The 144179-nt window shown below is 39.4% G+C and overlaps 1 long non-coding RNA gene across 2 annotated transcripts; it reads right to left on the bottom strand.

Moving 5' to 3' along the window:
- Window positions 1-65235: 65235 nt before the first annotated feature.
- LOC136163373 (uncharacterized) lies at window positions 65236-142634 on the bottom strand. 2 transcript variants are annotated; one of them, XR_010662231.1, is made up of 4 exons: window positions 142358-142634; window positions 141517-141584; window positions 104331-104403; window positions 65236-65468 (listed from the first exon to the last, which is right to left on the bottom strand). It is a non-coding gene; the product is annotated as an uncharacterized lncRNA (long non-coding RNA). The 2 variants fall into 2 exon arrangements; XR_010662230.1 differs by lacking the exons at window positions 141517-141584; window positions 142358-142634 and adding exons at window positions 105904-105989; window positions 141101-141152.
- Between the last annotated feature and the right edge of the window lie 1545 nt (window positions 142635-144179).

Raw genomic sequence — 144179 nt, 5'->3', positions numbered from 1 at the left:
TCATTTCAGGCCTCTCAGTCCTTTCTACAACGCAGGAGCATTTGGAGAAGAGTGATGGGAAATGATTCCTTTTTAACTTTGGAATATATTTATATTGTGGAGACTTGAGCAGCTCTAATAATATCTCACAATGAGTTATTTCATTCACTCATTCCACAATATTTATTAAGTGCTTACTATGTGTCAGGCACTGTTCTAGACCCTAGGGAGATAGCAGTGAATAAAACAGCCCCAAATCCTCCTCTTTATGGAGTCAGTTAAAGAATATACAAAATATATATGTCAGATGGTGGCGAGGGCTCTGGAGAAAAATAAAGCAGGGTTAGGACAAGTGCCAAAGGCAGTGGAGTTGGGAAGATCACTGTTTTACACAAAGCAGCCAGAGAAGGACTCTGATGAAGTGACAGCTGGCAGAAACTTGAAGAAAGTCAGGGTACAAAAATTAGGACATAGAAGGATTTCAGACAGAGAAACAGCTAGGCAAAGGACCTGAGGCAGGAGCATATAGGAATGAATAGTGCTTCATGGTTTATTTATTTATTTTTTAAAAAATATTTTTCAAGCTTCCTTAAGTGTCCCTCCCCCTCCCCCAATTTATCTTTTTATTTGGCTACACCAGGTCTTAGTTGCAGCACAGTGGATCTTCATTGCAGTATGCATAATCTTAGTTGCAGCCTGAGGGGATCTAGTTCCCTGATCAGGGATCAAACCGGAGCCCCCTGTGTTGTGAGCAGGGAGTCTCAACCACTGGATCACTAGGGAAGTCCCATTTCATGGTTTGTTGATCACTTTCACATTTTTCCTTTTATGTCATCTTCACCAGATTCTTGGAAAATAGAAAAGAGCCTCTTGAAAGTGAAAGAGGAAAGTGAAAAAGCTGGCCTAAAACTCAACATTCAAAAGAATAAGATCATGGGATCCCATCCCATCACTTCAATGGCAAATAGCTAGGGAAACAATGGAAACAGTTACAGACTTTATTTTCTTGGGCTCCAAAATCACTGCAGATGGTGTCTGCAGCCATGAAATTAAAAGATGCTTGCTCTTTGACAGTAAAGCTATGACAAACCTAGATAGTGTATTAAAAAGCAGAGACATTACTCTACTGACAAAGGTCCATCTAGTCAAAGCTATGGTTTTTCCAGTCGTCATGTATGGATGTGAGAATTGGACCATAAAGAAAGCTGAGCAACAAACAATTGATGTTTTTGAACTGTGGTGTTGGAGAAGACTCTTGAGAGTCCCTTGGACTGCAAGGAGATCAAACCAGTCAATCCTAAAGGAAATCAATCCTGAATATTCATTGGGAGGACTGATGCTTAAGCTGAAACTCCAATATTTTGGCCACCTGATACAAAGAAGTGACTCATTAGAAAAGACCCTGATGCTGGGAAAGATTGAAGGCAGGAGGAAAAGGGGACAACAGCGGATGAGATGGGTGGATGGCATCACTGACTCGATGGACATGAGTTTGAGCTAGCTCTGGGAGTTGGTGATGGACAGGGAAGCCTGGCATGCTGCAGTCCATGGGGTCACAGAGTCGGCCACAACTGAGCTGATCTGAGCTGATTTTCTCCCTTTTGTGAGAGTGTACTCAGTCCCTAAGTCATGTCTGTCTCTTGCGACCACATAAACTGTAGCCCGCCAGGATCCTCTGTTCATGGGATATTCTAGGCAAGAACACTGCAATGAGTTACCATTTCCTTCTCCAGGGGATCTTCCCCACCCAGGACTTGAACCCACGTATCCTCATTGGCACCGGCTTCTTGACCACTGAGCCACCAGGGACGATCTTTCTCCCTTTTACCAACGAATAAATTGAGGGGACAGCAGTGGTTTGGTGAAGAAATGCAAAAAAGTGGTGTCTGGAGAAATGAACCCAAGTCATTCCCAAGTTAATGCTTTGCCCACTAACTTCCCCCCGACTATCTTGAGGGAGTCAGACCTGCTATGGATACTCTAACAGACCTTCAGGAATAAGTGAAGCTGCAGTGACTGAGGTGTTCACCGTGTGGGCTGTGTGGGCAGGAGCCCTAAAACACAGCATCTCTTAGCATCACAGGACGTTCATTACTGCTTTTGATCCAGCATGAATGACCCTGACAGATAAAGGTGACCCATCTCTGTCTGCAAGAAATACCTTCTTTAAGACTCTTTTTGAGTCCTTCTTTCGTGACCCAGGATCAGACTCTTCCCACGATGCCTGGGAGCGCAAAGGCCCCTCCCTTGGTGGAGGGGGGAATCTGACCTCTCACCCACAAGAGTGCATCTCAGTTCTGACCCCACCCCCCCACCAGGATGATCATTGCAGAGCACAATATCCCAACAGCAGTATGGTTCCCAGCCCTGGGGGATTCCGCCTTAAATAGTACCACATGTCAGACATTACCGGACAGCCCTGCTTCCAGCTTTGCCCGGCCTGCTCTAGTCTTTTTTTTAATGGTGGTTTTCCTGCTTGAAGTAAAGGTTATGCCTGCACAGCCCTCCTGCAGCTTTATCAGTCTCAGTTCCCCAGCTCCTGTCAGCAGCTGCTCAAACAGGAACACACACGCACACACACCTCCAAAAGATAAAGTGGTAGGATGCAGGCTCCATCACAACTTCACAGAACTCTGTTAATTTCAGGTAACACACATATGAACTATCATAGTTTCTCTCTCGAATATACAAGTATACATACATGCACATATATACATACGTACTGAATACACATATACAAGTGCCTAAACATGCAAATATACACATACTCAAAATGGCAGAACAAATCATTAGTTTTAATTTTTTAATATTTATCATGTCCTCAGGATTGGCATGGCAAGTTACTGATTTGTCTGAAGGACTGTTTTAGATTACAAGAACAGTCTTAGTAAAAGAATTACTGGACAACTTGCAGTTAACTAGGGAATAAGGATATCAAAACTAGCAGAATTTCCCCACGATGAACAGTGGCAGCCTGGCTTCCCATCCTCCTCTTGCTCTGGGGTTGTTTGACTTCTTAAAAGATTGATTTATAAATCAGTTTTGCAACAGTGATTCCCATAATCCCCTTGGTGAGATTTTTGGCTGCTCTTCTTCATGTCTTTTAGATTTATATATAAATGAAAGTTGTATATATAAATTAAAGTCTTTGGTTATGGAGGCATAAGTCTTACAACCTGATCACCAAAACCTCAAAATGTTCTAAGACCTCCTTTTCTAACCACTGGTCAGAATATTTTTCTTTGTTTTCTTCTAGCCCTTTGCTTCTGTTTTGCTGAGACATGACTGAGCAATTAACAATCACTTTCTCTTTACTGATATAGGGTTTATTTGACCCAAGTAATTTTATAGAGCACAAAAAAAAGCTGTAATTGTGGGACTATCCAGTTAGTTGTTGTTGTTTAGTCTCTAGGTCGGGTCCAACTCTTTTGCAACCCCATGGACTATAGCCCGCCAGGCTCCTCTCTCCATGGGATTCTCCAGGCAAGAATACTGGAGTGGGTAGCCATTCCCTTCTCCAGGGGATCTTCTTGACCCAGGGATCAAACCCACGTCTCCTGCATTGCAGGCAGATTCTTTACTGCTGAGCCACCAGGGAAGCCCATCAAGTTAGTTAGATTAATACAAATGGACCAGGTGACCCAGTATGACCCAGTATGACCACCCTTAACATTAATCCTCATCTCCAGCCTTAACATTAATCCTCATCTCCAATTTTCCTCCTCAGATTATCTGTTTGGATTCTTACCAAATACCCAGTCTAGACTCTAGACAAAGTTGTAAAACTAACTTGCAGACAGAGTCGTCTACTGTCAGAGCAAACTAGGGCTTTAACATCCTATAACGATGTGAGATTGAAAGAGTTTATAATTTTCCTAAGTTTATTATTTGACCGTTATTAATGAAATGTACTGATCATGCAACTTTTGCATTTTGTGCTTCCTTAAATATTTAGAAAAATATTTATTTTTATAGAGAGCATCAAAAAATGTGACGATTCTAATTCCCTTTCTAACTCATGGTACCTTCTCCTAAGATCTTAGACTCCTTCCTCCTGAGAGTTATGAAGCGATTTTCCCTGGACATTTAGGAGATGTTATAGCAGAGATGTTTATTTCCAGGCATTACTGCATTTGCTACTCTGTTTGACCTCCACGTCCTTGATCTGTGGATGGTGAATGAAGAAATTGCAGTTTCACCAGATGATACTTAAATGTGTTAGAAGACGATTTGAGGGTTGGTTAACTGGAAGATGGAACATGGGTACTGATGGCTTCCTACGGGCAATGTTTATTGGACAACTGTCTGCCAGCTGGTAAAGAGAGGCACTTGTTCAGTCCTAGTACTTTATTCTAGCCAAGGGGGAAAGGAAAGTCTAAAAGATCAAGGATACAAATGAAAAACAAACATGGAAAGCTGCAAAGTTAAGAACACCGAGAGGGGGAGGCCACAAGGGAAACGGATTATATTTCAGAGTTAAAAAAAAAAAAAAAAAAAGCACAAAAATCCTATAATCTGTCTTGTAAATTAATTCCACACTTAATTTTTGAAATTCCTTCCTATTTTTCCAGACTTGAGCCAAAATGAGGGAAATGAAATGTTATAGGGAAGTGGCAGCCAGGCATATAGTGGTAAACTAGTTTACTTTTACAATTTCCTTTCATATGTAGATTCAACCCTGCCTTTTCCTTTGTCATTGCTTACAAAGATCTAAGCTTCCTTCCTAAGACATCATCTTTTATTAATCAGCTTATCCACAACAGAGTCCAAGAGACTGGATCTGGGTTCAGACAGATGTTGATAAATGTCTTAAGTTTCTTATAAATGAAATCAAGGCCAGCCATGTTTTATTAATCAGTTACCCTTCATACATACTATGTCCTCCGTATATTGTATCACATTTATATGCCATCCTGTTTACACTTCTTGTCCTGATTCAATTCAAGACAGTTTGCCACTATTTGGAAAGACAGGTAGTCCTGTATGGGTTTTTATACATAGTTCAGGTCTAATATAAACAATCATTTATAGATGTGTATTTAGCAAAATAACATTAGGTGTTAGTGAGGAAAATGAACATCAGGCATTTATGAATTACTCTATGTTTACTTTATCTATTGACAAAGATAAGAATATAAAAATGGTCAAAAACCTGCTAATGGGAAACACTTAGGAACTTAACTTTCAGAAAGTCAAAAACATATTGAACAAACATATTTCTATTAACAGAGCCTCATACAGTCTGATTTTGTCCTGTATTCTCATTTAAGGAATACGGACTTGGGGCTCCAAAGTAGTAAAGGCAAATTACTCTTAAAACAGTTCATCTTCCTGACTGTCACTATAGTGGTTATATTAGTTCAAGGACTATTATAAGGATAAGAAAATGATTAAACAAGAGGAGGAAGTTCCAGTTACAGAATAAATCATGTATAATAATAAATAATCTTCAGGTATAAACGATGGTGTTAGTCTGGTGTTAATAACCAATTCTTTCAATACAAACTATGGTAAAATTCTTGGAAGCAAATGCCCTGCTGGCCCTAATTTATGCCTTTGTATTCTTTGTCCCACCTGTGGGTCTTCTGTATATGCCGTTCACCTGTGTATTCCACTCTGGTCCATTCTGTGCTCCATCTGGTGGCACAATTGTTTCTGATGATACAAAAAGTCTCTTGGGTTGCAATTGCTTCATGTTCAGTGTTTAAAGAATAGGTCTTCTACCACAAATACACAGGGCTCTGCTCTGCATAGCTTTGTTATTTTTACTTTGGTGCCAGCTGCTATCACTGAGTCCATGGAATGAATCCGCTGCTGGTTATGTGCACGTCTATCACCCTCTTCCCTGTGCTGTGTGGTCTGTGAAATGACCTTTCATCTGCACTGCACTAGTTTCCTACACCTCTTTGATTCTGGATGGAATCAGAACACATTCTGAATTAAGAAGTGCCTGAAAAACTGTTCCATTACCTCAATGCCTATTTCTCCTTAGTTGTTATAGGATTTCTTTCTTGTTACAAAAATACCTGTAACGTGAACTGCCCTGGTGGTCTAGTGGTTAAGTATCCGCCTGCCAATGCAGAGGGCATGGGTTCAACTCCTGGTCGGGGAAGATTCCACATGCCATGAAGCCCCCATTTTGCAACAAGAGAAGCCAGCACAAGAAGAAGCCTGCACACTGCAATTAGTGTTGCCTCTGCAAACAAAACAAAACAAAACAAAAACCTGTAACAGAGAAACTCTCTGCCCTGGAATGATGCTGGATCTATCAGGGAAGGACCAGTATTTTGCTTATGTGCGTGCTCTGAATTTGCAAATTGATAAGAGATGCCTTAAAAGTAAAAACAGATGATTCTCACAGCATTAAAAAAATCTTCTGAGTAAGCAAGCTGACATAAATGCTAGATACTAAAAACTAAACCTTTTCTTAATTTTTTGGGTATTTATATCAGTGAATAGTCAACAGTTATATGCTCCTGGATTTGGAGATAAGATTTGGATATAGGAAAAAAAATATTAGCAAATAACTTCTTAGAATTTTAGAAAATAGGCATTTAAGTGATGTATATCTTTAGGCTCCTGTGATCCTGTACTGTATGTTAAATGTTTTTAAGATAAAAATATATAAAATATTTTAAGATTGATGGTTATTTTGAGTATATATATATTTTTAAATTGAAGTATAGTTGATTTACAGAGCTGTTAACTTCAACTGTACAGTATAGTGATTTGGCTTTTTTTTGGTATATTATATTCCATTGCAGGTTATTATAAGATATTAAGTATAACTTCCTGTGCTTATTACTTATCTATTTTACATATAATAGCTTGTATCTGTTAATCTCATTCTCCTATTTGTCCTTCCCTCTTTCCCTTTCTCCTTTGGTAACCATACATTTGTTTTCTATGTCTATGAGGCATTTTTTAGATAGATTCACTTGTATAAATATAAGTGATATTATATAGTATTTGTCTTTGACATTTCACCAAGCATAATATTCTCTGGGTCCATCCGATGTCACTGCAAATGGCAATGTTTCATTCTTTTCCTGACTGAGAAATATTCCACTGTATATATATTTACTACATCCTTTCTACCCATTCATCTATTGATGAGTAATTAGGTTGATTCTGTCTTGGCTATTGTAAATAGTGCCACTATGAACATTGATGGGTGCATGCATCTTTTCAAATTCAATATTTTTAATTTTTTTCCAGATATATGTCCTAAAGTTGAATTGCTAGATTACATGATAGCTCCATTTTTAGTTTTAAAATAAATCTACATTCTGTTTCCCATAGCAGGGGCACCAATGTACATTCCTACCAGCAGTGTACAGGGGTCCCCTTTTCTCCAGACCCTCTCCAGCATTTATATTTTGTCAACTTTCTGATGATAGCCATTCTGACAGGTATGAAGTGATACCTCATTGCGGTTATGATGTGCACTTCTAATTAGTGATGCCGAGCATCTTTTCATATGCCTGTTGGCCATCTGTATGGCTTCCTTGGAGAAATGTCTACTTAGGCTTTTTTGCCCATTCTTTGATTGGGTTGTTTGGTTTTTTTGACATTGAGTTGTATGAGCTGTTTGTGTATTTTGAATATTAACTACTTGTCATTTCCACTTTTTGCAAATATATTCTTCCATTCCATAGAATGTGTTTTTGCTTTATTGATGGTTTTCTTTGCTGTACAAAAGTTTTTAAGTCTTAGTAAGTCTCATTTGTTTATTTTTGCTTTTATTTCTTTTGTCATGGAAGATTGATTTAAGAAAATATTGCTTTGATTTATGATCAAGAATGTTTTGCCTATTTTGTCATCAAGGAGTTTCATGGTATCATGTTACATTTAGGTTTTTAGTTCATTCTAAGTTTATTTTTGTACACGGTATGAGGAAATGTTCTAATTTCGCTGATCTATATGTAGCCGTCTAGCTTTCCCAACACCATTTGTTGAAGAGACTGTGCTTTTCCATTGGATATTCTTTTTTTTCCCCCCATTGGATATTCTTACCTCCCTTGTTATAGATTAATTGATCATAGGTACATGTTTTCATTTTTGAACTCTCTATTGTGTTCCCTTGATCTATATGCCTGTTTTTGTGCCAGTACCACACTCTTTTGATTACTGCAGCTTTGCATATAGTCTGAAGTCTGGGAGGGTTATTCCTTCAGCTTTCTTCTTTATTTTCCCCTCAGGATTGCTTTGACTATTCAGGGTCTTTTGTGATTCCAAATAACTTTTAGGATTATTTATTCTAGCTCTGTGAAAAATGACAGGAGAATTCTGATTGCGATTGCATTAGATCTGTAGATTGCTATGGGCATTATGGACATTTTAAACAATATTAATTCTTCCAATCTAAGAACATGGGATATTTTTCCATTTCTTTAACTCTTCAATTTTCTTTATCAATATTTTATAATTTTCAGCATATAGTTCTTTCACTTGCTTGGTCAGGTTTATTCCTAGGTATTTTATTCTTTATTGTATGATTTTAAATAGAACCATTTTCTTAATTTCACTTTCTGATTGTTCATTATTAAAGAAAAGCAACAGATTTCTGTACATTAATCTTGTATCCTGTAACTTTACTGAATTCACTTATTAGTTCTAATAGTTTTTGTGTGGAGAATTTAGGGCTCTCTTTATAGAGTATCCTGCCATCTGCAAATACTGAGAGTTTTACCTCTTCTCTTCCTATCTAGATACCCTTTCTTTTTCTTGTCTGATTGGTTTGGCTAAGACTTCCAATAGAGTGAGAGTGGGCATCCTTGTCTTGTTCCTGAATCTAGCAGGAAGCTTTTGACTGTTGAGTATTATGTTTTATGTTGAGTATTTTTGCCTGAGTGTCATAAATGACCTTTATTATGTTGAGATGTATTTCCTCTATAGCCACTCTGGTGGGAGTTTTTATTATGAATGGATGTTGAATTTTGTCAAATGCTACTTCTATTGAGATGATAATGTTGTGGTTTATGTCTTCCTTTTGTTAATGTGATGTCACATTGCTTAATTTGCATATGGTAAACCATCATTGTGACCCTGGAATAAAGCCAACTTGATCACAGTGCATGATCCTTTCTATGTATTGTTGGATTCAGTTTGCTAATATTTTGTTGAGGGTTTTTACATCTATATTTATCAAAGATATTGGCTTGTAATTTTCTTTTTTTGTAATGTCTTTGGTTTTGGTATCAGGGTGACAATGACTTCACAGACTGAATTTTGGAGTGCTAGCTCTTCAAATTCTTAGAGTAGTTTGAGAAGGATAGGTATAAATTCCTCTTTAATGTTCAATAAAACTCCCCAGTAAATCCATCTTGTCCAGACTTGTTTGAAGGGAGTTTTTAAAATTACATATTCTATTTCATTTCTATTTATCAGCCTGTTCAAACTATCTCTTTCTTCTTGATTCAGTCTTGGCAGGCTATATGTTTCTAGAAACTTGTCCACTTCTTCTAGGTTGTCCAATCTGTTGGCATATAACTGTTCATAATATTTTTTTACAATCTTTTTGTGTTTTTATAGTATTGGTTGTTATCTCTCCTCTTTAATTTCTTAGTTTGTTTATTTGGGTCCCCTCTCTTTTCCCCTTGGTGAACCTGGCTAGAGGTTTGCTGATTTTATTTATCTTAAAAAACCCAATTCTTGATTTTTTAATTTTTCTATTATTTTTATTTGTATTTAATTATTACCTTTCTCATTTTTATTATTGTTTTCCTTCTGTTGATTTGGGGTTTTGTTTGTTCTTTTTTTCCCTAATTCTTTTAGGTGGTAGGAAAGATTGTTTATTTCAGATTTTTCTTCTTTCTTGAGGAAGGTCTCCATCACTGACTTTCCCTCTTAAAACTGCTTTCCATAGATATTCATTCCCTTCTGTCTGACTTTTTTCATTAAACAATGCTTGTGAGCTTCATCCATGTTGCCTTGATCTAGGTCTGATTTTAAGTCATAATTTGAGTCATATTTTTTAAAAAAAGCAAGAACATTATGTAAGTTTCTCAGATTTTGAGAAATGATTCTTCATAGTTTTAATGTGTGGAGAGGACTCTAATGAAGAAGGAAGAAAATTTCCTGAAACAAATATTGATATTTTGCTAAAGTTTTAGTTTTGTTTCCGATTTGGAACAGTCCTAAATCAGACATTCCTGCAGTCCTAAAAGAGGGATGATGTTTCAAATTGCTGTCCTTCTGTAAAGAATTTGCAAGTCCAAATAATTTATTCAATAATAGATTTCTGTATTTCTAAGGAAGCTCATATAAAAATTCATTAATTTTACATATTTTCTATCTCCTTTGTTATACAAAGTTGAAGAAATTCCCTTCAAGCCTGATGAATGTCAGAGTCAACCCTTGCGTGCTTGTGTGTGTGTGTGTGTGTGTGTGCGCTCAATTACTGAGTCACATCCAATTCTTTACAACCCCATGGACTAAAGGATGGCAGACTCTTCTGTCCATGGGATTTTCCAGGCAAGCATACTGGAATGGATTGCCATTTCCTCCTCCAGGGGAATCTTCCTGACCCGGGGATCAAACCCACGACTCCTGCATTAGCAGGCAGATTCTTTACCACTGCACCACCTGGGAAGCCCTTAATATTTCAATCAGATACTCTATGTTTTATTTCCTCGAATAGGACCAGAATCAGGATTACTAACAGTACCGGTAGGTCACACTCAGATTTGTCGTTTCCTCCATGTAAGTTAAGTCCTAAAAAAGAAATTCTATAAAAAATTTTTTTCTTGTTTCCCATTATTTATGATTGTATTTCCATGTGACTAATTTCATAGTAAACAAGAAAAATGCAAGTGATAATAGCAGGGTTAAATTAATCACTGAAATGTGTCAGCCAAAGCACTTACTTTAAATTGATTTAATAAATTTAATAAACATCTGAAAGACAAAGACTTTTAAAAATAATGTCACATTTTATTACATATATATCAGGATGCTGTGCTGTGCTCAGTTGTAGCCAAGTCTCTGTGACCCCGTGGACTAGCCCGCCAGGCTCCGCAGTCCATGGGGGTTCTCCAGGCAAGAATACTGGAGTGGGTTGCCATGCCCTCCTCCACGGGATCTTCCCAGCCCAGGGATCGAACCCAGGTCTCAAACCCAGGTCTCCTGCATTGCAGGCGAATTCTTTAAGACACCAGGAAAGCCCAAGAATACTGGATTGGGTAGCCTCTTCCTTCTCCAGGGGATCTTACTGACCCAGGAATTGAACTAGGGTCTCCTGCACTGCAGGCAGATTCTTTACCAGCAGAGCTGCCAGGGAAGCCCATATATATCAGGGTATAGGGCATCAAATCGAGACAATTATACACATCATATGTTTCTTGAGAACAAGGACATCTTCATTTCCTCTTCATTTCCCCCCTCTCTCTCCATATGGTTCTTCTGGAGCTCTTCTACATTCAAGTTTGGTACACAAATCTAACTTATAAATCTGTCTGTTCTCTGAGTAGGATTTCTTACCTAAGTATACAGTGTTGATGATGACAGACTTGGGAAGAAGCTTGGCTTCTGCTCTCTCTCTCTCCTCTTAACCGAGTCAATTACATGTTGACTGCTACACCTATTGCCTCTTTCTCAGCTCCACCACCTCTGTTTTATTCCAGACTCTCACTGAATTTGTATTATATAATGTTTTCCTAAACTGGTCTTCACAGCTTGACTCATAACAATACATTCTCTTCACAGCCCCCAGAAGGGCTTTTTATAACTCAGACCTGACCATGTAACCTTCTGGTTTGAACCATGAGATGTTCCCCCATGAACTCAGGTGAAAAACTAAAATTTTGCCTTAGCCTACAAAATCTCACCCTTTTCCATCTCTCCACCAGAATTTTCTCTTTGCTCACTGAGCTCTCACTGCTCAACTCAGGAATGCTCATGTGCACGAGAGTCCAGGCTCTGAATGAACGTATGCCTGCGTTTTTGCTTCTGCTGTTTGCTTTCATTCTGAAAGCCCATCACCCTGTCTGCATCTGGGTGATCACTATTCCATCATTCTGGTCTTCCAGGACCTACCCTCCAGCCCTCCTCTTTGGTCAGTTCAGGCCCACACGGTAACCTGGGCTTCCTCTATCTCACCATTACAAATAATAATATCTGCAACTCCACAAATGACATTAACACCTGATTCTCAGTCTTCTGCTGCCCCTAGCCAAACTGTCCTTTTATCACAATGACTCTGTGTGGTTCTTCAATTCAATAACTTAGCTTCAAAAATCACTGACCTCTTCCACTCCATTTTAGCAGCTCATTTCCAAGGTGTTTTTCTTTATCCAAACATTGCCAAGGCCTCACCTGACTCTGAAATCCTAAACTTTATTATAACAATCTCCAATCAAAACCTTCAATGCTTTTGCCCCTTTAACTCCCTTATTCTCATAACATCTGCTCTCTTACCTCATGACTTCAGCTGCAACTTTTCTAACACTCTACCCATTACCATGACTTTGCATGCTCCTCTACCAAAGAATATTTTATACTCATTCAGTCTGCTCCAACATGACCTATAATTTATTCATCAATTTGCAATTAAGATTAGGCCCCCAATGCTTTACTAAAATCATGAAGCAAAGATTACCAATCCCCTCCTGAGTAACAAATCCCATAGGCTCACATCAATCCTGTTATTTCTTCATCTTTCAGTGGCATTAGCCTCTATAGGCTCCTTTTTGGCTTCTTTGTCACTATTGTCCCCCAATCTACCTGGTTTGTCCTCCTAGTCCCCTTCATACATTCCCCCCCGCCCAGGAACTGTCTTCAGCCCTCTTTTCTCCCAGGCCATTTTCACACTCCTGTGGCTTCATTAATTCATACACTAGGTGACTATACAGATGGATATAATTATCCAAATGTCTTCAAACTGGAAACATTACCTACATTTTATTACATGTAAATTATGCCTAATTCTAGAATATAAATGCCCAGAGATTCAACTCAGGGTGAGAGATGCACACAGACTGAAAGGAGGGAGATGGAAAAAGGTATTTCATGCAAATAGAAACGACAAGATAATTGGGTAGCAATGTACATATTTGACAACAAGATAGAATTTAAAACAGAGGCCAAAAAGAGAAACAAAGAAGGGCATTATACAGATGTAAAGGCCGAAGCTAAAGGAGTCACATCGATTCAGGGCAGGACAGTCATTGTGACAGAGGCAAAAGAGAGATGGCAAACAGTATGCTGACTCTGAAAACTTCTGCTCAGAAGTGATAGAATAATAACAGTTATTATCATCTCTGACTTGATCTTCAACAAATAGGAATAGAGTGGAATTCCTTGTACTTGGTAATCAGACTTCAGCAGCCTCAGTTATAGGTATCTACCTGTGAACCTAAAAATAATTTTTAAAACAGTCAAAGAAGCTTTGGAGTACCAAGGAAAAGCATTAATATTGAGCATATGCCTTTTATCTACCGATAGAGTGTAACACCTTACATAAAGCCTTAGCAGAGGTCCACTAGCTGAAAAGAGTGTCTAAAATATTTAATGTAGATACAAATATTGCAGGCTCAGAGCTACTGCAGAAGGTTCCAGACTGATGCAATGAAGAAAACATTGCAATAAAATGAGTCACACAAATATTATAGCTTCCCAATGTGTATAAAAGTTACATTTATGCTATCCTGTAGTCTATCAAGTGTGCAACAATAGCATTATGTCTAAAAAATGTACATATCTTAATTAAAACATATTTTATTGCTAAAAAGAACCAAAATGGTAACAAAGATCACTGATCACAGAGCATGATAGCAAATATAATAATGAAAAAGTTTGATATATTGCAGGAATTATAAAAATGTAACAGAGACATGAAATGCACATAAGCTGTTGGAAAAATGAAAGGACTTGCTTAAAGCAGGGTTGCCACAAACTTTCAATTTGTGGAAAACACAGTATCTGTGAAACAAAATAAAGTGAGGTCTGCCTGTATAGTGCAATTAGGTAGCAGATGTTCAGAGTCAGAGAATTTAGATGAAGATGTTTTAAAGATCATCTTCCCCTTGTGCTTTTGTTTACAAATATATAAGGACTAGAGTGGTAAAAGACCTCCAGATCACCTTTCTGTGAACCAAGACTGGATCTCTGCTTGTCCTGACCCCATGTTCCAGAGGCCTTTCCCTCCACACTTCTGGCATCTCATATCCTAATTCTGGATTGGAATGTTTAAGAAGCCAAGGATCTGAGTCATGCAATTTAAATAAATCTCCATTGGAGAGGTTAAAATTAAAGAAAAATCTGTTCCTGTTGTGAGACTTCCAGTATCTGGGGAACTGACTTCTCCGGAACAATGTGTTCCCTGATGCTGATGAATAAATGAGGCCTCATTGTTCAATAGTTTATTTACAAATGAATCTATAGAAGCATAAAATTTAGAACTGTTCTCAATTAGTTATTCTTTCATGTTTAACTCACTCAAGTATTAAATCTTCCTCAATCACAAATTTCCTTTGGGAACAAATCTTCTGGTTTTGATAGTTCCCACTATTGAAAAGTTTTTATTGATATTTGACCTATTTTTTCCCCTTACTTTTATCCCACTTATCCTACTTATCCTGTTTAGATCAGGCCACATCATCTTCCCCAAGTGCTTATGCTTTTCATAACGTTATGACTCATCCAGGTCGTCATTTAGCCGGGCTCTCTGCGTGCACTGCTTTAGTGTTTTTATGGACCTTATTCTCTTCCTAGTATACATCTCTTGTAGTGAGATACAAAGCCCCAGGAATATCACCATACTCGTAGAGACAGGGGCTTACTGTCCTTGTGTCTCTGCTAGTAAGTGTTATATGGGGCACCGACACTAAAAAAAAGCTTTTCCTTTCACATCACATAGTACACTTCTGTCAAAGTTTAGACCACTAATTTCTATGTGTTTTTTTCCATGTTTATTCGATTCCAACTAATAATAGGTTTTGTCTTTCAGATCACATTTAACCAAACAAATAATTCAATGTATCTGTCAGTATTCCTATTTAATAGCTACCAAAATTCTTAATTTCTTCATCTGTTAATTGTAGATAAGAGCCTAGCGTGATACTTTGCACAGACACTCAAGACTTAGCAACTAAACAACAACAACAGCAGATGCTCAATTATTAGTTTTTTTTCCCCTCTTATCATCTCCATTTTTACTTCCCACCAGAGCTTTTTCTTCCTGAAATATCCCACATACTACCTAGGCACTGCCCTCATCCCTAAGGCTCCTATTGATTGATGTGGCAGCTTTCATTAGCACCTTCCCTGGATTATGTTATTATTTCCTTTAGTTTATAGACTTTCAGCCCTGTTTTCCAGCTAAGTAAAGTTTCTCTGATCCTAACAGAAAATAAATTCTTTTTGTCAGTAAATCTCAGGAGACCAGATCATGTCCTTTACTAAAATTCCAATATAACATCTGCTGAATCTTACAGTTCAGGCCAAAAAGAAGTTATTACGCTTGTAGAGTTTGATTTGTTTTTTGTAAAGGCTGGTTATATACTACTATATCACTTGTGTTCTAACAGGTGTTCAATTTATCATCACATAATCTATTCCTTCTAGAATGTGGATACAAGTCTATTTTAAAATAATATGATTTTTTTATAATTATAAAAGCTTATTGTATAAACTTTGAAAAATCAAGTGAAGTACAAAGAAAAAAGAAAGAGAAGGCTAGAAGTTATTGATATATTGGGGAGATAATTCTCTTAACATTTTGATGTATGCTGCTCACATATATTTTATTTGAGTTGAATGTTCGAAGCTAGGTACCTTATTCCTTTTCTTTTAAAACAATACAGTAAACTTTAATGAGTATTATATTGTTTTCATTTTTTTATCTTTCCTCAAGTTTCCACAATTAAATTTTTACCATATAAGTCAACAAACATTAGCCTCCTAAATACAGCATGAATTTAAATCATAGCTCAAAGCCAATGTAAGCACATACTGTAACCCAATGGACTTCAAAAGAAGTCATTATAGATTTTAAAAATATGATTTGGGTTTTTTTATTTTCTAAAATTTCTGTTTTTCATTAGGGGCTGACTTTGAAACTCATCATTACATTCTAATGATTCTCAATTTCTCCACTGTCTTGCTCTTGTTATGAATCACCAAATTTTAATAAATAATAGAAAATCCAAAATTAGCTGACATAAGGGACAATTTTGTTTTCACTGTCTTTCCATGGACAACCTTGCACTCATTTTCTTTACCTCTAATACAAAGATCCTGTTAATCTTGCAACAATCCGTCCATATTTTGGTTTGGCTTTAATCTTCACCTCGCTTCCTTATTCCCACCACCCCCTGCCAATTCCTTTGTAATGAGTTTTTATTATGTTGAGCATGATTGTTCATCATTGATAGAAAGTTCTGGTATTTTCATACTTTCAGTGAATTCCAATGAGGTTGACTGAATACAGATGCTGCTTCTTTTTTATGACTCACCAAATTGGCCTATGAATAAATCTGAAACATTCTTGAGAGGTTATATTTTAGCTTTGAAATGATTAGCAAGCTCATAGACAGATGGGTGGCTCTAATCTGCTAGGAGTGCTTACATTGTTGCAAGATTTAGTATGTCTAATTGTAGGGGAAGAAGTCTGTTCCACTTTTCCTTGGCTTTTTGAGACAGATACCCATTTAGACACCTTGTTGTTGGACATTTGAGGAGTTCATTGATAGGAGTTCAATTCCTATCATACAGGGCTGCACCTACACTCCTTAATTCTCTCATTCTAGCTGGGAGGATCCTACCATACTTTGAGACTCATGAGCACAGTGACTGGACTCGGTTCTTTTCTGAATTCTCAGTGTGTGATCCAATGCTTGGCATATAATTGACACTTGAGCTGAAACTGATCAATCAGATATGGTAAAACTCCTTCCATCCCAATCTCCTTTATTCTGTATAAATCATTTCAAATGACAAACCTAGCCCCTTGGACTGCAAGGAGATCCAACAAGTCCATCCTAAATGCGATCAGTCCTGGGTGCTCATTGGAAGGACGGATGCTGAAGCTGAAACTCCAATACTTTAGCCACCACATGTGAAGAGTTGTCTCATTGGAAAAGACCCTGATGCTGGGAGGGATTGGGGGCAGGAGGAGAAGGGGACAACAGAGGATGAGATGGTTGGATGCCATCACCGACTCGATAGACATGAGTTTGAGTAAACTCTGGGAGTTGGTGATGGACAGGGAGGCCTGGCATGCTGCGATTCATGGGGTCACAAAGAGTCGGAAACAACTGAGCGATTGAACTGAACTGAACACCATTACATCATTACACCAAAGTCAACAATAGCAGTTGTAATTTAAACTAATGGGCTTGGGAAGTAGTCTTTTAGATTAGATTTCCAGCTCTACCACTGACTTGCTTTGTGAACTTGAACAAGTGACTAAATTGCCTCAAATTTTCTGTCTACAAAATGGGAATGATCCTAGTACCTAAGTGACAGGATTGCATTTAGTGGCACATTTTTCAGGATAGCACTGTATAAATGCAAATCCATGTAGTCTAAAGGTAATGGAAATGAAAATAAGAACACAAGCATCTCTAAATACATCTGGGCATATAAATTTGATCTGAGGAAATGCACAAGGAGTTCCTGTCTGGATAAGAAAGCACAGAGAGATCGCACACAATAAAACAATGTCATCAACACTTGTTTGATTAAATTCCATCTCTGAAACCCTCTTTCATTGGATCTCAAGCCTAAGCCCAGTCCCCCCAACAAGACTGTAAGTTCCTTGAGAGTCAAGTCTGGGTCATAAATTTCTGGGTGACTCACAGAGCAGGTTGGGTTGATAAATAAGAAACAAATGGACCTGTATTACTTTTACAACTTTGTTAGATTGTTTCCATACATCAGTGCTATTCACCTGAAAAATAAAAAGTGGATTGCAAGGTTAACTTTATTATTAACATAGCCCCAGTATTTCCTTCCAACCTTGGATGAATTCATTGGCCATCCATTTCCTCCAAGAATGAACCAATCCCTTATTGTAGACATTTCTGCCCCTTTGGTTTCAGTTCCCACTTTCCTTACCTGGAAGACATCAACAGCTACTGTTAAATTTTTCAAATCTTCAAAAGCAGGAGAGAATGCCAGATCCTTGAGAACAGAAGAGGTGGTCTACTCTTTGAGCACCTGATGTAAAACCTTAGGTGACCCCAAGATTTGTGATCTCTGAGACCAGTGAGTGGCTTCCTTGAATAAGTGTTCTTGGCTTAATAAATCCTTGTGGAAGAAATAAACTATTTTCTTAGTTTAAGGAGGACATTGTTTCCTGAAATGCTACTGCTCTTATAAAACTGGGAGCTAAGACAATATTTTTTAGACTAAGGTCTGATTTGGTGGTTCTGGGTAGGATGTGTTGTCACTAAAGTTCTGGTGAACCAGCAGTCCTGTCTTCATAAACAGTGGCACGATAAGAGATAACAGAGGAGGTGGGTTTGGATCAGTTCAGTTCAATTGCTCAGTCGTGTCTGACTCTTTGCAACCCCATGGACTGCAGTACACCAGGACTCTCTGTCCCTCACCAACTCCCAGAGTTTACTTAAACTCATGTCCATTGCGTCAGTGATGCCAGCCAACCATCTCAATCTCTGTCATCCCCTTCTCCTCCCACCTTCAATATTTCCCAGCATCAGGATCTTGTCAAATGAGTCAGTTCTTTGCATCAGGTGGCCAAAATATTGGAGTTTCAGCTTCAGCATCAGTCCTTCCAATGAATATTCAGGAATGATTTCCTTTAGGATGGACTGGTTGGATCTCCTTGCCATCCAAGGGAATCTCAAGAGTCTTCTCCAACACAACAGTTCTAAAGCATCAATTCTTCGGGGCTCAGCTTTCTTTATAGTCCAACTCTCACATCCATACATGACTATTGGAAAAACCATACCTTTGACTAGACAGACCTTTGTTGGCAAAGTAATGTCTCTGGTTTTTAATATGCTGTCTAGGTTGGTCATAACTTTTGTTCGAAGGAACAAGTGTCTTTTAATTTCATGGCTACAATCACCATCTGCAGTGATTTGGGAGCCCCCCCAAATAAAGTCTGTCACTGTTTCCATTGTTTCCCCATCTATTTACCATGACGTGATGGGACCAGATGCCATGATCTTAGTTTTCTGAATGTTGAGTTTTAAGCTAACTTTTTCACTCTCCTCTTTCACTTTCAACAAGAGGCTCTTTAGTTCTTCACTTTCTGCCGTAAGGTTGGTATTATCTACATATCTGAGATTATTGATATATCTCCTGGCAATCTTGATTCCAGCTTGTGCTTCATCCAGCCTAGCATTTCTCAAGAAGTACTCTGCATATAAGTTAAGTAAGCAGGGTGACAATATACAACCTTGATGTACTCCTTTCTCGATTTGGAACCAGTCTGTTGTTCCATGTCCAGTTCTAACTCTTGCTTCCTGACCTGCATGCAGATTTCTCAGGAGGCAGGTCAGGTGGTCTGATATTCCCATCTCTTTCAGAATTTTTCACAGTTTATTGTGATCCACACAGTCAAAGGTTTTGGCATAGTCCATAAAGCAAAAGTAGATGTTTTTCTGGAACTCTCTTGCTTTTTTGATGATCCAATAGATATTAGCAATTTGATCTCTGGTTCCTCTGCCTTTTCTAAAACCAGCCTGAACATCTGGAAGCTCATGGTTCATGTATTGCTGAAGCTTGGCTTGGAGAATTTTGAGCATAACTTTACTAACGTGTGAGATGAGTGCAATTGTGTGGTAGTTTGAGCATTTTTTTGCATTGCTTTTCTTTGTGATTAGAATGAAAATGGACCTTTTCCAGTCCTGTAGCCACTGCTGAGTTTTCCAAATTTGCTGGCATATTGAGTGCAGCACTTTCACAGCATCATCTTTTAGGATTTGAAATAGCTCAACTGGAATTCCATCACTTCCACTAGCTTTGCTCATAGTGATGCTTCCTAAGGCCCACTTGACTTCACATTCCAGGATGTCTGGCTCTAGGTGAGTGCTCACACCATCGTGATTATCTGAGTCATGAAGATCTTTTTTGTACAGTTTTTCTGTGTATTCTTGCCACGTCTTCTTAACATCTTCTGCTTCTGTTAGGTCCATACCATTTCTGTCCTTTATTGAGCCCATCTTTGCATGAAATGTTCCCTTGCTACCTCTAATTCTCTTGAAGAGACCTCTAGTCATTCCCATTCTATTGTTTTCCTCTATTTCTTTGCATTGATCACTTTGCATTGATCTTATCTCTCCTTACTATTCTTTGGAACTCTGCATTCAAAGGGGTATATCTTTCCTTTTCTCCTTTGACTTTCGCTTCTCTTCTTTTTGCAGCTATTTGTAAGGCCGCCTCAGACAACCATTTCGCCTTTTTGCATTTCATTTTCTTGGGGATGGTCTTGATCCCTGCCTGCTGTACACTGTCACAAACCTCCATCCATAGTTCTTCAGACTCTGTCTATAAGATCCAATCCTTTGAATCTATTTGTCATTTCCACTGTATAATCTCAAGGGATTTGATCAGGTCATACCTGAATTGTCTAGTGGTTTTCCCTACTTTCTTCAATTTAAGTCTGAATTTGGAAATAAGGAGTTCATGATCTGAGTCACAGTCAGTTCCAGGTCTTGTTTTTACTGACTGTATAGAGCTTCTCCATCTTTGTCTGCAAAGAATATAATCAATCTGATTTTGATATTGATCATCTGGTGACGTCCATGTGTAGAGTCTTCTCTTGTGTTGTTGGACAAGGGTGTTTGCTATGACCAGTTTTTCTCTTGGCAAAACTCTATTAGCCTTTGCCCTGCTTAATTCAGTACTCCAAGGCCAAATTTGCCTGTTACTCCAGGTATTTCTTGACTTTCTACTTTTGCATTCCAGCCCCCTATAATGAAAAAGACATCTTTTGGGAGTGTTAATTCTAGAAGGTCTTGTAGGTCTTCATAGAACCGTTCAACTTCAGCTTCTTCAGCAACACTGGTTGGAGCATAGACTTGGATTACTGTGATATTGAATGGTTTGCCTTGGAAATGAACAGAGATCATTCTGTCAATTTTGAGATTGTATCCCAGTACTGCATTTTGGAATCTTTGGTTGACTATGATGGCTACTCCACTTCTTCTAAGGGATTCTTACCCACAGTAGTAGATATAATGGTCATCTGAGTTAAATTCACCCATTCCAGTCCATTTTAGTTTGCTGATTCCTAAAATGTCAATGTTCACTCTTGCCATTTCTTATTTGACCACTTCCAAATTGCCTTGATTCATGGACCGAACATTCCAGATTTCTATGCAGTATTGCTCTTTATAGTATGGGACTTTACTTCCATTACCAGTCACATTCACAACTAGGTGTTGTTTTTGCTTTGGCTCCATCCTTTCATTCTTTCTGGAGTTATTTTTCCACTGATCTCCAATTGCATATTGGGCACCTACCGACCTGGGGAGTTCATCCTTCAGTTTCCTGTTTGTTTGCCTTTTCATTTTGTTCATGGAGTTCTCATGATGTTGGACTATCATGGGGTTGGGATATAACAAGCTAAATTTCAACTGACAGGTTTAAAGCAGATTTCTAAGGTGGCCAGGATAACCTCTTCTCTGAAGAGTTTTAGTGGGCTCAGTCAGAGGCTTTCAAAATGATCTTCCTTTGATTAAATAAAGATGTTTATCTGTTTTGAACAATAATTTGGTACCAGCCCCCCTTTCCCCTTTAATTTGCCTATTGTTAAATGAAGTCATCTTTTCTGAGAGCTGGCATTCAGGAGGCATTGACCTCTTGTGAGTTAAACTCCTCTGTGGCCACTGCCCCCACTCCCTGAGCTAAAGCCAGCCTGAAGTCCCCTCTGATGTATAAATCTCCTTTGCTAATCTGAAATGTATTTGGCCCCTTTCTGCTCACCATGGAATTTCCCTAACTTGTGAATCCAGCTCTCCTTAGTAGTCATTCATCAAAAGGATCCATTTTTTTTCTCCTCAAGGAGATCAGATCAGTACTTCTCTGTTATTAAAAAAAAAATGGTCATTCAGATGAAAAGGCCACTGATCATTAAACCCTGGAGCAGCTGTCAAAGGAAGGTACGGCTTTTGCTCCAGAGAGACTCCTCAGGTTCCAGAGCCATACCTGGGATAACTTACAGAGTCCCGTCCCAGGGGAGGGCCAGGACAGGGCCTTCGTGAATAGCAGTGTCCAAGCTTCAGGGCCTCAGAGTTCACTTGGGAGATGAAGAACTCCAGGGCCAGAAAGGGTCTGCGGATTAAGGCAAGACTTCACTTAGAATTCCACAAAGCTCTGCACCAGCAGGCCTAGGACTATTGGGTAAAACCACCCTCAGATTGAGTCACACAGATGGACTCCCCTGGAGAAAGGTGCTAGAAAAGAATTCTACAAAGCTCTGCACCAGCAAGCCTAGGACTATTGGATAAAACCACCCTCAGACTGAGTCACAGGATGGACTCCCCTGGAGAAAGGTGCTAGAATACGGTGCTCTCCTGCACTAGTTTGTCCCTGACTCATCCCTGAGGCTCCCGTGTGGACTGCTGGCTTTTCACTTAGTACACATTTCTCTACATTTGAACCCTGATCTTTATACATTCTGCCCATATATATGCACATGTGTTTGTCTCTGACTTTTTCTAGATGTAACATTTGCAGAATGTTGAAGAAGCAAAATAGTGTGATCCATTCACTTCTATGTCTCAATTTTCAGAAAGTCTGTGCTTCTTGCCTTTCAGTTTGGGCTATGTGAACAGGTCACTCCCAGAGTAAAGCTTTCAGGCAGCTGTTTCCTCCAGGAGCAGACAGCGTAGGAGGTAATCTCTCTGATTCTCTTCTCTCTCTTTCTCTCTTGCTCTCTTCTGCTTCTTTTATATTTTTTCCTGTTTCTATCACTTTTTTTTCACAGCATATGGGAAATGAAGATTCAACAGTCACTCTTTAATGCAGACAATATAAAACCTAAACATGACAACCCACAGCCTATAGAGGAGACAAAAAAAAAGTGAGTTCAATAAAACACGAGGAAAAGGAAAATGCAAACCTCAATTCTCCAGAAACTGGTGTTCTTTAGTTATGTGTGATAAGTCTTGCTTCCTGGAGACGACCACTATAAAATGGAGAAAAACATACCCATGGAAGAGAGACAATCAAATTATCTTTTGACTCTAATCCTATTATTTTAATATATTTTTTAAAAAGGCTATTCATTATTGTTAATTCAGAAAATATTCTAGTGTCATTTATGTTTTATCTCACTTTCTCTTTCTAAAAGGTCAAAGAGCAATAATGAAGAACTTACAAGTGCCAAGTAGGGCAGCTAAAGACTAAGGAATCCATTCTGCAGAACTGGAAAAACTTGTATTTGATTTATATAAGGATCCTTTCTTTTTTCTTCATTTTGGTTAAATATAACCAAATATTTATATGCAATATAACCAGTTGCAGAAAGCATTCCCCATAATATTGGTTTTGCTTCTCTAAAAGAAAAGTAGAATTATGTACTCTTATTGTTATAATAATCAGTGATAATAATAACTATTATTAAAGTAATAAATATTAGTGATAAATATTATTTAAATTATAACAGATATTATTACTAAGTATAGTAATAATTATTATATGAAGGTTTGGTTCTTAGGAAACAGGATTTGATTATCAAGACTCTTTTCCAAAAACCTTGATTTTGATGAGTGAAGAAGGAAGATGGCTGAACATCCTGTCTTCCTGTCTTTCATACAGACGGCTCCACCTTAGCTGCGGGTTCCCAGGTGGCTCAGTGGAAGAGAATCCGCCTGCCAATGCAGGAGCCACAGGAGACACAGGTTCAATCCCTGAAGGAGGAAATGGCAAGCTACTCCAGTATTCTTGCCAGAAAAACCCCAGGAACAGAAAAGCATTGTGGGCTACAGGGTTGCGGAGTCAGACACGACTGAGAGGCTGAGCACACGTAACATGCAGCTGTCGTTGTACAGTGAAGAAAAGATGCGCCCTTCCTACTTTGTTTTCCTGAAAATAATTCAATTGTGCTATACATCTTAAAAAATAGTAGAATCTCTCAGTATGTGTTTCTTCTGCGTTTGCTTGCATGTGTGAAAAATGTCTCTATAAACATTTAAGAGATTAACTTTGACTCCCCCATTTGGTTTTAAGCTCTCTGAAATTAAAAATGAGCCATTTATTTTGATGGAATAGGACATAAAATTGGTAAGCCTTCTCCTTTTATCACTCAGAACTGTCTCTTAATTCTCTCTTAAATTTATGAGGTCTTTATATCTGCCCTGTTTTCTTTCCATTTTCCTTATAATTCCTCTTCCAACAGCATTTGCTTTTTAGCAGTCCCTGAAGAACTCCTATTGTCATCATTTAACATTTGAATGGCAATAATATTTTACAAAATGCTTTACAATTGCCTTTTACAAGATATTCTCATGCCTTCAATAACTCCTACGTTATTATTCAGAGTCCAGAGTTCTGCCATTATTTGTAAGCATACAGGCATTCCATTTCACTCAGACTTTTCCAGTAGGTTTGGAAATCTTTCACTGGAAATCATGTTCAGTTTTAAGCTACACAGGTTTTGAATACATTAGTTGTAGGAGTCAGAACTTTCTTGTGGTTTTTTTGTTCTTAAATAGGAAATGCCATTTTAGATCAAAAGGAAACGATTTTATTTTGTCTCTTCAGATTCTCTGAAACATACAAGAATATGGGGTAATTTGATGCACACAATATTGAACCTGGAAAATCCTCAAATAGTAGATGAGACAAAAAATACAGTAGTCCTAAGAAATACGAGTAATAGGAATACATATTTAAAACTTCAGACCTACTCCTGAATGGGATTTTAAAATAGCATATATTTTAAAAAGACTCTTTGTGTCTCCACTGTTAACAGAAATTCTGATCTGTATCACCATACAGTTAAAGAATTTAGTATGAATGTTGATTTATTGATGTACGTTATTTTAAGAGTATATTTATACTTCTCCCCTTCCTGTTCCCAAATAGTCCCCAGAATAGTGAAGCTTTGAAGTGATTTTCCCAAATACCAAACTCTCTCAAGTTCTGTAAGATTTAGCCATTGACTACAACTTGGGACAATTTCTATATGTGGTCTTTATAAGAAACCACAACTAAAGCCCTTACAGGTTTCCACCATGAGCACATTGGAGATTCGTTAGAGAAATCTGGTGGAGGATGGGTGCTCTGCTTTCTGGAGTTTCTTTACACTCGAATGTCTGAATAGACAACATGCTTCTTTTTTTTTTTTTTTTTGACAACATGCTTCTTTAAATCTCGTAACTAAAACAGCTTGAGCTAAAGTCAACACATTTTTCTCCTTGGTAACATTTTTGACTTTGCTTATTTTTCATTGCTCTACTGTACTTTGCCTAACAATCAGTTAAATCCATTCTCCTAGAGCAGGTATTCCAAAACTTTTTCATATCAAGTCACATATAAAGTGATTATACTTTTTCAACACACCAGGGGAGGATTTTGAAGGTTTCTATGTGGCACTTGGTGAAAAAAATATATATTGTATTTTCTTTAGCTTATATAGATATGCTAAGAAAAGCAAACCACAACTGCTAGGTAGAATGTTACATGTTGAATTTCTATATGATTTCCAAATAAAATCTTTTCACATTTTAAATGAGAAATTGGAGCTTGCTTTAGCATAATAGCATTTTATGATATAGTTTTATCGTGTGCTGGCTACACATACATCCTAGTCAAGATTTGTTTCATGGTGATCTCTTCACATTCTTGACAGAAATCATCTGTGAGAAACCTGTTCACAGGAGTAGCAGGTAGCAAATGGCAAAAGCATATTTATTACCTGTTTTCCTTTTGACCGGACTCCTTCATATCACTCAGCAGAATTCAAATAATTCAAACTCTTTAAATTAAACATAAATGGTATATCAATCTTTTAAACATAACAATTTTCCCCTTTCTTCTATTGATAAATATATTTGAATTTCTTATTATACAAGTGTCAAATCCAACTGATAATTTTTAAAAATCAAATATTTCAAACACTGATGAAAATTTTCCTCAACAATACACACATCTTACTGTAGTGTTCAGATATTTTTGTAAATACATGAATTATTGTATTGAGCACACATCCCTTGCAAATTATTTTAATCTTAAATTATTTTAAAGTTGAAATTTTTGCTTTGTCATTAAATATTAATTTTTACCCATAACCTGTGTAAATATCCACTCAATAAGTCATTTTGAAGCCAAAATCTATACTTCAACAAATCTTTAAAGTGAAAAATATCCAATCTTTCAGTTTCTCTTTTAGCTTATAAACTTCACAAAACTCCTCCTTTGCATAGCCAGTGCAATTAAATATGAAACAGAAGAAAGTGGCATTCTGATGGTATTTTTTGCAAAAATCTGAAAACAGATAAGACTGTGGATGCTTGGATTTTATTAGATTATCATTTTGATAATATATGCAATTCAGATCTACAGACAGACATTTATATCTGAGAGCACTGGTGTGAATAAAACAACATATCACTAAGTCTCTAGAGTTCAGAAGGAATTCTTGATGTGAAACCTTCTTGCTACCATAATATATTATTTATTTCTAATGACTGTTGCAACTCCAGTAATTTGTTAGGAAATCTTCTGGCAGAGTAAATATGATTCTCCCCAGTACTTTTCCTTCAGGTACAGATTCACATGCTTTCTGACAAGCTATTATTACTATTAGTATTACTCAGTAATGAGAACTATTTTTAATTTATAATTGGGTCAATATTGTCTCTGTCACCTGACATGCTATCAACGAATCTACAAATATTGTTATTTAAAAATAGGCCCTTTTGGGTTGCTTTGTTCAGTGAGTTCTGCTTAATGCACAAATGCATCTCTGACAGTGTGGTGAAAAGAATAATTCTGTGATATTGTGAGAAAGTTTTACTTTAGATGGTAATTAAGACACCACAGGAGTAGGTTTTTTGAGTTCAACATGTTGCCATTTTTAGAACTAATCTCTTCGTAAAAATCATATTTCTTACTCTGCTCCTTGAAATGTTCAAATTCTTCTCTGTGCCAGTGACTCTTACTGCCAGACATCAGTGTTTGTTTTATTGGTGTCATTATTTCATTTGCTAATTTTTCTATGTAAATAAGATAAGTAGGCCAGGAGAAAATTTATGAAAGCATATGAATCTGCATCTAAAATAACCATTTATTGTTGATTTTAGAACTTAAACTATACATTTGAGCTACCGGGTTTGTGTTGTATGTATATGAAGGTATATTCATTTTGTTGTACATTTGGTATGAAAATAAATAGCTATAAAAAGTAATCCTATTTAAATGTAAAGTTCTTCACTGTAGGCCTTTACAATTCATGTTCAGTTTATTTCAAAATACATATTTTCCAACTACATTTGTCTATATTTTTAGAAAATTTTTAAAATATCACATGAAAACGTCAAATAGTGAAATATTAATTTCCATTTAATTCAATAATTAAAATTCTAAAAAATAAAAAGTAAAAGTATCACTTACTCTGAAAAAATATTTTAGTTTGATTTTCTTAAGCTGTAAATTTTAGGGTCTCCTTAAAAATTGATTTGATAGAATTACTTTTAACAATTCTTTTCAAACATTTTAAAAAATTTCTAAGAGGATAAAATAATTCACTGTGAAATCCATTTAAAAATCAGGTCTCAGCCAATTGCTAACACCAAAAGCTAATGACAATACTTTTTAAAAGATAATTAACAAATTACTTCATCCCTTCCTTGACCTTCTTCCACTTAGTCGCCCTTGAGCTACAGAGAATTTTGTTGGTTCTATTTTTCATAAGTAGAAAATTCTAAAATCCCTTTGGGGAACCATCATAGTATTAAATAATTGAAAAATATTTCTTATATAATTGAGATTACCAGTTTTCTCCTTATTTGTCTCTTTAACCACTCCACTTCTTTCACTTTTCTCACTGCCCTCACCCGGGGTCAAATACTTAGACTTTCACATAGTTTCTGAACCCTAAGGACACTCCCTCAGCCAAGACAACCTATGAATGGCTGGCCATCCAGTGTGACAGCCCCGAAGGTTCAATTCAACAGCGTCTGGTTGTCCACAGAGCCAGCTCCACTCTCTCCCCGGCATGCAGGACCCTCCAGAGTGCGGGCCCAGTCTGCCTTCCTAATCCGGCTTTTTATTGCTCCTCCCTGTCTGCATTCTACACAGTTCAGCTCAGTGGCCTCTGTTAGCATCCTTGTAGTAAAGAATGTGCCTGCAGTACAGGAGACCTATGTTCGATCCCTTGGTCGGGAAGATCCCCTGGAGAAGGGAATGGCTACCCATTCCAGTATTCTTGCCTGGAGAGTCCCATGGACAGAGGAGCCTGGCGGGCTGTAGTCTATGGGGTTGCAAAGAGTCAGACATGCCTGAGTGACTAATACTTCAATACTTCAGGAAGAGTGTGACCAGGAAACAGTAAGTGCTATGAGGAGCTAGTTCCAAGTAGAAGCAGTGACATCAGAGAACTCGGGCCAATTTCAGTGTTTCTAACATGTCCTAACCTAGCTAGTCTCAAGCCACTTGGAGTACTTTGTTCCCACAGAAATGTCTGAAGGGACATACTAACAGTTAAGTTCAAATAACTTGTCCCAGGAAGTCTCATCTGATCAATTATCCTGGCATCATACATTTTTCTTTGAGTCATAGAACACTGTATTTTGGCATTTGTTGAACTCTGCTATCGCTGTTTTTGTTTCTTCAGTTTATCTCCAACTATATATTTTTGCTATACCAAGACGGAATCCTTAATGTATTGCTTTTTTGTATATCATATGGTCCTTGAGATAATCTTTTTCATAATAGGAGCTTTACCAAATACTTGCTGAATCAAAACAAATGTGTTTGTAAAACCTACTCAAATGCTGACATATTGTATTAAGATAACTTAACACATTTGAGGTAGTTTATCTGTCAAGAAAATGGTACTTAAAGCAACTGGGGTTTCTCAGAAACTCTAAGGTAAAGTCACCTCCTTTTCTGGAGAAAGTTATCTGGTATTTCATAAGTTTAATAATAATAACATTTAGGAAGAAAGCAGCAACTCCTTTATTTTCAAAATAAAAATGTGAATATATTTTATGACAGTGCACGCTCTATCACAAAATTCTGAAAGAGATCAGAGTTTGCACATAAACCAGTTTTATCATCATCAAGTATAGGAAAACATTTGTGAAGTTGTTGGTAACCAAAGGTCCATTCCAAATCACAATCAAAATGCTCAACAATCTTCTATGAAGTGCCCTTTGGATTTGATTAGAAATTAATCATTGCTTTATTCCTAACATTTAATACTGATTTTGAATATGTATTTGATTAGCTATTTATTCTAAGGAGTAGGAAAGTCAAGCAGACAAAGCAAATCTGTATTGTTTTGTAGTAATGAGATTATATTTATGGTTTCCATTTCTATTTGACTTTGTTAAGATGTTTATAAATTAGTTCACCACTTAATACTTTATTCTATAATATGAGCCTTCTGAAAAATAAAATGAAATAAGGAGAAGATAAAATATAATAAAATAAACATACACTTACCTTTTGGAGAAACTTAGTTTCCTTTCCTGAAGGAGGCAGTCAAAAGTACTAGCATATAGGTTTCCTAAACCAACCTCCAGGAATATTTGTATGATCCAATCTGTTGACAAGTTTTGTGGCAAACCAGGCTGTAATCCTTTGATATCACTGAGAAAAAGATTTTGCTTCCTGAAGAAAGAAAATAACGATCATTTTTAAGCATAACCAGTGAATAGATTTAAGATTCACAGACCCTGAAAACTGGAAAAGACACAGCTCTGCATAACCTCTCACTTCTCTCAGAGAAAGAAATGAGGCACAAAGAGGTTTCATCAAATGGTCATTTAAAGACAAGCCTCGTGGATGAGAGAGGGACTTAGAATGCAGGTGTCCTGAGTCCTGGTACAGTGTTCTCCCCACCGTTCTCCCTTTCCTTTTGCTAATGACATTCTAGTTTTATCTATAAGGCTCAGATGCATGAGTATGCCACATTGTCTTTTACAAAACTAAGAAAATTTCAGCTGGATGAGCACCACTCCATAGTTAGCAGCTCTTAAATATTTAGTGAGAAGGGGAAAGCAGCTGGGGAAGAAGCGCGACCCTGCTTAGTTGTCCAATTGTGTCCACGATCTGCGACCCTATGGACTGTAGCCTGCCAGGCTTCTCTGTCCATGGGATTCTCCAGGAAAGAACACTGGAGTGGGTTGCCATTTTCTCCTCCAAGGGATCTTCCTGACCCAGGGATCAAACTCGTGTCTCCTGCAGCTCCTGCATTGCCAGTGGATTCCTCACCCGCTGAGCCATCAGGCCAAGATGAATGTGGGAAAATGATCTGAGAAGGAAACTGTGGGAGGTTTTCAAACAACTGTAGTTGTAAGTCAAGTTACAGAGTGAAATTCTCCTTATGTCCAGCTTGGGCTTCCGAGATGACTGAGTGATAAAGAATCTGCCTGCCGATCCCTGGTTTAGGAAGATCCCCTGGAGGGGGGCATGGCAACCCACTCCAATATTCTTGCCTGAGAAGTCCCATGGACAGATGAGCCTGGTGGGCTACAGTCCATAGGGTCACAAAAGAGCTGAACACAACTCAGCAACTAAACAACAGTGTCCAGCTCTTGTATCTGACCATGAAAGTACTTTGCTCCAAATGGTCCCCAGGCAGAGTTTTGCTTGCCTAATGAGTTAGAATAGAGGGTTAAGTTGGTGACAAGATCAGATGGGGATTTTGAATCACTTGATGTAGAGCCAAGTTTACAAACAACCCTGTTTCTATCGCCACTGGGCTTCATTGACTTGCAGAAGCACAATTCAGGTTATCTTCCTCAATCCCTTCATCAAAACCTTGGACAATATCCACGTTATTTTTTAAAATATGAGAACAAACAAAATCATTCTATTCATGGAAGAAATATCCCTCTAACTTATAAATTAAACCTGAAGAAAACTTCTCCCTTTCTCAGGAATGCTTATAAAGAAAAAAAAATCATTTTTCATGACTGAGAAAAGCTTTCCTGTTGACTGGTTGATTAAGGGCTTTGGCCCAAAGGTCTGATTTGACCTAAAGAAAAACTGTCACACTGGAACAATCTGGGAAAAACGTTTCCATTTTCAGAGTATGGGTGAGAATAAACTTATGCTTTTCCACAAGAAATAATTTCTGCGAGTTAATCATATCCTTATGTTTCAAGATAGAATTGGGAGCCAAATTGGCAAAGAAACATGGCACAACTAACTTTTTGAATCCATAATCTATCTCGTTTCTCCTTGCAATTATTTAAAATTTAAACCAGCTTCACTCAGATTCAACATATTTCTATGTGCCCCCAAACTCATCCTTTGTTCAATAATTAGCAGCAATTTTATTTGGTATAATATTTGTTGAAAAATTACATCATTTGTTGCAAAGACAATCACTGAAAACTTTCAATTATTTATTGAGTGTGATCATCTCCACCACGTCTTCTGTTAATTAAGATAGTCAAGAATGAGTTGTGTTTAAAGCCATAAAGTCGAGCCTGGTTAGAGCTTAGAGATTTTGATTTGTGTTACCCCTTAAATTCTCCTGAGCTAAGTCATACAGGAAGACCATGAAGTAAATTTCTTCCTGATCCCATTTCTCCAGACACAGGAACATTTTTTGAAAAAAATGTCTCAAATCTGCCGATAAACACTGATGAAATCTGTACAGCCATATGCATTTTAAAGGCTCCACTTTCACGCCTTTCACTCGTAATTTAAAAAATTAAGCTGTTGCTGTCACTTTGATGAAACAAGTTTTAAAAAAATAAATTGCAAAACATGGTTTAAAAAGTAAATTCACCAAAGTCTATAATATTATTAAATATTCCTTTTTGCTGAAGCTACAGTGAAAAGAAAAAGACATTATCACTACTCCTCATTAGAAACGCATATTTTTAGAAAATTCAGAAGAATTTCTAAGCAATACATAGCAATCATTGGTACTGCAGACTAAGAAAACCACCTTAAATATGTATAAATAACTTTAGCCTCAAGCTCTTTTTGAGAGCCTGTTTTGTGTATAGGTTTCTTCAAATAAAAAAAATAGTATATATTTATATTTTAAAACTAAAAAACACTAAAATAAAGTAACCTACCACCCAGAGAATTAATATTATACTAGTTACATGTTAATGTATCTCTTTCAAATTTATTTTCTGTATACTCTCACTAAAATGTAAAATATATTCCATACAATGTTTGTAATCCACTCTGTATCTTAGTGTGTAGGACATATTTCCATATCACCAATATTATTTAATAAGCTAACTTCAATTTTAAACATTAATTAATCTTCTTTTATTGGATCTTTGCATCATTTCCAAGTTTTTGTTGTCTTAAACAATATTGTATTCCTTCTTATCTTTCAGTCTTTGAACATTTCCATAATTATTTCCTTAAGAAAATATGCTAGAAATGGAATTTCTGGATCAAAGATTAGTATATATTTTAAGACTTGTAATATATATTGCCAAAGTGCCTTCCAAAATTGTTATAATTTATCCTTCCAGCCTCTGTGGACAAATGAAAAAAAAAAAAACAAAACACTTCTCTCAATCTCTAGTAACTTTAAGTGTTATAATTTTAAATTATTCTTTGGCAATTAGGTTAGTGAAAATTGCATTCCTTTATGGATTTAACTTGCATGGTTCCAACTGAAACTTTTTTCCCAAAGGAACCTCAAATAAGTTAGAGATGGTTAATAATATGGTGATTCAAATAAGGTGATGTCAAATAATGCAGCTCAGAGTTTCCTAATTCACGATCTCAATGGCACAAATTTCTCCCATGCACCCCTATTTACAGGTACCATCTCTTGTCTTAAAGAATGCCTTTTATCCCAAAACTAAAATGATAATCTATTAAAATTGTATTATAATATATATTTTAAAAATATCTCCTAGAAATATTTTTATATATATCCTCACATAGCTTCTCTATTTTATATCATTCTAGCAAAGACCAGGACTTTCCCAGTGGCTCAGCGGTAAAGAATCCGCCTGCAATGCAGTAGCTGCAGGAGATGTGGGTTAGATGCCTGGGCAGAGGAAGATTTTCTGGAGGAGGGCCTGGCAACCCACTCCAGTATTCCTGCCTGGAGAATCCCATGGACAGAAGAGCCTGGTGGGCTACAGCCTATAGGGTTGCAAACAGTCTGCCATGACTGAAGTGACTTAGCATGCACGCAGGCACGCAGCGAAGACCACCAGCTATACCACCAGTGTTGTTCCTCTATCTTGGTATTATTCTAGGAGTCCCTGTCAGTTCACTGGGAAGGCTGTGGAAGGAGCCCAGGGAAATTCAACTTTCTATGTGTTATCGTGTGTTCTTCCCTATTCAGAACAAGCAAGGTCACCCAAAGGTTCAAATTAACTGTTTTGACTGGATTTACCCATCACTTAAGGAAATCACTTACTCTGAACACAGGTTTGAATAGTAATTTGTCAGAACAGAAATCACTTCATTTAAACTGGCTCAGTGATTTTCACACATAAACTTACCCTCCATAAAACATTCGAGAAAGGAAAAATGGAGTGATCTGGCCGTGGAGTTAAAGGGAGGAACACATCTGTAATCAATGAGTGCATAATTGTGCAAGGCTTATTACCTGCTGAGCATGGTGCTAGAAGTACAGGAGATTAGAAATCTAGACAAGTGTTTCTGTCCTTAAATCGCTTACAATCTGAATTATTCAAGGATCAATGCAAGACAGTAAGTTGATCTATGCCAAATGATGCAGTAATATGTATTTTATGGGAATGGGCTCAATTCAGGGTTTTGGAAGGATAGGACCGTGATGGGAAGAGAGCAGCCAGCCTCACTCGTGGCCACCTGTGTCTGTTTCTCTTTTCTCCCTCAGCTTGAATTGTCTTCTTCCTCTGAACAGATGACTAACTTTGATTTTATTATTTATTTTAAAATTTTGTTTAGGGAAAATATAAACACAATTAAAGGAAAATTATAAAACTGAGAAAAGGATTGGCACATCATTGACAAAGGGCTAATAATTTAAGGGCAATTATCATTTCAGTAAGGTCTGATGAACACACCAATTGGAAAAAAAAAATTGAGCAAAAGACCTAAACAGGCAACTATCAAAAGTGGTACAACTCTGCAATTAAAATATGACAAAATATTTAACTTCATTGGCAATTAAAGAGAACTGAACTATCCATACTATCTGGTAAAATTTGTGTGTGTGTATTAAAACACATACACAATAATTCATGCTTTACCACATAAGATTCTTGAAGGAGTTGTAACTTTAAGGAAAATAAGCAGTCATCACTTTTAAAATGTGATAGATGTGCCCTCAAGGGTGAATATTAATTTGCAAATATGCTATCTACTGGGTGTATTTGCAATTTCATACAAAACAGGACCTATTTTCTGGCACATCCTTGGTGACTGCTTAAAAGGTAAATATATATTTACTTTAAAATGAAGAAATAGCTAACATTTAACTGGAGAGAAGACCAAACTTTCTTAATCCGGAATTTGAAACTGACTTAGTGTATGGGTTAGAGTGTGAGCAGTAGTAGGTCTTTGAAGCTTAAAGTTTAATCCTTTTTAGATCATCAAGAACTTGAGTGTGTTCGTGTCTGTTTCTCATAAGTGCACATTATAAACACTATCTGTCATCATCCCATGAAGTGTGGTACAGTTGATAGTTTTAGTGAGCAAGAAATCACTTTAGGGTAAAAAGTCAGTTTTTAAGACTAGGGATGGGATCTGCTAAACAGAGGTGCGATGGAGACATTTGCACCATAAGGCTTGTGAATTACGCAAACACTGGGCTGAATTCTTTGACGCCACCTATTACAACTTATTATTTGGAATTCCTTTTTTTTTTTTTCCTTAAAAAAAAAAAGGTAGTTCCTACTACCACCCAGTAAAAAATGTACTCAGAAATCTTTTCTTGTTTTGCATATGATTGGTAGCATACCTTTTAACTGCTGTAAGTAATAAAAATATATATGTGCAAGTTGGCTATAAGAAATGCCAAAGTTTCACCTAATAAAATTTTGGTATGCCTCAGTTTTCAAAGTAAATTTGATTTATTTGAGCCACCAGCCGTCCGATGACAGCCCTGTGTTTTTTATATGAGTCATGTCCCAAGGGGTCTAGAATATGCCAATGGTGTACCTTGGAATGGATCCAGTGTCCGCAAACAGGTTTTCATTAGACTTTGATGCCAGTCGCTTTTGGGAGCAGAGAGGCTGCTGAAAACCAGCTTTACTTTGGGATCACTTCTTTCTTTTAGAAAAAACAACAAAAGATCTTTTTTAGCTAAGCTTTGCGCCTCCACATTGTAGGTGTATGGTAATATTTTAGAGAGCAGTAATCTGTTATTGCAGGTGGTCGGGCTTCAAGCACTTCCGTATTTTGAGAATAGATCAGACGAAGTGCAACAACTTTTATTGAAAAATTGCCGAATTTGAAAATTAGAAACACATTTTCTGTGGCTAAGATTAAGTTAGCATGTATTACAGTCACTTGGACTTTTCTGTAGCACTAAGGGGAATATAATTACATAGGTTATTCCACATGTCATGAGATTGGAACCTTAATCATAGTTAGAAATCTTTATCATGCTGACGTAGACCCTTACACTTTAATCTCTAGTAATTGAGGGGCTTTCCTATTTTTTTTTATTAAGAATACAGAGTATGCAAGTCAGTGAGAATTAAAACAAACCCACCTTTTATTTTTATGCAGTAGAAGCAAGTTTTATTCCTGATTTTTTAAAAATAGTGTATTCTTTCCTGGTCTGAGAGAAGGTTATATATGAGGATAGAGTCCAAGATTGTCCTTTAAAATCTATTTTAACACACACATATATATCCATGAAAATATATGTAAGTGTGTGTATATATATATACACAGGCACAAACATTTTTATGGAACTTAGTTTAAAAATGAGATTCAGAGTCTTATTGAATCTAAAAAAAGTAGACGAATATTGTTTACCTTGTAGCAATAAAGCCTAAGGGTTTTAGCAAATGAAAATTTGTTACTTGAAGCAGGGTTACTACAAAGCTGGTGCTCTGGGACAACCCAGAGAGATAGGGTGGTGAGGGAGGTGGGAGGATGTTCTCGATGTGGGAACACATGTATGTGGCTGATTCATGTAGATGTATGGCAAAAGCCATCACAATACTGTAAAGTAATTATTCTCCAATTAAAATAAATTAACCAATTTTTTTAAAAAAAAGAAAATTTGTTACTACCAGAATAACCAGATGAAAACAAAAAATGAAAGGGGAAAAAAAAAAAAGAAAGTCCAAGAGAATCCCAGGGGACTTAAGTCAACAGAAATATTGCCAAAGATTCAGAGCATAACCATGACATTTCTTGTCATCTAAGAAAATGGCAACCCACTCTAGTACTCTTGCTTGAAAAATCCCACGGAGGAGCATGATAGTCCACGGGGTCACAAAGAGTAGGACATGACTGAATGACTTCACTTTCACTTTCTTTCACTTTCACAAAGAATACAATGACATTGTCTTCTGACTCGGAAAATGTGTCCTGTATCACTCTAAATGAGGAAGAAACATTTTGTTGCTCTTCCCGTGATACAAACTGTGGTATTGCATCTTTTTTGTTGTTAAGAAAAAAGCCAGTTTGAACCTTCCGTTTGGATCCAAGTCAGTAACACAATAAACTGCTTCAGTCAACCAACAAAACAAGCGCAGCATTGACCAGATTTTATAAAATAAAATAGAATAAAAATATTCCATGTTTAAGAGTACAAACTCCAGATGCTTAGGTAGTATCATTGAAATCCAGATTCCACCACTTGCCAAGTGTATAATAACCTTGGGAATGTGACTCAACTTCTCTTTGGTACTATTTCTCCTATTTAAAATAAGGATAGTAACATAGCTACATCATAGGGCTATTGTGAAAATTAAATGAGTTAGCACATATGAAAAATTTCAGAACAGTCTCTGAAACAAATGGCTATACGAGCACTTGTTATTATAACAGTTGTTTAAAAAATTCTGACAAACAGGACTAGAAATATTCAAGAGAAAGCAGCTGTGTTTTCAGAATTCTTGTGCATAAAATAAAACAGCCAACTGATTAAAAAAAGAGAAAACTTTAGAGAGTAGACTATTATATCATTAATGGTCAATTATATGATGTAGGCTATTGGTTTTCAATCATCTTTGCTTGGGTAACTCTTACTTTTTTTTTTATTAGCTATGAGCCCCCTTCTCATATTCATAGGTTGATATCTGAAGTTGCATATTATAATTTTATATAGATATATCAGATATAATCACCAATGCATTGAAAGTACCAACCTTTTCACGTTTAAATGTAGTCAGTGAAATCTAGCGTAGCTATTGGATACCCATTGTTTCCTATTTTTAAATATGCAGACTGACTGCCAGTGGGCCCTAAAGAATTTCTGGGACGATAGAGACTGGAATGTTGCACAACTGCACTGCTCTGCTGCTAAGTCGTGTCCGACTCTTTGTGACCCCATGGAATACATTTACTAAAAATCAGTGCAGTTGCACTGTTACAATGGGTGCATTTATGACATATAAATTATACCTCAAGAAAGCAGTAAAACATTCACAAACAAGCTGGAAAATTTACATGTTTTTTTCCTCTTTTGATCTATATTTCCATCCTACTTCTCCTGTTGAATCCCATCCTACTGGAGTATATATACTGGAGTATATACTGGTTGTATATTTCCAGGATTAAAAGTCTTATCCGAGGATCCAAAAGTTCTTTGTGACAAAAGTATGTATATAAATTTTAATTTAAATATTTTTATTGTATTACCTAAGGCTCTAAATATTAAACCATTTATTCTATATTGGATTATTATAATTAGCACACAGCTGATCAAAAGCAACATTAATACACTAAATTTTGTATAAATGTAAAAATGAACATAGATACACATAATTTAATGAAACAAGTGGAACTTTTTTCATTTTGTTGGTCCTTTTCAGTTTGTCATTACCAAATTGAATAAAATCCAATATCAATTTTATTTCAAGGTTTTGGTTTTATAGATTTAAGCACCAAGAAACACTTTTTTTTTTTTTTAACATAAATCATAAGACAGAGAAGGAAGGAGCTTATATAAACAGTATGTTGTTGTTGTTAAGTGGTAAGTCGTGTCTGACTTTTTTGACCCCATAGACTGTAGCTTGCAAGGCTCCTCTGACCATGGGGTTTCCAGGCAAGAATATTGGAGGGGGTTGCCATTTCCTTCTCCAGGGGATCTTCCCAACCCAGGGACTGAACCTATATCCTCTGGCTTAGCAGGCAGATTCTTTACCAGTGAGCCGCATGGGAATCCCATAAACAATGTGACTCAGGGTGTTTTTTCTTTCAGTGTTATACACCTAGAGTGATCTATTATTAAAATGCTTTAATGATATAAGCTCCATTAGGTCCTCTCTCAATTTTACTGAAAGGAAAAAACTGAAAACCACCAGACTTACAAGTCAATCATTATAATCAACTACTTTCTTAGCACTGACATTATATTTTTGAAGTTTTCCTTTGCTTGGCACTGTGAAGGTTTTTAAAGTTTTATAAGATTTTAGCTGAATAGGTGTGCCTTTCCTTGCAAACTGGGAGAAGGCTGATTGCTAAAGGGAACACCTTAACACCTACGTGAGTTTTCATGCAGATCTGTGCTACAAAGGAGCAGACATGAAAGTTGAGGATCTGGAAATTGGTTCCCTTAAAGTCATCCTCAACTCCGTATCAATTGGGAAGTTAGCATCCATTTCAAACAGTGATACTCCAGCGTGAAGACTGATCTGGCCATCAAGAAATCATAAGCGGGAGAAAGCACATTTGGATGCCACGAGTGGGAAGGGAAGCTGATGCACCAAGGCAGTCAGAACTGAGCCTGCAGGAATGGGCAGGCTTTAGATGGGAAAAGGCAGGGAGGATCTTCTAGTCATGGAGATGGAATTGACATGTTATCTGCAGGAGAATAGCAAGAGGTTTTCTAGAACATGAGTGCTGGGAGGGTCAAATAAAAATCCACTTCTAAGCACAAGGCGATTAGCCCTATGTGGTAAGAAGGGCATCCAAGAATACTCTTTTTACTTCTGAACTCTATCAATTCAAAATGGCAATGGCCATACATGGTTAAGAAGACCCTTCTTAGATTAAATACCACTTACATTTAAATGTCCATAAAAGAGCTTTAGTGAAATCACTTTACCTTCTATGTAAAGAAGTAGCTGGGTGACTGGAATTCACTTATTCCTTCAAAACATTTATTAATTTCTAGCTAAACTATGACTTCCCTGGTGGATCTGTGGTTAAAAAAAAAAATTTACCTGACAATGCAGAAGACACAGGTTCACTGCTTTGGAAGGGAATATTCCCCTGGAGAAGGAAATGGCAACTCACTCCAGTATTCTTGCCTGGGAAATCCCATGGTCAGAGCAGCCTGGTGGGCTACAGTCCAAGGGACTGAAAAAAAGCTGGACTCAACTTAGCAACTAAACAATGAAAAGGCTATGTGCTATGTCTGGGGTGACTTTATGAAGTTCTTTTCAGTCCACACTCCAAAATCTCAACTACTCACATACCAGACTATCCAGAACTCTTCCGTTGAAGTGATGCTAGATATTGAATACTGGGACTTCTCTAGTGGTTCAGTGGTTAAGAATCAAGAATCTGTGCTTTGACTGCAGGAGGTGGGCTTCCAGGGTGGCGCTAGTGGTAAAGAATCCGCCTGCCAAGACAGGAGGCTAAAGAGATGCAGGTTCAGTCCCTGGGCTTGGAAGATCCCCTGGAGGAGGGAATGGCAACCCACTCCACTATTCTTGCCTGGAGAATCCCAAGGAGAGAGGAGCCTGGCAGGCTATAGTCCATAGGGTCACAAAGAGTCGGACACAACTGAAGTGACTTGGTGCATATGCATGCACTGCAGGAGGCACCGGTTTGATCCCTCGTTGAGGAGATGTTGCCTTCTGAGAAGTGTGGCGAAAGACAAACAAAAAACTGGATGTAGAGTACTAAAAATGTGTGCTGCTGTAAGGGGCATCCACAAATTCCCTTGGTGCTGTATCCCGCTTTGGGGCCCGGTGACCCCCAGTCTGTAGTTCCTATGCACCTATCTACACGTTACCCTAGTTACCGAGATGGAATAAAAGACTGCTGACTGCTGACTGTAGTTGCTGTAGCAGTGTAAGTTGCTTTCTAAGCATAAACAGATACAGACGCATTCTGTATTTGAGTGTATTCACCTTCAGTTGGTAAAATAAGCCACATCCAAAATACAAATTTTCCAGAAGAATTTCCTTCCAAATGCATTTCTGTCAGAAATAGTCCCTGAGTTGTTTATGGCTACTGACCTTATATTTAAAGTGAACCATACTGAAGTCAATCCAAAGGCTTTTCATTCCTTTTAGAACAGTAACTAAAATGAAATGGAAAGCTTATAACTGGAAGGATTTTTGAGTCCAGATTTCCACTTTACTGTGTTCAACTGCGACCCTACAAGCCTGAGTCACCCCTACTCCAACTTTCCCTCTATGACTTGTCATCCTTGAACAGTCTCCCTGCATGTAGGACCACCACGTGGCTGTTCTCTCCAGAACCCCACTCCAGGACCCAGCTCTAAACCACCCCATTTTCCTGATTTCCCGCCCCCTGCCGGCCAGGCTGCACTCTGTTCCTCCCTGTGCCCTAAACTCCCCTGAATGTCCTGAAATATCTATGAAAGGATCTGTTTTTTCACATTACATCACTGTGTCTGCCTTATGTTGCTACTTATCTTTGAATCCCTGGCATTTAGGAGAGTTCTTGACATGTGACGATCGCTCGGTGCACGTTTGCTGAATGAACAGAGATACTTCTAAGGCCCTAGTACCCACTATGGAAATAAAGAAAAATAGCCCAACAACCACCATGGGTTTCAATTTTATTACTTAGGATTCATGAGTCAGCGGGGGCCTGTGACATTTAAAGTGAAGGGTTTTGGTTTTTGTTTGTTTGCATTTGTTTTGCTTTGCAGCAGCAAATGTCTGTGTGTGTGTGTGTGTGTGTGTGTGTGTGTGTGTCTATAAGTAAATATGTGTTTGTAGGAATAGACATGTGATGTGCCAGACATACTGGCAAGATAGGCTTCCCTGTCACCTGTGAATCCTACAGTTGTCCTACTTTTCTACCATCAGTTTATCTATTCTACCGTCATGGCTTTTCATTCTCTTGCCATAATCTGCTTGCTGCCACACCCCTCCCCCCCCCCCCCCCCCCCCCCCCGCCCTACACACACACACAATCCCTCAGGTCAAGTGGTAAGAACAGGAGATAAAAATACAGAAATATGGAAACACCAGGATCCCCACCCCCCACCGCCACCCTATTCGGTGACTCTTCTAGCCAACTCAAAGTGAGATTTGCCATTTTAATTGCCTCACCAATCAGTCTCTTTTGGTTTCCTTCATCTTTGGGGGTAGTTTGTGGGTTTGGGGTGTTGGACATTAAAAGTAGCGACGTTGGAGGTAGGGACTAAGCTGGATAAACATGAAGGACCCTCGGGGTCCTCCAGCATGTGGAGACCCTCTGGTGGAAAATGAACTGGCATGTCTAAGATTCCTGCTGATGTGGGGGAGGGGCCAAGTAATGACCTAGCTTGTGAAATCAGCCCTCTGGGGCTGGCATACAGTCATAAACCGGGCCAATTAAATTCTTAGAGGAAAATATAATTGTGTCAACTTCAAATGTTGAGTTGAACTATTCGAGAATGAGCTGTTCATTTAATTGCCCAGCGTCTGAGCCTACCTCTTCCTAGGTTATGCTGGCAGCTAAGGGCAGCTCCAAGCTTTTGGTGCCTGGGTACTGGGAATAACAAAATCTTTTGCCCAGAATTTTAATCTCCCAGAGGTCAAAACTGAACTGATAGTGATTAGACACATGAGTTTGGGGTCTTAGAGTTGATATTTGGATGGGTTAAGATTTGGGGGCTGTTGCCATGGGGTGAATGTATCTGCATGTGAGGACTACATGATCTGCAGTGATCAAGAGGATGGAGTGTTACAGGCTGAACTGTATCCCCCCAGATTTCATGTGTGGAAGTCCCAGCCCTGAGGACTTCAGAATGTGACTGTATTTTAGAGACAATGCCTTTCAGAGATCATTATGGTAAAACGAGGTCGTTTGGTGGTCGCTCATCTGATGGGGCTAGAGTGCTTGTAAGAGGAGATTAAGACACAGATTTGTACACGCACAGAAGAAAGACCACATGAGGACATGCAACAAATTTTAAAATGACAAAAGACTGACAAACTCAAAGACACATGATCATCTGACCACGTGGCAGGACTTTCCTGAGAATGTGCAGGATGGGGGACCCTGAGGCTGAATCTAGGTTAGCTGTGTGGTGAACTACCTGTTTGAAATGATGGGAAGAAAATGGATTAGGTTTTCTGTCTTCTCATCCTCCATTAGCTCCACTATACATATTTGTAGAGAGGCTTTCTCTCTCATGAGCTTTCACAAACCTCTTATATTTGTGTTTTTAGTCCAACCAAGGAATCTTTTTGTACAAATGTGCCTTCTGGAAGAATCCTTGCAAATATCCTGTCCTGTGTTGTAATTAGTCATGGTCAGTCACTCTTTTCAGCAGCATTTGATGTAGATTTCCAGACCTGGGCTTTCTGAGCCCTGCCAGCTGCAGGCGATAGGGCAAAGAGGTGGGGGGTTCCTTGGATGCACAGGAAAGCTCTTCTGCAGTTGCACTGAACATTTGAGGATTTGGGTGAAATTTTTCAGTTTCAGAATTCACTGGATCTCAAATCAGGTTGCCAGTGCTGAGGTCATTTACATGACACTTTTTCCATTTTCACAGGCAAAGGTCCTCTCTTGCTCAAGACAAAAACTCATAAAACTGTGCCAGAGAAATATGATTTTTTTTTCACACTTCACGAAGCTGTCAAAAAGCCTGGGTTTGCCAGTTTTGCTTTTAACATGCAAAACCTTTCACACGGCTCCAGGCACAACGCAGGATCTGTTGGCCAACCCGTTGAATTTCCTTCCAAGGGAAACAGGAGAAGTGCTGGTGGAGAAGAGGATGGCATTGACTCCGTCTGGAGCTGGCAGGGATGTTGCCCATATTCAAAAGTGTGGAAGCCCTGGCATCTACAGGGACAACCTCTATTTTAGAAGCAATTTAAGAGCACACAGGCATATTGTGTGTGTGTATTTGTATGTGGTATTTAGGCTGTAGCTGGAAACTCTGGTCAGTTGTTCTACTTACTCATGGGAGGCCACATCCAGATGACCCAGAAGGGTATTTTGGGAACAACTGGGGCCTTGAGTCAACCCACTCTAGATCAGAGTCCTGGCTGTGCTAGACCACACACTGTGACCATGGGTAAATCACTCAACCTCTCTGAACTTCTGTTTCAACATCAGTTAAAACAGAGACTATAATTCACGTGCTCCTTGCTAAGGATATATTGGGATTATGTGTTTACAAGTTGTAGTACAGTGCTTGCTAGAAAGGTGATAAATGTTATTAACATTCTTGTTATTGTCTTTACCTACCTAATAAGGTTATTGGGAGAGGGAGAAATAATGAAGCTACAACTCCAGACACATCATGAGCCCTCAAGAAATGGTGTGTGAAAAAAAAAAAAGAAAGAAAGAAATGGTGTGTGTGCATGCAAAGTCGCTTCAGTCATGTCTGACTCTTTGCAACCCTTTGGACTGTAGCCTGCCAGTTTCCTCTGTCCGTGGGATTCTTTAGACAAGAACACTGGAGCGGGTTGCCAGGACCTCCTCCAGGAATTGAACCTGAATCTCTTATGTCTTCTTCATTGGCAGGTGGGTTCTTTACCACTAGCACCACCTGAGAAGCCCCAAGAAATGGTAATTACTTTTAATTTCTATTAGTAAATGCAATTATGGGGGACTTCCCTAGTGGTCCAGTGGTTAAGACTCTGCCTTCTAATACAAGGGACACAGGTTGGATCCTGGATGGGAAGCTAAGATTTCAAGGGGTAACTAAGCCCATGCCCTGCAGTGAGGATCCCACTTGCCACAACTAAGACCCAATGCAGCCAAATATAAATAAATAAACATTTTAAAAATAAATGCAATTATGTTCAAGAGTCCTAGCTGTGATTTCCTCTCCCCATAAGTCAGTTGGGCAGAGGTTGGCAGAGCCAGAAGCTGGGGGAACAGATACTGTAACAACTGGGGTCCCTGCATTTGACCATACCAAAGGCAGGTCAGGGAGTACTGAGACATGCATGGGTTTCATCACTTGAATGTTAATCTTTTCAACATTTGAAACATTGAATTTTGGAGAAAAGAGTTGGTGAATGGTCACAGGATATGGAAAATAAAAGACATTTCATGGACACCAGAGGGATTTTACATAATTTGCTAAAAGATATATAACCAAAAACCAAAAACAAATCAATGAGATTCAAACTGAATTTGTCACCTCTGCTCTAATCACATTAAAGATATGTTGCCTGCACTTGGCCAGTGGAGGACTCTTGTCCATGGAACCCAGTCACAGACCGTCCAAGGGGATCCCAGAAATCCACCCCATCTGCACCTTGGGCTCCAGGTGCAGACTATTGCCTAGAGACTGTGTTCATGTGCTTTCTTACTTTTGACAAAAGTTTACTGAAAATCAAATCCAAGTTGCCTAAATAGAATGCAACAGTAGCTTTGAGGTACAAATCTTTTTTTTAAAGTATTTATTTATTGATTTATTCGGCTGCCTTGGGTCTTAGCTGTGACACATGGGAGCTTCATTGCTATCATGCGGGATCTTTTGTTGGGGCAAGTGAACTCTCTAGTTGTGGCTTATGGGGTTAACTGCCCTGTGGCATTTGGGACCTTAGTTCCCCAACCAGGGATCAAAACTGCGTCCCCTGCATTGTGAGGCAGATTCCCATCCACTGGACCACCAGGGAAGTCTCTGGGGTACAAATCTTTCTAAAAACAGAACTTATTTATTACAGAACTAATTTGTTTCCCAGTCAATTTATTTTTCCTTAGGAAAAAAATACATTTTAAAAGACTAGAGTATTTTGAATTAAAAAAAAAAAAAGGAAAGGATGGAACATATAAAGTATCCTATAATCCCTAGAGAGGTGAGAGGCAGGAAATATCAACTTGAAGCTTACAAAAATGGTAATGACACACCTCCTAAGAAAGTAACCTTGTAACATTTTATGGTCATCAGTTCATTTTGCACATGAGTAAACAGGGATAAAATGAGGTGATGCGTAAGCAAGTTTGTAACGAGCTGTGCCTTTTGTAACTATATAGATGCCCTAACACTTGATAGAACAGAAATTAATTTTCATAGTTGAGCACAACACTTACTACATTTATTCATGTAATTCTCTTGCAAGGGAATAACGCTGCATTAATTAGAAAGTTAACATATGTATTATTTATATTTTTATTTTTTATATGTTATGATGTTTTGACATCTGAGTAACTTGGCTGGAGAGAGACTCCACTCCTAAGGCTCACCCCAGTTCTTAGATAAGAGCCCAGCTGGGAACAAGCATTTCCCGTACAAACTAACCAATCCAGAGCCACACACAGTCCTTTATGTGGCCTGTGCACCCCTGGAAGCAGTATTTCTCTGCCTTAATCACCCAGAACTAACTGCCAGGCAACCAGGGACCACGCCCATAGCTTAGAGCCTGCCAACATTATTCCAACTAGCTAGCCCTAACCTGATTACCCTGCCCGGCCTTGCTCTTCTCACAGAAATCCCAGTAAAGGCCATGGCTCCCCACTCTTCTCTGTTCCTTCCCGCTCCTGACTATACTATTGCTTCCAAACCTGGTGATGTCTGGCATGTCTCCTGTCTCTTGGACCTGTGAGTATAGTACACTTTGCTTTCCTGATCTGCTCCTGTGTCTCCTTTTGTGGCCACACCTGAATGATCATCATTCAGAAGACACAGAACTACATATGACAAATGGTTGGCAACAGGTTCTTGCTTCTAGGTGCCATACCACCCTTTTCAGATGGGCAGAAGCACAATTGTAGCTCCAGGTCATTGAAATTCAGAACACACCTGAACAGAGCTGAACACAATTTTGTCCTGAGTTCACCTACATGGTCCCCAGCTTCCTCTCTTTGCCAACCCTTTAAGCTTAATGGTTCTCATATTAATGTATTTCTTGCTCAGATCTGGCTACTGACCTGCTGACTCCTGAGTCTCAATCTTGGAGCCTTCTTCCTCTACCTGACCTCAAGGGTAATACTTCCCAGTTCCTCTCCAACCACCCATATCCCTCTCCACTTACAACCCACCCTAGTCCATGCCACGGTACATCTTCCTTGCATTACCCCCTCAACACAGACACAATGACACACTCAGTAAATGTGACATTTGCCATCAGTTCAGTTCAGTTGCTCAGTCATGTCCGACTCTTTGCCACCCCATGAATTGCAGCACGCCAGGCCTCCCTGTCCATCACCAACTCCCGGAGTTTACTCAAACTCATGCCCATCGAGTCAGTGATGCCATCCAGCCATCTCATCCTCTGTTGTCCCTTTCTCCTCCTGCCCCCAATCCCTCCCAGCATCAGGGTCTTTTCCAATGAGCCAACTCTTCACATGAGGTGGTCAAAGTATTAGAGTTTCAGGTTCAGCATCAATCCTTCCAATGAACACCCAGGACTGATCTCCTTTAGGATGAACTGGTTGGATGTCCTTGCTGTCCTAGGGACTCTCAAGAGTCTTCTCCAACACCACAGTTCAAAAGCATCAATTTTTTGGCGCTCGGCTTTCTTTATAGTCCAACTCTCACATCCATACATGATTACTGGAAAAATCACAGCCTTGACTAGACTGACCTTTGTTGGCAAAGTAATATCTCTGCTTTTAAATATGCTGTCTAGGTTGGTCATAACTTTCCTTCCAATGAGTCTTTTAATTTCATGGCTGCAATCACCATCTGCTGTGATTTTGGAGCCCACAAAAATAAAATCTGACACTGTTTCCAATGTTTCCCCATTTATTTCCCATGAAGTGATGGGACCAGATGCCATGATCTTAGTTTTATGAATGTTGAGCTTTAAGCCAAATTTTTCACTCTCCTCCTTCACTTTCAATAAGAGGCTTTTTAGTTCCTCTTCACTTTCTGCAATAAGGGTGATGTCATCTGCATATCAGAGGTTATTGACATTTCTCCTGACAATCTTGATTCTGGCTTGTGCTTCTTCCAGCCCAGCTTTTCTCATGATATACTCTGCATACAAGTTAAATAAGCAGGGTGACAATATACAGCCTTGACGTACTCCTTTTCCTATTGGGAACCAGTCTGTTGTTCCATGTCCAGTTCTAACTGTTGCTTCTTGACCTGCATACAGGTTTCTCAAGAGGCAGGTCAGGTGGTCTGGTGTTCCCATCTCTTTCAGAATTTCCCACAGTTTATTGTGATCCACACAGTCAAAGACTTTGGCATAGTCAATAAAGCAGAGATAGGTGTTTTTCTGGAACTCTTGATTTTTTGATGATCCAGCGGATGTTCGCAATTTGATCTCTGGTTCCTCTGCCTTTTCTAAAACCAGCTTGAACATCTGGAAGTTCACTGTTCATGTATTGCTGAAGCCTGGCTTGGAGAATTTTGAGCATTACTTTACTAGTGTGTGAGATGAGTGCAATTGTGCTGTAGTTTGAGCATTCTTTGGGATTGCCCATTTGCCATAGCGACCTAAAATAGGCAGCTGTTTAATTCAAAACACTAAATAAATAGGAGTTTAATTAGCAAATATGTTAATACTTTCTCCTATTTTAGGATATTTAGGAGTTATCCAAATTCAATATCAAATTATGTATGCACGTGACTACATACCACCTTTTATAGTGTAGGGATATAATCACCATCTCACTAATTACAAATAAAAGAAAGCGGTTTTCTATGACTGAAAGAAGTTTTAAAGAATTTCTGTCTGTTGACTAATGATTATTTACTATTGTCTATTTTAGTGGATAAAATTTCATTTATCTGTTTCCTTATGACTGCTGTACTAAAATGTACAGCAAATCATAGGATTTAGTTCCCAAGCTAAACGTGCCCCTTGAGATTCTTTTCTAGACTGTTAAATATTAATAGTTTGCTAAATATTTATTTAGGAATGGTATAAAGACCAACTTAAACTTAGATGAAATAAACACAAACAAAATTAATAAGCAAGTTTTGTGATATTGTTTGCTAAATCTTGTACATGGCACAAAGATAAACTTGGACCCAAAAAAACCACAAATAGAATTAATAAGCAAAAGTTGTAATATATATTTTCATAATAAACGTGCAGTTTTTTAAAACTACCCTGGGTGACATTCACCATTACCCACACTTACCCTTCAAAGGAAACAACTTCTCTTGCCCTCCTGTGAGTAGTAGTAAACGGTGATGGCTGATAGCTATGAAAACCTCACTGTGTTTCAGACAGACATGGTTCTGGGTGTGAAAAACTTGTGTTACTTAATCCTTTTAACACACAAACTGTGGAAAATTCTTAAAGAGATGGGGATACCAGACCATCTGACCTGCCTCCTGAGAAATCTGTAGGCAGGTCAAGAAGCGACATTTCTAAATGGGCATGGAACAACAGACTGGTTCCAAATCGGGAAAGGAGTACATCAAGGCTGTATATTGTCACCCTGCTTATTTAACTTATGTGCAGAGTACATCATAAGAATTGCTGGGCTGGAAGAAGCACAAGCTGGAATCAAGATTGCTGGGAGAAATATCAATAACCTCAGATATGCAGATGATACCACCCTTAGGGCAGAAAGCAAAGAAGAACTAAAGAGCTTGATGAAAGTGAAAGAGGAGAGTGAAAAAGTTGGTTTAAAGCTCAACATTCAGAAAACAAAGATCATGGCATCTGGTCCCATCACTTCATGGTAAATAGATGGGGAAACAATGGAAACAGTGACAGACTATTTTCTTGGGCTCCAAAATCACTGCAGTTGGTGACTGCGGCTGTGAAATTAAAAGATGCTTGCTCCTTGGAAGAAAAGTTATGACCAACCTAGATATCATATTAAAAAGCAGAGACATTAGTTTGCCAACAAAAGTCCATCTAGTGAAAGCTATGGTTTTTCCAGTAGTCATGTATGAATGTGAGAGTTGGACTATAAATAAAGCTGAGCGCCAAAGAATTGATGCTTTTTAACTGTGGTGTTGGAGAAGACTCTTGAGAGTCCCTTGGACAGCAAGGAGATCCAACCAGTCCATCCTAAAGGAAATCAGTCATGTCCATTGGAAGGACTGATGCTGAAGCTGAAACTCCAATACTTTGACTACCTGATGTGAAGAACTGATTCATTTGAAAAGACCCTGATGCTGGGAAAGACTGAAGGTGGGAGGAGAAGGGGGCAACAGAGGGTGAGATGGTTGGATGGCATCATTGGCTCAATGGACATGAGCTTGAGTAAGCTCCGGAAGTTGGTGGCAGATCACGAAGCCTGGCATGCTGCAGTCCATGGGGTCACAAAGAGTCAGACACAACTGAGTGAACTGAACTGAACAGGCAGTAGACAAGAAAAGTCACTCACCCCAAATCCCCACTAAGTGGTCAGTGAGGAAAACAACCCATTCACTCTCTAGGGCCACGGGAGTCAAAGCCCCCCGCTTCACCACCTCTCTCCAGAGAGCTGGACCGGGATTTGAGACAGGCTGCAGAAAACATTGTGAGACCACCATCTAACTTCATTCGCTCCCTCATCCCCAACAAAAACAGTAAAGGGATTTCTTTTAAAGACAGAGTCAGACAGATGAGAAAACAGGAGATGAGATGGCAGCCACAAGATTTAGGAAGCTGGAAAGCTGAAGGTTGAGTAAGGACTAAGCTCACCCAAAACTGAGTCACAAGCTCCCAGCGGGGAACCTCATTATAACTAATTAACACCCCTCCCAGCTTCCCAGCCAACAGACCAAAGTCCAAGTCTCAGGCATTGGTGGCGCCAGGAACCTCTGTCCTGAGAGTGAGGGAGAGTAGGACGGATGAAGTCCCTGAGAAACACGTTTTTAGATCTCACCTCACCCCAGGAAGTGCTCTCCCACCCTCCAAATGTTTAAGAGTTCCTTCTACCTTTGGCAGTTTACCAGTGAAACTGAATTCAGAGCTTTAAAGACTTTAATTACAATTTCAATTCCTTTCATAAATGCCATTACATACTCGTGAGAACGGTTAAAACATACAAGACTGGCAAATGGAATGTTGGTGAGGATACTGAATAACCAGAGGTTTCATCTGCAGCTGGTGGAGGTATAAGGTATATAGTATGACCACTTTGAAGAATAGTTGGAAGGTAAAATTTACATTTTTCCTGTCACCTACCAACTTCACCCCTAGGTATCTATCCAATATACCGTATCTCTTTCCATACCTGTTGCTAGTTTTACTGGGCATAGGCATATGAAACCAGTTCTCAATCATGGTTTCAAAAGATTCTTTCTGTCAGCACTTTATTTCTGGCACAGTTAGGATATATGCTAGATAATTTTTCAGTCTCATGCACTTGTCTTAAAAATATTTGAAGGATGAAATTATCCTTGCTTTCCTTTTCTTCAAAACCAATTTGTTTAATATGAATAACAAAAGTAAACTGTATTTATTAAGCATTTGTCACACTGATCGATGTTGTGAGTATTTTACATATTTCAACTTACTTAATCCTCACAAAAAAATTTGAAGGGACAATTCTTAGAAATATTTAACAAAATCAAGGTCTTATTTTTAAATATTTTACAAAAATTGAAACAGAGTGAAAGAAACACTGGAGGTGTAGAAGCCAGGATTTGCAATCAGGTGTCTTATCCCAAAGCTTCCCTTACACTACTTACATGTCATCCTCTTAATGGCCCTCTAAGCAGCTTGGAGTCAAACTGATCAGGAAAACCTGGGAATGTGTCACTGGTGCACCTGCAGGTGTGTGTGTGAGAGAGAGAGAAAAAAAAAACAACAAGCAATGAGCATAGATGCTAAGAAGTTTTGTTTTCGGGGAAAGCAGATTGTAAATAAGGGAAACTTTTTCCTAAATGTCACTTGCTAAACTGCAAAATGAAAATGTCATTTTTGAACATCTAGCTCATGGTCTGAGGCTGATAGAAATTTTAAATGGATAAACAAGCATAGGCTGAGTTTTAAGAACTTGAAAGAAAGTTGAATAAAGCTAATATTTGATACAGTAAATGTCTAGGTTGGAAATTTCTTCCCTCATTTAAGAAAGAAACTTAGAAACCCATTAGACACAGGAAATGAGACTTTATGTAGAAAGAATGTTGCAAAGAAAATTATTTCTTGTCTGAAAATATTAATAACAAATCCTTAAATGAAGAGGAATTATCACGAGTTAGGTATGAGCAACTTAGTATATCTAATATAATATGAACAATTTTTTTTTGTAATACAGTTTCTGATAGATATAAGGTTGTTGCATATCTAAGTGGTAACTAAGATGTACAAGCACAGTATTATATATAATAACTTTACATATCATAAATTTTATTAATTTATTACATTAAATAATAATAATGATGATATGAAACAGCATAATTAGAAAACCTGACTTTATATTTTATTTTATTTTCTAAAATGGAGGTAAAGGGTAGATTAATTGAACCAGATAGAATGAGCACTTCAAATTGAAACAATTTTATAGAAATAATCTTCCTCAGCTTTTTATTTCTCTTTGAGTTGTTTTGATCTACTGCATGCTGCTATTTCTGGATGAGGATTTTTGAAGCCATGAGTATGTGGAATTAGTTCTGGACAACAGCAAATACAGTCAAGGAAGTGAGAGGTAGAACAGGAAGAAGAGGGAATGGTAGTTGGCTGGCCAAGGTCAATATTGGAAAGTCATGAGGACACAGTGAGAACTAAGCTAGAAAAGGAGGGCATGCAAAAGTAGTTTCCAGATGGATCAAAGTATCTTTATAATGGTTGGGAGTAGCACACATCTGCTTTTGCCACATAGTATCTTAAATATTCTATCTTACTTGACTCATTATAGCATTGTTGAGACATTTAACTTTCTGAAATGTATCAGTATCATTTATATTGAAAAAGTATGTTTTGCACACATTCCTACTTAAGACAACTAGGAATGGGCTAGAAATATCAACATGAGAAAAATTAAGCGTATTACACCAACAGCCATACTTCATGGTGAAGTAGTAGTGTGCCTCCAAAATCATGTTCTGAGAACCTCCAAACAAGATCTTGCTCATTCTTCAGTTCAGTTGCTCACTTGTGTCCGACTCTTTGTGACCCCATGAATCGCAGCATGCCAGGCCTCCCTGTCCATCACCAACTCATGGAGTTTACTCAAACTCTTGTCAATCAAGTAGGTGATGCCATCCTACCATCTCATCCTCTGTCGTCCCCTTCTCCTCCTGCCCCCAATCCCTCCCAGCATCAGGGTATTTTCCAATGAGTCAGCTCTTTGCATCAGGTGGCCAAAGTACTGGAGTTTCAGCCTCAGCATCAGTCCTTCCAATGAACACCCAGGACTGATGTCCTTTAGGATGGACTGGTTGGATCTCCTTGCAGTCCAAGGGACTCTCAAGAGTCTTCTCCAACACCACAGTTCAAAAGCATCAATTCTTCAGTGCTCAGCTTTCTTTATAGTCCAACTCTCACATCCATACATGACTACTGGAGAAACTTGTTCACTATTACTACTGGTAAACTGGTTTAAAGGTTTTGGTTAAAACGTGAGACAATACTGAGAAACAAAGTGCATGCCTGAAGATAAGAGAAAAATGATTATGTGGATGTGAAATTCATTCAGAACTAAAGAGACATGACTAAAAATTCTTAAAATAAGGAAGACAAGTCAGCAGAGTGGTGAAATTCAAGATAAATATCCAAAATAACTTTTCTTTATATGAGCAATAAATGATTAGGAAATTCCATTCACAGGAGTAACTTAAAACATAAAATGTCTAGAAAAAAAAAACTAACAAAAATCTGTATGACTTTCTTTGAAGTAAAACACAAAAGTAACTTTTCTGAGTAAACCATAACAGTAATTCAAAAGATATAAAAGAAGAGAAAGACATTTCTTATTTCTGAATGAGACTAAACATTAAATATAAATTACTCATTTACTCATCAAAATTTATTTTTAAATTTTAGCTTATTAAAATGATTCTAACATTGAATTAGCTCATAAAATGTAGATATGAGAATGGCTTATAAAATCTTGAACAAAGGAAATATTGAAATCAGACTCACACTACCATATAATAAAATGTAATATAAAATCCTGGTGATTAAAACCATATGAAATTGGCAGAGGATTTACAAATCAATGAATTTCATTTGTAAGAAGAACTTATTATGTAATAAAGTAAGAAGAACTTATTATGTAATAAAGGAAATGTCACAAACCAATGAGGAAGGCTTTTTCATCCAACGAATAAGATTGAGAACACTAATAAACTTCAGAGCAAAGCAAGATCCTCAGAGAAGAAGAAATACAAACAGTGAATGAGCATATAAAAAATGCTCAATCTTGCTAGTAACCCAGCAGATGCAAAGTAAGACCACAGTGATTTATGTTTTATAACCTCTAGATTGGCAAAAATTAGCAAACATACTGAAACTGGAGAAACTGTGGATCAAGGCAAAATCTTACATCTTGCTGATAAGAATATAAATTGGTACAGTCACACTGAAATTTGCATATTTCCGTAAACTTAAGGCTTGCATCCCCCTCAACCTAGCAATTTTAATCTTACATATACATTTCACAGAAATTCTTGCATGTGTGTGCCAGTAGATTTGTACAAAATATTCTTGGAAGCGCTATTCACAAAAGAAAAAAATATTATCCAAAAAACAGTTAAAAAAAACAACAAAATATGACTTGACAATAGAATAAAAATTACATTGAGGCTTATTCACACAATGAAATAATATACACCAGTGAAAATAAATGGACATAATTATAAATGACTCCTAAAAACAAACGATTGAGAAAAAAAGGAAGTCACAGAATACTACATGATGCTATTGTTCTAGAATTCTAAAACCAACAAAAGTAAATTACATAGTATTTAGAAGATCATATGTATGAAAAAACTGCTATTGTTATAAGCATAGTCATGGTAAGTCAAACACACAGAACGGAACAGAGTTTCTCAGTCTTGACACTATTCTCAGCAAGTAACTCTTGGCGATGAGAGACTGTCCTATCCATTATTGGATATTTAGCACCATCCCTGGTTTGCAAAGTGTCGGAGACGACTGAGCAACTGAACTGAACTGAACTGAACTGGTCTCTATTCATTAGACGTTAGCTGCAACCTCTAACCCAGCTGTGACCACCAAATATGTGTCTAGACACTGTGGAATGTTCCAAAGGAGATAAAGTGCCCCCAGATGAGAACGCCTGGGATAGAAGTTACCCCTAGTCTGGGACTAGAGAGCAAAGCATGAAGATGGTAGGGGAGGAACCCAAGGGAAGGGTGCAAGTTGATAATGCTCTAGCTCCCAGGTTGAGTAGTCAGTCAGGGATGTCATTTTATGACTATGCATTGTGGCTTTTTTGTATGTGTCAGAGTGTGTATGCATATTCAGTTGCTTCAGTCATTTCTGACTCTGTGCGACCCTATGGACTATAGCCCACCAGGCTCCTCTGTCCATTGGATTCTCCAGGCAAGAATACTGGAGTGGGTTGCCATTTCTTTCTCCAGGTTGACCCAGGGGTCAAACCTGTGTCTCCTATGTCCCCTGCATTTGCAGGCAGATTCTTTACCATTATTGCAACCTGGGAAGCCCCGTGTTAGATAGTACATGATTTTAAAATTAACCTTATTTTATAATACACCACAAAAATACTAGAATAAAATGTCTTTAAGTTAGCAGTATGTAAGACAAGGAGAAAAGGAATGATATATCCATTTGAATGCAGAGTTCCAAAAAATCTCAGTGACGGCAAAGCCTGATAGGCTACAGTCCATGGGGTCACAAAGAGTCGGACATAACTGAGCAACTTCACTCACTTTCACTTTCCAAAGAATAGCAAGGAGAGATAAAAAAGCTTTCCTCAGTGATCAGTGCAAAGAATTAGAGGAAAACAATAGAATGGGAAAGACTAGAGGTCTTTTCAAGAAAATTACAGATACCAAGGGAACATATCATGCAAAGATGGGCACAATGACAGACAGAAAGTGTGGACCTAACAGAAGCAGAAGATATTAAGAAGAGGTGGCAAGAATACACAGAAGAACTATACAAAAAAATATCTTCACAACCCAGATAATCACAATGGTGTGATCACTCACCTAGAGCCAGACATCCTGGGATGTGAAGTCAAGTGGGCCTTAGGAAGCATCACTACAAACAAAGCTAGTGGAGGTGATGGAATTCCAGTTGAGCTATTTCAAATCCTAAAAGATGATGCTGTGAAAGTGCTGCACTCAATATGCCAGCAAATTTGGAAAACTCAGCAGTGGCCACAGGACTGGAAAAGGTCAGTTTTCATTCCAGTCCCAAAGAAAGGCAATGCCAAAGAATGCTCAAACTACTGCACAATTGCACTCATCTCACACACTAGCAAAGTAATGCTCAAAATCCTCCAAGCAAGGCTACCACAGTATGTGAACCATGAACTTTCAGATGTTCAGGCTGGATTTAGAAAAGGCAGAGGAACCAGAGATCAAATTGTCAACATCTGTTGGATCATTGAAAAAGCAAGAGTTCCAGAAAAACATCTACTTCTGCTTTATGGACTATGCCAAAGCCTTTGACTCATGTGTAGATCACAACAAACTGTGGAAAATTCTGAAAGAGATGGGAATACCAGACCACCTGACCCGCCTCCTGAGAAATCTGTATGCAGACCAAGAAGCAAGAGTTAGAAATGGACAAGAATTAGAAACAATCTGGAACAACAGACTGGTTCCATTTCGGGAAAGGAGTACATCAAGGCTGTATATTGTCACCCTGCTTATTTAACTTATACATCATGAGATGTATCATGAGTACATCATGAGAAATACCAGGCTGGATGAAGCACAAGCTGGAATTAAGCTTGCCATGGGAGAAATATCAATGACCTCAGATATGCAGATGATACCACCCTTATGGCAGAAAGCAAAGAAGAACTAAAGAGCCTTTTGATGAAAGTGAAAGAGGAGAGTGAAAAAGTTGGCTTAAAACTCAATATTCAGAAAACTAAGATCATGGCATCTGGTCCCATCACTTCATGGTAAATAGATGGGGAAACAATGGAAACAGTGACAGAGTTTATTTTCTTGGGCTCCAAAATCACTGCAGTTGGTGACTGCAGCCATGAAATTAAAAGACACTTGCTCTTTGGAAGAAACGTTATGACCAACCTAGACAGCATATTTAAAAGCAGAGATATTACTTTGCCAACAAAGGTCCATCTAGTCAAGGCTATGGATTTTCCAGTAGTCATGTATGAATGTGAGAGGTGGTCTATAAAGAAAGCTGAGCATTGAAGAATTGATGCTTTTGAAGTGTGTTGGAGAACTCTTGAGAGTCCCTTGGACTGCAAGAAGATCCAACCAGTCCATCCTAAAGGAAATCAGTCCCGAGTGTTCACTGAAAGGACTGATGCTGAAACGGAAACTCCAATACTTTGGTCACCTGATTCGACTAACTGACTCATTTGAAAAGACCCTGATGCTGGGGATGACTGAAGGCAGGAGGAGAAGGGGATGACAGAGGATGAGATGGCTGGATGGCATCACTAACTCAATGGACACCAGCTTGAGTAAGCTCTGGGAGTTGGTGATGGACAGGAAAACTTGGCATGCTGCATTCCATGGGGTCACAAAGAGTCAGACACTACTAAGCGACTGAACTGAACTGAATGTATTATAGGTGAAGGTTATTGATGGTTTCTAGTTTCTTCTTTGTATTGTGTTTTCAAAAGAAAAAAAAAGGACATGCATGAGTAGTATAAAAATTGTTTTAAAACCTCTACAAATGAGATGGCATACCACTGCTTGATTATCATGGAAGAGTATGACATAAGCAGAATCAATTCAGAACTCATGAGGAAGTTCATTTCTTATTTGTTGTTTATATTTAGTGAACATTTAATTTTGAGAAATAACAATTGATCTTGCTTGTTCTAGGTTCTTCCCTTGATCATTCTGTGTGTCAGAGAATGCTTATGAATCCAGTGTGTATCCAGCTTTATTTTTGTAAAGGATAATAGAAAAAGGATTTGAAATTATTTAAGGGTCTGCTGTGTTTGAAACTGCTGACTTGGGTAGTCCCAGGACTGTGATAAACCCTGGCGTTTGTTTAATCTGTTCTCTACTAGCAGCTGACACACAGCATGCTCTGCTCTTTATATTTCCAATTTTTCTGAACCCTTTGATCAAACTTTGATGATGTAAAAAACAAAACAATAAGATCAGTGGCAGTGGCAGCTAAATGAGTTCAAGAAGTTGGTTAAAGCATTGTCACAATGGAGAAAATCATTCCTTTCCTTCGAACTAGATCCAAATTCTGGATGGTATAGGAGAGAGAATTTAAGATTATTTTATTTATTCCTGGTACAAACTGGCTGCTCTAGCCCCACTGATAAATATCCAATATGAACTCCATGTAGCCCACAACCCAGGAGTCATCTTAGCCAACATGTACTGGAATTTCTCCCTGTATCACGGGGGAAAAAAGTGAAAAGTGTTAGTTGTTTAGTCGTGTTGAACTCTGCAATGCCATGGACTGTTGCTCACCAGGCTCCTCTATCCATGGAATTCTCCAGGCAAGAATACTGGAGTGGGGTGCCATTCTCTTCTCCAGAGGATCTTCCCAACCCAGGGACTGAATTCATGTCTCCTGCGTTGCAGGCAGATTATTTACCACCATCTGAGCCACCAGAGAAGACTATATTATAGAGAAGAAGATCATCTTTCTTTGTTTATGGGATTTGACTAGATGTTTTTATGGTATAAGTATATGCCACCTGTCCCTATTTAACCTTTGTTTTTGTAAGAATGCAGAGCAATAGAAACCCTGGATTTGATGCAAACTGGGGCTTCCCTGGTGGCTCAGAGGTAAAGAACTCACTCACCAATGCAGGAAACACAGGAGGCTCAGGTTTGATCCCTGGGTCGGGAAGATCTCCTGGAGAAAGGAATAGCAACCCACTGCATTATTCTTGCCTGGGAAATCCTATGGACAGAGGAGCCTGCTGGGTATAGCCCATGGGTTTGCGAAGAGTCAGACACAACTGAGCGACTAAAAACAAAAACAAAACCTGTAGCTCTATAGAGATGTAGTGTGTAATAATTAAATTCATGGGTTTATTATGACCTAAATGTTTAAACTCTGGGGCCAACTATTCATTTTCATGGGGGTCACAAAGGGTAAGCGAAACAGTATGTGGATTGTGTGTTTGCTTGTTTCGTAAGTGGCCCCATCCTATATAGCTCACAGTCTCTGTCTCCTTTCCCAACAGTCAAGCATTCTAACCACCATTCCCATGGCTCAGAACACTGTTGCTTAAGCTAAAGGCCAGGGCCTAGCCACTCATCTAAGAGACTCCAGACACAGATTTGTCTAACTCAGAAGTTCTCAATGAGGGCCAGGTTTGCTCCCTCTCTCCCGGGGGCCAATGACAAAGTCTGGAGATACTTTTGGTTGCCACAACTAGGGTGGCGGCACTGTCATCGAGTGGGTAAAGGTCAGGGATGCTGCCAAACACCCTGTGATGCACAGGACAGTTCTTCTCCCCCAACAACAAAGAATTATCTGCCCCTGGATGTCAACAGCGCCTAGATGAGAAACTTGCATCTAGGTCAACATTGAGCACTTGAGAAATGGTCCAATTGCTCTGAGGCTTATCCTCCATCCCACTTGTGCATGTGTGTGCTAAGTCGCTTCAGTTGTGTCCGACTCTTTGTGACGCTATGGACTGTAGCCTGCCAGGCTCCTCTGTCCATGGGGACTCTCCAGGCAAGAATGCTGGAGTGGATTGCTGTGCCCTCCTCCAGGGGATCTTCCCCAGCCAGGGATGGAACCTGAGTCTGTCTCCTGCATTGGCCAACAGGTTCTTCTACCACTAGTGCCACCTGAGGAGTAGATAATTATTTTGAAAGGACTTTGAATGATCCTTCTTGCTTTGGCTCACTTACACCATTGTATCAGAGGTTTGACTATGCATGCCTCTGTCTCTCTATTTACAGTCTATGAGACAGTCTCTGGGGGATGGAGTCAACTGAACATCCTGATATTGGTTTCAACTGCAGTCAGGTAGAATTCTTCATCTAATCAATATCTCTGATTTTCTCTACATTGGGTCTCTGCAATTGGTTCCTCCCTTTGAAAGCAATTTTGGGTCATTTGCTCTGGGTTTAGGTAGAGAAGTTCCTACTTAGCACTGACCAACTTTACTCTATCTTAAAGACATTCCACAGATAGGCCCTCCGTTATATTGGAAGGAATTCTAATCAGCCAGAGGTCAGGAAACAAAGCAGAGAGTAAGGGATGTTGGATGGTTTTCCAGGCAAAGAAAGAGGCAGCTACTACACTGGATTGGCAAGAGCAGTCAGGAGGCTGGGGACACCTGTATCAGTTTAACACTGTAGACAAGAATGTTGGAGGATTATCACTTTCCAGTATTTTGGATGAAAATGTCTTCCTGCAATCATCAACACACAATATAGAATGATAAAACCATTAAATGGTCAAAGTTATACAGCCAATAAGACACTATCCAAAGTACCCTTCTATTTACCATTACATAGTAATATTTTTATTAGTTTGGTAATAGAGTACTATAGGCTTCCCTAGTGGCTCAGATGGTAAAGAATCTGCCTGCAGTACAGGAGACCCAGGTTTGATCCTGAGTCCAGAAGATCCCCTGGAGAAGGAAATGAAAGAGACCTGTTAGAGATACTGTTATATATTTTTAATAGCTCTCTCAGATTCCACTGGAATTTGGGAAACAATTTTGAAGAGGTGCATCCAAAGAGAAATCATTACTGATTCTCATATGAAGATAATATTTTTTTCCTTTTACTTTTGCATTTCCTTGACATTGACAATGTGACTAATGTATCTGGTGGTATGAGAAATCCGCAAGGCAATGACATCACAATATGTAATTTTTCCCTTGTGTACTCAGGAAAAGTCAAAGTTCTCTTGTACACTTAAAGAATCAAAAGGCCTAATTTGAAATTGGAATGGTATCCAAAATAAACAAGTTGTAATGTTCTCTTTCCCCCTAAACCCAACCTTTTCCCCTGTAGTTTTAAAGTTTGGAATTATGCTGTCATAATAGTCTGACTTTCATTTTTAATTAGTCAATGATTTAAAAAAGAAAGAATGAAAGAAGAACTTTGCTGTGCATTAAAATCATTGATGTGTGGTTTTCTTTGGGTTCTGGTGTTTGAAGTGCCTTGTACTGACTTTTTTGTTGCCAGCAACTGAAATACCTACTAATGCTTTCTGGCTCTAAAAGAATTGCAAAGCATTGGCTACATATGTTTACCATTATCCACAGAACCGTCAGACCCTTTATTCTAGTGTAGGCATGCATGGAAATAGGCCAGAACGCGAGGGAACACAGTTCCGGTAGTGAAATTAGCAACTGGACAACATTCCCAGGGAAGTGGCTGAGTTCAGTTCTGGCAGAAATCCCACTGCTGCTGGTACAAAAGAAAAAAAAAGAAGAAAAAGAAAGGAAATACAAAGGGTAAAATTTATCTGGGGGAACCAAAGGAGGTAAAAGCATATGATTTGTACAACATATCAAAAAATAATCCTAATGATTCTTTCCAGTTATTCTAAAATTTTGGTTATTGGGTGACTTCTGATTTTGAAATGGCAAAATGTTTTTATGAACCTGGATTATGCACGAAGGTTTAACACTTAAGACTGGCAACCTTTTGACCTCTGAAGAGAATTTTAAGAGTTCATTCCACTATTGTGGTCACAGGATTTGAAACCATCATTATGGCTGAATTCAATTATAGCTATTATTTTTACTTCCCCCAAATTGTATCAATTCACCAAACTAAACATGGTTAACTGGGAAAAAAAATCAATTTTTTCAACGTAATCTGTAAAATTTTGGTAGGAGTAACTTAAAACATGGATAATCATTAGATGATATGTTACCAGCTTATGGTATTTATTTAATGTTCAATATAGGTTGCTAGGTAACATGAGTGCCTTTGTAAAATATTGCTGAAAATTTGAAATATCAAGGAGGGCATTTTTAATATCACAAAGCTTTCTGGGAACTAGGCAAAATCTAAAGTGACTCAAATTTATATAATCATAAAAGAAAATTTACCTTGACCTTTCAGATTCTATTAACAAAACTATATGTTAATCATTGTATTAATTATTTGATTTATGCTTAAAAACAATTGCTGAAATCAGCTTTATAATCCCTTAAAAGGTAAGGAAATTGAAGCATGGAAAGTCACTTAAGAATTCTTTATAGAGCTAGAATTTGAATCCAGATTTACCTGACTCTAAGCACACACTGTGGGCTCACTAAGCTCATTTCTTCTTTCTGGACTTCTTGTAGTACCTTGTACTTAGATGTAGTCATGTGACTAAGTTCCACATCAGTTCAGTCGCTCAGTTGTATCCGACTCTTTGTGACCCCAGCCAGGCTTCCCTGTCCTTCACCAACTCCCAGAGCTTACTCAAACTCAGGTCCATCAAGTCGGTGATGCCATCCAACCATCTCATCCTCTGTCGTCCCCTTCTCCTTCCTCCTTCAACCTTTCCCAGCATTAGGGTCTTTTCCAATGAGTCAGTTCTTCACATCAGGTGGCCAAAGTTCAACATACTAGATGTAAATGGAAGTGATATGTATCATTGCAAGACTGGCCCATAAAGTCCTTCGTGCAAAACCGTCTTTTATGCTATTTCTCCTTCCATTGGTTGGGTGTGGTGAATGTGACAGAAGCTCAGGAAGGAAGGGACTGGGTCTCCGTTTTGCCGCTTGACGAAAGTGTCCTCTGCTAATCAGACAAATCTATTCTGGAATTTCTGTGGATGAGAAATAAACTTCTATTGTATTTGAACTGATATGTTAATACATTTGAGGCTTTGTTACAGCAGCAAAAGTTGCTTTGTCTGTGTATTACATATATTATAATACAGGTCTTTCTTCATACTGAAAAGACCTGGAGAAGCCCATACAGAAGAGTAAGATAGCTATTATACACAGGAAAACCTTTATTATTAAAAGTTACTTAAATAATTTTTTAAATAGGAATCCGGAAAGATCTGAACAAATAAGGAGACTATTTTAAGAGACATCAATTTAAATAAAAATTATCACTTAGAAAGAGCTCTCATTTTTCTAAGTTATCAACATCTCAAGAACTTGGTTTAGAATCATAAAGATATAAAATTTAACTGTTAATGGATATTTGAAAAGCAGATATACTGTAGACCAATACTATGTACACAGAGATGTTCAGTAGTTTGTTTTATTTGATAGTTTTATTTGGAAAACTCAGAAGGCAGGAGGAAAGAAAAGCAAGAAGACTCAGTGTACCTAAATGAGTAATTCCATTCAGAGCAAACAAGAGTCATTCACAATTCTATAAAATTTTCAAACTCTTAGGGACATTAAGTTTTACTTCTGTAACTTCTAGTGATCAGGAATGAAATTGGACTCCTTTAAGAGTCGACAATGTGTTGAGGCTTTACTATAGTTATATTTGTATGAAAAAACATCTGAAATGCCTAATTTTTGTTCATGTCTTTTCTCATGAGGAAAAAAACATTTAAAGAGGCCTTTGTGATGATGCTAAAGCTTTATAGGGTTGTCATTAAAATATTTTATAATTTAAATCTAACTCAATATCTGCAAGGAGAATACGGCTGCTTTGGGTGGAGCTGGAACACTGGTGCAAAGTCAGCTTCTTCTGTGAGTGTCCAAACCCATGTCTGGTTTGGCCTGGCACTGATATCTGAGTATCCTGTGTTGCACCCCGGAAGGGGAGTTCTTTAAGGATGGTGGATAAACAGTGTCAAAGTTCCAGAGAGGAGGGGTTGGAAGGTCATAAATTCTGGAACCAGAGACATCTGCCTCTTCTACATTTTAGTTGTTTAGCTTTGATTAAGGCATTGCACGTGAGTGTGTGTGTGTGTTCAATTGCTCAGTTGTGTCCAACTCTTCGCAACCCCGTGACCTGTAGGCCACAAATCCAGGGATCAAACCTGCATCTCTTGTATCTCCTGCCTTGACCGGTGGATTCTTCACCACTGTGCTACCTGGGAAGACTGATTAAGGCATGAGGTATCTCGAATTTTGAGTTGTGGTTTATCTGCCAAAGGGGACAATGCTATCTACCTTGAATGGTCTTTGTGAGAATTATCAGTAATATAAAATGAGCTCCTGGCAGACAGATATAGTTGAGTAGAAGTGGTGGTGATTGTTGACGTACAGTCTGGTCAGAGAGCAGGGTTCAGTCTCTACGGAGGTAAGTTAATAAGACTTGGTTGGAAGGTTCCAATCTATGATCTAAGGGTCAGACTAGGGTTCTAGCTCGAGTGGGGGAAAATATTGGGACACAATCACATGGAAAACAGATGCTTAGTCATAAGGATGGAGTGAAGATTTTAAGGAGCATAGAGTGTCACTCCAGGATCACTAGGCTTATGACAGCATAAGTGCCTCTGGAGCTTAGCCATTGGGAGGATGGGTCCTGATACAGGAACAGACACGGTAGGATTGTTTCAAGAACTGTGCAAAGCTGAGCCTTCAGGTTGTTTGATGTATAATGTATGTGTCTGTTTGGTTTTGAGGCAGGCAGAGACAGAAAATTGTTATGGAAAGTGAGCTATATTCCTCATTTTTGCTTTTATATCACATTCAACAATCAGCCCTTCCCAAACTTGCTTGTGATAGTGAGAAGGAATTCTTCAAATGTATAAACTTATATCATGAGATTTAAACCTCTGTGGCTTCTAAATTCTAAATAATTTATGATTCTCATTGTATTTCTCTTTGAATGAACTGGACCTGCCCTTCAGGACTGAAATGGGGAAGACGATAGCAGAAAGGTAAAGGGTAGGTTCACAGGAACAACAAAAAACATCCACACATTTATCTTTTTAAAACTCTTTTATAGATACTGAATGTGAAGTGACTGGATTGAGTATTATGCTTTATCAGTTTATAAAGACAAATATAAAACAATCCCCCTCCACTAAATGGCAATCCCACATTGCCTTCTCATTAAACTTTGTGTAAATCCCATATGCCCACTCTGTTTCCTTCCTTCTCCCCTTCCTTCCTTCCCTCCTTCTTCTTTCCTCCAACTGAAGCTCAGTCCCTTAGGACTCAGAGACGTAAGGTGATGCTATTCAGTATGAAGAGAGCTACAAGAGGAGGCAGAGAAATGTGCACAAACGACTATGAGAACAGAGGAGAGCAGTTCTAACTCTTCCACAGGGAATCAAAGTTTGAGGCAGGAGCTGTTCTTGAAAAATATTTCAGGTCTGGTCAAATGAGGAGCAGAAGGACTGCTCAGATGCTGGTCAACCATGAAGAATTTCCTGCTGCCTCCCTAGACCCACACTCAGTCATGGGCTTAGACAGCAGGGTGCAGGGATGGCCCCTAGAGACAACCACTCCCAAGGCCCCCTTGCTCCAGTGAAAGGGAGGGAAGACGCAGGGATGGGCGTCTGTAACTGGAGGAACCCTGACTCCCGAAGTTGGCTTTCACTGCAGGCCTCCTAAGGTTGGATATGGATATGATTAGGGTCTGCAATAAGTGACATCTGTTTGCTCTGACCTTTGGGTAATGTGGCGTTTCTTTCTCTGGGGCAGATGCTAGAAAGGTGTTTATTGTGAGTTGACAGGGGTCTTGGTGGGTGGTGAGGTGTGAGTCAAAATTCTACTATGCATTTTGGCATTTTGTCTACAGATGTTTCTCAGATGTTTGTGGGCGGGCATGTCCTTAAAGAAATACCAAATGTATGTTTTTGTGTGTGTGGAGGAGAGGAAAAAACTTGTACTTAAAACCTGGGCCCTTTTATGCCTGCCATGACACTCCTGTTTCATGGCCAGATTGGAACTAGTCATTGCATGTACTTTCTGAAGAGAAAATTTGCTCATTTAAAGAAAAATCTTCTGTCAGTTTGATATTAACGTGCTGAAGAACAAGCTAAATATGGCATTGGGGGAAAAATGGAAGATTTCAGGAAGTACCAGGTACTAGTTTTATGCTGTCCAGCCTTGCTTCATCGCCCCAGCGTACCACCCCACTACACAGGACAGGACACAGGAAGCCTATGGTAAGGCTCATCCCTAACTCCAAATTTCCACTGCAGTGAGAGTTGGTGTCTTCAAAATTCACCATCTATACCCATTTATGGTACCATGGAAGCCACACCTTCTCTTCCAGATGCCAAGATGCTGACTTGATAATACTGGAGAAAGAGAGAGAGAAAGAAAGGTGAACTTGAAGGATATTCAACTTTTAATACCTTTAGAATTACCATAAAATATATTTCAAAAAAGGTTTGCAAAGAAAATCAAACCACATTTTTGAAATTGTCTTCTTTTTTCCTACTTAGAAAAGAAAACTAAACCCCAAAAAAATCCCATTTTGGTTTTGATTTCCAGAAATCTTCTGAAGTTCTAAAGAAATCTAGCTTTAGCTTAGTTTGAGAAAATCTACTTGAAAAACTTCACAAATGGATGAAAGAAACTCCTTACAGAGTTAATTAATCTGATTAGCACATAAATGGAAAAATAGTGATGACGGGCTATGCCTGGAAACCAAGAGCTTAAACATTACATAGAGTTTTCCTGCTTTGTATCGAAACTTCTTGAAATAATGTTTTTGACAGATGCTCACTTTGACCTTCACTTGTTAGCAGTTATGTGGAATTTACCCTCTCCCCCCACACACAAAAAAAGGTTATTTTCAAAATAAGTTTGTTGTATAGGGTTAAACAGACCAACTTTTTCAGCTTAATTTCACCTAAAATTCTAAACCTTAATGACTATCTTGATGAGCAGGAAATATATTATCAAATGTTGCTTTAAAAAAAAGATAGCTAATGAATGATTATCAAGGATTATCAGGATAGTTCTTTGCTAACAAAATAATGACTTGTTACATTTGCTAGTGACTTTGTTCTGAATATAAATCTTGCTTTTTTAAACTCAGCCACCATCTAGATCTATGCTCTAGATCATCTACAGAAATGAAACAGGGAAATAGGAAATGTGGAAGCCCCATACAATTTCTTACAGTCTTGATTTCCTTCTCACAAATTAGGATAGTGTGTTTCAGCAAATCTGGAGACTAGAATTACCTTTAAGTATTTAAGTACACGATTTCTTCAGGTTCACAGATTTAGAGAACGGACCTATGGCTGCTGCGGAGATGGAAGAATGGGGGGAAAGGGTAGATAGGGATTTGGGGATGGACGTGTACACAGTGCTATATTTACAATGGATGACCAGCAAGGACTTACTATATAGCACAGGAAACTGCTCAATGTTTTGTGGCAGCCTGGAGAGGAGGGAAATCCGGGGGAGAGTGGATACATGTATATGTATGGCTGAGTCCCTTTGCTGTCCAACTGAAACTATCACAACATTGTCAATCGGCTATACTCTAATACAAAAAAAAGTTTAAAAGAAAAAACTGCACTATTTCTTCACTTCAACTCATTGGTACGCTAATGACTGAGTGTGGTTATCAACGTTTTATGGAAAGTGAGCCTGTCTCCGCTGACATTTGGGTTCCTCACAGAGCCTGGGTGTAGCCACTCAGTAATTATTGCTCAGTCAGAAAATCACATGCTATTTCCTGTATTCCTTAACTTCTCAGTCTCACCCTACTTCCTCCACCCTTTTCCCTACTCCTCAATTACATGGAGGGGGAAATGATGGTAAATACACCTCTATTTTTAATCTTACGCAAAAAATGTTCAGCCAAAGGTCCCAGAACTCTAATACTTTGGCCACCCGATGTGAAGAACTGCCTCATTGGAAAAGACCCTGATGCTGGGAAAGACTGAAGGCAGGAGAAGGGGACGACAAAGGATGAGATGTTTGGATGGCATCACTGACACGATGGACATGAGTTTGAGCAAGCTCCGGGAGTTGGTGATGGACAGGGAAGCCTGGCGTGCTGCAGTTCATGGGGTTGCAGAGTTGGACACGACTGAGCGACTGAACTCACCGAACTGAAAGGTCCTGGGAACAGATCACCTGGCTTTCCTCAGTATTGCAGTAGGACAACTGTAAGTGTTTATGAAGCGAGTACCAAAGCTACTCCAGTATGTTCGAGGCAAATGTTTCAGTCAGGATAGGTCAGATTATTTTGTGCAGAGGCTGAAAGCAAAAATAGATGCATATCTTGCTCACACTATATTCCAAAATCAGATGCATGGAAGGCTCTGTTCCCTAGACCCTACCCCTAGGCCCCTGCGGCAAAACTCCCTTCTTGTCCAGAGCGTCAGGGTGTGCTGCAGCAGGGAGACAGAATGGGGGACTGGAGTCACGGTCCTGGGAGAGCCAGGCGTCAATTCCCTCCATTCCACTGGTCAGGATAAGGCACATACTCATGCTCACCTTCAAGAGGATACAGATTGGAATTTTCTTATTTCCATGTGAAAGTGAAGGTTTAGTCACTCAGTTGTGTCTGACTCTTTGGGCACCCGAGGACTATAGCCTGCCTGGCTCTGTTCATGGGATTCTCCAGGCAAGAACAGTGGAGTGGGTTGCCATTTCCTTCTCCAGGGAATCTTCCTGACCCAGAGATCGAACCCAAGTCTCCTGCATTGGAGGCAGAATCTTTACCATATGAGTCACCAGGAAAGCCCTATATTTCCATTAGGAGAAATACTAGTGTTACCACAAAAACTCTGCAGATTTTTTTTTAAAAAATGAACCCTCTTAGAAACAGACACAGACTAAGACGTCTCTGAAATAAAAAACTACTGTCTTGCATGTAATGAGCACTCAGTAAATATTTATGAGTGACAGTTTATTAGTTGTCTATTGCTGCAGAGCAAATTATCACAAATTTGGCAAATTAAACCAACCCCCATTTATTATGTCACAGTTCTATAGTTTTAAATTTCAGAATGGTGTGACAGGGTTCTCTGTTCATAGTATCTCAAGGCTAAAGGCATCATTAGCCAGGCTGATTTCTTATCTAGAGGTTTAGGAGAAGAATTTGCTTCCAAGCTCATTTAGGCTCTGGGATCAATTCTGTTCCTTGCAGTTCTAAGGCCAAAGTTCCCATTTTCTTGCTGGCTGTCAGCACGGTCTACTCCCAGCTCCTAGAGGCTACAGGAAGTCCTTGCCATGGAGGCCTCCCAATCTTCAAAGCCAGTAATCAAGAATCTTCCTCACTTTGAGTCCTTCATATGCTTTGAATCTCTCTGACTTCCTCCATCTCTGATCTTTAGATCCATATTTAATGGTTCTTGTGATTAAGTCAGGGCTTCCCTGGTGGCTCAGTGGTAAAGAATCTGCTTGCCAAGAAGGAGATGCGGGTTTGATCTCTGGGTTGGGAAGATCCCCTGGAGAGGAAATGACAACTCACTCCAGTATTCTTTCCTGGGAAATCCCATGAACAGAGGAACCTTGCAGGCCACAGTCCATGCAGTCGCAAAAAGCAAAAGAGTCAGACACAAATTAGGGACTAAACAACAACATGATTACGTCAGCTGCACCTAGGTAATCTCATTATCTTAAGGTCCACTGAGCTGGGGGCTTAATTACAATTCCAAAATTCCTTTTGTACATAAAGTAATGTGATTGCAGAGTGACATTTCATCATTTTAACAGATTTTGAGAACACTTTGGAAGAGGAAATTATTTAGGTCATTTGGCATCATGTTAGAGTTCTGTCTCCCACAAGCAGCCTGCACAGAGTGAAAAAGCATTACTGAATTGAGCCAGCCGACCTGGGTAATGACTAGGTAATAGCTGGATAATCACCTGGGTAATAACTAGGTAATTAACTGGATAATCTGAAACAATCCATGAAGTTTTTCTTCACTCAGTCTCAGTTTCCACAACTGTGAAATGGGAATATTATTCCCTGCCCTGCTGGCCCCATAGAGTAGTTATGAGACTCAAATGAGATTATATAAAACATTTTGTGAACTTAAAAGATCAACACAAATGCAAGTTATTGAGTTTGAGTTTTATTTTACTGCTGAGGACTTGTGAGACCAGAGCTTTTAAACACAATGCTGGAAGAAGAGACAGACATGGGGCAGAGGAAGGGTCTTCAGAGACACAGGGTTTTTGCCTTTCTCTCCCTATAGATCACAAATTTGATGAGCTAATAGTAAAGTAAGTGAAAGCATATGCTACATATTTCTTTTTTAATGCATGAAATAGGTGTAAAATTTTAGAGAATCACTTTGGCAAGAGGCTTTTGGCCTCTGCTCTGAATAAAGACAATAGTGTATTACCATATATTTATGTGATGTTTTCTGAGGGAAGTAAAACACTTTACACACAGTATTGTTCCTCTTCTGAATATGCCAGAGAGGTAGTAGCAGACGTGAAACATTTATCCATGTATAATGTAAGCACATAGATAAGGCCACTCCAGAACCACACTCTAGGACCACAGTGCCACACAAAAGTATTATTTCCCATATTAAAGAAAGTTTGGTACCTTTCTGTACCCCAAGCCCACCCTATTGGCACATGCTTATTCCATATTGCTTCTCTACTAAGGGTTGAGTATGAGAACAATTGCATGTTTTCAGTTAGATATTATCATTTTGTTATTGGTATTCAATACATAAAAATTCATATTAATCGAATGGATTCTGTGAAGGCATTCACTCAAGGCACAGGCTTTGAAGTTGCTGGCTCATACACAAGTACCCACAGTAATGGTCAGATACCCAGTTGTATCTTAAGACACAGGACTAGAGGATTCAGATCAAGATTGCTGGACAATCCCTTTGAACACATAGAAAATATTCCTGCATGTGGAAATCCTCATTGAAAAGTAAGTAGAGACTGGCAGAACTCTTGTGCAACTGGTTCTAAGAAAGATCCGCATATAATTAACTAGGAAGGAAAAGAACATGATCATGTCAGGACTTTTGCCACTGGGAAGTGACACAGAAGAAGGAGATTGCATGTGATTGGAAAGCCACTCTAGGGAGTGAGCAGTTTGAGGCACATATTGGGAACTCCAGCCCTGGAGTCTGACACCAGGAAGGTGAGTCTCCTCAGCTGGTTAGAAAGCCAGTAGAACTAACAGGAGAGCTGTAAGTAGCCTAGATTCTGCTCATGAAGAGCACGTACACACACTTACTTGAGACAAGGTGGAGAAAGCAGATTGAAATTGCACAGGACTCAGGCACATTTCCTGTGACCACCCTGGTGTGTGCCCCAGCCTGAAATGAGTGCCCACTCCAGGCCCTGCTGCTCTGTGGCACAGCTCCACGTTAGGGCGAGGGCTGCTGCAGCTGAAAGGAGCCCTGGGCTGTGAGGAAAGGAGGCTGCTGAGACCGGGAACAGAGTCTGAAGGGGTCGAAGGCAGCACTGGCGCTTGGCGAGGCAGTGCATCACAAGAGGTCCAGAGCTTGGACCGGGGCTGGGACCACCACAGTCCAAGCCCAAGTCCACACCAAGAACCTGCCCCCACCCATCTGTTCCAACACTGCTCCCCTCTGGGGTGCTGGAAGGCAGGAAACCACACACTTAGAGGGAACAGAACCAACTCAACTCAAACGTCAGGGCTTCTTCTCCACCAGCCTGGGACTCACTCCCACCCCTAAGAGGGTGGTGCTGGCCACTGAGCAGAGAAGAAGCCTAATCTCACACTGGCTCTGGCTTGAGCTGCTTCATCTCCAGCAGTTCTAGCTCCTGCCGAAGTGACAGCTGTCAGCACCCACTGGGGAAAGACATGACTCCTGCTTAACGTCAGATCCAGCTCTCCCACCAAAGCCACAGGGTACTCACAGACTGTATAGGGATGCTCCCACAAAGGGACACCCCTTCAAGACGGGGATACATAACTGTTTCACCTAATTTCATAGAGACAAAGAAAGTTAAGCAAAATGAGAAGACAGAGGAATTTGTTTCGATTAAAAGAACAAGAGAGAAAATGCCTAAAAAAACTGGTGAAGTAGAAATAATTTAACAAATTAAAAGTTCAAAGCATTAGTAATGAGAAGGCTAACTGAATTAGAGAAAAGAATAGATGAACACAGAGAGAATTTTAACAAGGAACTAGAAAATATAGAAAAGAACCGGTCAGAACTGAGGAATACAATAACGGAAACAAAAAACACACTAAAAGGAGTTACCAACAGACTAGGTGATTTAGAAGAAAGAATAATGGAAATCGCCGAAATATAACAAAAAAAGAAAAACAAATTTTTAAAAATGAGAACAATTTAAGGAATCTCTAGGGCAACATCAAGCGTACCAACATTTACATCATAGGGGCCCTAGAAGAAGAAAGTAACAAAGGTGTAAAAAATATATTTGATGATATTGTGGCAGAAAACTTCTCAAACATGAAAAAGACATCTGGTACAGGGAGCACAGAGGGTTTCAAACAAGATGAACTCAAACACACCCACATTAAAACATATCATAATTGAAATAGCAAAACTTAAAGACAGGATTATAAAGGCAGCAAGAGAAAAACAAAGAGTCATATGCAAGGGAACCCCCATAAAGGTATTAGCTGATTTCTCTGAAGAACTTTTCAGGCCAGAAAGGGGTGGCATAACATATTTAAAGTGCTAAAATGAAAACATCTGCAACCTAGGATATGCTACCCAGCAGTATTATCATTTAGAACTGAACGAGAGATGAAGAACTTTGCAGAAAAGCAAAAATGAAGAGATAATCAATAATAAAACTACCCTAAAAGTAAAGTTAAAAGGTCTTCCCTAAGTGGAAAAGAAAAGGTTACAAGAAGAAGAATCTATAGGAAAGAAAAAATCCCATTAAGAATGGCAAATATATAGTAAAGGCTGTGGGTCAACTTAAACAGCTACAATGAAGATTAACAGACAAAAAAATTTGCAAAATCAACTACAACTACAATAAATAGTAACAGGATAAATATAACAATGTAAAACAAGACATCTATAATGCAAATTATGGCTAAGGGGAGTAAAAAATGTAGATCTGTTAGAATGTGCTACAATTTAAAGGACTACCTGTTTAGAACAAGTAGTTTAGCCATGGGTACTAGGTTTGAGATTTCTAGTAAAGTTCCTTCAGCCAGTGTATTTTTTTCTTTCCCTTAACTCTAATATCTCTGACCCTCTAACACCAGGAAACCAGGTTTTCACTAGATTCTGCAGGATTCTCGGAGGGAGGAAACTGGCGGCACAGAAGGATAACTTGCCTATTCTTGCTTGTCATTTAGGTCCACATTCACTGCAACCAAAAACATATGTCATCTGTAATTCAATAAGTGAAAAAACTATAAATTTTGACAATATATGTCCTTTAAAACAGAAATAGTAAAAAATATCTTTATTATTAACAACAACAAAAAAATCAGCAGTTAGAACTGCCCAAAATATTACATCATTTAATCTCTGAAGTTGTGACAAATTTCATGGAATTTGTCTTATGCCTCACCATCATCTAAAATTTCATTTAGATGCTTGACAGTAAGACAGAGGATCAAGCTTGAGCTCTCTAATAGCAAATATCTAACCATATGAAATGGTTTTAAAGTGACAGGGGAACCTCTAAGTTTTATATATGGGTAGAATTTGACTGGGCTTCCCAGGGGGCACTAGTGGTAAAGAACCCACCTGCCAATGCAGGAGACATAGGAGACACAGGTCTGATCCCTGGGTTGGGAAGACAAACTAGAGGAGGGCATGGCAACCCACTCCAGTATTCTTGCCTAGAGAATCCAATGGACAGAGGAGCCTGCTGGGCTACAGTCCATGGGGTTGCAAAGAGTTGGACGTGACTGAAATGACTTAGCACACATGCAGTGTTTGACTACTAAGGAATCTTAATAATCAAAGAGCAGATTGGTTTTTGTTTTCTTTTTCTATGCTAAGGCTAGATACACAGCAAGAGTTTTAAAAGTGAATTTATAGCTAATTAACTTTGGAAAAGAAAATACAATAAAAAGACCACCCAGTTGATAGCAGCCCTTAAATAACCTTCTAAAAAGTACTTATATACCAAAGTGATACCCATATACATTTCTGATTTTTTCTAAGTTTGCTTATTTACTTCTTGGTTGACATAAAATCAACAACAGATAAACAGAAATTTGGGGAATTGTTCATAGAGCTGTATGATATCCAGTGACCTAAAGATATTATATATAAGGCACAGATCAAGTTCTCTAGATTTTCAATTTTAAGATAATATAAGAAAGCATAATAGCTCAGAAAATATGGAGTACTGATTATTTAATAGGACATAAAGCAATAAAACATTAATCTACTCATAAACCTTTGTCTTAAATGAAGCACACTGCCAGCCCCATACACATGCATACAAAGCACAGACACACACACACACACACACTCCTTCCTGAAACCCAAGGACTCAGCTTCCCAACACATGAAGGTATAGAGGAAGAAACTAAGAAGTTGGCATAAAATCTGAAGTATCCAGCTTTGAAATCCTCCTCTGCCCTCTGGACATCACCTGTAAGGTTCTTCTCACATAAAAAGATGAATGATGAGTCTAGTTTGACCATTTGGTGGCTTCTGAGCTACACTGTACATCTCAGTGTACAGTGACTCAACGGGCAACTGTGATTGTGTGTATCTTGCTGAATATCAACAATAAATCAGTTTTACTCTAAGCATTAACACACTTGTGAAGAAGTCCTAGATGGGTTGGAGGATCTGGGTCTGCGACATAACAAGAGAACACAATCCCGCAGTTTGGGGGAAAAAAAACCATGAAGCTGTCAATCCTCTGAGGTCCAGGCAGGAACACCAAATGGAATTTAGGGCAAGTTATCATATCCTAAGGTGGGTGGTGGTATGATCCTAGAAAAGCCTAGGAATAAACACAGGAATCAGAAAGGGACTTGCTAGGAAAAGTCAAGGAGGATGCCTGTTATAGAAGGAGGACATTAAGACAACGACTCTGAACAGGCATCCAGGCATAGGGGCGTTGGTACCAGGAAGAGGAAACCCTGAGGATACGTGAGCTCTGACTCAAAGCCACACAGAGAAGGTTGTCATGAGATGAGAAGGGCCACTGTCAGCCTCAGCCGGGAGTCCTAGAGCCCTACACTGGGCCCTGACCTCTGCTGCACAGGGAGGCACCGCACTTGGCCCCACACTTGGCTGCTGCGAGTGGTTCTGGGAGGGAGAGGGGATTGGGCAGTGTAGCCTCTGGCTTATACAGGATGGCCTGGAGAACTTTGATAAGTATTGCATTCAAGCCATGGCATTAAGACCTGATGGTGAGGAACCAGGGAAGGCAGGTAAGATTAAGTGAGGCCAAAGGATGCTCAAAGAAGGTAATAAAGTTCTCTGGCTTATCATTTCCAAATTCATCATGTCCAGTCCAAGCCATCATCAGCACCAAAGGATCCAATAAAGATTATACAGTGGATTCTTTAATTATTCTAGTCGAAGCCTTTTATTTCCTGCTTGGATTAGAGCCCCCTAATCAGTTTTTCATAATTGTAGCTGGCAGAGTTGAAGGAGGCTTCCATGCTCCCCTACCTCCTGGTACCCACACCTTTGTATAATCTCCTTCCCTGAATGATCTGGGGCTGTGACTTGCTTGTAACCAACGCATTTGGGTGAAGTACTAGGATGTTACTCCACGATTCTGTTCAGTTATATAAGACTCTACTGCTAACAGAGCCTGGATCTCTCACTTTGTCTCTCTCTCTCTCAATCTGTCCCCATCTCTTTTGCCTCTCTCCCTCTTTTTTCTCATTATGCTGGTTTTGAGGAAGATAACTACATGAATCCTGTAGCTGCAAAAAACGAACAGTCAACAACCCGAGGGAGCTTAAAAGTGGACATTTCCACAGTTGAGCCTCCAAATGAGAACTCAACCTGGCTGGTATCATGACTCCTGCCTGCAGAGGACTCAGTTAAGCTGTGCCCACACTCCTGACTCACAGACACTGTGAGATTATAAATATGTGTTATTTTAAGTTGCTAACTTTGTTGTAATATGTTACACAGCATAGAAAACAAACACACTAATATTACCAGCTATTTCCAATAATGTCTATTCTCAACACAGCAGGCAGAGAATCCTGTTGATATGGAGGTACTTTCTCTATTTAAAACTCTGTAGTGGCTTATTCAGCATGGAGTGGAAGCCAAAGTTTACTATGGCTCACAAGGCCATGTGTACCCATTGCCTCTCTCACCTGTTACTCTCTCATTGCTCTCTCTGTCCATACTTGCTGCCCTGCCAACTCTCCAACATGCCCAGCACCCTCTTTGGGCCTTGGTGTTTGTCCCTCAGTCTAGAATACAATTCCTTACAATATTCACATGGCCACTCCTCCCACTTTTGTATGTCTTTGCTCAAATGTCACTCTCTCAGTGAGGCCTTCCCCAATCACTCTGTTAAAAATTCCAATATCCTTCCCACACCATCACTCCTCACCACCCTATGTCTTTTTTCTTTTCTCCATAGTATTTACACCATTTGTGTTTTACTTATTTGTTTATTGTCTGTCTTCCTGCAGCAGAACATAATCACCATGAGCACACGGATTTTTATCAGCTTTGTTCACGGTTTTACCTCCAGCAGCTGGAACAGTCCCGACACATAGTTCATGCTCAATAAATATCTATTGAAACAAATTTCAAGATGCATCACAAAATCTACATTTAGGTTGTATTTCTAAAATTAAAATCTTCTATATAAGCATAACATAACTTCCATTTAAGCATGACATGACATGGCATGGCTCTTTTGTGACTCTGTGGACCATAGCCTCTGTCCATGGAATTCTCTAGACAAGAACACTGGAGTGGGATGCCATTCCCTTCTCCAGGGATCTCCCAATCCAGGGATCAAACGTGGATCTCCTGCATTGCAAGAAGATTCTATACCAATCTGGGCCACCAGGGAAGCCTCAACCATGACATATGCATGATCAACAATTCTTAAGCATGTTTTCAGATTATCTGCTCTATGACCAAAGATGTGCACTATTTCTGGAAACTCATTTTGTGCCAAGAAGGCCAAGATCAACCCGATTCAGTGAAACCCTTCACTTATCCAAATTTTTCTTGGTTTTACAGATATGGAGCCCAACTCTACTACCATAGGAGCAGATCACCCAACAGGGAACTGACAGAAAATTAAAGCACACAAATCCAGATGCTTTCCACATGACACAGGTGTTCTCAGACTGAAAGTCCACCAACCAGCTTTCTTGTCGGTCACAAAATGAGAAAACTTGTTTCTTTAAGCAACTTTAAGAATAAATTTTGCCAAAAGCCATTTATCAGTAACTGGCAGAACTAGATATGTAAAGGCCTTGGATATGGAAATTTTATTAATTTGCTAAGCAGCAAGCATCCAGGCTTGGTCCTGTGACCAGGTCCCCATGCTGAATAGGTCTGTAGGGTAGGGAGGCAGCAGAATGCTTCCACAGCTGCTGTGTAGCAAGCAGAGGTGCAATCATTCCACAAATGTTGGAGAATATCTGCTTGGTATAAAGAGAGTGTATCTTGGAGCCAGAAAAACCTGCTTAGTTTAAATCCCACTCTGACCTTTCAGTTAAGTTCAGTTCAGTCATTCAGTCTTGTCTGACTCTTCATGACCCCAAGGACCACAGCATACCAGGCCTCCCTGTCCATCACCAACTCATGGAGTTTACACAAACTCATGTCCATTGAGTTGGTGATGCCATCCAACCATCTCATTCTCTGTCGTCTCCTTTTCCTCCTGCCTTCAATTTTTCCCAGCATCAGGATCTTTTCCAATGAGTCAGCTCTTCGCATCAGATGGCCAATGTATTGGAGTTTCAGCTTCAACATCAGTCCTTTCAATGGATACCCAGGACTGATCTCCTTTAGGATGGACTGGTTGGATCTCCTTGCAGTCCAAGGGACTCTCAAGAGTCTTCTCCAACACCACAGTTCAAAAGCATCAATGTTTTGGCACTCAGCTTTCTTTACAGTCCAACTCTCACATCCATACATGACTACTAGAAAAACCATAGCTTTGACTAGATGGACCTTTGTTGACAAAGTAATGTCTCTGCTTTTTAATATGCTGTCTAGGATGGTCATAACTTTTCTCAAAGGAGCAAGCATCTTTTAATTTCATGGCTGCAGTCACCATCTGCAGTGATTTTGGAGCTCCCCAAAATAAAGTGAGTCACTGTTTCCACTGTTTCCCCATCTATTTGCCATGAAGTGATGGGACCAGATGCCATGATCTTAGTTTTCTGAATGTTGAGCCTTAAGCCAATTTTTCACTCTATTTCACTTTCATCAAGAGGCTCTTTAGTTCTTCTTCACTTTTTGCCATAAGTGTGGTGTCATCTGCATATCTGAGGTTATTGATATTTCTCCTGAAAATCTTGATTCCAGCTTTAGCTTCACCAGTCCAGCATTTTTCATGATGTACTCTGCATATAAGTTAAATAAGCAGGGTGACAATATACAGCCTTGATGTACTCCTTTTCCTATTTGGAAACAGTCCGTTGTTCCATGTCCAGTTCTAACTGTTGCTTCCTGACCTGCATACAGGTTTCTCAAGAGGCAGGTCAGGTGATCTGGTATGCTCAACTCTTTCAGAATTTTTCACAGTTTATTGTGACCCACATAGTCAAAGACTTTGGCATAGTCAATAAAGCAGAAATAGATGTTTTTCTGGAACTCTCTTGCTTTTTTGATGACTTTTGGTTAGTTGCAAATTATCAATTTTTCAATTCTTATCTATAAAATGGGAATATAATTCTTGCATCATAGAGTTGCTATAATAAATAAATGTGATAATACATGTAAATCCCCTGGAATAGTGGTTGCTATATAGCAGAAGCTTGATCAATGGTAATTACTATTAATAATAACGTCACTTCCCAGGTTGCTTAGTGGTAAAGAACCTGCCTGCAAATGCAGGAGACACAGCAAATGAATGTTCAATCCCTGGGTCGGGGAGATCCCTGGAGGAAGAAATGGTAGCCCACTCCAGTATTCTTTCCTGGAGAATCCTATGGACAGAGGAGCATGGTGGTCTACAGTCTATTATAGGGTTCCAGAGTCAGACATAACTGAGGGACAGCACACATGCATGCACATGAATGAGAGCATTAATAAAGACACATTAAGAAACAACTTTGAGTAATACATTATTGCTATGAAGTAAAAGTTAACACTAAAGAACAGCCTTGAGAAGTGCATCATTGAAATGGCTAGGAAAGCATCATGGCTAGATTTGAATAAAGAGAGGTAGATCCCTAGAAATGAGCACAGAAATAGAAACCAAAGAACTGTCTTCACATATATACCTTATGGGCATTTGCTTCTGTATATTCAACCTTTGGGTAATGAAGGAATAGAAAGATTTTCTGACATCTTACACACACACACATACGTACATATACTACACACACTGGTTTGACAATTCACGTTTCTGTGTAACTAGAGAACCAATATTCTGCCTGGTTTTCAGTCCATTGATTTGTAGTTTAGTGTACTTCTGGCACTGGCAGGATGGAGTAGGTAGCTTCCAAATTCCCCTCAAGCCCTGACTCTAGGAAAAGCTTCACCTAGAATACCTTTACTCTCTCAGGGTAAACTTCTGGAGTATGCACAGACCAACTGAGACAACTGAACCTTTCCTACTCACACCATCATGCCTGTCAAGAATGCACTGCCCCCATGTTAGGTGAGGGGTATAAGAGCAGGAGAGACCCTGCTTCTCAGATCCTGTGTTCTATTGCTACTATGAGAGAGAGAGAGAGAGAGAGATTGAGAGCGCGCACAGAGGAGTCCCATGGGGACCTTAAAAGTCGATCCAAACAATAACCAGACTTTCCAGCTGGGGCGAGGGCTCTCAGCTGGGTGTGGTTTCTGGAGACAGCTTTCTGGATTATGGCCATATTTTCTCAGATGTGCTGCTTCCAGGTCTGCTTTCTCATGGTGAGGGTGGTGTTCTCTGCGATGGGGGTGGTGGTAGCACCAACCAAATAATGTCCCACTGTGATACCATGAGAGCCCTAAGGCCTCTTCTTGGCCCCTTTGTGCTTGTGTTCAATGACTTTGCGGGCAGCTCTGTGGTCATACTGGAGTCTCACCTGCCTTTGCAGTCCTTCACTGTGCTGACCCTTCAGGAAATGCAGTGATCAGATGTGGCTTCTGAAGCCCACCCACACCAGCTGCTTCCACACACAGGCCCTCATGAAACACAGAAGCAGATATGGGGAACAAACAGGAGAGTCTAGTGGTTCCCAGATGTTGGGATTTCAAGACAAAGTTTTCCAAACTAAAAGCACTGACAGAAAGTAACTGCAATCTATATCAGAAAACAAAGTTTAGGACAGACCTGGAAGAAGTATATCTAGCTTCCGCCATGGCTCAGACGGTAAGGAATCTGCCTGCAGTGCAGGAGATCCAGGTTTGACCCCTGGGTTGGGAAGATCCTGTGGAGAAGGAAATGGCAACCCACTCCAGTATTCTTGCCTTGAGAATCCTATGGACTGAGGGGTTGCAAAGAATTGGACACGATTGATTGACTAACACACACACACACAGGGAATAAGCCAAGGATCTGAAGGCTTCCAGAGACTAGCAAGAGTGGGAAGTCTGAAAGTATAAGGGAAGTAATATTGCTGTCTGCGTTCACTGACAAAGAGCCAGAGTCATGGGGCAGGAGCTCTCTGGTAGGGGCCCACGGCTCAGGAGATACTCAGCTGCTGACAGAGAGGCAAAGCTGAAATAAGTAGGGAGAGAAGAAGAATACCTCAAGCCTGCTTTCTCTTCCTGTTCTGTGCTCTCAGGCCAATGTTCCTATTGGGTGAACTCAACTGGCAGCCAGTCAGCAAGAGGGATTGAGTGATGCCATCTGGAGGGGCCAATCTTGCAGGTAGGTACCAGGCAGAGCAGAGTGAAGAAGAGATGTTGAGGCAAACAGAGAATAACTAGAATGAGCACTTATGCCAGGCTCTTGACTGGGGGTCTTTACATGAACTATTTTATCTAATTGTCAAAAAGCTTCTATCATCCTTGCTTTATAAGCATGAAAACAGAAGCTTACAGAGGCTAAGTAGCATGCTCAGAGGAGCACACTGCCTGCAAATAGTAAAGCCAGATGGTCTGACTTCACTAAATAGTCATGAAAAAAATGAGGAAATAAAAATTGAGATGTTACACTAATCAGGGTGTCAGCAAACCAGACCCTTGGGTCAAATCCAGCTTACCACATGTTTTTGTAAATAAAGCTTTATTGGAACACAGTCAGGTCCATTTGATTACATTTTGCTGCATTTACACTAAGGCAGAACTGAGTAGTTGAATCAATGGCCAAATGTCCACAAAGCCTAAAATGTTTACTAGCTGCCTTTTCACACAAAATCTTGGTGACCCTTCCCCTAGATAAAAGAGATTTTTCCTTGGAGCCACTTCCTGACTTCTCTGCTTCTTAAAAAGCCACCTCACCTGATACTCTGCAAAACATCCAGAATGAACTCCCTCTAATCTAGACTCAGCCCAGGCCTGTCTGATGCAATCCAGCCAGGGGAAGACATGGATGTCAGCATGGCATTAGACTCCAGATGAAGGCACTGATTAAAAATAAATTATTAATTTCAAGTATATTTTCTTGGGCTCCAAAGTCATTGCAGATGGTAACTGTAGCCATGAAATTAAAAGACACTTGCTCCTTGGAAAGCTATGACAAACCCAGACAGCATATTGAAAAGTAAAGACATCCCTTTGGTGACAAAGGTCCATATAGTCAAATCTATGGTTTTTCCAGTAGTCATGTATGGATGTGAGTTGGACCATAAAGAAGGCTGAGCACCAAAGAACTGAAGTCTTCAAATTGTGGTGCTGGAGAAGACTCTTGAGAGTCCCTTAGACTATAAAGAGATCAAACCAGTCAATCCCAAAGGAAATCACTCCTGAATATTCACTGGAAGGACTGATACTGAAGCTGAAGCTCCAATACTTTGGTCACCTGATGAGAAGAGCTGACTCAAAGAGTTGGACATGACTTAGCAACTGAACAAAAAAACAATTATAATTATTAACATTCATTGCACAGAATCTAGAAAATATGAAAAGTATGAGGAAGAAGATGAAGACTATGCCACTCAACAATATTTTAATTGTACTCAGAGATATGTAATTTTTACTTTTCACAAAAATGAGCTTATATCATGTATACTGCTATGTAACCTACCCATTGAACTATCTTCTTATATAAATATTTATGACATTATATATTTTTACACAAGGATATTTTAATGGCTATTGAAATAACAATTCAAATTTAATTACTTATTTGAATCAAGTAAGTCTTAACCAAATTTATTGAACATCTTTTATATGCCAGATACTCCACTAGGTTTGGGGGTAAATCAATCAATAAGAGGCACTTTATATGCCTGCAGGGAACTTATATTCTGGAAAGAAGTCATAGATTAACAGGAAAATAAATAAAAGAACTGCAAATTGTGATCAGTATTATAACAGAAAGAAAGTGAAAGTGAAAGTTGCTCAGTCGTGTCCGACTCTTTGCGACTCCACAGACTATACAGTCCATGAAATTCCCCAGGCCAGAATACTGGAGTGGGCAGTCTTTTCCTTCTCCAGGGGATCTTCCCAACCCAGGGATCCAACACAGGTCTCCAGTATTGCAGGTGGATTCTTTACCAGCTGAGCCACAAAGGAAGCCCAGAAAGAAAAGAGTAACAAAGAACTTACATGGAAGTGCTAACCTATGCAGAGAAGGTTTTTCGGGGTGGGGGAAGGTGTTATTTTAGCTGGGACCTAAAATGATAAGAAACCAGTCATGCAAAGAATGAGGGAAGAGCATTCTATGCAGAAGGAACACCAGATACAAAAATCCTGAAGATACACAAAAGCATGTCCAAGGAACCAAATATCAATATGACTGGAGTTTAGTCAGTACAGAGAAGAATATCATAAAATGTAGGTAAAGGTAGGCTGGAGATTAAAACCTGGGGTATACAACAGACTAACACTGAGCAATAAAGAGGAATTCTGACACAGGCAACAACATAGATGATCTCAAAAATCACTGTATGGTGTAAAAGAAGCCAGATACAAAAGAGGTGAGACCATATGCTTCCGTTTATGTGAAATCCTAGAATAAGCAAAACTCATTTTTGATGACAGAAATCATAATGATAGTCCCTAAGTTAGGGAGTAGGACAGGGATTAACTGAGAGGAGTATTTTTCTGGAGTAATGGAAATGTTTTATATCATGATATGGATGTGTGTTACATGGATAAATACATTTGTCAAAACTCATCACATCACACACTTGTATCTGTGTCATTCACTCTGTGTAAATTATACTTCAGTACAAAACAAAAACCAAACAACAAAGGACACATACAACACAAGCAAGAGTATTTGGGGCCATTTCAGGCAGGGACTTTGAAGTCGATGTACAAGTTTAGATTTTATTTCAAGCACAAGGGAAAGTCCTCAGATGATTTTCCTCATGGAATGACATGATTTTGTTTATAGTTTAAGATCAATATTGCTGCTATTGAAGAATGTATCGGAGGAGGAGGACGTGTGGAGATCTCAAGACTAGGTAGGGTCTATTGCGATAGTTCAGCTAAAGGATGATGGAGACATAAGATGAGGAGCATCCTGGGACTAATGTGGAGGGAGTGGGCTTGTATTTAGCATGTAAAAGTACCAGAATAGGCCAAATCAGGCTCTAGATAAGTGATACTTGTTCTGTTCCATTTTTGTATTATTTCCATTAGAACCCATGCTACATCATGGATAGATGTACATCAATGTTTGAGCACATCTATGGTTATATTCTTGTACTAAATAAATTCTTAGAAGCAGAATTGTTAAAATAAAGGGAATAAACATTTTCATTTAGATATAGGTCATCAACAATCAGCAAGTTCGACTAACCATGTCCCTGACTCTCCATTCAAATTGGCCATCCCTCCTCTTCCTTCTTATCATCACCATCCTTGTCCTATTAAGCTAAAGAATAACGTCTGTTTTTATTACTACAAAATTTGACTTTTTATACTGTTTAGGTATTTGAATTTAGTTTTCAAGTTATACATTTGTTATCTTTGGAAGATGGTTGTTCTTTAATAACTCTCCATGGTATTGATATTAAGTTTTAAGTTAAAGTAAGTCACTATTTCTGAGCTTTGCTTTGGATTTCATGAGTTTCTCTCAGCAAAAAAAGAGACAGAATTGCATATTATAAATGTGTCAGATAGCCAAGCTCCATTGCTCCATGGGAGACTTGAGTTAACATACTACCTTGGGTCAGCTATTTGAGCTTCCATTGAACCAGTCCTCCACTTGGGTCAGCATCATTCTAGTAGTATCTGTGTGGCTCTTTTCTTTCTCTCTTCCTATCATCGTTGTTGAGATTGCCAGAGAAACCAGATGGCAACTTTACGAGATATTTCAGAAGGCCTTTATCTGTTTTCTTGTTTTCTATGCCTTATGAGCAACTGGTAGAATGAAGTTTGTTTTAACGGTTGAACCTGAGTACACTTCTCTAGAAATGCTTGTTTCTCAGCATTTGATTCTCCACAGTTGATGTCAGTAGAATCGGTGAGTTAAACTGGAATCCAGTTTTCTCTTGTGTTTCCCAACGTCCCTCTCTCCAAATTTCTTTCAATATCTATGCATTTTCATTGATCAAACCCATCTGTCAATATAGATTTAGCATCTACTCCTCTTGTGCAGACTTACAGTTAAGATTAATTGTGGCAAGACTATCAACTGCATTTACTATCTGACTTTAATTCAAATATTTAAAAATTCATGGATATTTAACAACTACTTCAAGACAAGTATTTCCATTCTCATTTGAAGGCTTCTAGTATAATGCTCACCCTAGCTCTCCATTCTTATTCTACACACCCCACATTCTACCTATGGATGCTGGGTATACATCTTGGGTATCACCATTTATACTAGAGAAACTAAATTTGTATAGACTAATCATTCTGTTTGGAAGCTTGTTGGAACTTTCTCTTCAAAGGCTCTCTGTTTTTCCAAAGAGGTTTCATAGTCCTCCCAGTCTTTCCCACAGCCATTTGACGTTACTACGCTGGGTATCTGCTTCCTGGCACACAGAGCACAGCAGTGGCGGCACCACCAACCGGCGATTGTTAGCACAGCGATTCACGACTTTGCAGACTTACAAGCGCCTTAAGGATCAGGACCACGTCCTGCAGATCTTTAGATGCCTTTGACCAATTTTTTTTTTTTTTTTGCCAAGTGCCAAACAACAAGGCTGACACTTGACATATGTTTACGGACAACCTAATGAAAGAAAGAATGAATGATGGGTGAATTAAGAAAACAAATACAGTCTGTTGCTGTGGAAGAGTCTATGGAGGACTGCTGTGTATTTTCTCTTCTTAGTACCATGTTATGGCCACTCACAGTCCCAGAACACTGAAAAGCTTAAATTAGAATATACCTAATTCAAATCCTTATCAAGCACCTTAATATAAAATAGGCTTATTTGCTTACAGAATTTATTAAAAATCTGAAATCCTGGATATTTTTCTCCTATGCCTAGTCTGACATTGTGCAAGGAATGTGAACATGTGGAGCCCTGTGCTACCTGCCTATAAAACACTTGAGAAATTCATAGTTAAGATTTATGAAAAAATATTGGGAGGTGCTTAAAACTTACTGGATTTATATAACAGTATCATAAAAGTACACACCAACAATCAAACCATCATTAAAAATAAGTGAATGTTTCAGGTTTCCTTAAAAATATATTTAGTGTGAAAAGCATGAAAAAGATATGATTCAATTCAGTCAACAAACTATATATAGAAATTAAGTTTTTTTAAATAGAAGATTTATATGCTAATAAATTCCTAGCCCTCGGAAAATTTCTATAACCTTAAGTTCAATAAACATGACTGAGCAGGAATAAGAGAAAATATCAGAAGTGGTGAGAAACTTCATTACTGTTTCCTAGAAGTAAAACCTGACTTCTGGGTAAAAGTCTTTTAACTCTGTAAATTTCAGGTATGATTCCAGGATATGGATGACATGTAAGCGACCTTAAAATGATGAAGGCTACCTTTTTGTGGTACTGCAGTAATAGTGATGATAAGGAAATGCCTCTAGTTACTAGTTGCCATAATTTGCCTTATTTAATACAAGGACACTTTTGTGTAATGTCCTTGGCCTTCGAGGATATACATTCTCTTTGAGAAAAGAAAATGAAATAAAAACAAGTGCCTCATCTAGTTAAAACAGTGTGAACAATGCTTATCAAACTGTAGGCCACAATCTATCATGGTTATGACATAAAAAATGAAAATATTTTTTGAGGGCATCACATAGAATAAGGCTAAGTGTCATTTCGTGAAAATTTTCTACAAGTTATATGTTAGTTTTTAGGTATGTATCAAATGCATTTCTGTATTTTTGCTTTTTTTCTGTGGGTTGTGTCTCCAAATGTTTGAAAGCCACTAAATTAGCAGGCCTGTGCAGATTTTCTATGAAAACTAAAACAATTAAAATGAAGAAATGTGGCCCAGCCTGGGTGCCAGGTCACTTCTGCAAAGCAGGTGAGCTGACTTAGCTTCCATTGGCTGCCAGGAGAAGTACAACTGCATTCGGATGTCGGAAGTGTAGAGCATGCAGCCTTGTTTGTCTTCATGACAACAACAGCAGATGGCCCTGCTGGGAACTCTCACTGGCCATTCAGGTTGGAAAGCTGAACCCCTGAATTCACACAAAGAGAGCAAATGACAGAGCTTAGGAGCAGAGTGTCATAAGCTTTCATAGCCTTTGGAGACCATGAAGCCCACTCTCTCGTATTATTTCCTAGCCAGGAAGGCTGGGCCAAAACCGCTTGGTGTCCAGGGATAGCTCCAGAACCTCTTTCCCTTTCCTCTACTTCTGCTCCTCTATCAGCTAATACTGCCTGACATGAGGGATCTGATAGAATAGAAGTATGTTGGCATCCTCAAAATTGGGGCCACTCCACTTAACATAAAGCTAATCAACACGAAGTCATTCCTGAGTTGAAACTTGCCCATGATTACCAAATGATGTACGGTTGTTTGTGATATAGATAACGTTCCAATAGGGACCTCACTAAATATCCTCTTAAAAACTCCTATTATACAAGACCTCTGGCTGAACTTCAATCCTCTGTTAAGGAGTGAAAAAGAGTGGTGCTGTATCTGTTAACACCCCCTTCCCCAGCTCTACTCTGAATGCTGGAATTGTAGGCAAATTATCCTATTTACCTTGTAAAGATTTGGACAAAGCAAGGCATCAACCTCTAGAAGAGTGTAATTAATTAAAGATAACTGGTTTGATTGAGCCAACTATTCAACTCTGGAGTGCCTATAAAAAGGAAAAGATGACCATCTAATATTAAGTTCTTAGTAGCTTTTGGCTTTCTTTATTACAGATGTTTTCCTGTGTTGGTCAGTAGTATCCTACGGGTTATAAAATAAAGAAGGAAGTCTGAACAATTGATTGGCAAATCTCCCAAACTTAGGTCAGTCTCAAGTATATGAGAAATGGTGCTACACTGAGGGCAAATACCAAAAAAAAAAAAAAAAAAAAAAAAAACATTCAATTTGATTCTGCAAAATCTATTTTAGTTTGGCTGGATGTTGCCTGAACTCCCACTGCAGAGAATGGCAAGCAGACAGTGCATGGTTCCAGAAATCAATATCAAAAATATGTTTGTATGATAGGACTACACAGCTTCTTTAGATTTGCTATGTAGGTTGCTGTGAATCTAAGAGAGCTGTTCTGTTTGTCATTTCCCTTAGAGTTCACTGTAATATGAATATACTCTAACTTAAAATTCATGTTTAAAAATGAGAAGACTAAAAATCCATCCTGATCAACACTGACCAAATATTAGGTGTGACTGAAAAATTATTTAGACTTTCTAAAACACAGCCATGCTAAACTTATACATCTCAATAAAGCCATTTGAAAGGTTGCAAATATCACCTAACTCTATACTTTCCTTGTTCAAAACATAATTAGAACTCATTCTTTGGCTATTTAGAATTGAATTATCTAGGACAAGCATTTTAAATTCTCAGAGCCTCCAAATCCTCATCAATAAAATGAGGATGCTTTTAGACATATATTAGCAAACATAAATGCAGCATAACTGCAAAAGTATTTTTGAGGATTAAGTAAAATAACATGCAAAGTTTCAAACAGCAAACAGCTCAGAGCAGACCCTTAATACATATATAAATTTTTCCATAAGACATAAATCTCATTCTTTCTTCTGAAACAATATACTCAGAAACAAAAAAATAAATAAATGACAGTACAAAGGTGGTCATTCTGCCCACCCATCATTGTTTCTGCCCATTCTCCGCATTACAAACAGCTTTGTTTGGGGGGGAAAAGCCACTTAATATCTCTATGTAAGGCCCTTTTCAACATCTTGCACACTTAGACTTCTTAACCATCTGGCCTCTGTCTACTTTTCTTCATAACCTCCACACTGGAATCCCATCACTAGTGCATCATACCATGCCTTTTGTGGTCTGAAAACAATTCCTCACTGCTTGCAGTGTCTGTCCCTCATTCTTCATCCAGTAACCCCAATATAATCACATCCTTTCTTCCCCACTTCTGCAGCACAAGTTATTCTCTCCCTCTGCGGTGCTCTAGAATCACACTGCACATTCTTTGCTGTTGTTGTTTGCTTGCTTTCGGTTTTTTGGCTGCACTGGGGCAATGCAGGATCTGAGTTCCCAACCAGGGATCTAACCCATGCACCCTGCAGTGAAAGCATGGAGTCTTAACCTCTGGACTGCCAGAGATCTCCCACACTGTACATTCTTAATACATTCAAATTACTTGCTCGATTTGAACAATCTAGATGAACATAGAATAATTTGAACATAGATGCAAAAATCCTCAACAAAGTATTAGCAAACTGAATTCAACAATATATTAAATGAATCATATACCATGATCAAGTGGGATTTATTCCAGAGATGCAGGGATGGTTCAACATCCACAAATCAGTCAATGTGATACACCACATTAACAAAATGAAAGATAAAAATCATACGATCATATCAAAAGATGCAGAAAAGGCACTTGACCAAATTCAACAGCCACTTATGAAAAAATCTCAACAAAACAGGTATAGAGGGAACATACTTCAACATAATAAATGCCATATATGATAAGTACATAGCTTACATTATACTCAAGGTGAAAAGCTGAAAGCTTTTCCTATAAGATCAGGAACAAGACAAAGATGTTTACTCTTACCACTTTTATTCAAGGTTTCATTGGAAATCTTAGCAAGAGCAACAGGGAAGAAAAAGAAATAAAAAATATCCAAATTGGAAAGGAAGAAGTAAAACTGTTACTATTTGCAGATGATATGAAATTATATACAGAAAATCCTAAAGACTCTACCAAAAATATGCTATAACTAATAAATGAATTCAGTAGATTTGCAATATACAGAATCAATACACAAAAATATTTTGTGCTTCTATATACATATAATGAACTACCAAAAAGGGAAATTTAAAAATAATCTGGTTAAAACTGCATGAAACAGAATAAAATGTCTAGGAATAAATTTAACTGAGGAGGTAAAACACCTGCATATTGAAAACTGTAAGATGTTAATGAAAAAAATTGAGGAAGATGCAAGAATATGCAGTAAGAAAGGACAGTCTCTTCAATAAAGGGTAGTGGGAGATTGGATAGCCACCTGCCAAAGGATGAAATTTGACCACTGTCTTATACTCCACAAAAATTGACTCAAAATGGATTAAAACTTAAACGTAAGACCTGGAACCATAAAGCTCCTAGAAGAAAACACAGGCATATACACACACATGATGGATGCTACTCACACATAAAAAAAGAAAATGAAATTTGGCCATTTGCAACAACACTGATGGGTTTGAAGGGCATAATGCTAAATGAAGTAGTTTATACAGAGAAAGACAAATACTGTATACTACTTATATGTGGAAACTAAAAAATAAAGCAAATTAGTGAATATAGCAAGAAACAGACACAAATATACAGAACAAACTAGAACAAATTATAGTCCCATGGTGGGGTGGGTAACAGGTAATAATATAGGGGTAGGGAATTAACAGGTACAAACTATTATGTGTAAAATAAGCTACAATGTTATATAGTACAACACAGGAAATATGGCCAATATTTTACAATAAGTATAAATGGAATATAATATTTAAACATTGTGAATCACTAAACTGTACACTCGTAACATATAATATTGTATATAGACTATATTTCAATAAAAAAGAAGCACAAAAAAAGAAATTTTAGTTTAGTTATACAGTGGAATATTATTCAACCATAAAAAGAATGAAATCTTACTATCCACAACAAGGTGGATAAAACTTGAGGATGTCATGCTAAATGAAAAAAGTAAACAGAGAAAGACAATTACCATATGATCATATGATCCTTCTTATATGTGGAATCTAAAAACAAAATAAAAAGCTCATAGATATGATGGAGAACAGATTTGTGGCTGTAAGAGGCAAAGTGTAGGGTGTGGAAGAAATAGGTGATCCAATTAGCTTTTCAGTTTACATAAACTGAATAAAAGTGCTAATAACAAAACAAGAAAACAAAAACCCCAAATTATGTGCGGGGACATGTCTGTCCCCTCAAATAGAGCTTATGATAGTATTCTAGAGTAGAGACAATAGAAGACATCATGTGGAGGTGAAAAGTGCACACTCTAGATAAGAACCAACATGGGCTCTGCCCTTCACCAGCTTGGGTGGGTGGCTCAACCACTCTGAACCTCAGGTTGCTCATGTGGAAAACAAAGATCCTATTAGTATTTGCTTTGTAGGGTGTTTGTGGGAATTAAATGAAATACTTCACACCACTTCATGACATCTAATAACTGCTAACTGCTTTGGTTTATGTGGTCCGTGTGATCAGACTGGCTAGTTTTCTGCGATTATGGTTTTAGTGTGTCTGCCCTCTGATGCCCTCTCACAACATCTACCCTCTTACTTGAATTTCTCTTACTTTGGAAGTGGGGTATCTCTTCACAGCTGCTCCAGCAAAGCGCAGCCACTGCTCCTTACCTTGGATGAGGGGTATCTCATGACTGCCCCTCCTGACCTTGAACGTGAAGTAGCTCCTCTAGGCCCTCCTGCAACTGTGCAGCCAATGCTCCTTGGACAGGGAGTTGCTCCTCTCAGCCACCGCCTCTGACCTCGGGCATGGGGTAGCTCCTCTCCACCAGGAGGAGAAGGGGACGGCAGAGGATGAGATGGCTGGATGGCATCACTGACTCGATAGACATGAGTTTGAGTAAACTCCGGGAGTTGGTGATGGACAGGGAGGCCTGGCGTGCTGTGATTCATGGGGTCGCAAAGAGTCAGACACGACTGAGCGACTGAACTGAACTTGGCTTATGTATTTGTTTAGTTTTTTTGTTGTTGTTGTTTATGTATTCCTTGAGGCTTTACCATAGCTAAGACTAGAACACAGTAAGTTTTTGATTAAAGTTGAATGAATGATGATTTAAAAATATTTCATAAGTCTATCTCCTTACACATAAGAATTTAAGAAAGGAAATTCTATGACTCATCTGAATAATATACTGAATGATATACTGAATAATGAGCTTACAGTTCATACGGAAAGAGATGTGACAAAAGAAAGATGATGCTCCTAAACACAAATTCTTGTTGGAATTTTTATGTTATTATGATTTAGGTGTAACTCAACAAAAGTGCTACTATTCTGAAAATCTGCTCCTATGTGAATTATGAAATAGATGAATTATTCACATTGATTTCACAAAGAGAGGCCTTCCATGGAAAAATATTATTGCAATAGTACAGTAGTAAGGGCCATGATCTTCATCTTTGAGCTTGGAGCAATAAGAACCATCATTAGACTTATTCGTCTTTTTGTTGCCACAGTGTTCCCTGGTGTTTTAAAAGCTCACGGTACTGTTGGGTGCTTTAATGTAAAGCGAAATACCTGCCTAACAAATTCTTGACCTGGGATGGTATTATGGTACCTGAGAACCCGGTTCAAGGGGTTTCCATTGGCGGTTTCCATAATGCCACAGGAATGATAGGAAGATAGGAAGGGAGGGATATTCCTTATTTTTCTATTGCCTTTAATTTTGCCAGGAGTTCTGCTAAAGATAACAATTATGGATCCACTTCTATTTCCTGATTTCCTTGTTGCTGTTGTTCAGTTGCTAAGTCATGTCTGACTCTTTGTGACCCCATGGACTACAGCAACTGGGCTCCTTTTATCCTAAGCTATCTTCTGGGGGTTGCTCAAATTCATGTCCATTGAGTCAGTGATGTTACCTAACCATCTCATCTTCTGCTGTCCCCTTCTCCATTTGCCTTCAATCTTTCCTAGCATCAGGGTCTTTTCCAATGAGTTAGCTTGTCACACCAAGTGGCCAAAGTATTGGAGCTGCAGCTTCAGCATCAGTCCTTCCAATGAATATTCAGGGTTGATTTCCTTTAGGATAGATTGGTTTGATCTCCTTACAATCCAAGGGAGTCCCAAGACTCTTCTCCAGCACCACAGTTCAAAAGCATCAATTCTTTGGTGCTCAGCCTTCTTTATGGTTCAATCTCACATCCATACATGACCACTGGAAAAACTATAGCTTTGACTATGCCCCTTTGTCAACAAAGTGATATCTTTGCTTTTCGATATGGTGTCAAGGTTTGTCATAGCTTTCCTTCCAGGGAGCAAGCATCTTTTAATTTCATGACTGCAGTCATTGTCCCCAGTGATTTTGGAACCCAAGAAAAGAAAATCTGTCATTTAGCTTCTACTTTTTTCCCCTTCTATTTGCCATGAACGACTCAATGGACATGAGTTTGGGTAAATTCCGGGAGTTGGTGAGGGACAGGGAGGCCTGGCGTGCTGCGGTTCATGGGATTGCAAAGAGTTGGACGTGACTGAGTGACTGAACTGGACTGATGTTACAAACCTCCATCCATATTTCTTCAGTCATTTGTCTACCAGATCTAATCCCTCAAGTCTATTCATCACCTCTACTGTACAATCATCAGGAATTTGATTTATGTCATATCTGAATGGTCTAGTGGTTTTTCCTACTTTCTTCAATTTAAGTCCGAATTTTGTAATAAGGAACTGATGATCTGGGCCACAGTCAGCTCCAGGTCTTGTTTTTTGCTGACTGTATAGTGCTTCTTCATCTTTGGCTGTGAAGAACATAATCAGTCTGATTTCAGTATTGACCATCTGGTGATATCCATATGTAGAGCTGTCCCCTGGGTTGCTTGAAAATGCTGTTCGCTATGACCAGTGCCTTCTCTTGACAAAACTCTGTTAGCCTTTGCCCTGCTTCATTTTCTACTCCAAGGGCAAATTTGCTTGTTATTCTAGGAATCTCTTGACTTCCTACTTTTGCATCCCAATCCCCCATGATGAAAAGGACATCTTTTTTTGCTGTTAGTTCTAGAAGGTCTTGTAGGTCTTCATAGAATGGATCAACTTCAGCTTCTTTGGCACAGTGATTGGGGCATAGACTTGGATTACTGTGATGTTGAAAGGTTTGCCTTGGAAATGAACTGAGATCATTCTGTGGTTTTTGAAGTTGCACCCAAGTACTGCATTTTGGATTCTTTGGTTGACTATGAGGGCTACTCCATTTCTTCTAAGGGATTCCTGCCCACAGTCATAGATATAATCATCCTTTGAATTAAATTCATCCATTTCCATCCATTTAGTTCACTGATTCCTAAGATATCCATGTTTATTCTTGTCATCACCTCTGCTTGACCACATCCAATTTACCTTAATTCATGGGCCTAACATTCCAGGTTCCTATGCAATATTGTTCTTTACAGCACCAGACTTTACTTTCACCACCAGACATATCCACAACTGAGTGCTGTTTCCTCTTTGGCTCAGCCTCTTCATTTTTTCTGGAGCTATTAGTAATTGCCACACGTCCCCAGGTACATATTGAACACCTTACACCTCGGGGGTTTATATTCTGGTGTCACATTTTTGCCTTTTCATACTGCTCATGGGGTTCTCCTGGCAAGATTACAAGAATCCTCTTCCAGTGGACCACATTTTGTCAGAACTCTTTACCATGATCTGTCCATTTTGGATAACTCTGAATGGCATGGCTTAATAGTTTCATTGAATTACCCAAGCCTCTTTGCCATGAGAAGGCTGTGATCCATGAAGATGATGCTTTGCTACAAAATGCTTTAAATGGGGTTCATCTATATTATTATTACTACTATTATTCATATCTTTTAAACAAAACTTCACTCTATAAATTTAAATGCATTATGTATTTGACTTCCTATAAAAAATTTAAGGACTTTTTAAAGAGAAAGTTTACATTTACAGGAAAATTAAGAGGAAGGTACAGTGATTTCCCATCTACCCCCTTACCCCTACATGTGCACAACCTCCCCCATTATAAAACTCACCACCAGGATGGCACATTGGTTCACATGATGAATCTACACTGACACATCATAATCACCCAAAGTCCATAGTTTACATCAGGGTTCACTCTTGATGTCATGCATTATATGGGTTTGGACAAATGTATAATGACATGCATCCATCACTGTTGTTGTTGTTCACTTGGTCAGTCGTGTCCAACTCTTTGCGACCCCATGGACTGCAGCACGCCAGGCTTCCCTGTCCTTCACTATCTCCCGGAGTTTGCTCAAACTCCTGTCCTTTGAGTCAATGATGCCATCCAACCATCTTATCCTCTGTTGTCCCCTTCTCCTCCTGCCCTCAATCTTTCCCAGCATCAGCACCTCTTCCAAAGAGTTGGTTCTTCACATCAGGTGGCCAAAGTATTGGAGCTTCAGTTTAAGCATCAGTCCTTCTAATGAATATTCAGTGTTGATTTCCTATAAGATTGACTGGTTTGATCTCCATCACTGTAGTATCAGACAGAATATTTTCACTGCCCTAAAAATACTTTATGTTTTGCCTATTCAGCCCTCCCCTTGCCAAACCCTCTTTAAAATTTTACTCTATCCCTGTAGCTCCTCCTATTCTACTTTCTCTTAAGTGTGTATAAAGTACTTGTTTCTTCACTGGTGGATAGCAGATGGTGTTACCTTTGTTTTATATATGCAGGAGGTAAAGTTTTCATTATGTTAAAGATTTGTGCTCTGTACCTTTCCCCAGTAATATATTTCAGGAAGAAATCTGTATTCTTTATGAGTCTGGCCCTAAAACTCCATAGATTTCAATTATCTTGCAAGTCTAGTTATGCATCAAAAGATCTCTTTCCCCCACTAAATATGATGCCTAAAATGAAAAGCTGCTATGTTGTTCATACGCTGTGCTTTGAGGAACAGCTTTTCACAGATGGAAAGGCATAAAAATGATGGGCTGTTATCTTGTAGCTGAGACTCCACGCTCTGAACATATGAAATATTGATATTAAATCAAGCTGTACCTGGTTTCTCCCATATGAATCCTTCCAAGTTCTTGACCTCTCTTCTGTTGCTGTTTCATTTTAGGCAGAATTCCAGAGGCAGGGTGGGGATGGAGGGGATCTGTGGCTTCAGTGAAAGACAAATGAAATTGGACTAGCCTGTTCATGTACTAGTAAACTCAGGGAAGGAAGAAAACAGTAAAAATAAGGGAAACGACAATACGGTCACAAAGCTAAACATTTATTCAACAGGAACTGCTTCACTCATGTGCAATGACACCATTAAATGCTGACAACAGCACTTCTAATATTCATAACTAACAAATTGTGAAAGAAAATACATTCTAATTACACAGATTATCGGTTAAGGTAATGCTCACTGCTATAAAAACAAAACCAAAGCTTATAATGGGTAAGACATGCATCTCACTCATGTACAGCCAAAATGAGTGTTACTGATTTACTGGGGGTCACTTCCAGGCACTGATTCAGGGTCTTGTGCTTATCCCAGTTGTGGCTCTATCAGCTTTAACCAAAAGTTCCTGAGGTTGCCACACCCCTCTGCATCAATTCACATGAAGGAAAAGAGCATAGAGAGTCAATCAGGGGAAGTTTTTACACACCAGACTCAGAAATGCTATATATCACTTCTACTCATTCCATTGGCTAGAACTCACCCATCTGGCTACATTTAAGTGTAGAACAGTCTTGTAAAATGCTATCTGGCTGTATGACTTAGAAGTGGAAGAAAAACTTTCATTGATCATAGCTGACATATTTTCAAAAGAGCATTTTCAAAAATTTTCTTCAGAGATAATTTGACAAGACAATGAAACAAATTGGTTATTGGGATAAAGACTGTTTTCACACGCAAAAGACAAAGAAAATGAAAAAATATATCTCAATATCTCATACTTTTAATACATCCTGAAAAATGTATTAAAATCTGTCTTTTCAGTCCCTACAATCGTCTTGCCATTCTGTCTGAAAGTGACATAGTTGGGGTTTTTCAAATTCACTAAGACATGAAGGCAGAGATAGCAGTTAAAGTCAAACCTTTCAGTTGTCAAAGCCCAAACCATCAAACTCTAGAAGATTCTGTCTTTCACTGGCTACATTGAGTCTCATTGAGTCTAGTCCAAACCTTGGTTCTTAGTATCTGGTAGAACAGTTACAGAGTCATGAGGACATAGAATGAAATCAAGAGGAAAATTTGCTGGAGTGTTAGTCATAAAAACTCACAATGTCAGTAAGAGGTAAGTACTATTTTTTTCCAGTGACTCTGGTATGTGTGGTGTGAAAGTTGCTCAGTCATGTCCAACTCTTTGCAACCCCATGGACTATACAGTCCATGGAATTCTCCAGGCCAGAATACTGGAGTGGGTAGCCTATCCCTTCTCCAGCCAGTCTTCTCAATCCAGGAATCAAACTGGGGTCTCTTGCATTGCAGGTGGATTCTTTACCAACTGAGATATCATAGGTAGCAATTATTTCAAGTTATTTTTAATGACTCCCATCTAATCACACAGTACTTATATCCATTCTGGGGATAAACTGTACATTTTCTGGAGGTTAAGTGTTTTGAGACCTGACATTTAATTTAGATTAAGAATTCACTAATTGGTTCCCAGGGGGCCCAGCTACCAACAGGAAAACTACCTTTAGTTTCTAAGATCATCTTTTCAACCAAATTCTGTTCATATGAATTTTATTTTTAGCTCTAAAAATTTGTATTTCAAAATCAATTCTGTAAATATTCTTAGAGATATATTAGTAAAACAGAAGAGTGAGATTGTTATGCTGAAATTCACTAAAAGTTTACTATCCAAACCCCTGATGCTAGCTTTAACCTGAAAGCTTTTCCCATTTCTGTGCTCGCTGTGTTAGTTTATTAGTCTTAAAATCACTTGGAAAATCAGAAAATTTTTCCAATGTTATTTACATATAACCAATGATTTTTTTTCTAAACATATGACTTCTGTGACTCATGAATTAAGAATATGGTTTTTAGAGAAAAATGCCATGGATTAAACACATATATTCAGCTTCCACATTTTTTTAACATCTATTTGATGAAGACATCATAACATATTGAACATAAAAAGAAAAAATAGACATATTTTCCCTCTATAAGGCAAAGGTGTAAAGGTAATATATTTACCCAATATTAACCAAGAATATTTACTGAACAATAAATAATAAATCCTCTCATAAGGAGCAATAAATCACATGCCCTTGAAATGCTGCTAAACAAAACAGTTAAGAAAGCTAATCTAAATTAATCTAATAATCTGGTTTAATATTTAGGATTCATAAAAATGAGTAAAGAAATATGAAAATATAGAATTAACTCTGTAAATACAGAGGTTATAAAAGAAGAAAAGTCATTAATTATTGCCTGAGTATAGATCCTTAAAAATTTTTTTAAATATCTTTTATTTATTTAGCACAGTGGGTAAAAAACTCCTGGTAACTTCAGTTTCTTATGTTCATTATTGTTCTTGCATGAGAAAAGAAGAGCTAATTCCTGATCCCATTGCCTTTTTACAAAACTTCAGAGACATGGTGTTTTTAAGATATTATCTACAAAGGAAGATCCGTGGAAGTATACATTGATTCCAGAAAAGCACAACCTTAAGGAAATTACTTTAGCAGGAAACTTCACACGGTGATACTATAGCATAGGTTGGTATCATTAGCCAATAAATGATAAGCATTCCATTTTAAACCAAAGTGGGAAATACAGATTACACTTCAGGTAAAAAAAAATTACTTCACCAAATTAATAAGAGAAACGTAGGCCTAAAGCTACATAGCAATCAGGATATGCTAAAAAAAAGAAAGCAGTGAACAAAGTAAAGTTGGAAAGCAAATGTATGCTTGGTCTAAAATCCTTTTTGAAATGTAATTGTACCAAGTGACAGTTTGTTTTGATTCCAGTGGTCTTGATTGTGCAATTAATAATTTGCACTGTGAATTTAAAATGATGGGACACAATAAGGTGAAGATGACACATATCTGGACCCGGAGTCCACATGCACCGGCTAAAGATCCCCAGCCTTGTGACCCTGGGCAAGTCCCTTCAACCCTCTGTCTTGCCTCTGATCCCATGTGTCCTGGAGTGTCCTCCATCCTGCCTCCTGCCTCCTGTGGTCCACCACTCTGCTCTCAGGTTCTGACTGGAGAACAGCCCCAAGCTGCTGGCTGACTGTGGTAGGGTGAGTTTGGAAGATGGGTGGTCACACCAGAGAGCTCTGGAGGGAAAACCATGCTAGATGAGGGCTTTGAAAGTCTTTAGAAAAGACAGCTCATGCATTTCCAGAGTCATAAATTGTCACATGAAGCCAATGATCTCATTTTAATGATATTTGTTATTGAAAGAAATATGGATAACAACTTGTCTTAAAATCATTTCATGATGTTGTGGTAAATAATATCAAATCAGCCCAGAGCCCTGGCATTTTACACTGCCTTTAAAAATTAACAAACCAGCAAAATAGAAACTTCTTGATCCTCCTTCAACCAAAAGAGATGGAAAGTGCAAAGATATCATATCTATTTGAAAATACAGGGTACACCCCCATGTTTATCATGAAGTACAGTGCTGTGTTTGCAAGGTTATTTTTACTTTGTATGTACCCTGTAGTGCTCAACATTTTAATTGCCACTTCCTCAATAAAGTTATTGGAAATCTTCCATCTTGCCATTAGCACTTGCAAAATAACTGTTAACAATATGTTATCCAGACACAGAAACTTTATAATTAATGTTGGAATAGTCTTCAAAGTCTAGTGACTAAAATATATCCTATAAAAATTACTGGACTTCATTCAATGCTATTCTGCTGTTTTAAAGTTCAATAAATGTGTTGAGGGGGAGATATTTGGCAGCCTAAGTTGGCCAGTCTGGCAGGGAGACCTGAGATGCTGGAGGGTTTGATTTCTGTTGTGTGGTAAGTACACCAAAGGCCTCCAGAGTTTCAGTGCAATCCCTGAAAGGCTGAAGGAGATCTGACCAAATGCAGCTCCCAGTGGGAATCTGAACAGTCATCCGGGGCTATATTCCCACCTTGTCAGTTGATGAGGCACTGGGACAGGTTCCATTTAAGCAATAAAACACAACAGGCCATGTATGTATCTGGGTGATTATAGCATAACTCAGATTGTGTTATATAAGTCATGAGGCTGAAGGCCAAGTGTCTTAACTCCATGAGAAGTGCAATATTGGCCCCAAAACACACTGCCTGAAGTGTCTTATTGCTGTCAAGAAATGGAATTTCTACAGTACATTAAGAAAAGGAAAACACTTAGCACAGTGGATTTAAAATAACCATGGCTATGACATCACTGACAGCTAATCAAAACTCTAATTGCAACCAGAGTTCTGAGGCTATTGTATGAAAGGTCTTAACAGACCCAGCCACGGATACCATGAAGAACAATGCCGAGACCATGAGCAAAACTTCAGTAGCACAGGACGTGAAGCGAGAGTGGAGTGGGCTGGCAGATTTCAGACAATCTCATTAGCATGGGTTGGTAACTTTGTAGTGAACTCGCCTTGGGCCAGTTAGCCAAAAAAAAAGTAGTGCAAACACCCCTTGAATATTTTCTCCATCACTTGCAACCTTCATTTTCATACAGTTAAATATTTCTTTAAATGATTAAAGATAAGGCAGCATAAATGAAAATAGTACCCAGTTCACTTGCTCTAGAGGAGATGAAAGGTTATAATGAGTTGAGAGGAGTTTTGGGGGTCACATCTTCCTCATAATCTGGGCAAGGAATTTTCAGTGATATTAAGTTGAAGTTGCCCAAAAGGACTGAAATCAATATGTAGTCATAACGACTCAATTCACATTTTACATCTGAACCTGTGTAGCACCACAAAGTGGAACATGTGTTTCATGGTCCAGGTAAAAGCCTCAAAAAATTTAGCTATGCCAAAGCACACACTGAGAGGTTCGTTCAGAAGACATATAACAGGGAAGCACATAACATTATAAATGAGAGCGAAAAGAAAGGTTGTCTCGGGAGCCCAAGGATTTGAGCCTAACAATTTTCTGGGTCACCATGGATAAGTACATAATTTTTGTGGGTTTTAGTTTACCTCCAGTGAGTGCTCCTGGACTCTGGTTATAGGTGTTGCTTCCTCAGCCTGAAAATGGAACAACTTTGACATTTCCTGAAAGTTTACTGACAGGGCTTCCCTGGTGGCTCAGATGGTAAAAAGTCTGCCTACAATCCAGGAAACCCGGGTTCAATTCCTGGGTCAGGAAGGTCTCCTGGAGAAAGGAAATAGTAACCTACTCCAGTATTCTTGCCTGGAGAATCTCATGGACAGAGGAGCATGGTGGGCTACAGTCCATTGGAGTTACAAAGAACAGGATACATTACAAAGAATAGGACACGACTTAGACTGAACAAGAACAATGAATGATCTGTTAATGGTACTCAAGTGAAAAATTCATGTTCTTGTGGGAAAAAACAAGGAAGAGTTTATTCCATTAGAATCCATTCAGGTTCTGGAATGAAGGTAGCACACAAACATGTTTTTCTCTTTCTTCTCAACTTGCTTACAAGTTTTACCTGTGTCACACCTGTCACCCATGATTATACTCATCTACAGATAATAATTGCATCCTACCTGTGACAGAATATTTTTAATAGTTTTACTTTATGTATTTTTCTAATAATCTTTATTTATATCAGCTTGGGTTCTTTTAGAACTACAAAAATGTTAAATGAGTAACCGAATGACTAAAATTAGATATATGTAAAATTATTATTCCTTAAAAATATTAAACACTTATTCATAAGAAATATATCAATTAATTATTTTATCTTGTCAAGACTTCATATATATGGATTTAAAAATTCTGTTGTTTTAACAATCCATTAAATATAGTTAACAGCCCTGCTGGTTTTAGTGGTTTTATAAATAATATATACTTTGGTTTAATTTGAAATAAGCTACATTTCCAAATTCTGTTTTAACTAATGATCTTGCAAAGGACCTTTGATAAGCTAAACCCTTTATAATTTTAATAGCCTTTCTCTTTGATAAGGCAAAGAACCAGAATCCAATACATATTCAGTTAATAACTTAGGATCTAGAATATTGCCACAACCTCAAAGCTAGTCACTGAATAACTTAATAAAAAATATTTCAATAACACCAGTATCAAGAGTGCTGTGTCCAGTAAAACCTAAGCATTACACAGAGATGTAAACATTAGGATCTAATGACCAGCTAGTAACACATTAGTCAGAGCCACTATGAAATTATATTCTCTTTTGTTGTACAACGATGTCATGAATAAGTATAAAGCCACTTTCAAAGTACATGCTTCATCAGTTCAGTTCAGTTGCTCAGTCATGTCCAACTCTTTATGACCTCATGGACTGCAAACAAACCAGTACTCCTGTCCATCACCAACTCCCGGAGCTTACTCAAACTAATGTCCATCAAGTTGGTGATGCATTCCAACCATCTCATCCTCTGTCATCCCATTCTCCTCCCACCTTCAATCATTCCCAGCATCAGGGTCTTTTCAAATGAGTCAGTTCGTTGAATCAGGTGGCCAAAGTATTGGAGTTTCAGCTTCAGCATTAGTCCTTCCAATGAATATTCAGGATTGTTTAACTTTAGGATGGACTGGTTGAATCTCCTTGCAGTCCAAGGGACTCTCAAGAGTCTTCTCCAACACCACAGTTCAAAAACATCAATTCTTCAGCACTCAGCTTTCCTTATGGTCCAACTCTCACAACCATAAAAGACTACTGGAAAAACCATAGCTTTAACTAGATGAACCTTGTTTGGAAAAGTAATGTCTCTGATTTTCAAAATGCTGTCTAGACTGGTCATAACTTTTCTTCCAAGTGGCAAGCGTCTTTTAATTTCATGAATGCAGTCACCATCTGCACTGATTTTGGAGCCCAGGAAAATAAAGTTTGTCACTGTTTCCATTGTTTCCCCATCTATTTGCCATGAAGTGATAGGACCAGATGCCATGATCTTAGTTTTCTGAATGTTGAGTTTTAAGCCAATTTTTCACTCTCCTCTTTCACTTTCATTGAGACGCTCTTTAGTTCTTTGCTTTGTGCCATAAGGGTGGTGTCATCTGCATATCTGAGGTTATTGATATTTCTCCTGGCAATCTTGATTTCACCTTGTGCTTCATCCAGCCTAGTATTTCTCATGATGTACTCTACATGTAAGTTAAATAAGCAGGGTGACAATATACAGCCTTGATGTACTCCTTTACCGAATGGAACCAGTCTGTTCTTCCATGTCCAGTTCTAACTCTTGCTTCTTGACCTGCATACAGATTTCTCAGGAGGCAGGTCAGGTGGTCTGGTATTCCCATCTCTTTCAGAATTTTCCACAGTTTGTTGTGATCCACACAGTCAAAGGCTTTGGCATAGTCCATAAAGCAGATGTTTTTTCTGGAACTCTCTTGCTTTTTTGATGATCCAACAGATGTTGGCCATTTGATCTCTGGTTCCTCTGCTTTTTCTAAATTCACCTTGAACATCTGGAAGTTCATGATTTGCGTATTGTTGAAGCCTGGCTTGGAGAATTCTGAGCATTACTTTGCTAGCGTGTGAGATGAGAGCAGTTGTGTGGCAGTTTGAACATTCTTTGGCATTGCCTTTCTTTGGGATCAGAATGAAAACTGACCTTTTCCAGTTCTGTGGCCACTGCTGAGTTTTCCAAATTTGCTGGTATATTGAGTGCAGCCCTTTCACAGCATCATCTTTCAGGATTTGAAATAGCTCAACTGGAATTCCATCACCTCCACTAGCTTTGTTCATAGTGATGCTTCCTAAGGTCCACTTGTCTTTTCATTCCAGGATGTCTGGCTCTAGATGAGTGATCACACCATCAGGGTTATCTGGGTCATGAAGATCTTTTTTGTATAGTTCTTTTGTGTATTCTTGCCACCTCTTCTTAATATCTTGTGCTTCGGTTAGGTTCATACCATTTCTGTCCTTTATTGTGCCCATCTTTGCATGAAATGTTCCCTTGGGATCTCTAATTTTCTTGAAGAGATCTCTAGTCTCTCCCATTCTATTGTTTTCCTCTATTTCTTTGCACCGATCACTGAGGAAGGCTTTCTTATTCCTCCTTGCTATTCTTTGGAATTCTGCATTCAAGTGGGTATATCTTTCCATTTCTCAATTGCCTTTCGTGTCTTTTCTTTTCTCAGCTATTTGTAAGGCCTCCTCTCCCATCAGGAAACTTCCATAAGCCTCTTATCCTTCTCCATCAGAGGGTAGACAGAATGAAAACCACAATCACAGAAAACTAACCAATCCAATCAGATGGACCACAGCCTTGTCTAACTCAATGAAACTATGAGTCATGCCAGGTAGGGCCACCCAAGACAGACAGGACATGGTGAAGAGTTCTGACAAAATGTGGTCCACTGGAGAAGAGAATGGCAAACCACTTCAGTATTCTTACCTTGAGAACCCAATGAACAGTGTGAACATGCTTCCTACTTCTTACAACAATGTAACATAGCTTCACCTATGAAATGGGCTACCTATAACATACCATGGGCTGCCACAGTGGGACCAATTCCCAATTACTTGAACTAATCAATGGCCTGAATAAGTTAAACCAGCCAATAAAACCAGTTCTCTTATTGCAGACATTGCTTGTGACATACTTGTTAGAAGTATTGCTGGGATGTTGACATATTTGGCTAAAGGATCCAAAATATACATGTTCTGCTCTGACAACCACCCCTACTCAAATATCCTGCTGTGCCCTTCCCCTAATCCTCCAACACATAAAGGGAAGCAATGTGTGAAGTGCTGGGGTTGTTTCTTTGATTTTACTGGCTTAGTTCTGCCCAATTACTGCCAGTGCACAATGAAGGTAAAAAACTAGGGTGGGCTGTGTGTGCCCATACTCTGAACTACAAAGTGGAGCCACCTCTCACCCCTACTCCTAACCTACAGTAGGCTCTTACCATTTCTGGCCAGTCATGGGCCAGAAACTAAAGCAATGACCAACAAGTGCAGGCATACTTTGTGGGGATAAACAAGGCAGATTCGGGTTCCCACCACACCAGCAGCATGATGGAGGGTTGCAGCAGAAAACCCATGAGTGCATGAGCATGAACACAGTAACCCTGATCATCAGACTGCCCATCAGTATTTCAAGATTCTGAACAACCAATTTAGCAACTCTTCCTACTTGGGGAAGGGTGAGGAGGAGCCTGAGCAGAGAGGACTTGGGAAGGCAGAAGGGTCTCTGTTTCTATACTTCCTTTCTGCCCAAATAATCCACCAGTTCTACAGGCTTAGTTACTGTGAACTCACATTTGCTGGGAAATGGAAAAGAACTGTGGGATTCTTTTAAGTGATATATTAAGAGGGGCCAAAAGGAAATCTTTTTACCAGGAGTGTCCCTGGTTGGAGGCAGGTAGCTTCAGGAAAAAGAACACAGGGAAGGAAGAACTTGTGGAGTGGGCAACAGAGATTGGGAGTTACCTGGCAGAACATCTTGTTAGGGTCTATGAACTATAAAACAGCATACAGAGAAGCCCGTTGATGTCTCATTATTCACCGAAATCTTCCCTCATCAACCCATAATCTTCCACGTAGCAAAGGGATAGTGAAAATATGAGTATATATCCTACGGAGGGGAGTAAAGAAGAGTAAGACAAACCACTTACCCCACAGTCTGTCTGCTTTGTAATCACCAAAATGATGTAACTCAAATCTTTCTCCCCTTGATGATCCAATCAACTATTTTTAAAAAGAAAGAAAAATGGGTAAAAAGATGTGAAGCAAATATCTAAGAAGAAAAAAAATACAGAAGAGCACAAAAGAGCCACAAAGAGATGAACTAAATCCCTGAGTAGTTACAACAGATTGAATAATGTCCCTCCAAAACTCATATCCCCCTGAAAACCTGTGAATGTGACCTTATTTGGAAATAGGGTCTTTGCAGATATAATCATGCGAAGTGAGGTCATACTGGGTTAGAGTGGGCCCTACATCCAATATGACTGGTATTCTTACAAAAAGAATGAAATCTGGACACAGGAACAGAGAGAAGATGGCCATGTGAAGATGGAGAGAGAGATTGGAGTTAATGCTCACACAAGCCAAGGAAAGCCCAGATTGTCAGCAACTGTCTGAAACTAGGAAGAGGCAAGGAAGGATCCTCCCCTAGAGCCTTCAGGGAGAGCATAGCCCCGCTGATTTGGATTTCTAGCCTCCAAAACTGTGATAGAATAAATTTTCATTTCAAGCCAATCAGTTTGTGGCAATTTCTTATGGCAGCTCAAGGAAACTAACACAGACACTAATGGTGCATTACTAATACTTGTATATCAGCTCTTTCTTTACATGGCAATTTATTCTATTCACATGCCAAAAATTGGTCTGTTGCACAGAAAAATAATATTATTTACTCAATACCAGAAAAACTTCCCTGGTGGCTCAGACAGTAAAGTGTCTGACTACAGTGCAGAAGACCCGGGTTCAATTCCTGGGTTGGGATGATCTCCTGGAGAAGGAAATGGTAACATGGTAATGCACTCCAGTATTCTTGCCTGGAAAATCCCATGTATGAAAGAGCCTGGTAGACTACAATCCATGGGGTCACAAAAAGTTGGACAGGACTGAGCGACTTCACTTTCACTTTTCACCAGAAAAACACGGACTTGGAGTTTTCTTCCACTTGTGCAAATTAAATAGATACCAAACCCTCCCCCACTGCCTCTCCATCCTTCTTGTGATCATGACCATGCAGTTACAAATTGGAATATCAGACTATAAGGACTGGAGATAAATCTACAACCCAAACTCGTTAGGACTATTATCTCCTCTATGACAAAATATGCTAACTGATCCAAGCTATAATGAGGCCATTAGAATGATTACACAGATAAAATGGATAAATTACAGCATTTCTTTAGGTACTGTTTTCCTTCATTGTAATACATATTCAGGAATTATACAGCATCTAGGATGAGATAAGCCTTGCTTTTCTAAGTTGTAGTAATGCCTAGAGGTGCTTAGAGGTTTCTTCCTCTACCTCATGCTACTGATTAAGAATTCCTTCTCTAAATTAGTTTAATTTGCATCAAGGGAAATGTAAATTGTAATGGCACTAATATTTGGCCTTTAAATGCACTCAGAAATAATGATGATCAGAACTATCCTGCTGTGAGTTGTATGCTGGCAAAGTGGATTTATCATGCAATGGTCTAAAGGGACCCAATCTTTGGTTGCACTTACATGTTGCCAAGTATCCTGACTTGAGTGCAGGTTTTGGATGAAAGCCCAGTTCTCAGAATTCTTATCTCAGTCTCAATGTCCAGGACCTGAATACAAATTATAGTCATAATGATAACAGTACCAAGAGTGACAGCTAACATTAATTGAACATTTACTATGATGTAGGCACCATGCAAAGAATTTTATCTACATCACCTCATTTAACCATCACTAAGACTTTATGACATAAATGCTCTAATTATCTCTATTTTATAAGTGAGGGAAAAGATTTAGAAATGAAAAACAATTATACCTGTTGAGATCCACCCTACCAGGGAATAGACACCACCTCAAAAAGAGGTAAATAAAGAGGGTTTAATGAAGTGACTATTTACAAAGTTGCTGGTAAGATTAGGGGGAACCAACAAGCAATGGTGAAAGGCTAATCCCATCAGAAAGTTCTTACTATCTCAGACTGCAACACTGGAAGAACAGTCAACAGCTTTTGATAGAAGGACACAGCCACTGCCAAGCTGTGACCTGATGGGTAGGTGGCTGGGATAATCAATACCCTGACCTGTCTAACCTCTTTTTGATCTCCTGAACTATATCACATTGGCGGGCTCAACTAGAAACCACAGGATAAGGAAACTTAGTGATGCAGTCTCTAAAGGCTGGCCTCATAAATACAGAGCCGGGTGGAGAAGACTGGAGAACAGATTTGGAGAGGCAAATTACATTTAGGCAGCACAGTAACATACCCAGGACATTCAACTACTCAATGTTGAGTGAAGGCAGAATGTAAGCATGGGTCGTGTTCCCACACTTAACCACTATACTATGTACTGAGATGGAAGAAAATTCTCATAAAGAAACCAGTGGGGGTTGCAAGAGAATTCTTTTCTCCGCTACTCTTGAAGTCTGACTCTTTTTGACCCCATGGACTGTAACCCACCAGGATCCTCTGTCCATGGAATTCTCCAAGCAAGAATACTGGAGTGGGTTGCCATTCCCTTCTCCAGGGGATCTCTCTGACTCAGGGAGCAAACCTGGGTTTCTTGCATTGCAGACATTTTTTTTTTTTTTTTTTTTTTTTTTGCCATCTGAGCCATTAGGGACTAAGACTCATAGAGCCAATGCTATGGTTTTTCCAGTAGTCATGTAGGGATGTGAGAGCTGGACCAGAAAGAAGGCTGAGTGCCAAAGAATTGATGCTTCCTAATTAGAGTGATGGAGAAGACTCTTCAGAGTCCCTTGGACAGCAAGGAGATCAAATCAGTCAATCCTAAAGGAAATCAACCTGAATATTCATTGGAAGGACTGATGCAGAAACTGAAGCTCCAATACTTTAGCCACTGATTCGAAGAGCCAACTCATTGGAAAGGACTCTGATGCTGGAAAAGACTGAGGAAAGGAGAAGAAGGGGGTGACAGAGGATGAGATGGTTGGATGGCATCACTGACTCAATGGACAGGAGTTTGAGCAAACTTCGGGGGATAATGGAGGATAGGGAAGCTTGGTATGTTCCAGTTCATGGGGTCTGAAATAGTCAGGACATGACTTGGCGACTGAAAGACAGCAACCCTTCTTGAAACCCATCTACAGCCCCCCTTCCCCAGCTGAGCTCTTAGTTTTCTGGGAGAGCTCCTTTAATGCAGACAGAGAGGATTTCAGCAGAAACATGGGAACACACAGCCTGCTCCCACTGGAATGTAAGCTCATTAGCATGGAGATTTTAATCAGTTTGTTCACTGCTATGTCCCTATAAATTAAGTTACTGGGTTTGAAGAACTCTTTTGAACCAAAAGATACTGAACAGTCCATCTTCAGGAAAAAACTTGCTGGCAACAGAATATGATCAATGAATTATTCTATCCACTCTGCTTATCCTTATCACTTCCCTGTTTCTTTAACTTTTGTGATTCTGGTCTTTGACTAGCTGTTGAATATTTTTTACAGTGGAAATCTAACGAGTGCGATATGTCTTGTTTGGTGTGAAGAGCTTTATGTAGATTTTCTCACTTGATCCTCATCATCACATTCCTCTGAGATCAACACTATTATTTTACTGGTAAGGACATTGCAATGCAGATTCAGGTATATGTTATTCCAACCAATGAACTTTAAATTACTTCTCCCATTCTGCCTTTCTGATTCTGTTTGTCTGTCACTGTTTAAAAGTAACAACTCCATTGGTGACACCCAGACTTTGATGGTATAAGGCCCTCACAGCACCTTTGATGACTCATGAACTACCACTCAAATCTGATGCAGCTCATGGCCTGCCTCCAGCTCTGCTGGGGTAAGTCAGGATACCACCAGTCCTCGACCCTGCCAAGCCTCAGTCCCTTCTCTATTATGTCCTCTACATACATGACTTCAAAAAGCTGCTGTCTCCTCAAGCTCTGTTTCCTGACCCATCAACTACCTCCTTGATGAGTGCTACAGTTTGCTTTGCAGTGCAGACTCCCCAAGGAAGCAATGAAAATGACTGTTCAACTTTACTGCTATCAGGAGAATAATTGATTAGTGCCTCTCCTCCCTCTGCAGCCTCTCTGGACCATTTTCACACTGAGGCCACTCCCAGGCAATGCCTGAGCATGGCAGAGGCTCTCAGGCAGGCCCAATCTGGCAAGATGTGGGGATTCTCCAATATGTGGTGCTGTCTGAGGACTCCTCATTAGCCTGGATACACCTTTTTTGAAATTGCATATCCATCCAAAACTTGACTGCTCTTGGTCATCCACTTTCTCTCTCACATTTCACAGATGTCAGACCTACATGTGGCTTGAAGCCTCTCCCCACCTTCTCCAGTTCCTTCTCCCAATAAATCTCTTCCATGTCTAATTCCATCTTGGTATCTGCTTGTTAGTAAGCATGAACTGATGCAAGTGCACAGGAGATGGTCTGAGAAGCAGTGGAAAGATGAGAATAGGGCATCATCACAGAAAGGCAAGAACGATGCCCTCCTAAATGGTAAGTGGAGCACAGATAGTTTCTGACACAAGTTGGCATCTCAGTTGTTGGAGATTTCACAGGTGGTTACCTGGGAAAATGTCTGAGTGGAAAGAGATATCTTTGCAGATTAAACAATCCAGACATTTTTTTTAATTGGAGGAGAACTGCTTTACCACGCTGTGGTAGTCTCTGCCATGCATCAAGGTGAATCCATTTGAAAGATGTGAAGTAAAAATAGCCATCAATACAAGGATAGTGCACATGACTACTTATTTCTACATTGTTTTGATGCCCTACAGATGAGAAACTTTTAACCATTAACAGGCAGATAAAAGCTGAATGTGAAACAGACTTAGAGAAAGAACTTGTGGTTGCCAGGGAGAAGGATGGGGGTGGGGTGGGATAGTTAGGGAGTGTGGGACGGACATGTACACACTGTTATATTTAAAACTGGTAAACAATAAGGACCTATTGTATAGCACAGGGAACTCTGCTCAATGTTATGTGGCAGCTTGGATGGGAGGGCAGTTTGAGAGAGAATGGATACATGTGTATGTATGACTGAGTCCCTTCATTGTTCTGAAACTATCACAGCACTGTTAATTGGCTAAACCCCAATACAAAATAAAAAGTTAAAAAAAAAAGAAAGCTGAGTGTGAGAGCTACAGCATATCTTTGGGAGCTCACTGAGAGTTCCTTGTATCAGATACAGCAGAGCAACATCCTAGAGATTTGATAGGTACGTGTCAGCGCTCCACAGACGGCCAAATGCTCACTTAAGGCAAGTTTGTTATGCTAAGGACCATGCCTGGGAAAAACTTAAGCCCCTGAAATATGGCATGACGTCATCTGGATGGGTGTCTCTCAAGATGCTGGTTCTACAGAGCCCCATCAGACTGTTGGAATGGTGTATCTTCTTAGATGGGGGAGGGGGAGAATGTCTTCACATGTGAGGAAGAGAGCTCTGTCTTGTTAGGAAGAAATAGGGAGTGGTACTGCTGTTGCATGGGAGTTCTCATGGGTGTACAAGAGTGTACATGGAGCTAACAACTTCCACTGGTGACCCCACAGCCCTTGCCTGGACCTGGTGATCATCCCTCTGGAGTCTTCCTATTGTTAATTCTAGTGAACTCTGGGACTTGCACTGGAAATGGCACCCCAGATCTTTTTCATGCCTACCTATCAGCTTCAGCTTACCTATACTCCAAAAAGTTATGTTCTGCTGCCTGACAACAGCAGACCAAATCTGACCCAAAATACCCAGCAAACATCTCAACCATCAACTGCAACCACACCTACCCCAGTTAAGGTCTGAAGCCTTGCAGTGCGGAATCTCCCTTCCAAGTTGTTCCTTCCATGGATATGCTTCCTCAACCCAAGGGATACTATAGAGTTCTTTCTACACCCTTAGAGTTACTCCCCTATAGTATGGTTTAATCATTATTTATGCTAAAAATCTCATTCATATTACAATATAGTTTATGTTTCCTGACTAGACTCTGATTGATATGAGTATCTAGAATGTATATCAAAAAATCCAGAATATAAGATTAAATGAGCAAACATTTACTGTCCAAGCCAGTATATTTAATATCTTGGTAAGGACCTCAATTGATGCAACAAACTCACTGCTAGTGTGGCTCTTAGATGGTTCAAAAAAAGCTTATGGCCAATGCTGAGAGAAATGGAAGTGCATGGGTTGCCTTGGCTGATGGTAGAGGAAGAAATAAAGAGGCTAATAGAAGTAGGCATGCTGGAATGAACGTATTAACAGGCCAGAAGATTATGTTCTACAGTGAAGCCCAGAGAACAGAGTGCATCATTCACCAAGGCCATGAAAATGGCAATGATAGGAGGGACATGAGTATCAGTAGATATTCATGGTGGACCCTCTCTGTAGGCTTGGTTGACTGTAGGGGAGGCAGTCACAGAACTGAGCTCAGTAACACTCAGCTCCAAAGTATTAGAGCCTATATGGGGGGTACTTTCCCACCAGACACCAGTTATCATAATTACATGCAAGAGCAGAGGGTAGCCAAGAGGTCTTGAAGAACAGGGAATTGTGGAGATGGTTAACATAATAACATGGTACCTGTAGGGGCCAAACAGACCACTGTGCAATAAGCATTCTCCTTTACTTCTACAATCAGAAAAAAAAAAGGGTACCAATTCCTTGCTCGGTTTTCAGATCCAGGGTCACCTGACTTAAAAGGCTCTCTAAAAAGAACACAGCAACCCTGCTATAAGGACATACTGTAGTGACTTCCCTTGTTCTTCCCCAGTGGGATGTACAGTCATATACTCAGCTGACTAGACACGCTGAGGAAGGGGGACTCCCCAGACACATCAAAGTTAGTTTATTCAGTGTCTGAACTGACAGATCCCAGAGGTTCAAAGGCCCTGGAGGAGGGCAAGGCAACCCACTCCAGTATTCCTGTCTGGAGAATCCCCATGGACAGAGGAGCCTGGTGGGCTGCAGTCCCTGGGGTCACACAGAGTCGGAGCTGACTGAGTAACTGAGCACAGCATGCATAGGAGCCTAAATCATCATCACGGTCCCCACATCAGAGCAGGGCTTACAGACGACAGGTGATAGATCCAGTTATGGTTAAAGTCTGGCCTACAAAGACGCTCCCAGGGGTCATTTCCTCAGTTCCCCACCTTATAATTGGAATTGACATGTTAAACAGTTAAAGTAACACCCACATTGGGTCCTCAACTTATGGACTAAGACCTATTCTAGTGGGGAAGACCAAACAGAAACCTTTGAAATGACTCTGGTCTCAAAGAACCAAGAAAGTAAATCAAAAACAATATCATCTCAGGAGGGATGGTGAAGATTAGTGCCACCGTTAAAACCTAAGAGATGCAAGGATGGTGTTCCCAGTTAAATTTCTGTTGAGTTTGGTAGTCTGGTACTTGCAGAAACCAAATGTATCCCACTAAGCCTTAGGCATCTTTATGTAGAAAGAGAGCACATATTGTTATTTTGTTGTAATGATGACTGGATACTCAAATTTCATCATTTGAACTCTGATTTATCACTCAAGTTATTGATAACTATAGATCATACCAAATTAGAACAATTTGACAGAGCAATATGGCTCTGATTTTGGACAAAGAAGATGACCTTCTGATATATTATAATCATACTAAATGTGTTCCATCAACAATATACTTCATGACATTCTCCAAAAAGGCACATGGCTGCATGGTACTTTACTGCTCCAAGCTCCTCTTTATGGACTATTATTCACCCTGTATTTTGTCAAATATACTGTAGCATCTATTTTAAAACTCAACACAAGAGCTACCTTTTCCAGGAAGTCTCCCTTAAACCCCTATCCACACACCAGGCTAATTGAGAGGTCCTTTCTTACTGCTCCAGTAATATACCCTGCAGTTTTTTTATTTGCAATAATCTCTCACCTTACTATATACTTGTCCATTAATATATCTGTCTACCCACTGGGCTGTGAGCTCCCTGAAGGCAGGGATTGCATCTCATTCATCTTTGAGCCTATGGGTATGGCTGAATCCCCGCACCTGGGTCACCTGCCACAGAGGTGATGAGTCTGCCAAAAGTCCCTTTAGATAATGTGGTTCTTCACTCTCAGCTAAAAGCATCACTTTACCAGGTTCCACAGAATTACATCTGCATGTGCCAGAGAGAATTCAACAGATGTGCTAACATCCATTGGATCACAGAAAAAGCAAGAGTCCAAAAAAACATCTACTTCTTCTTTACTGACTATGCCAAAGCCTTTGACTGAGTGGATCACAACAAACTGTGAAAAATTCTTAGAGAGATGGGAATACCAGACCACCTGAACTGTCTCCTGAGAAATCTGTATGCAGGTCAGGAAGCAACAGTTAGAATTGGACATGGAACAACAGACTGGTTCCAAATTGGGAAAGGAGTACGTCAAGGCTGTATACTGTCACCCTTCTTATTTAACTTATATGCAGAGTACATCATGCAAAATGCCAGGCTGGATGAAGCACAAGCTGGGATCAAGATTGCCAGGAGAAATATCAATAACCTCAGATATGCAGATCTGAGATACGCGATCTTTATGGCAGAAAGCAAAGAGGAACTAAAGAGTCTCTTGATGAAAGTGAAAGAGGAGAGTGAAAAAGCTGGCTTGAAACTCAACATTCAAAAAAACTAAGATCAGGGCATCTGGTCCCATCACTTCATGGCAAGTAGATGGAGAAGCAATGGGAACAGTTACAGACTTTATTTTCTTGGGCTCCAAAATCACTGCAGTTGGTGACTGCAATCATGAAATTAAAAGACGCTTGCTCCTTGGAAGAAAAGCTATGACCAGCCTAGACAGCATATTAAAAAGCAGAGACATTACTTTGCCAACAAAGGTCCATTTAGTCAAAGCTATGGTTTTTCCAGTAGTCTTGTATGGATGTGAGAGTTGGACTATAAAGAAAGCTGAGCCCCGAAGAATTGATGTTTTTGAACTGTGGTGTTGGAGAAGACTCTTAAGAGTCTCTTGGACTGCATGGAGATCCAACCAGTCAATCCTAAAGGAAATCAATTCTAAATATTCACTGGAGCTGAAGCTTCAACACTTTGACCACCTGATGTGAAGAAAAAGACCCTGATGCTGGGAATGATTGAAGGCAGGAGGAGAAGAGGATGACAGAGGATTAGATGGTTGGATGGCATCACTGACACAACAGACAAGAGTTTGACCAAGCTCCAGGGTTTTGTGATGGACAGGGAAGCCTAGTGTGCTTGCAGTCCATGGGGTTACAAAGAGTCGGACATGACTGAGCGACTGAACTTAACTTACCAGGTTCCAGTCTGCCATGTGCCAGAGAAGACATCTCAAACATGGCAGTAGGGTCAGACATAGCTCAGCCTGACCAGAAGGTAACTCAGGTCAGATCTTGTACTACTTTTCAAGCCACACAACCCTGATCTCGCCATCTGTTGCTGCAGTCAAAGCTACAACCAGGATGCAAGGGTCCCACGTACAGAAATCCATGCATTACAGCACAATTAACATAAGTGATTGAACCTTCAACCATCTCTACAGAGCAAATAATATGGTGGTAACTCTCTTGTGCCTGTGTCGACTGTCTGATTTAGTCTTCCCAGGTTTGAAGTGTAACAATATGAGACATTAGTAAATGAGAGACATTAGTAAATCCAGATGTATGTCTTGACCAGTGCAGAAAGGATCCAACTGCACATTAGGACCAAATAATATCCCCATCATGGGTTCATTCTTCACATTGTTGTTTGGCGAGAGAGGAGGAGAAAAGAAGTGGGGATACAGCTTTTGAATTAAATTAACTTGTATTCTCATCCAGTCTCTCCCACTTTACAGCAGTGTGACCAGAGACAAGTCATCTTATTATTCCTCAGTTTCACTGCCTGTAAAGTGGGACAATCTGCTTAACTGCAAAGCTTGAGTCCCTTTGATCATCTCATTCTTCTTCTCATTATAAGACATGATTTTTGCCCTTGGATAGCTAAAAGGGGAAAAAACTGAAAAATAATTAAAGGACAACCTAAACACCTCCCAGTTACTCATGGAAGGTTTGACCTGGGTTTCCAGGAAAATATCATGGGTATAGAAATTAGGAAAGACATAAACCAATGTCTACCCCAGTCTCTGATATTTTACTCCATGGAACAGATGCTACAGAATAGCAATATCATGACCACTTAAGTTTAGCTGGATCAAAGCTGCCCACTTAGTCACCCTTCTGGGAGTCCCTACAGATACCAAAATCTGTAGATACTCAAGTCCCTTCTATAAAATGATCATAGTACAATGAATATGGTTGGCCCTCCAGACATCTCAGCATAGTTGATACCAAAATAAATCTTGACTATTTACTAGCTACTTGACTGTAGATTCTCATCTACACAATTGAGTTTATAATACATATATCACCAGGTCAGAGTGAGAATAAAATATGATAGCATATCCATTCAAAAACATTCCACAAATAATTATTAAGTTCTTCTTTGCTTCCTCACCACTAAGGTGGCAGTGATTAATAAGAAACATTCTTGTTCATTCGTAATCATTCTTATGGAATCTGAAGTGAATGCTCATAGCAGAGGCCTGCCACAATATGTTGTTCTATAAATAGCAGTCCATAGAAATAGAATTCTGACAGCCAGAAGGATGTCAACTGTATAAAACCACATGGGAGACACATTCTGAACCCCATGTCTGCAACAAAATGCTGTGCGTACGGTCCCACTATGATCTTTATTACACAATTTTGTGGCCATGGGCACTCTCATAAAGATAATTGCAAAGCATTTTAGTTCTAGAGGACTCCAAGGATAATTTATACCAACCCATAATAAAAAGCTCCCACTGATACATACTTTTAATGCACCCTATATATATATACATATCATTTCTCTAAACTTAATAAAAAATAGCATTTAGTTCCAAAACATATTCCCCCAAGTTGGATGATACTACTTATTACCTATGCACGGCTTTAGGTGTATCAATCTAGACTGCATTTTATAGAATTTCTTCTGGCTGAGCATCTGTTTTTCTCATTCCACACTGAGTAAGTTATCAGATCTAATTTTGAAATATGAAAGCTATTATCCAAAATGCACCAATATTTCCAGGTGTGCTTTATGGAAGTGTAGAACTACTTCTCAGAAGCATAAAACAGTTGTTGAAAAATGCTCTAAAGTGCCAACAAGTTAGAAGTCTTATGAGTTGAGCAGGGTCAGGCTCAGAGAAGTTGAACCCCAAGGTCCATTTGCCCCAGTCCCACAGTCATGATGGGCCTTCTGTTCAGACCTCTGACAGTCTACAATCAAAAGGGAATATAATACATTCTATTTTGAGGATTAAAAGCTCTATTTTACTTCATGTAAACATTTAAAATATACCACACAATTTTAGCTCCATTTTGCACTTCTTTATTATACTGCATGCTTAGAAAATAGCCCAGGCTCTCTCAAACTTAGAGAAGACGAAATATCTTCAGGCAGCCTTTATATTCTTTTTTTTTTTTTTTTTTGGATCATTTTAAAAGTCTTTATTGAACTTGTTATAATATTGTTTTCTGGCTGTGAGGTATATGGGATCTTAGTTCCCTGACTAGGGACTAAACCTGCACCCCTTGCACTGAAAGGCAAAGTCTTAGCCACTGAACCATCAGGGAAATCCCCTATATTCTAATGTATTTGATCTGTAGAACTTCAAGTGGCAATATCAGTGATCTTCTCTAGTGATTAGACTTGTGGAAAACTCACATAACTAAAAGTCATGAGACTGATTAATGGCCAAAATTCCAATTTAATGATTTCCTATTAGAAATATCATACACAGCTTACACACAGATAATCTATGCATTTATATGAAGGACAGAAAAGATGTTAGAAAAGACTACACAAGAAACCTGTCATGAGAAGAATGCAGTTTGTTGATTTTGTATCTTTTACTTCTTTAATCAGCATTTATTGAATACTTAAAATGTTCTGGGTTACATGCAAAGTGCTGTTCAGAAAAAATTAAGACAATTGTTTTGATTTATGGAGCATTTACACTGTGTCAAATAGTTTGCAAAAATGATCTCATTGTCTCATATAATTACTACAAAAATGTGAAATGTTACAAAGCCCACTTGAACAAATGAGAAAGTTGAGGCTCAGAGAAATAAACTTGCACAATTACAGAGTAGTAAGTAGTAGGCTCTTGTTTTAGTCACTAAGTTGTGTCCGACTCTTCTGTGACTTCATACACTGTAACTCGCCAGGCTCCTCTGTCCATGGGATTTTCCAGGTAAGAATATTGGAGTGGGTTGCCCTTTTCTTCTTCAGGGGATCTTCCTGACTCTGGGATCGAACCTGCATCTCCTGCACTGGCAAGCGGATTGTTTACCACTGAGCCTCCAGGGAAGCCCGGTAAGTATTAACAGTAGGACTGGGAATCAAATCCAGATCTACTTTCCTACAAAACTCAAGCTCTTTCTATCACATCACAGTACTTTTAATTTAATACAGGTGTGAGCAACTAAAGCCTGTGTTCAAAACCCAGCCTATAGCTTGCTTCTGTAAATAAAGTTTTATTGGAATACAGCCATGCTCCTTCACTTATGTTTTACTGTGATTGCTTTCTCTCTACAGGAGCAGAGTTGAGCAGTTGCAACAGAGACCATATGAACTACAAAGCCAAAAAATATTCAACATCTAGCTCTTTCACAAAATAAGTTTCTTGAATCTTGATTTAAGATATGATATTTGCTTGCTCAAGGAAATGAAAGAGAAATAAAAAATGGAAGAAAAACAGGAAAACAATTAAGATACAACTTAAAAGCCTTCCTATTACATATGGCTACCCTTGCTTGGTTCCCAGGAAGACAAAGTCTGAGACAGGTTATGTGCTAATATTCTATTATCTAGTGCCACGCCAGGGAAGAACTGGGAAATAAGGTAGGGAAAAAGAGGAAGCCCACACTAAATTGTGCATTACCCAGATTGGCCAGTTTCTGAAGAAAGCATAGCTGGTTGTCAGTCATGTGGGATTTTTCCAAAGAGGCTGTTTGGAACAATCTCAGAACAGTCCTCACCCTTCAGGGGAAGCTGAGACCATCAGTGGTATTAGAATATAACGTGAACTGCAGAATCTGTGGGAGCTATCACTGTGGCTGCTCAGGCTGGGAAGCCAGGTGACACCTGAGACCCAGGGGATAGAAAATGTTGAGGAAATAGGGACCAACACAAAATTGGTCTAGTATAATTCACCCCAAGCACCTCTCAGAACTGTTCTCATTCTTCACTATAGCCAAATCTCATACACGAATAGGATGCCCTCACTTCCTCCCTGAGAGAAAAGTTGTTACGTCTCATTCTTGAAACTAACACCCAGTTATAATCTCCTAGGTAGACTTCAACAGGATTATCAACCTAAACTATAATAACTGATGCTGCAGCAGTTGCTCTTGGAGCTAGAGTTAATACTAATCATCTCCCTTCTCTTCCTCATTCCAGACTTCCCTCTCCCTTAGCCAGCATTATTCTTGCTTGCTCAGTCACCCAAGTCATGTCCGACCCTGCCACCCGAAGGACTGTAGCCCTCCAGACTCCTCTACCCATGAGATTTTTGAGGCAAAAATCCTGGAGTGAGTTGCTGCTTTCTTCTCCAGGGGAATGTCCTGACCCAGGGATTGAACCCACATCTTCTGAGTCTCCTGTGTTGGCAGCTGGATTCTTTACCCCTGAACTACCTGGGAAGCATTGTACTAATTCAGTGGAATTATGCTGATAATCATTCCCAAGGAGTCTACACCCTAAGTTGTCTTGCCAGGATAGATGGAATTGCCCATTCACACTTATCCCTAGCCATAGAAATACCAATAGATAATCCAGTGATTTCCTTGGGTATCAGATATAATTTTTCTAGACCCTCAACTTTGTAGTCTCCATACACGCTTGTAATGGTAATTAGGGTTAATTCCGACTTTGTAGGTTTACTTTGTTCAGTTCAGTTCAGTTCAGTCACTCAGTTGTGTCCGAACTCTTTGAGACCCCATGAATCACAGCATGCCAGGCCTCCCTGTCCATCACCAACTCCTGGAGTCTACCCAAACTCATGTCCATCAAGTCGGTGATGCCATCCAGCCATCTCATCCTCGTCATCCCCTCCTCTTCCTGCCCCCCATGCCTCCCAGCATCAGGGTCTTTTCTAGTGAGTCAACTCTTCGCATGAGGTGGCCAGAGATTTGGGAGTTTCAGTTTCAACATCAGTCCTTCCAACGAACACCCAAGACTGATCTCCTTTAGAATGGACTGGTTGGATCTTCTTGCAGTCCAAGGGACTCTCAAGAGTCTTCTCCAACACCACAGTTCAAAAGCATCAATTCTTCTGTGCTCAACTTTCTTCACAGTCCAACGCTCACATGCATTCATGACCACTGGAAAAACCATAGCCTTGACTAGATGGACCTTTGTTGGCAAAGTAATGTCTCTGCTTTTATTTTTTTTTTTTTTTTTAATATTATTTTATTAGTTGGAGGCCAATCACTTTACAACATTTCAGTGGGTTTTGTCATACATTGACATGAATCAGCCATATAGTTACATGTATTCCCCATCCCGATCCCCCCTCCCACCTCCCTCCCCACCCGACTCCTCAGGGTCCTCCCAGTGCACCAGGCCCGAGCACCTGACTCATGTATCCCACCTGGGCTGGTGGTCCGTTTCACCATAGATAATATACATGCTGTTCTTTCAAAACATCCCACCCTCACGTTCTCCCCCAGAGTTCAAAAGTCTGTTCTGTATTTCTGTGTCTCTTTTTCTGTTTTGCATATAGGGTTATCGCCACCATCTATCTAAATTCCGTATATATGTGTTAGTATACTGTAATGTTCTTTATCTTTCTGACTTACTTCACTCTGTATAATGGGCTCCAGTTTCATCCATCTCATTAGAACTGATTCAAATGAATTCTTTTTAACGGCTGAGTAATATTCCATGGTGTATATGTACCACAGCTTCCTTATCCATTCATCTGCTGATGGGCATCTAGGTTGCTTCCATGTCCTGGCTATTATAAACAGTGCTGCGATGAACATTGGGGTGCACGTGTCTCTTTCAGATCTGCAAGGATATACAATGGAAAAAAGACAATCTCTTTAACAAGTGGTGCTGGGAAAACTGGTTAACCACTTGTAAAAGAATGAAACTAGAACACTTCCTAACACCATACACAAAAATAAACTCAAAATGGATTAAAGATCTAAATGTAAGACCAGAAACTATAAAACTCCTAGAGGAGAACATAGGCAAAACACTCTCCGACATAAATCACAGCAAGATCTTCTATGTCTCTGCTTTTAAATATGCTATCTAGGTTGGTCATAACTTTCCTTCCAAGGAGGAAGCGTCTTTTAATTTCATGGCTGCAGTCACCATCTGCAGTGATTTTGGAGCCCCAAAAATAAAGTCTGACACTTTTTCCACTGTTTCCCCATCTATTTTCCATGAACTGATGGAACCAGATGCCATGATCTTAGTTTTCTGAATGTTGAGCTTTAAGCCAACTTTTTCACTCTCCTCCTTCATTTTCATCAAGAGGCTTTTTAGTTCCTCTTCACTTTTTGCCATAAGGGTGGGGGTCGTTGGTTGATGCTTAATACAAAATGGCCAACTGTTAATCACAACTTCCAGTTCAGTGGATCTTACTTTGTCTCCTGCAAGAAGTACCCCACCATTAAACAACTGAGGAATACAACTTGACAGAGCCTAACATTGCAAGAAGCAGAAATCATCTGAAATTCCATAAATAGATAACTGCGAATGATGGCAAAAAGATCAATCTTACTTCCACCTTATGTTAGTTTGGATTATCCAAGAAATATCTCCCTCCAAAATGGATTTGTTTGTATACATTACTCATTGGGGAAAATTTCTGTGACTGACAAAGGGGAAGGAACAGGAACAGGCAATGACAGGGTACCATGCAGTCTGATATCGTGAAAGGAGACAGGGGAGGCATGATGCTATCCCTGTCATATGAATGAGAACACTCTTTTCATCCTTTTTGTGGCCAGAGATAAGGAAAGAATTCCCCTAAATTAATAGTTTCACACAAGGCGTCAGAGTCTTATTGATGCCATGGCAGCTGAGGGTGAAGCTACCAATGGCCCCCTACCACTGCCACTAAGTTTACTGCAGTCCTTATTCATCAGCTGTGATCCATCTGGGTTTTCTGGAGGTCTAGTAGGTAAATTAATGGGAACCTGATGAAGACCATTTTGCATCTTTTAATTGTGTGACAGTGGTGCTAATTTTTTCAATACCTCTTACATCACTTGTTATATCAGATGTTATATCACTTCTACTATGCTTCTCCTGGCCAGGAAGAGTTGGGGGTTAATTTCAGGAGCTTTCAACTGATCCTTCTATGAAAGAATTCTATCAGCTGCTATGTATATATTTGAAGTATAACCAGAGGGAGGATCTATTAAGCCACTGGACTCACGGTGAGAAAAACTTGGGCTAAAAGTCCACGGAGTATCTGATCTCCATGAACTCCCGCTCTACCCAGAGGACCAGCATGGTATTTCAGGTCTCCTCTCAGTATCAGGGCTTCCCTGGTGGCTTAGATGGTACAGAATTCACCCCAATGCAGATGACCTGGGTTCAATCCCTGGGTCAGGAACTGTAGCCCTCCAGGCTCCTCTGTCCATGGGATTTCCCAGGCAAGAATACTGGAGTGGGTTGTCATTTCCTTCTCCAGGTGATCTTCCTGACCTAGGAAGTCAACCCATGTCTCCTGCACTGGCAGGTGGGTTTTTTACCGCTAAGCCACCAGGGAAGCCCTCCACTTCTATAGGTCATGGCTACATTCAAGCTTCAAGGACTCTTCTCAGCAAATTATTAAGATCAGAAACAGACATACTTCCAGAACACTGAATCCTGAGTCATGTGTGAGATCCCCATGATGATGGACTATCTCTTACCCACTCATATATTACACCTTCCCCTAGTCAGCCCCCTCAATACCCCAATGTATTCCTATGTTTCTACTGATATGTGTGTATATGCGTATGCTGGTACTACTATTTTGTATGTAAATGCCTTTTCTTGAAGTAGCCTTGTACTTCCCTGCTCAGGCTGTGCTAAAATCTGATCCCAGTTATTATCTGGATACAATAAAATAAGGGGTGGAGCAGACCCTGATGAAAACCAGCATCATGTTCTGAGGCACCTAATTAAAGTGAAGTAATTGAGTACTTTCTAGCTAAGTGGAAGCTCCTGCAAGTGGCCTCTGCAAGAAGTAAGGACTTGCTTCTCATGGACAGAGAATTCAAGATAAACTGGGGGTAATCATTCTCAAACTCATGCACACAAATGTCCTCATCCTAATTTTCAGGATCCCCACTTTTTCCCTAGCAGATTCATGAATTAGATGTAGAACTGCTGAGGCTGCACGTTTAGTTTTCTTTGCAGACTTACCACCCTTAGATGAAAGGCTTGAATTTTAGCCTAGTCATTCTCACACGAGATGAAAGTTTTACTAAGATGCCATAAGGTACTTTGACTCTTACAGCATGACACAGGTTAACAATTGTCTACAGCCTATAATTTTTTTTTTTGCAAGGCTTCTGATGATGTCAAAAGCAGCCACCCAACAACATAATCCTTATAATTATCATCATCCCCATAATGTTCAAGCACAGAAGACACAATGTTCTTATACCATGTCATTCACCTGTACTTCAACTCAATTAACAAGAGCAAAAGCTTTAATTTATTGCAATGGCATGGCATACCAGGGGGTATTAACACAACCCTTCTCATACCAGTTACTTTATTCTATATATTCTACAGCTATGTGACTCAAAATGTGATCCATGGATCAGCAGCACTGGCATCACTTGGGAGCTGGTTAGAAATGCAGAATCTGAGGCCCAACCCAAGAGTATTGAATCAGAATCTGCATTTTATTGAATTCCCCAGGTAATTCTTACAAACATCAATATGAAAGGCACTTTCTCTACGCTGAAACAGATCCTGAAGCAAAGTGAATACGCTACTGGCTTTTTGGAAGGTATAATCCCAATGAAACAAGAGAAAGGGAAGAAGGAAACAGGCACAGAAAAAGGAAAGCAAATCCAATTCATAACAACTTCTAAAAAAACCACAGGTTGGAAATTGGTCACATAGTTATTTCTCCAGAAAGCTCATATGGAACCCTAACAACTTGGAACAATCTGCTGTTGGGAGCTTGGCAAGAGAAAAGTGAGCAATTTATTTGTTGGTTCATTTCTATTTTTTTGCCGTCTGTTGGTCAAATACTGCCCCAAAATATGTTAACTTCCTAGCACTTCCTGACATATTACCAGGCCCCTCCGTTCTGCTATCTGGGAAGCCAGACCTTCTATGGGTTCTAGTGGACCATATCTGTGTGGAACATTCAAGAATTTTAAAGATGTGACTCTTTTGTCTTGTTTTTTATAGTTTCTCATCAGAAATCTATTATTCTTATATTTGTTCCTCATTTGTTTTTGGTTTCTCTGGCTGCCTACAAGATTTTCTTTTTGTCCTTGGTTTCCTGTCATTTGAATATAAACTGTTTATATCTGGGTGTTTTGTATGTTTGTTTTTTTTCCCATTTATTTTTATTAGTTGGAGGCTAATTACTTTACAATATTGTAGTGATTTCTGTCATACATTGACATCAATCAGCCATGGATTTACATGTATTCCCCATCCTGATCCCCCCTCCCACCTCCTTCTCTACCCGATCCCTCTGGGTCTTCCCAGTGCACCAGGCCCAAGCACTTGTCTCATGCATCCAACCTAGGCTGGTGATTGTTTCACCCTAGATAATATACCTGTTTCGATGCTGTTCTCTCGAAACATCCCACCCTCGCCTTCTCCCACAGAGTCCAAAAGTTTGTTCTGTACATCTGTCTCTCTTTTTCTGTTTTGCATATAGGGTTATCATTACCATCTTTCTAAATTCCATATATATGTGTTAGTATACTGTATTGGTCTTTATCTTTCTGGCTTATTTCACTCTGTATAATGGGCTCCAGTTTCATCCATCTCATTAGAACTGATTCAAATAAACTCTTTTTAATGGTTGAGTAATATTCCATGGTGTATATGTACCACAGCTTCCTTATCCATTCATCTGTTGATGGGCAACTAGGTTGCTTCCATGTCCTGGCTATTATAAACAGTGCTGCGATGAACACTGGGGTGCATATGTCTCTTTCAGATCTGGTTTCCTCGGTGTATATGCCCAGAAGTGGGATTGCTGGGTCATATGGCAGTTCTAGTTCCAGTTTTTTAAGAAATCTCCACACTGTTCTCCATAGTGGCTGTACTAGTTTGCATTCCCACCAACAGTGTAAGAGGGTTCCCTTTTCTCCACACCCTCTCCAGCATTTATTGCTTGTAGACTTTTGGATAGCAGCCATCCTGACTTGCATGTAATGGTACCTCACTGTGGTCTTGATTTGCATTTCTCTGATAATGAGTAATGCTGAGCATCTTTTCATGTGTTTGTTAGCCATCTGTATGTCTTCTTTGGAGAAACGTCTGTTTAGTTCTTTGACCCATTTTTTGATTGGGTCATTTATTTTTCTGGAATTGAGCTGCAGGAGCTGCTTGTGTATTTTTGAGATTAATCCTTTGTCTGTTGCTTCGTTTGCTATTATTTTCTCCCAATCTGAGGGCTGTCTTTTCACTTTGCTAATACTTAGGAGTATATCTACCTAAAGAAACAAAAGACCTATACATAGAAAACTATAAAACACTGATGAAAGAAATCAAAGAGGACACAAACAAATGGAGAAACATATCATGTTCATGAATTGGAAGAATCAATATTGTCAAAATGACTATACTACCCAAAGCAATCTATAGATTCAATGCAATCCCTATCAAGCTACCAACGGTATTTTTCACAGAACTAGAACAAATAATTTCACAATTTGTATGGAAATACAAAAAACCTCAAATAGCCAAAGTAATCTTGAGAAAGAAGAATGGAACTGGAGGAATCAACCTGCCTGACTTCAGACTCTACTACAAAGCTACAGTCATCAAGACAGTATGGTACTGGCACAAAGACAGAAATATAGATCAATGGAACAGAATAGAAAGCCCAGAGATAAATCCACGTACCTATGGACACCTTATCTTCGACAAAGGAGGCAAGGACATACTATGGAAAAAAGACAACCTCTTTAACAAGTGGTGCTGGGAAAACTGGTCAACCACTTGTAAAAGAATGAAACTAGAACACTTTCTAACACCATATACAGAAATAAACTCAAAATGGACTAAAGATCTAAATATAAGACCAGAAACTATAAAACTCCTAGAGGAGAACATAGGCAAAACACTCTCCGACATAAATCACGGCAGGATCCTCTATGACCCACCCCCCAGAATATTGGAAATAAAAGCAAAAATAAACAAATGGGACCTAATTAAACTTAAAAGCTTTTGCACAACAAAGGAAACTGTATGTTTGTTTTTATCCTACTGATATATGTGAACTTCTTTGACCTGTTGATTGAAAATGGTGATTTTCGAATATTCTTGGCCATTATTTCTATAAATATTTCTTCTGCCTCATTGTCTTCCTCTTCTTCCTGTATCCCAATTACATGTTAGATTTTTTATACTATTCCACAGCTCTTGAATTTCTGTTCTGCTCCCCCTTCCTCTCTTCTTTCTCCTATTTTTTCAATTTGGGTAATTTTTATCAACTTATCATTATTCCTCCCCTGGATATACTGATTCTACTGATGACTCAATAGGCATGGTAGGCATTTTTCACCTCTTTAAAGTGACTTTTCCTTGCATTTGATTCTTTCCTACAGTTTCTATGTCTTGTCTGGTTTTACTCATCTAATTGTGCATATTGTCTACCTTTTCCATGAGATCCTTTGACATATTAATAATAGATATTTCAAATTTCTTGTCTGAAAGTTCCAATACTTGTGCTATATGTGAATCTATTAGTTGCTTTGTCTCTTGAAGTTATGTTATATCTTTTCTTGCTTCCTTGTAAGCCTAATTTTTTGTTGAAAGTCAAGTATCTTGTACAGTAGAGACTGAGGTGAATAGATTTTATGTATGGAATTATTCATACCATTTCTTCTGCTAGGTCTCTAGTATGGGGAAAGGGAGTTTGAGTCAATCTAGTCAGAAATTTAAATGGGTCTGTGAAATGCTGATGCTAAGGTTATTTTCAGTGCATCATATTTTCAAATTCCCATAGAATTACTTTGATTTTATTGTGGTGGTTGGTATGTCAGAGGGTTTTCCTCAGTATCTCCTGCACCCTCTCCTTTAGGTCTTCCTTTTTTCTTGTGCATCAGATATGTCTCTCAGCACAGTCCAGCTCATCTCCCAATAGTTGACTGCTAATAGCTATTGCTTAAAGATTCTTAGTCTCTGTCCTGGGAAGAAGAGGGAGAATGCTTTTCTGTTGCTCTTATTAAGCTTTAGTTTTAGGCAGGAATTGTTTCCCTAGGTTGTACTGGTGGCGTCCTCTTGTGATCCTGCCCTATCCTCAGCTGTAGGAGACCTCTAATGATCTAGGATCAGGAGTGTTCTTGTTCTTCCCTCAGAGGTAAAGAATATTTCTCAGGTCCTTGCCACCAACTGCCACATCTTCACCAAAATCCTAAGTGCCCATAGGGGTCACTGGCCTTTCCCTAGTAGCTTAGGAATTTCGTTCCTTACGGGAAAAAATAGGAGAGAAGGACTTGGGCTGGTTTTCATGACCTTCTTACCATGGATGCTTTTCCCCTCTCCCAGATCCTAGGATGGTAATCTCACCCTACCCCTACTGTTTTTGGTGACTACTCTCTGAGATCTATGGAGAAGAGCCTGAAAATGGTGCTGTTTCCCTTTGTCTTCTGCTTTCCAGGATTCTGTATTCTCATTCTGGCCCCTATTTGGCTTTATGCAATTTGTGAATGGTTTTTAGTAGAATTTTTCCTACTAGCTTTGCAATGGCTGGTAGCATCAGCCCCAGGTACACCCTAATTGCTCCTGTTTTGTCTCTCCTTGGAGGTTCCTGTGTTACCTTAGATTTTGGATTAGTTGGTTGCCCTATGATCTCAGCTTTCTGATGGTTTCATGAAAAATCATGATTTTTCAGATTATCTGACTGTTTGCTATTTTCATTGTTTCTGTTGTAAGTCTGAGGGTGATATTCTTTCCAGCTTTCTACACATTAAGTAGCATGAAATTTTAAAAATCGTCTCAGATTACTATGAAACAGTAGAATGTCTGTTTCTGGCTTTCTTGTACTTATTCTTACTTCTGGTCCCATATCCAACGTTGGCACCTTTGGTTTTACAGCCCTTTGGTCCTCACCTCCCAGCTTGATGGGCTCGGCATTCATGCATGGGTTTATCCACTTCCTCGGTTTTTATGTACTATCTTCCTCTGATCTTATGTGAGAAAGCCTCATTTCAGCATGCAGTTCTTATGTATCCACCTCTGGGGACAGAGAGGTAGAATGACAACTCCTACAACAATTCCTTTCCCAAATGGGGTAAAGAGGTCAACAGTAAACTAAAATTTTTCTAAAATGCCTTGAACATTTTTTTGGAAAAATTTTAATTTAACATTTGATAAACTGTATCAGACAACCATAATAATTTATCTAATATTTTCTCAACTCCTATTTTACTTCATCCATTGCCATAGAAACCAGTTTTGGTGAGTGAAACTGATAGCATTTTTTCTCCATGGTACCATAAAGCTCTTATTTTCTGCCCATTATATTAAAATTGAAAGAAAATAAAAATATTTACCTACAGTTTCTGTCAACAAATCAAAATTTCAATTTTTCTATGTCTTCTCCTAACCAATGTTCATTTACATATAATAATTTTAAGTAGTTGATTTAAATTTGTATTCTGGTAGGGATTTTGTTTCTGAAGTTTGCCTATCTGTTTTCCTTAATATTCCATTATAATTCATTCATGTTGCTAAATATTCATTATACTTTTCATTTAATAGCTGAATACTATTCAGTGATATTTGTGTACCCTAATTTAATTACATGCCCCATTGTTAAATATTTAAGGTTTGTTCCCAGAAATTTCAGTAATAAACATTGCTCTTGCAACAACCTATCTACTCCTTGTTTTTATGAATCTGGCTCACTTAGATTCCATGTACAAGTGAGATCATACCATATATGTCCTTCTCTGATTTATTTCACCCAGCATAAGCCATCAAAGTATATATGCACATTGTCACAAATGATAGAATTTCCTTCTTTTATAGGCTGAATAATACTCCTGTGTGTGTGTGTGTGTGTGTGTGTGTGTGTGGATACATCACATCACATCCTCTTTATCCATTCCTCTGCTGACACATTGGTTCCATGTCTTGGCTATGATGGATACCCTACAATGAACATGGAAGTGCAATTATCTCTTTAAGGTAGTGATTTCATTTCCTCTGGATATACACTCAGAGGTGATATTGCTGTATTATATGGTAGTTCTATTTTTAATTTTTTTGAGGACCCTCCATAATGTTTTCCACAGTGGCTCCACTAATTTACACTCCCAAAAACGGTACACAAGAGTTCCCTTTTTTCCACATCACCTCCAATACTTATCTCGTCTTCCTGATAAAAGCCATTCTAATAGATGTGAGGTGATATCTCATTGTGATTTTGATTTACACTTACCTGATGATTAGTGGTGCTGAGCACCTCTTCAGTTACTTATTAGACGTTTGTATTCTTTGGGAAAATGTCTGTTTAGGCCCTTTGACCATTATTTGGATTTTCTGGTGAACTGTGTAAGTTCCATATATAGTTTGTATATTAAACCCCTTATCATATATTTGGTTTGTAAATATTTTCTGTCATCACATAGGTTGCCATTTCATTTGTTGTTTCTTTTGCTATGTGGAAACTTTTCAATTTGTTGTCATCCCACTTATTAAGTTTTGCTTTTGTTACTTCTGCAACAACAAAAAAACCCTTTTTGTGTCATATCCAAAAAACCATGGCCAAGACCAATATCAAGGGATTTTTCCAATATTTTCTTCTAGTAGTTTTAAGTCTTTGATTCAATGCTAGTTCTTTTTGTGTGTGTGTGTGAGCAGTGTAAGATAGGGATCCAATTTCCTTTCTTCTTTCTCAAGATTGTCTTTTATGATTCCATACAAATTTTAGGATTTTGTTTTATATTTCTGTGAAAAATGTCATTAGAATTTTGATGGAGACTGCATTGAATCTATAAATGATTTTGGGTGGTGTGATCATTTTAGCAATATTAATTCTTCCAATCCATAAACATGGAATATCTTTCCATTTGTGTCTTCTTCAATTTCTTTCATCACTGCCTTATAGTTTTCAGCATACAGATCTTTCACCACCTTTGTAAAATTTATTCCTAAGTATTTTCTTGTTTTTGATGCTATGCAATTGGGATAGTTTTCATTATTTCCTTTTCAGTTTGTTGTTACTGTACAGAAAGGCAGTTGATTTTTGTATGGCTTCTTTCATTTGGCACAAGGTTTTAAGGCTCATTCTTGTGGCATGTATCGATATTTCATTCCTCTTTATGACCAAATAACATTCCATTGTATGGATATGCCACATTTTATTTACCTATTCATCAGTTGACGAATATTTGGGTGGTTTCCACCTTTTGGCTATTATCAGTAATGCTGGTACAAACATTCGTAAACAGTGTTCTGAGTGGGCATGTATTTTCATTTCTCTTGGGTATATATCCAGGAGTGGAGTATCTGGGTCATGTGGTAACTCTGTGCTTACTTTTTTAAGGAACTGCCAGACTGTTTTCCAAAATGGCTGTATACTATTTTGCATTTCCACCAGCAGCATGTGAATGTTCCAATCTTGCCACATCCTCACCATCACTTGTTATTACCTGGCTTCTTCATTCTAGTCATGATAGTAGGTGTGAAATGGTATTTCATTGTGTCTTTGATGTACATTTCCCAGCTGGTTAATGATATCCTACACCTTTTCCTATGCTTAATGGCCATTTATATCTCTTCTTTGGAGAGGTGTCTATTCAGATTCTTTGCTCAGTTTTCAATTGGGTTATTTGTCTTTTTACTCCTGAGTTGTAAGAGTTTTTTTTAATCTATTCTAGATACAAGCCTCTGTCAGATATATGATTTGCTAATGTGTATAGTATCTTATTTGGCATGTTTTGATAATTCTCTACATGATCACAGTCTTTTTTTAGACACATTTCCTACATTCAATTTAACTTCATGTATGCTTTGTAGTTAAATCCTTCAAATTAAATGCACTGGATACACATTCAGTATGACTCCTTCATCAATATTTCTATTAGATTCATAATACTATGTACACCAACATATGGAGGGACTGTATTGGAGCAGTTCTGCGAGGGGAAGGGAGAGCTCTAGAGGTAAAGAGTCTGGGTTCTAACACTGTCTCCACCATGTACTAGCTATGGTACTTAGGATGTTACTTCACCTCACTAAGGTTTAGTTTCCTCATCTGTAAAATGAGGCTAATAATATACACTATATAATGATGGATTACTGATGAAACTAGGCTAATGTAGTAACAACTTGACCATAATTTAAGACAAAAATAGTGATAGCTATTATGTATATTATTGTTGCTACTGTTGTGTTTACTCTGTTCCAAGTAATCTAATGATTCTATGTATATGATTTAATTCTCAGAACAATTATATGAAGTTGATATTATAATAAATATTTTCCTTTTCTTAATATGTATACATTATCTTAAATATTATTATTATATAGTCATAAAACACCACACTCAATAACTATTGCCTACCTAAATATAATTACTAGATTAGAATATTTGTAAGACATATTTACATTTCTCAAAATCTTGGTTTGTTTACCTAGTCTTATGGATTCATCATTTAAACACAGTGTGACTTAAAGGAATACTTTATTTGTTTAATAAAGAATATTGACAGTTTGTTTTGGCTTATTAAATTCTTTAGTAAACATTCACAAATTTTATTTGCATGGATTTTTGTACTCTTTCCTCAAACATGTTTTAGTGATTTATATTCACTCATCACATTAATGAAAGAAATGTTGAATGATTAATTTAAATGTTTATTTTAAAAAGCGACCAGAAGAAAATATTTTAGGAGACGGAAATTTTGGAACAGCACATATTTAAAGACGAAGAAGCAAAAAATTTTGTGATATGTGGTATTAAATTCCACTGTCCCTGAAAACAGTCATCAAGCCTTTTATATTTGCTCAATTTATAACAAAGATGGCACTCCAGTGCCAATTATAAAAACATATTTTGGAGGGTTGCTGAAAGTTTGTAGAGGCAGCTTTTATTGTTAACAGATACATTTATGTACAGGCTTTTCTGACCTTTGATAAACAGTGTATATGCTCAGATTCAACATTATTTGAGCACTTAACATAGAGGCGAATACTATAACATCACTGATACTTCATTTATTACTAAGAACAACACACAGAGGTAGGTTTTATTATTACTCTTATTTATACAGAATAGGAAACAGAAGTTTGAAGACATTGCATATCTTAACAAGAGTTCTTTATTTTCAAACAGTTAAGGAAGATGTATTCTATTGCTTTTCCACCAGGAGGTTATGAAGTCTTAAATTAGTGAGCAGAATGGGCTTTTTCCCCCCATCTTTCCTGCAGTTCTTCCTTCAGCAAAGTCTCTTTCATCCCCAAATAATCTGATTGTTTTCTCTCTGAAGTACTACAGCAGTAGTTCTTCAAGCATGATCCTGGCCCAGCAACAGTATAGAATTACCTGGCAACTTGTTACAAATGCAAACGTCTCAGATCTACCAGACAAGCCCTGCTGATTCTGATGCACACTGAAGTTTGAGACTCATCACTCTACAGAAATTTCTCTCTAAACAGTCTCTGTCATTCTTAATTCCAAATCTATCAGTGAGCTGAGTACTCATGAAACTTTCCTCTGTGGTGGCATTTAATAGAATTCATCTCTATCTCAATCTTAAAACTATGTTATTTTCTAGAACATGTTTTTATCTGATCACCTAAGGTTCTTATACTTTTTTATGCTTCTTTTTGATTCTAATTATTCATTTAATCAATTCCCAGGACCCAAGCTTCTGGTCCCATCACTTCATGGCAAATAGATGGGGAAACAATGGAAATGGTGACAGACTTTATTTTCTTGGGCTTCAAAATCACTACAGATGGTGACTGTAGCCATGAAATTAAGACACTTGCTCCTTGGGAGAAAAGCTAGGACAAACTTAGACAGCATATTAAAAAGCAAAGATATTACTTTGCTGACAAAGTTCTGTCTAGTCAAAGCTATGGTTTTTCCAGTAATCATGTATGGATGTGAGAGTTAGGCCGTAAAGACGGCTGACCTTCAAAGAATTGTACTATACTTCAAAGAATTGTACTGTACTACAGTTGTATTGTACTTCAAAGAATCTGAACTGTAGTTTTGGAGAAGACTCTTGAGAGTCCCTTGGACAGCAAGGAGATCAAACCAGCCAATCCTAAAGGAAATCAATTCTGAATATTCATTGGAAAGACTGATGCTGAAGCTCCAATACTCTGATGCAAAGAGCTGACTCGTCAGAAAAGACCCTGATGCTGGGAAAGCCTGAAGGTAGGAGAAGGTAACGAGAGAGGACGAGGCGGTTGGATGGCATCACCAACTCAAGGGCCGTGAGTCTGAGCAAGCTCTGGGAGATGGTGAAGGACAGGGAAGCCTGACGTGCTGCAGTCCATGTGTTTCAAAGAGTGGGACACGACTGAGCAGCTGAAAAACAGCAGCAAGTATCACACACATACTCCTGACTTCCAAATTCCTATCTCCTCCCTAGATTTTTGTATTAGTTGAATTACTTAGTCATTAACTCAATATCTATTTGATACTGTGCAGCAGTCACAGTCAAGCAGCATTTGTTGGAGATACTAAGGGAAAAGAGATAAACAACAGCCCTTGCCCTCAGGAGCAGGTAATTAAAATCTGTAAATGCCCATAGGACATTAAACCTTGATGTTCCATAGGTCTTATCTCAACATGATCTGATTTATGAAAATCACCTTTGTCCCTTAATTTAATTTTCCTTTTGAGTCTGACAGCAGTTAAAAAAATACTGTCAGTCACACTGAAACTGTAACACCCTTTCCTTCACTCCATATATACACCAACCTTCTCCAACCAAGTCTTCTTTAAAAATGTGTCTCATAAGCATCTCCCTCCCTATGGCCAATGTTTTAGGTCCTGCTCTGACCATACTATAGTAGACATAGTATATACTATACCACAATAGATTCCTACCTTTTTCATATCCCTTTTCCCATTGCATTTTCTTTCACAGTACTGTCCAACTTATTTACCTAAGACTAGAGATTTTGAGATTTTGTTATATCTTTGTCCCGCTTGAAAACACACAAATAACAAACAGCACAGTTTAATAGCCCACACTTGCCCACAAAAACCAAACTCTTAAATAAAACATTTAAAATCCTTCTAAATGTGACTTCAACTTCCTCTCCAGCTACATGCCTCCACCTCCCTGGGCTATTTCACCAACATGCCATCCACTGTCACTCTGCTATGGCTCTCCTGAGCTATGTCCCTGTGTGGGGTGACTTTATTAATACCTCTTCCTCTGGCAGCATCTCACATCAGGACTCTGCTTCAATGTTATCTTATCTGTAAATATTTCCTGACTCTCTTAACAACCTTGTTCCCAAACCAGACAAAATTAATAGCTCCCTCTTTAACACTCCTAATATATTTTGTTGATGGCACTTACAATGCCCTACTGGATTTTAAACAACTTGAGATAAAGGATTATATTAGTTCATCTGTGGATGCCTGGCATCCAGCTCAGTGCTTGGCATATTAGTAGGTGTTTAATAAATAGAGGTAGAATTGATCTAACCCAATTTTAATATTTTGGTTTTCAAGTCGCAGCCATCTGGAAGCAGAAGTTTAAAATACTAATTAAAAGGATGCCGGTTTTGTTGCAACCTCCATTTCTCCTTCATACGTAGTATTAGAACTCACAATTTTTGGCTGGATTCTTGGCTCTTGGAATAGAAACTACATTTCTCAGCTTCCTTCAGCAAGGTGTGGTCATTTTTAAAATTCTGGATGGTAACATATAAGCAGAGGTGGCACGGCATACTTCTGGGAAGGCTGAAAGGGAAAGCCCTGGAATGTGGACACAATTGCTGGCCCTCCAACCTTGACATGCGTGGCTACTTTGGGAGTGCAGGCCTTGTAAAGCACAGCAGCAGGACGATGGAGCCTCGGCCCTCTCCCCGTGGACTCAGCGTGCCACATCAGATCCAGCTGCATTATCAGATGGATATGAGACAAAAGAAGTTAGAGTCCACAGTTTTAAACTGTGTTTTATTTATTTGCTGAACACAATTTTTAATGATACAATTTTAAAACACTGATATTTATATTAAAATATTTAACAAAACACAGTTTATTTCCCTTTTAAACAGAGAGTTTAAAATGTGATTTAATCTTTTTATGATTAACAAGCATCACAGCAGAGCTATGATGATATGTGACACCGTCCAGGAGACCACAATTCCCTCTTGCGAGGACTGTGTTTCCTTGTCAGCTCTACCACTTCTTACTTTCAGTGTGCCTGCATCTACAAGGTAGGACGATATTCCTTTAAATTTTTTTCTATCTTCTGAAGCATTCACCTATATAAAGTTTCACATTCTCATCCTCCAATAATGACCCATAAAGGAAGTATCACTATATTTGAAAGAATGAGTTCCTCTCCCACATCTGCATATATAAAGCATCAAAGTAGAAGACAACTTTGAAACCATGCACCCCACTGTAAGTCCATAAACCCTTATCTGTTCACAAAGACAAAAAAATGAAAAATAAGCACTTAAAAAAGTCACAGCACTTTTGAAATTTCTGTGACAGGGAAGCCCATGACAAGGAGTGTACTTGTTTCACTGAAGAGAGTGCAAACCAGTTTGAATGCCTTCTAATTCACTTGTTAAGTCACACGTGGCACGACTCGAGTGCATGTCATATACAACAAGACTATGTGTTAATTGAAAGTGGGTTGACATTTAAAAAATACTTCACAGAGAGTACAAAACACTGGTCTATATCTGGGGTCAGAACTTGGGGTTCCTGACTTCTGGCTCAGCATTGGCTGCCTTGGTCCTTTGCTGCTCTCAGGTGCTAACACTGATGTCACCAACCCACATCTCACCACTGAGGGGCTTCAGAGTCATTGTCTAAATGCAGCTCTAAACCTACTGAATGCCTCTGATATCTGATTGGCCTCTCTGTGTCTGAACACCAGTTTTCATGGGGTGGACCCCATATATCTGGGTTCCAAAGACTGTTTCACCCCAGCATTGGCCTCTACTCCTACCGTCCCCTTAACACTATTCTCGATCCTGCTTCAAACTGAATAAACTAAACTATGAGTCTTTCTCTCATCCAGTTCTGAAAATCTCCATTGCCTAAAAACCACTACAGCAGTGCTCACACTTCTTCAACAGAAAGAGAGACAGACAGATGGGGAAAGCACTTTAGATTCAACCCAAACTCATCTGAATCAATGGTCACCGTTTACTGGTCTGATGAAGTTGTTGAATGACCAATTCACTGAGTTATTGTTGAATTTTTTAAAAGATTAGTTTTGGTGACTGTGTACAGCAGTAGTTTTCACAAATGTTTGGCTAGGACAACTCAGTTATCAGTTTCCTACATGATTTACATTTCAGATACTGAAGCAATTCTCCGGGACTTAGCATTTAAGATGTGGATGGAGGAGTTATCCTTTAAACACACTTTACATCATTTTCTATTTCTGCAGGTGTCTGTCCTGGCCATGCCTCTGCTTCTGCTGGTGAAAGGGCTCTTTATGAACCTTCTCCACCTGGTAAAAGATATATACCTGACCGTTTTCTGCAATTAGTAATTTGGCAAATTGTTAAAGAATTGATCTGCAGCCATCACCAAGTGCCACATCCTACCACACTTGAATTACATTTCCATTCACGTAGCAAATGACTTCAGCAGCTGAAAGTGAACTTTGGGAGAAAAAAATTGCCTCTACTAACATCACTGATTTTACATGTACTTTTGGTGTCAAAAGCACACCAAAACAATTACCTCCACATCACCTCCACCCCAAAGAGTTGTTTCTTGTGGATTCTCTCCTTCTGCTTCAAGGAAGAGCCACAACAGTTTGTGTGGGGACTGGGGGGAGGTAAGCTACCTGTATGCAGTATTTTACTTTAAAGTGCTTCCAAATAGACTGTCTCATCTGATTCACATAATCAGTTAATGCGTTTGCCAGGGTCCACATTACTCAGTTTTGTTTTTTTTGTAAGTTGAGGAAACAGAGGCTCATCGAAGTTAAAAAACTTCCCTCAAAGTCATATAGGCAGCAAGTTAAAGGATCTGCACCAGAAAGAAAGTGAAGTTGCTCAGTCATGTCCAACTTTTTGTGACCCCATGGACTATAACTGACCAGGCTCCTCTGTCCATGGGATTTTGCAGACAAGTATACTGGAATGGGTTGCCATTTCCTTCTCCAGGGGATCGTCCCAACCCAGGGATTAAACCCGGGTCGCCCGCATTGCAGGCAGATGCTTTACCATCTGAGCCACATTGACTATGGTTTCTGCACCAGAAACAACCTCTCAACTCTTTACTTCACCCAGCCCTGATTCCTATTCGGGCATTTTTTAATATTTCTGCATAAAAGAATATCAGTGAAGTATTTTCACTGTCTTTATAGTCTTTAGGTACTACCATTAGTTTGCCTCTGACTATGCTTTCCTAGCCCTATTAATATAGTTAACTTATTTTTGATGTTTTCATACAGTTCATTTAGCTGTAAACTCTTGAAGGTGAAGGCCAGTTCTTCTCCATGGTCAGTACTGCTCATGACATATGTGTCTCCTGGCACTCAAGGGATCCCCATTTAGTTTCTTTCTTTCGCCAGAGCCTTCCTTGGGTGCTTTGAATCTGGCCAGTGAGCATTAACCAATCAAACAGCTTCTACGGTTCTGGCAGGACTTCTAAGACCTTCTCTCACACAAAAGTTCAGGAACGAGAATAATAAGTCAGGCTATTTTAAACAATAAATACAACTATTCTAAGAACAGACAGCACAAAGGTTTTTCTAGTCTCTTTGAAGACTAGAACTACGGATCAACGTGCAACAACCATCATCTCTCTTAAAAAGAAGAGGTTTTGCACTTTCTTCTCTTAACTCTATTTCTCATCTGGAAAATTTGAGTGTACTGGTGTTGAATCAACTATTCTAAAAGGTATTACAATATACTGTTTGGTGAAAAAGTAAAATGCAAGAATATGTTGGGAAAAGAACTTAACAAGAAGGCTGCAACCACTTTAGAAGTGTAAAACTCCATCCACAGGGGAGTTGGGACACTAAAACTTCCATCAAAGCACATGAAAATGACATCAGTGGTCTGTTATCCCCTCATAAATGAACCAGACCTGGGCAAGGACGTTTGAGCAACATCAACCCTTGTCAAACCCTTAACAAAGTTTGACATCTGTTAAATCATTAAAGGGACAAATAAAATGTTAACCAAGACAGAGAAGGAAGGGAGAGTGCTGATAGCATGTATTAGAACTAAAAGTAAAAGGCCAGAAAAGACATGATTAATTTCTGGATTTGGAATATCTCTATAACTTGTTGGCTAAACCTTCCCAAGTTCCAAGTCACTGGAAACTACTCTGGCAATAAAAACACTATGGAGATCTGTAATAGATGGATTTAGGGCTTTTAACACTGATACAGCTGTTTTCACAATAAGTGGAGATCCTTTGGCTCTTCATATCCTCATCTTCCTCCAGACACCTTGTTTCAATTCCGTGGAATGTAATTCTCCCTGACCTCAAAGAGACCTTTGTCCTTGAACCAGCTTTGTAAGAACAAAAACCAAACATTGGGCTATAGTACTTCATTTTAGTTTTTATACCTGATTAAACAGTGCACTCTTATTTTCTCTGTCCTTTTGAGTCTGGGGCATACCAGTCTGGTATCTCTTGTACAGAAAAGAGTGGGGTTTCCTTTCAAAACTTAGGACAGAGAAAAATCTACTGCTGTGTCGTGCAAGTTGCTTCTGTCATGTCCAACTCTTTGCAACCCCATGGACTGTAGCCCTCCAGACTCCTCTGTCCGTTTCCAGAAAAGAATACTGGTGCCATGAGTATTGACACCATGCCAACTGAGGTGCCATGCACTCCTCCAGGTGATCTTCCCAACCCAGGGACTGAACTCACATCTCTTGCATCTCCTGTATTAGCAGGCAGGTTCTTAACCACTAGCGCCACCGGGGGAGTTCTCAAGAATTGCTTGATACATCAGTTAGCATTACTTTCCATGACTAATATGTAACTTCTACAATATTGAAATTTATGAAAACAAATAAGCCTGAGATTTATATGATAAATGAACCATAAATGGATGGGGATAAATATGCATCCAAATCTAACTGGTCTGAAGGCGAACAGCAACCAACCTTCATATGTGGGTACATGAGGACTTTCTGCAGCAACAAGGAAAGATGCACAGGAAGTCATATACCACACCTTTGGGCCGCCAGTCAAAGAAAGGACCTTTAGAAGGAATGACTACAGTGCATTAGCTCATTCTTATGCTGTGTGTGGGTGAAGCCAGGCATGGAAAATGCAGGAGAATGTACAGCAGGAGGAAAAGACAAGTAATCTGGACTACCGCAGCCCAACTCCATGCAGGCAAGAAGGAAGAACGTTGACAGGGCCTCCAACACGTAAGACCTTAACATGTATGCAGGCCCAGTAATGGAAAGTTGGGGTAAACAAAAAGATAGTATCAGTAACCAGGGCAACAGGTAAGTTTAGCAACTTAATGGCAGCAAGCATTAGCAGCAGAAGCTCCAGAAGCACCAGTTTTCCAGGGAGGAAGTGCAGGAGTGCTGCACCAGTTGGCCAGGCTGAAGCTCTGGGTGGACCACCAGCACGAAGGGTTGCTCAGAGGAGCTCCAGTGACAGGTGAGCAGAGGGGACTGAGGCAGGGGCTGGGTTACAGGTCTCATGACCCAACTGATCGAGGAAGCAAGAAAATGCCTTACTGTGAGAATTTACTATAACCTCTTCCTACCAGTATTCTTCTAGAAAATAATCTACTGGTTCTGCCTGCAGCCTTGACTCTGGAATCCATTAAAACCAGCAGAAGAACTCAGATTCACATACTTTAACAGAGTACAGTAGTCTTCTCACTCCTTCTTTCCTTCCTCTGAGAGAGTTTCAGGCAGTTGGCAAACATGGCCACAAAAACCATACCACACGAATAGTCCAGCCTCTCTAAACTCCTTCACATGGCCAGGTGGACCCTGTTGCAGGCTGCAAGTCATACTCTGTACCCAATAACTGCATTATTAGGTGGGAAAAGTCTCATCACAAGAAAACATCATAAAGCTTGCTTCCTTTCTACCATATTCTGTGCATTTTCCAAGGAAAGGAGCTGTATATTTATTCTGGATCCCTTGGACTGTAATTCACAAACAACAAGGACAAGTGTGCTTCTTGGCATCTTAATCATGGGGCCACGCCAACCTGAAACAAATTACCTGCCATTCTAAATGCAGTCAATCAATGCATAAACACCAAGATGTTTATGGCCTTCGGATGCTTACAATCATGTAGAACAGGTCACACATGCACATATACATCGCCATTCTTTTCTAAGATACAACTAATGTTGGAAAATACAAAGACTTGGATATGCTAGACTGATATTTGACCCATTATCAACCTTCAAACTTTAGCAGGAGAAAAGTGAGAGTTTAGTGGTTACTGAGCAGGTGAAAGGAACAAAGAAGGAAGAGGGATAAAAAGAGAGGACCTCTTGGGGGGCAACTGCCTGGATATCCTTAGGTGGTAGATCCGCAACAGAGAACCCGTCTCTGTAAAACCTAGAACCACTACTGGATGCTTCACAAGTACTCAGTTTAGAAATTCTACACAGTAAGAGGCAGAGTGAGGGAGGTAGGGGGAAAGGGGAGGGTTATCTTGTATTTAGTTCCTGCCCCAAATCCTCAATACTTCAAAGATCACTGACTTTCTATAGTGGCAGCAAAACTGTAGCTCCTGTCCTCTTCAAAAAATTACTGAAGACAGCTAACTACCTTCTCTTGGAATTCATTCATGCCATAACTCACCTCATTACCAAGGTGACCCAGATAGTTACCACTTCCACTGATACCTAGGAGTGGGGCTACTGCACAGCATCCAACTGTGGACCTGCGGCCTCAAGGACTGACATTTCTTATACTTGCTGGGTTAAAACAAGGTCTATCTTACCAATACCTCCTTCTCTCTCCAGAAAAATAACTATTACAGGTAAGCAGGGAGTGTAAAGGAGCTCAGAGACCTTGCTCACATGCCTGTACTGGCAGGTCTTCCAATCTTAAAGTTTGGCATTCTTATTTGCTCTGAGGCCCAAATGGAGAAGTGCCATTGAATGCTTTGTGGCTGTGGAAAAGGAGAAAGGAAACTAATGGTTGTGTTATTGTTAAGGACAATAAAGACAGCAGTTACGGCCTCACACAAAAAGTTTCTTAGTGTCAGGCTCAAAACTGGGAAAGGAATACATCAAGGTTGTATACTGCCACCATGCTTACGTAACTCATATGCAGAGCACATCATGAGAAATGCCAGGCTAGATGAAGCACAAGCTGGAATCAAGATTGCCAGAAGAAATATCAATAACCTCAGATATGCAGATGGCACCTTATGGCAGAAAGTGAAGAGGAATTAAAAAGCCTCCTTTTGATAAAGGACAGTGAAAAAGTGGCTTAAAACTCAACAATCAAAAGATGATGGCCTCTGGTCCCATTCCTTAATGGTAAATAGATGGGGAAACAATAGAAACAGAGACAGACTTTATTTTGGGCTCCAAAATCACTGCAGATGGTGACTGCAGCCATGAAATTAAAAGATGCTTACTCCTTGGAAGGAAAGCTATGATAAACCTAGATAGTGTATTTAAAAGCAGAGACTTCACTTTGCTGACAAAGGTCTGTTTAGTCAAAGCTATGGTTTTTCCAGCAGTCATGTACAGATGTGAGCTGGACCATAAAGAAGACTGTGCACACAAAGACTGTGTGCTTTCAAACTGTGATGCTGGAGTAGACTCTTGAGAGTTCCTTGGACTGCAAGGAGATCAAACCAGTCAATCCTAAAGGAAATCAATCCTGAATATTCATTGGAAGGACTGATGCTAAAGCTCCAATACTTCGGCCACCTGATGCAAAGAGCTGACTCATTAGAAAAGACCTTGATGCTAAGAAAATTGAAGGCAGGAGGAGAAAGGGACGATAGAGGACAAGATGGTTGGATGGTATCACTGATTCGATGGACATGAGTTTGAGCAAGCTCTGGGAGATGGTGAAGGACAGGGAAACCTGGCATGCTGAAGTTCATGGCGTCTCAGAGTCAGACAGGACTGAGCGACTGAACAACCAGAATACCCTCTCCTTCTGGCCTATGAGATAGTTTGCCTCCACTTTATAAAGAAAACTAGGTCTCAGAGAGGCCTTGCCAAGGGTTACAGCAGACCCCTAAGTGCAAAAGCCAGTAATGTACTCAGATCCCTCTGATTTCAAAGTTTCTTCCAGACACTGAACTACTTCTGTGTAGAGAAGCAGCTTCAGCCTAATAAAGTAAAAACAACCCAAGAAGAGTACCTGAGTGTGTTGGAACTTGGGAGCCAGGAAGGGGAAAGGCAGTTGATCTCCCAAATGGAACAGCCGCTGCAACAACATTACTATCATTATCATCACTAAAGTGATGCGAACAGTTGCTTAGTATAAAAAACTGATTAGATTTCTCCTTGTGCATTATAAGCATCTTGTTTTGCTCTTGCTTCTAGGAAGCTCAGAGACAAACCCAAAGTTCCTGTTTAGTAACTGTGCAGTAAGCCACATGCACATCAGTATTTTCTTCTCATCTTGATTCTGGATTTTGATTTCTATTTTACTTGGTTCTAACCTTTACTCACCACTTATATATTTATTCATAATATATAGTCTCATGAAAAACCTCAAAACTTTAATGGAATAAGGTTAAGGTATGCATGACATTAATTTAAAGAATAATTTACCTGGGTGCAGTTTTCATCTGTAGCATCACACAGATTCTTTAGTCCTTTGAATTCTATTGCTAAAATATCTGAAGCAAAAAAAAAGAAAGAAAAAGAAAATCAAGACACCATCTGGAGGCTTTGGAAAGACAGAGGTAATCAGGTCTTTGATCTGCTCTGCACATGGACTGGGAGAGGGAAATAGGACCAAATCTCCCTGACACAGACAATCATTTGCTTTATTAAACAAGTGTCTTGTATTACACACAGAGTAGTGCGTTATGTGGATGCACAAGAAAAAATGATGATGAAAAGTAGATACTGAGCATATTGAGTACTCTGGGTTTTGAAACATTAACATCACAGCTGTTTCTAATAATTTTTTCTCTAACTGCAAGCTTATTTCCACAACATGTTCTAATGTAACTGTAACTGCCCCAAAATGTTTTTCTTTTTTCAAATGAAGTCTTGTTAGAAATAACTATGCAACTGAGAGCCCATAGTCATCTTAGCTTACTACCCCATATACAGGTTATTTTGTATTCATTTATTGGTGTGTTGTGTGATTCAAGACGGGACAGTTTGAAACAATCTAACTTACCTTTAAACTAGTGAAACGTGCCTTTTTAAACAACAGAACAACAACAACAAACCCCAAGAAAACCTCACTAATGAGAGGAGTCAAGAAAGGTCATTAGTGGAGTGCCCTGCAGTTTTAAACGTAAATGACAACGAGCAGCTCATTCCTTGACTATCTGTATCTGGGGTACTGATGGTTTATACCATTAAAACTACGGGGTTAACCTAAACTCAGATGCAAATAATATATTAATATTCCTTTTAAATTCTTCCTTCTATTTACCTTGTAATTCTTAACTGTCTCCCTCCATCCATGTAGCTTCTTTTTCTTCTAGATTTATAGCTTTGTAAAAAGTTTGGGGATGTCTTCAATTGCGACTCTCCCAGGAGGTTTGATCATCAGAGACCAATTTCTTCTCTGGGTTTGATTTTCCGATGAGACCCAGGGTCGCCTCCACCGTGTCCACAGCTCAGGACAACCTAGAGGGTCGCCTTTCAACCTGGGTTTTGGGTGACGGTCAGCTCCTGCTCCAGGCAGGAGTTTCTGAGTCTCGCTGGGGCAGCTGCCCACGGCGAGATGGTGAGGTCGACCAAGAGCCTAGTACAGGGCTCCAGGAAGGCTGCTCTGGTCTAAGCAGGGCTCAGGGACAGTGCGGCCCGACTGTCCCCAAGGGCATCACGTGTCCTGCCCTGAAGCGTGGCGGGCTTCCCGGAACCTAAACGACCACCAGCCCCTCCTACTGGGAGGTCGCAGGCCGGGACCTGAAACCCCCTCACTCCACCACCCTCCAATCTGGGAGGGCTGTGAACTGCCACCCGGCGGGATAGTTGACAAGTCTCTCTCAGCCGGAATATATATTATCCAGCCACCACATGGTGGGCGAGCCGGCAAAAACTATTCCCCGTTGTAAAGCTGAGGAGGTTAAGGCCGGGACGAGGCCGGGGTCCCGAAACAAATGCGTGCGGAATCACTTCAGGAGAGGAGCTCAGTCCGCCTGCCCCCGCCCCGAAACTTCGGAGCCGGGCGGGCAGCAGGCCAGGGAGCTGGCCGAGGCCCGAGTGAATTAAGGTTTACGCCCTCGGGGAAGGAAGCGGTGGGCGGCGCGGCTGGCGAGGTCAGGGGCCCGGAACCGCCAAGCTGAGGGCGAAGAGGAGGCCTGCGCCGCGGAGCCCAGGAGACACAAAGAGGCCCAGGCTCCCTAGGACGCGGCCGCCCGACCTCAGCGGCGGGCGCCCAGCTCCCACGCGCTGCCAGGGAACCAGAGCTCTCCGCGGGGCAGCGGAGGAGGGGAGGGCTTAGGTTTCCGCTCACTTCGCTCTTCAAGCCATTTTTAAAAGAAGAGGCTTCATTGGCAGCTACAAGGGACGAACACAGCCTCCACTCCCCACTCCAGACCACCCGGCCTAACGGCCCGCGCCGTCACCGCACGCACACGTACGCACACGCACGCACACATGCGCACAAGCCGCGCACGTCAGGTCTGGGCTCTGCCGCGCCGCTCTAGTAGCTCCCGCTGGTTGGGCTGGAGCCCGGAAAATCGGCGGCGGTGCGGTTGTGGGTGTTTCTGAGGGTTTTGAGGCTCCTTAGTATTAGTTTCCCTCGGAGGAGCCAGCGCCGCGCTTGGCAAGGGGCGCGCGGCGGCCGGGGCCGCACGCCCTTTCAGCCTGTGACCGGAGGCGCAAGCGCATCGCGGGCGCCCACACTAATCAATAACTCTCGGCTGGCTCCGAACTGCAGGGGGCTGAGAGGCCTTTCCGAGAGAGCGGGCCGGGGAGATGATGTATTTATTCTTCGCACTTACTGTGCACTTAGCACCAAGAGGGCTGTTCTTTGCTCTTAGCAACAGAAAGAAACCCTCGGCTCCGCAGCCTTGACTCCCTGTGGCCGCTGAACGCCAGTCAGCCTGGGGTCGCGGCATCATAGACTTGGTCTCTGCAACAGGTGGCGAGGGCCGGCGGCGACCGACCGGGACACCTTCCCATCTGCCTGACCCACTTCTCCTGGGTGTCGTGGCCGGCCACTTCGCCCCGAAGAAAAGGCCGAGGACTCCCCCAGGGGGAGTGAAAATACTGGCGGGCCACGGGCTCCAAGCAGTTCCAACGCC

Source organism: Muntiacus reevesi, chromosome 3, assembly GCF_963930625.1.
Source record: "Muntiacus reevesi chromosome 3, mMunRee1.1, whole genome shotgun sequence".
Taxonomy (NCBI): domain Eukaryota; kingdom Metazoa; phylum Chordata; class Mammalia; order Artiodactyla; family Cervidae; genus Muntiacus; species Muntiacus reevesi.
The sequence above is the reverse complement of the archived record's forward strand: the minus strand, read 5'-3'. Positions and strand labels throughout refer to the sequence as shown.